This window comes from Lissotriton vulgaris, chromosome 7 (assembly GCF_964263255.1).
Source record: "Lissotriton vulgaris chromosome 7, aLisVul1.2, whole genome shotgun sequence".
NCBI classification, from domain to species: Eukaryota; Metazoa; Chordata; class Amphibia; order Caudata; family Salamandridae; genus Lissotriton; species Lissotriton vulgaris.
Genome location: NC_141695.1, coordinates 928,184,546 through 928,328,724, shown reverse-complemented (window position 1 = coordinate 928,328,724; position 144,179 = coordinate 928,184,546).

Sequence of the window (144,179 nt, the reverse complement as noted above, 5' to 3'; positions counted from 1 at the left end):
GGCCCATGGAGGGAGTTGCGGTGGGGCAGAAAGGCGGGGCGGGGAGGGGGCAGGGTGGGGGGTTGTAAAAACCAGAATATGGATAATTGGAGGTAAGTAAACAATTTATTAAATAAAACAAATTTCATAGCACGCCCTGCATCGCAAAATGTGATGCAGCCCGCACTACGAAATTCGTTTTATTAATTAAACTGTTTACTTACCTCCAATTATCCATATTCCGGTGCTTAGCACCCCCCACCCTTCACCTCCCCCGCCCCGTCTTTCTGCCCCACCGCAACTCCCTCCACGGGCCATGGCTGGTGGTGAATGTTGGTGATTGGGTCAGAATAAAGTTACCAGAAAGAAGATTTAGTATTTCAAAAATTTAGTCAACCAACTAAAGTAATCAAACTCTTGGGAAATGCAGTTAGAACACAAGATCATAAGGTCTGGAACCTCAATAGAATTGCCAAATGTTCTCCAAACTGTTCCGAACAGGGTACTTCTTGTTCATCCGGCTCTGCCCTGCAAAGTGACGTGAGGAGTTCTGGCAGGGTGAGGTCGGTCCCTCTTCGTCTTCAGGATTTTGTATAACATGTTTGATTTTCTAAATTTCCATGTTAACTTGTTACTACTGTTGGTTTATGAAAAGAGGGAGGTGATGTAGTGTTCCTATCAAAGCCTATTCCTACTTCTCATGGCTCATGCTCTTCTATGGCTCATACCCTTCCTCTATGTTCCAGTATAGAAATAGAATGTAGTTAAAATAGAATGTTTAGTCTTAAACTGCTGGTCAGTTGTTTCTGTTCTTTGAAGAAGGTGCTGCCTCCTCTTAATTTGATAGTTTCCTTGAAGTAACAATTTCTGCCACATGTTTATACTCCATAGATTTATGTTGAGAGAAAAGTGTATAATAACCCCCGCACAGGGCCCACTCCAGAAAACAGACATGTTACCAAAATCACAGCCAACACGAGTTGTAGTTTTTGTGGTCGTTGTTGGCCGCAGTTTTTATTACCGTTGTATACCAACACATTTTGTCCCCTGGGCATCCTTTTTATGGCCAGGGTCATAAATCATTATCAGGGCATATCATAAATCATGCGTCCTACATCATCTACATGTCATAAATCATAAATCATGCGTCCTACATCATCAGCATGTCATAAATCATTTAGTGTTATGATAACTTGGACGTCATACATGATTAGCGTTGCCTGTCATAAATCATTTGTCATAAATCATACTGTTGGTCATAAATCATTCTGTCGGTCATAAATCATTATCTGTCATCACTTATTTACATATCACAGGGTCATAAATCATTTGTGTCCCATAAATCATTTGTGTGGTGGACCGCCATAAATTGGAGGCATATCTCCATTCTTGGCACTTTTGTGATCCAACTTGTTCTGTTGGTTTCCATGCTCCCTTGCATGTGGGAAGTAGCCTCTCCCCAGAGTTAGGCCCCCAACTCGCTACCTTGCTAGTCTATTTTTGTGCCCTGCCATCCGGCCGGGTCTGGGCTGCGAGCGCCGTCTCTGTCTGCTACCCCCTTTTGTTCGGCCTACTCACCCTGCCGTTCGGCATCCCAGTGTGAGTAGCCCTCCTTCTACACACCGCCCTGTCGGTGTGCCTCCATAAACATCACTGTACCTCTCTTATCCGCCAGCACTGCGACATTGCTGGTACTTAGGTGTGGGTGGGTGGGACTCAAAATTCTTCTGCGCCGCTCCCCCAGCTCCACGATGTAGTGACGAGCTGCAGTGTGGGGGGGCGGCGTCTTATACTTCCTCCCCGATTCTCCCGCCATGAAAGGGCGGGTCTGCCACCTGGGGGAGGGTCAGTCCTCACCTGGCCCCCACATTGGCCAAGTTCCTAGGCGCCATCCTGACACAAGTTGTTGCCGCAACAAGAGTGCCCCTTCTAGTTTAGGGCCCTTCCCGGCAGCTAGAACCAGATCCTTCCTGGGCGCTGGCGTCCGTTATGGCGCCGGCCCTCGAGGCCCCCTTCAGGGGCCGGCCTCTGCAAGAACCGTTCAAAAATGTATGCATTTCAGCATTACATGCTCCAAGAGGTTTTTTGAGTGAGAACTCCTGTCAGCTGAAATCGTAAATGTCACCTTATTATGTGCTGTACCATTTGTAATTTCTGTGTCCATTCTGTTGACTCGCTTTTCACAATTTTTCCTTCTGTTTTGTTTTCCCCCGTTCCCACCGACACCTCTGCCCCTGTGACTCCTCCCCCACTCCCGCCTCCTAGCTGCACGTCTCTCCCCCCTCCCTTACTTAATGGCGGCCGCTACAGAAGGGGTGAGCAAAAGCTCTGACCCTCAGTCTGACATCTGCTCTTCCCCAGCAGCTCTTCATTTTTCTTTCTTGTGTCGTCCCTGCCTGTGCCCATACCTGTTTTGTTTGATTTCTCTCCTTGTGTTTGTGCCCATTGTTGAGTTGTTTTATCTTTATTCCTTGTGCAGTCCTTGCCTGAATATCTTTCTGTGCCCATTCTGTTGATTTGCGTTTCACCTTTCACCTTTTCCCTTACGTTTTGTTTTGTTTTCCCCGTTCCTGCCAACATCTCTGCCCCGTGACCCCTCCCCGACTCCCGCCTCCCAGCTGCACGTCCCTCCCTCCTCCCCTACTTGATGGTGGGCGCTGCAGGGGAGTGTGAGAAAGACCTCTGACCCTCGGTCTGAGATCTGTTCTTCCCCAGCAGCTCCACTGTGCTGTGCTCGACCTCCGATCTGCACCCCGGTACAGTTTGAGACCTGTTGCTGTGCTTGCCTTTTTTTTCCTCTGCTGTACTGCATTTTTCTTCCTCATGCTGTCCCTGCCTGTGCCCATAGCTGTTTTGTTTAATTTCTCTCTTTGTGCCCATTGTTGAGTTGTTTTATCTTTATTCCTTGTGCTGTACTTGCTTGATTGACTTTCTGTGCCCAATCTGTTGACTCGAGTTTTGCCTTTTCCCTTCTGTTTTGTTTTGTTTCCCCCTGTACCCTCCAACACCTCTGCTATGTGACCCTCTCCCACTATGGCCTCCCAGCTGCACGTCCCTCCCCCTCTCCTACTTAATGGGGGCAGCTGCAGGATCACGCAGCGGATGCGTGCAGCAGGCGTGCCGCTGCCACGCCGAAGGCGCACCTAAGACAAGCCCGTCTGCACCTGTCTGTGACCCGACAGCGGCCAGTGCCGAGAACCCTGGATCTACGATCTTCCACCACTACAACTCCGCCGCTCTCCACACACTCAACCCTGGGAGAAACAACAACTGCCAAAGTGCTACACCTAACACCACCCACGGCATGTTCTCCTGTCGACACTGCAGACAATCCATCACCATCAACAGCACCCCCACGACCTCCGAACCATCGCCGAACGCCAGCATCACCGAAGCCCTGAAGGGCATCCTCCTCAAATGTATGCTCCATACACAGACACGCCGTAGCGATCTGGGACCTGCTCGACACACTCTTGCCCAACGTTGCTTGCTGCACAGAAACCTGGAATAATGCCACCTCCACCCGAGATCACCAACTCCATCCAGAGAAAGGACCGCCTCCCACCGTCCAGGAGGGGGACTCGCCATCGCACACAAGAGCTCCCTCTGACTCTCCACCTCCAGCACGAGCGAGCCTGTCTCCAACACAGAGCACCTCCACTTCCAGATTCAAACCAGCCCCAGATCCACTCTGTGCAGGACCCTCATCTACAGACCCCCTGGACTTTGCGCTTCCTCCGCCACCATCATTGCCGACCTTGTCACACCCCACACCATCGCCTCCATGGACTACATTCTCATGGGAGACATGAACTTCCACCTCAACAACTGCAGCGACCCCGGCTCCACCACCCTCATTGAAAACCTCGCCAACCTCGACTGAAGCAGCTCGTCACCACCCCCACCCACAGAGCCGGACACATCCTCAACCCCATCTGCGCAGGAGGGACAAACATCCACTTCAGCCACAGCATGCAGCCCCTCTAGACAGACCACCACTGCCTACACTTAACCTTCAACACCACCAACCCACACAAATCCTCCCCATGCCTGCCACGAAGGAACTGGAGCAAGATCACAGAGGAAAACCTCAACACCACCCACTACCACGACCCACCTCCGCCACAACTACACCATTGGATCGCCGGCTGCGCTAACAAGCTTGCACCCCTTCACCACCCTGGCAAACAACGCCCCCTGAAGGCTGCCTGGTTCTCCACTGACCTCCAAGAAGCCAGGCGCTCCTGCAGACTCTTCCAGAAACTCTGGCGGAACAGGAAAACCACTGAAGACCAGAACAACTTCAGGAATGCCATGAATGGATCCCACCAACGCATAAGAGCCACCAAGAGGACCTTTATCAAGAACAAAATCCACACCAACGCAAGTAATGCAAAAGAACCCTTCAACGTCATACAACAGTTCACCAAACCTCCCAGCCAAACCACGGACGTCACTTCATCTCAGGACCTCTGCAACAAGCTCAGCTCCTACTTCCATCTGAAAATCAAGCCATCAACAACAACTTCTGCGAACGAACTCTGGACACCGCCACCCTCTCCACACCTGACAACCAGCCGACCATCACCACCTGGAAACCTGCCACCACTGAAGACACCACCACAACCATGAAGAACACCCACTCAGGAGCCCCCACGGACCCCTGATCACCGCACATCTATCACAGAGCCACGATCCACCATAGCACCCGAACTAAGCCGGACCATCAACACCTCCCTCCAATCCAGCACCTGGAAGCAGGCAGAGGTCACGCCCCTTCTCAAGAAACCCTAGCCGACCTGACAGACCTGAAAAACTACGGGCCCATCTCCCTCCTCCCCTTTGCAGCCAAAGTTACGGAAAGATTCATCAACACCTAGCTGACCACCTTTATTGAAGAGAACGCCCTCCCTTCCTATACGAACCCACAGAGATCAACTACGGAGTGCCCCCGGGTTTCTCGCTCAGCCCCACGCTCTTCAACATTTACATGGCCCCCTTGACCGCCATCATCAGATAGCATGAGCTTAGCATAGTATCCTATGCCGCGACACCCAAATATTCCTCTCTCTCACGAAGAACCCTAAAGACACCAAACTCAGCTTCCAGGAAGGAATGAAAGACGTCGCAGCCTGGATGAGTGCCAGCTGCCTAAAGCTGAACTCGGAGAAGACAGAGGTCCTCATCCTTGGACCCTCCCCCACTGCGTGGGATAACTCCTGGTGGACCCCTGCCCTCAGAAACCCACCCACCCGACAGACCATGCCCGGAACCTCGGCACCATTCTAGACTCTTCCCTCACCTTGACCCGCCAGGTCAACGCTGCCGCCTTCAACACCCTCAGCATCCTCCGCAAAACTTTCAAGTGGATCCCCCGGATTACAGAAAAACTGTCACCCAAGCACTCATAACCAGCAGACTGGACTACGGCAACGCCCTCTATGTCAGAATCAACAAAACCCTGCTACACAAGCTATAAACCATCCAGAACACTACAGCCAGACTCGTCCTCGGGACCCCAAGACACAAACACATGACTCAGCACATACAAGACCTCCACTGGCTCCCCATCGAAAAGAGAGTAACCTTCAAGCTACTCACCCACGCCTACAAATCCCTCCACAACATTGGACCCAAATACCTCAACGATAGAGTTTCCTTCCACATACCCAAAAGGAACCTCCGCACCGCCGAACTCACCCTTGCAGAAACCTCACACATCCGCAGAACCAGAGCAGGTGGAAGAGCCTTCTCCTATGTTGCAGCAAAGACCTGGAATAAGCTCCCAGGCATCATCGACGCTCCACCACACTGCACACCTTCAGGAAGAACCTCAAGACCTGGCTCTTTGACTGACCCGGAGCTGCACCTCCCCCTCCCCAGCGCCTTGAGATCCTCACGGGTGAGTAGCACGCTTTATAAACTCCTGATTGATTGATTGAGGTTGATTGAGGTGGATTATGCAGAGAATGGCCCACCACTGGACCTGGTGAATACGCAAAACAGTGTGACCACAGTGTACCAAAGATCTTGGTAAAGTCAAACTGTTCTTACTATATATTTGTTTGCTCGCTTTGCATTGCTTAGGTTGTTTTATGGCTGCAAATGTATTGTTAAAAAGTCTGCTCATAAATATCGTACGGAGATATCTGGGAAAATAAGTTGGTTAGCTAAGTAGAATTGGCAGAAACCCAGTGAAGTAAAGAATGTGCATGAGTGTTAATCCATGGTTGTGAGCATGTGGGTCTAGAAGTAGTTTGGTAATGGTGAAGATAGACAGGACCGCCTGGACCCAAAACACAGATCATTGAAGGATGAACTTGTGTGAAAAAGAGGCCCTCTTATCAAGACGTCCTGGCTCCTTTATGAGCCCTACAGGGTGTTGACTTAAGAATAAAATAGACAAGTTGAATGCAAGGGGATCATTGGGGGGGTGGGGGGCATGATACCTTCTCTTCCTTCTTCCTCCCTACTTGAGATTAGTGAGAAGAAATAGAACTGAGGAACCCTAGCCCAGTTTCCGTTTCCTTCCCTAACTCTCTCCTCAATATGAGCTGTGAGCACAAGGCCAGCAGATACCTTTCCTTGTTAACCATGCATGTGTGTAAAGAACAGTGATGGGGGTTGGAATATCTGAACGTGGCGAGCCCAAATGTAAAAGGATGCCTGCAGATACTATGTATCAGCAAAACTGTAAAAGATATGTGCAGGTATTTATAAGAGTGGGTGGGACTTTCTAACGAGGATGCGAAGTCCTTTTCTGATCATGGTACATTTGATATCGAAAGATTTGCAAACTTACAGAATAAACTCAGGGAATTTCAAGATTAAAACAGGTACCAACTAATGGTCATTCTTCCTACAATAGCATGAGCATGCATTCAAGCATACGCAGTATTCTCTAGTTTGAGGTCTGGAAAATACCCAGGAGAAACTTGAGTACCAAATTAGTCACCTTAGGCACTGCACTGCCTCCGCCATATCCATTCCACAATGTCACTGAACCACAGGAACAGGAGGAAGAGAGTGAGGACCAGACAGAGAGAAGGGTCTGCTGGATATGTTCCCCATGATGACAGAAGTGGCTGAGGAACCCAGGAACGGAGTAGTGCCCGTGGGATCTCTGGTGACTAGAGCACAAGGAAAAAACACACAAGCAAACATTGGAATATGATTGACTGGCAATAAAGTGCCCGACAGAGGGGTGTAAGCATCCACACAGGAGGCTGACTGTAGGACTGTGGATCAGTCCAGGGTGTGTGTACGATCTGTTTAAGGACATGGAAACTCCAGAGAACCCAGCTGCAACATTAGCATAGAAAGTTTAAGAGATACTGCTGAACAGTTATCTCAGAGGTGTTTGCTGTTTCCACAGTCAAGTGATACTGACGATGAGAACCCTTCTACACTTCTTTGTTTGCCTTTGAGGGACTACGTCGTGGCTAGGGTAGAATTATGGTCCAGATTCCTTGGACACCCTAAGATTCAATGACCATTAAAAATCAATTTTGAACATTAGAGAGAACCCTACTTGGTGTCCGAATATCTAACCAATGTGTTTGAAGTATCGGGCGGCGGATGTGGTTGCAGTAGGCATACCGGCGGGGAGCCGCCTAGAAGCAATTTATCTGGGCGTGAAGATATTCCCCCTGCCGCCAGCCCATGGAGCTTTCACACTGATAATTTCAAATTTTTTGTCTCCCTTAATGAGGCGAGGCTTTCGGATTAATTTCTCCATATGAACTTTTACAAGATCAGGTTGTATTCGTTTCTTTCTCCATACCATAGGTCTGGATACTCTAATGTGTGTCCACCGGGAAGTGAGATTGACTGTTCTGGTCCTGATGAATGCTGAGCTGACCTTGAGCTCTTTAGCAGAAACATGTTGACCATTTTTCTTTGTTTGTCACTACCATTAGGACTTATTGGTTCAAATTAACACAACCAATTATAGAGTTAGAGCTACCCTCTCATTAAAATGATTTGTTTGATGAGTAGCCCACACTCTTTTTAAGTCACCCTCAATCACTATTTCGGATTTTCCTTTCAACTATCTGGGACCCAATGAAGACAACTGGCTACCAACTTTTAGTTGGGGCCTGAGGGTCCTTTTAGTTCACACTGAGCACGTGCACTCTATCTCCTTACTAATTGGTTATCTATTTTTTGTGCCAGCTATCCTATGATCGCCTGAACCTTTGGCTTTCGCTTTCGTTCCCTATATTTGCTGACACTCTTACGTTGATTGTTATATATCTATCTGGAAGGGGTATAAGAGTGTTTCTTCAAACCCTTTCTCTCTTGTTGTTTGAATCGAATGAAGTATGCAGACCACGTTATGCTAACATCAATCATCTACTGTGATTGATTGTGTCAAATAAAGGGAGAGATAGGCTGGTAGACAAATCTGCATGGCCAAGTAATGTAATGGGTGCTAGTCGCTCAGATCTAAAAACCTCCCCATTCTCCAATTTACTTTGGCAGTGATGTCTATAGACACAGTTGGTATTTCTAACCAACAAGTTCCTCACCCTATTACTGACCATGTGTCTAACTCTCTAGGACCCCTTAGCAATGAACATAAATGTTTGCTTAGCACAACTTCCCCAACTAAGCTGATAGGCAAGGATATTCTCTGCAAACAGTGCTGGGAATTAGGCTGTGGCCCTCTTTTCCTCCTTCTTAGAGGACAGGAAACAGAGTCTGAGCTGTGATGTTTTACAATCTGACATCTTTAATTTGCCCTGTGAAGTCCCTCAGGGATCGGCTCTGTCCCTGATGTTGTCTATGTGAAGCCACTGGCAAGACTTGTCAGGAAACATGGTTTCACATTTGTGTTGAACGCCGACGATTCACAATTGGTGATATCCCTGTCGGATAGGCCTGAGATAACACCTGTCAGTTTTCACACTTGTCTAAAGGACATCATGAACTGGATGAGCCTAAGTTTCTTGAAGATCAACACAGAAAAGACTGAAGTGATAGAGTTCGGCAAAGGGATATTACTATGGAACAATTCCTGGTGGCCACTGGAGGCTTGGAAATGTCCTCACCCTGTCAGGAAAGTCAGGAACCTTGGAGTCTTTTTTGACAATAAACTCAGTCTGTCGGCACAGGTTAACAGTCTAATGTCTGCCAGTCTCTTTCTGTTAAAGACCCTCCGCAAGATTTTTCCTTTTATCCCTCCCAAACTACAGAAGATGGGGATGGCTGCCCTTTTTCTGTCCAAATTGGACTATTGTAACATGCTGTTCCTGGGTATCGATAAAAAACAGATAAGAAAACTGCAATCACTACAGAATGCCATGGCACGATTAATTTTAAACCTCCCTTTGGGCCATTCTACGTCAAAGGGAATAAGGGCACTACACTGTCTCCCTGTCCAGTAGAGAATCAAATTTAAGGCGCTCTGCTTGGTGCACAAGGCACGATATGGAGGGGGTTCAGATGATAGCCAGGAAATGTTCAGGCTTTACCGACCCTCGCGAAACTTTCGATCGGCCAGTCTTGGCCTGATCTGTACCCCCAAGTTTCGAAGGGCCAGATGAGGGGGAAAGTCCCTGTCCAGTTGTGCAGCAAAATTGTGGAATAAACTGCTAGTGGCGCTGAGACTACAACCTAGTCTATTACTTTTCAGGAAAGCTCTGAAAACTTGGTTGTTTACTCCCAAGCAGATCTAGCTTATTCTCTGTCCTTGTGTACACACACCAGCTCCAAGACGCATCAGCATTTGAGCACTTAATAAGTCCTATATCATCATCATCATCAAATTAAACTGTACTGTATTTTGTATTCCGGATGGTGTGCTCCTAAATATACTCCTACAACAAGAAAATAATGGACTTGCATTGCAGTGTGGGGCACAAATTGCCACAATGATGCAAATAAAGCTGCCATGTCTCCTGAGTTCACTAAATTGCTTTCTCAGATACTGTCTACAGTGTGGTCCACAGGAGCCAATGATGTGCTCTTCATATCATCAATGGAACTAGTAAAGATAAAGTTCATTCCTCAGAAGTAGTTACTCAGGATACCCCAGCACCTATTGAAAGTGGAGGCAGAAGAAAACATCAGCCGATCTGATTAAGCAAGGGTTTTAATGCTGATCGCCAGTAGATGTAATACCCCGATTCTACTAACATGCTAAGTTGGATAGGCCAACATGTACAGATTTGTGCAGTGACTAATAATGTAGTTATCCCAAACTTTCCTGTGGTCCCCATCCCTACCACCATCCTTTCCCATATCCTTGTTGACACCCAATAGTTTACAGTGGTTTATCTCTGATGTCCCTTGTTTTACATTCTCATAAATGATGAGTCAGAATCTCTTCTTGTTCTCGTTCTGATGTTCTCAACTTTTGTGGACCTGTCTTCCTCAGAAATTATGGAGTTCCATTCAACCTTTTTGCAAGCCCTGAAGAAACATCTAGACACCTTGATTTTCCCCTGAAGTTCCACGCTAGTTCAGAATGTTGACGATTTACTTTTGGCATCTGCTATCGTAGACCACTGCAATGTGCTCTCCTTCGACCTCCTCTTTAAATTGCCTAATAAAGGGCACGAGGCTTCAAAGGAGAAACTGCAGTTCTGCCTCCCCAAGTGAGATATCGTGGTCATGAAACGTCTGCTGGTGAGCACCACATGTCCTATGATATCATTGAAGCCCTTCATAATTTACTGTGACCGTCTCCAGGAATGCATTTTCCTGGGCATGGTTGCAGACTGTGGGTCCTGGGCAATGCCAAATTGGCAATTCCATTGCAAGGTTCTATCAGAAAGGATACCCCTGAACTCTTTAAGGGGTCTAGGAAAGCTGAAAAATCGTTTTAAAGATTAAATAAAAAATGACTTCTGTGCACGCTTAAGGGGTTCCTGAATATGCAAATGTTTTACTTTGTGCTGGCTTGAAACAAATGGATTCGTGCTTGAAGTATTAGTTCAGACTCAAAAAAGGCCAATGCCCCAGTATTTTTTCATTTTGAGTCCCAGTCACGGCTGGGCTCCCTTCATGTTTATGGTATGTGATGGCTGTCACAACTCTTGTTGGAGGGTCTGGAAAATGTGTGCTGAGTTCTTCTCTAACTGCTGCTGTGCCTCACTCTGTGGTTGCCCTTTTCCTCACTAGGAAAACCCAGCACCTCTCTAACCTGATTATTCTGGTATAAGATTTTAATGTTGTCTGCTATTTATATCACCCTGATCTTGCCCTCAGTCCTGAACCTTGCCTCTTCATGGACTTCCATGAGTAGAGGGAGCCACACGACTATATTCCTGAAACATCTCAAGTGATCAAACAATGTATTGATATAATAAATGCAACTTTTCATAATTGTGAATGTAAGTATTTTGTTGATGGATCATGTTTCAGAAATAACGATAATGTCCTAGCTGCTGGTTATGCTGTATGCACCATATATAAAATTATGGAAAGTTGTTGTTTGCTAAAAGGGAAATCTGCTCAGGTTGTGGAGGCCGTTACTCACATCAGAGTCTTCATCCTAGCCAAAGGAAAGATTTTAAATGTGTACAAGGATTATAAGTTTGCCCTTTCAGTGATGCATATCTTTGTGTCTTCCTAATGCCCAGGGGTTCTTAACATCTGCCAGAAATCCCTTTAGGAATGACCAATATGTTCAAAACCATATAAACGTGCAGCAATTAACTAAGAAGGGGTAAAGTGTGCCATGCACCAGCATCCCCAGGATAGTGTCTCAAGGTGTGACACCCGAGCTAATGCTGCCACAACAAAATGCTGCATTGTATAAAAACAGAGGATGTTGCTATGCATATTGTAAGGACTGGTTTATTTCCTGTGCCTTCACCAAAATTGTCTCAATTGCAGTAGCACGCCTCCAGATATAAAAAGAAATCCAGTCAGTTAATTATAATAACTATAACTCATGCTCTAAGGTAACTATAACTCCTTTCCCCACCATGCACAGTCTTGTCATCAATTATGTAATTTCAGGGGTGCAGGAGAGCCCATGGCAAGATGGCCACTCTTTAGTGCAGCTCTGCCGGCGGGGAATTATAATCCAACCGATATCCTGCCATCTGCCTATCCTTATGTGGGCAACACAGAGACTATGTGAGGGAGAGGCTGGGGAGACTCGCATGGCCTCCTAAGATGACTGTGGGACTCCCCTAGCGATGCTAGCAGCCCGCGACTGAAGGTCACGTGGGACGCTTAATGGGGAAGGAGTGGAGGCTGCATAGTGAGGTCGGCCCGGATGTAAGGCAGTATATATCGGGTCCGGTGCACAGCCGTGTAGGAGTTCCGGTGGGGCTGACAGGCGGAGCGGGGGAGGGGCAGGGTGGGGGGTGGTAAACACCGGAATATGGATGATTGCAGGTAAGTAAACAATTAAATTAATAAAACGAATTTCGTAGCGCGCCCTGCGTCGCATTTTTAAGTGCCTTGTGAGAAAGTGATTTATAGTTACCTTAGAGCACGAGTTATAGTTACTATAGATAACTATAGTGTTTTTTTTTATGATAAGGTCATTTTAACCTTTGTTTTTTCTTGTGATTTTCTAGGTTTTTAAAAAAACTTAAAGCAATATTTTATTACCATATCTAAAGAGAAACCCCAGTTGTACACAGTTTTTGGCTGTGCACTGTGGGAAGTTGGCTGCATGGCCTGGCCTGAGGGAGGTCATGCGTATAAACCCCCCACAGGCAGCCATTCTCCTGTGCACGGCATGGGTCGGCCACGGAGCCTGGCCTGCAAGAAGCCAACACCCCCCCACACATAGCCTTCGGAAACACCGAAATATAAAAAGTGAGCTGATCAGCTCTATCCAGAGGGAGAGAATATCAATATATATGAATCACATCTATCATGTTTCTACAAAAATCACCAATATTTGTAATAAAATGTATATATCAGTAATTCACACAATGAAATACTTAATAATATTTATTATTATGAAAATGTTTGTTAGAAAATGGGTTTATTGTTGGCAGAGGTATTCACTCTGTCGAAGCAGGAACCGCATTCCTAGTCAGGGTAAGTGTAGTACACACTAAAGGCTTAACTGAGCTCAACCTCTGGTAGATTAGCATTGAGCAGTTAGGCTAAACTAAAGAGGCAATGTGTAAAGTATTTCTGCACATACAAACAGTAACACAGTGAAAACACCACAAAAATAATTCACACCAGTTTAGTAAAATAGCCAATATTGATCTGAGTAAAACAATACCAAAACAACAAAATTCCAACATACACAAGTAAAGATATGAATTTTGCAAGGTTAAATCAAAATGTAGTGCTTGAAAATCAATAACTCCAACTGGCACTATCTGGTTGCGCTTGACTGGGGCAAACCCAAAGGTGCAGTCCCACCACGATGGAGCACGGGATGGAAACAGGAGTCACACAGATCTGCTGACAGTACCTTGGATGCATCGATGCTCGGGCACGAATGGTTGAACTACAGAGGTGATGCGTCACTGTTGCAGGCAAGTGCAAAGTCGAGCAAAGTTGTTGATACATTGATGTCAAGAGTGCTGTGCGCCGGTACCAAGGCGATGATGCCAAACCACTGGGCTGAAGGCTATACCTCAGTTAGAAGCCACACCGGGCCAGGAATGCGTCACAGTCGGGGAAGGGGCTTCACAAACGACAATGCGATGTACAAGACTCACACAGCAGCGGTGATTCGGGGATGCTGAATCAGGAAAATCAGGGCTTCTTTGTAAGTCTAGGTCATTGCATTGCGGACTCAGCGAGCGGTATCCTCTGCTTCGGTACAGACAGCATCAATGCAGCAATTTTGCAGGTAATGCGCCAGTTGCAAATGACGCTTTTGTGTCGATGCGTTGATTTTTTGGGTTGCAGCACCAAACACTCACTTCCAAGACTCCAGGACTGGATTTAGCACCACTTGGCAGAGCAGGACTCACATCAGAGGAGCCCAGATACTGGTAGCAAGATGCAGGGGAAGTCTTTGATATCCCTGATATTTCAGAAAAAGGAGGCAGTCCCAAACAAGCCCTTGGAGAACATTTAGAGATGCAGGGTGTAGAGAGTAAAGTCCAGCCCCCTCACCCCTAGGAAAGAAGCAGCAGGCAGCCAATACAGCAAAGAAAGCATCAAAGAGGCAGTCCCTCCTGCCATCACAAAAGCTCTTTCCCCCATGCGCCACCCCTCCCTGAGCCAATTGTGGCCCAGGGGACCCCCATCTCCCTGGGCCTTTTCTTTTAAATAAGGGGAGAGATTCTGTGTGCCCCCTCTCCAAACCGATCCCCAGGACATTCTTTCTTAAATTAAGGGGAGGGTGCGCCCCCCCTGAGCTTTAATGACCTCTGTAATCCCATTCCCTGAGGCCTGTAGCAGGTGCCCTGATACCCACTTGGGGCACCCGCACCTAGGAACTTTGGGGGATGCGGGAGAACCCCAGGACACCCATAGCTCAAGATTGCTCGCCACCCAGCCCCATACTGGTTGCTGGCAGGAACTGACACTTTTATTTGCTCGCATCTCAGCTAGAGCAGCATTTTAAGCATTCTTCAAGGAGCATTGCCACAAAAGCTGCTGAATTACACCACATTTGTTAGAAAGCTAGATCTTAGTCCAAAGATTGTGCTTTTGTGATTTGGATTAAATCAGTTTAGTAGTTTAAAAAAAAGTAAGGTTCAAAATTATTTGTGTATCTGGTTGGTTGGGTTTGGAAGGATGTGGTCTTACAGCTATAGCGGTTGACCTCAACGGTGGGGAACCGGGTTCAAGTCTCTGCAGGGACGCTCAACATCCTGTGATTCTGAGCAAATCATTTAATATCCCTGTGCCTAACAAAAAGTGAATGCGTCCATCTGTAATGCAACTGGTGCTCATGTAAAGCGCTCTGATACATTCGGGTCAAGTTCGAGCAATCTAAAACTCTGAAAAAATCAATAACTTTTAATAGACGGAGGTAACATGGCCCCCCTCCATGAACCTTAAAAGGCCCTTGGGGCCCACACCCCCAGGACCAGCTCAAGTACTCTGTCCTGGGGAGTACACCCTCAGCAGAGTGTAGTTTCCTTGCCCACTCTGATGCAGGCAGTGAACCATGTGTTTACGCCTGCCTGGTGGGAGCATTTATAAATCTCCCTCCTGATGGGAGCAAACATGGCTTCCCTGCCTGCAGGAGTGTGGGCAAGGAAGGTATGTCTGCTTCCATGTGGCAGGAAAAATAAACATGCTCCCATCGGATGGGGGAAGACTTCTGTTTCTCTGCCTGCAAACCTTCTGGCAGGAAAACAGACATTGCTCCTGCCCGGAGGGAAGCATGCAAAGACAGCTACTCTGTCTGGGAGGAAGCAATGTATGTATACAATAGGTAAGCGCGCTCTCAGGATGTTGTACAATGAACCACAGTATTGCAGAATACTATGGTTCATTGTGCTACATCCTGAGAGTGCGCTTACTTGACTTTTACATTGGATTACAAGCTGGTATACTCTACCAGCACGCGCACTATTTCCCACAGGTCCAACAGTTCCAGAAGGGGCAACGAGATGGAATGTATATATATATTCTCTTTTTCTACCTACTTACCTCCCTCTCTATTTCTCAACATATCTATCTACATATGTCTGTCTATCCATCTATTATGCTCTCTCAATTTGACAATATGTATGCTGTATATTAATATTTATCTATCTATCTATCTATCTATCTATCTATCTATCTATCTATCTATCTATCTATCTATCTATCTATCTATCTATCTATCTATCTGTTCAGTTCACTTTATTTTGAAATAAAATTCATAAAAGACAACATACAATACATAAAATATGATAAAAACGACCATCCCTTGTTATTTAGAAAGTTTGTAGACATTCAGGGGAAACTTCATGCATTGTCATTGTCATTCAAGTTAGATAAGTATTCATTTTCTTAATACGAATCAACCACGCCCTTCCCAAAAACTTGGCTACACAAACCACAATAAACTCAGATCTAATATTACGAAACTTCCGCAGGGCTTCGAGGTGGCCCCCACAACCCAATCTACTACATAAAGGTTTCAGCCATTTTAATCTTGGGGCTCGATAGGCGGGGCAGGCAAAAAACAAATGGCCAATACTTTCCACATGATCCGGACACCAGGGACACTTATTATTAGCATTCCCCGCCCACTTTACGGTAAAGAAATGAATGATACAATTTCCGATCCAAGGTTTTGCATATCAAATCCCAATAAGGCTCAAGGGAAGGTGTCAGTTTATGTGTTAAAAAATGCCCTGTTAGGTTGGTGTCAGAAGAATGTATAACTGCAGTAGATTTAACCGATGCCCAAAATTGGTCTTTAAAATCTTGTTTTGAGGGGAAGATGGAACACCCCGGGTTTATCCACAGCTCGGGAAGGCCCATTGCATACAAAACACGTTTGACTTCCCTTAGCCAAGGAATTCTATGGGCACCCCACAGTGATTTAACCTCCTCCAATTCACTAGCAAAAAGGCTAAGCTCTGAGGTCGTCCAAAGCCGTCGCCAAAGGGCCACCAAACGAAACCGAGCCATCTCATCTAGGGGTTTGTGTGGTATGCCATGACTCTATGTCATCTGGAATCTCTGTATGTCATTTAGAATGATCTGTCTTACTGATGGCATGAAGACATGTCCAACTACCTGTGGTTGCTAAGCTGTTCTTCCTAAGAATAAATTCACTTGGAACCTACTTCTTGTGTGGTGAGAGTTACTACACAATTACTGGTGACGTTTGGGAGCAGTGGATTTAAGAAGACAGCGTTCACTTTCTTCAATCAACATTTATTCAACTTAAAGAAATCTCAAAGAAAAGAAAATTTTGATTTTCTTCAACTGTGAGGAGTTTTATTATACAACTCTATTTTCTAAAAAGAACTTACGTGAGACACTTTAGTGATTTTACTCCTCGAAAAACGTAAGTTACTTTGTATTCCTATTTGAAATTAACTTTAAGCAAAATTCTGTGCTGCTCGATTTCACCGCAATATTCAATCCTTCCACTTTTCGACCGCACTGATCGAGCGGTTTTATTTTCCTGTATTTGGAAGTTTTGTTAAACTTGACTTAACTTGTCTCTTGCGCTTTCAATTGAATTGTTTACTTTTAAAGTAAATTGTTTGAAGAACTCACCTCGAGCCTCCCGGAATTTGTTAGTGCTTTGCTTACTCGCACTGCTTTCTGGGTTATCAGCGTCATGGCGCACGTCATCACGCACTAAGGACGCTCTCGGCGGCCATCTTGGTTAAGGTTGATGCCAAATCTTCGCGCATTTTCGGAACTTTACCGAAATAAGCTGAACATCGATCTTTTACCAGTTTCGAATAAAACACTGATTTGCACACCTCGTTTGCTGCAAATTTCAACGGTGATTTGCACACCTTGTTTGCTGCAAATTTCAATGGTGATTTGCACACCTCGTTTGCTGCAAATTTCAACGGTGATTTGCACACCTTGTTACAATTAATTTTTTTTCTTTCTTTTTCTTATTTCTTTCAACTATAAAAGAAGAGAAGAAGAGAAAAATTAACTTTAGAAAATTTCCAACTACAGTGATTTGCACATCTATACTTGTAAATTGTACTCTAACATTAAAATTTTATTTACAAGATGTCTAACATCGCAGCACCACCTCACTTCCTTCAGGTTGCAGGTGATCCTCCTATTGAATGGGATCTTTGGTTTCCTATGTTTATTGCATACGTGGATGTTTTGGAAAAAGATGATTGTTCACCAAAAAGAAAACTTGCACTTTTAAGACATTGTCTTGGTGGCGCAGGGATAAAAGAATTTGACAATCTACCACCTTTGGAAGATGCAGGTGACATGGATGTATTTAATAAAGCTTCTAAGCAAATGAAAATTCGTTTTGGTAGAAGGATAAATACCGTGATGGAAAGATTCAAATTCTATTCTCGTGAACAGAAACCGGATGAAACAATTGAGGATTATGTTGCGGCACTACGTTCACTTGCCTGCACTTGTGCTTTTGAAACTATATCATATGAACAAGTTCTCAGAGACCAAATCATGATGAAAACAAAGAGTAAAAAGATCCAAGAAAGGCTTTGGTTGGGTACAGAGACTACTCTTGCTGCAGTAGTGAACATAGCTAAGGGTATAGAACACTCTGAAATATTTGTATCTGAAATTAGAGGGAAAAATCTGAAAACAAATGTTCCTGAGGTTGAAGTGGCCATTGTTAAAACTCATACCGGTTATCCTTCTTCGAACACTTTTAATGCTAAATCCACCTTTAAGAAAGAATATGTAAGGAATGCTAGCGATAATAAGAGTTTTACTAAGAAGAGTACAATATTGTGTTACAGATGTGGTAGTGCCAACCATGTTGGCAACTACAAAGGTTGCCCTGCCTGGGATAAAATCTGTATCAAATGTAAAAAGAAAGGACATTTTGGCAATGTGTGCAGATCTGGTCAGAGAATTAATTATATCTCTCCTGAAGAAGAAGAAGTTCTCAATAGTCTTAACTGCATACTTTCTGTTGATGAGTGTATTCAAAATAATTTTCCTTCTTGTACAATTTTTATGGATGACAAACCTATTGAAATTTTTGTCGACTCCTGTGCATGGTACACTATTATTGGCAAGAATATTTTCGAAAAATTGTGGCATAAGAGGGAACTTTCAAGTCCAGACATATATCCTGGTGGGTACACCGGAAAAAAAAATTGTATTAGAGGGTTTCTTTTGGGCTAAGTTGTCTTTTATGAACTGGGATATCAGAGCAAAGGTTTATGTTGCTACCAAGGGTGTTTCTATCCTTTGTTGGCCTCATCAACGTGCCTTAGGGATCAAGTTGGATCCAAATTCTGTGCCACCAGTTTATGTTGATGAGCCACGGTTTGAAAAACACATCACTGACTCTGCAGTTAACTTAACATTGAATACATCTAGCAATACTGATTTCACTAAGAGTGTACTCAAGAATTTTCCTGAAATTTTCAATGACAAACTGGGAAAATATATTAATTTTAAGCACAAAATTATCTTAAACGATAATGCTATTCCTGTCAGGCATAGGGTAAGAAATGTTCCTCTAGCTTATAGACCCAAATTAAAAGAAATTCTAGACGACTTAGTAAAGAGAAACATAATAGAGCCAATTGAATCTTCCCCTTGGGTTTCGCCTATTGTGATTTCACTTAAGAGTTCAGGCGAACTTCGCTTATGTGCGGATTTGCGCAGTCTTAATAAAGAAATATGGATAGATAAACATCCTTTGCCAAACATACACGAGTTGATTTCCACATTGTCAGGTGCTACTGTGTTTTCCTCTATTGATTTGGCCAGTGCCTACCACCAAGTAGAATTAGATGAAGACTCAAGGAAATTAACTGCTTTTGTCACCCCAGAGGGCATGTTTCAGTACTTACGCATGCCTTTTGGGTTGGCAAGTGCAGCCTCCGTTTTCCAGCGCCTTATGAAAGAATTATTAACAGATTGCAAGGGAGCTATAGCTTTCCAAGACGACATTTTAATTTTTGGGAAAGATCATTCTGAACACGATGAGAATTTAGCTTGTGTCTTGGAAAAAGTTCGATCCAAGGGTCTCACTTTGAAATATAACAAATGCAAATTCAGACAAGACAAGGTTGAGTACCTTGGACATGAAATATCACGTCAGGGAATTAAGCCCAAAGTTACCCATGTCCAGAATATTGTTAATGCACCTTCCCCAATTCAAAGGAACAGTTACTTTCTTTTTTAGGATTGACTGAATTTTACGGCAAATTTGTAAAAAATGACTCAGATATTGTGCATCCTTTGAGGATTCTGTTAAAAAAAAATGCTAAGTTTGAGTGGGGCAAAGAACAAGAGAAATCTTTTGATATTTTGAAACGCAAAATTGTTGAAGCGCCATTTTTGAAACCTTACTCAGCGGGTAAGGAGTGTATTGTTTATGTTGACGCAAGCAATGTGGGCTTAGGTGCTGTTTTGATGCAAAAGGATAAATCTGGTGAGTTTGTTGTATCATATGCTTCTCGAGCTCTACGTGATGCTGAAAAGAACTATTCAACCATTGAAAGGGAATTGCTTGCTTGTACTTGGGCTTCTCAGCACTTCAGACAATTTTTGTGGGGGACTAAATTCTCTTTGAGAACCGATCACAAACCTCTGATCAATATGTTAGCCGCTGGAGGTGGAAGAGTTCTTACTGCTCGTTTGGCGAGGCTAGCAGCCAAATTACAAGAATACCGTTGTGAAGTAGTGTATATTCCTGGACGTTTGAATGTTCATGCAGATTGCATGTCACGTTTTCCCGCAAGTGTAGATGTAGGGAATAGTGTTGATTGTGATGTTGCATACTCTTTTGCGGATGTGAATATAATTTCAGATCAAGAGAGTTCCTTTGTTTTTTCTGAAAAAGATTGGTCAGAAGCCAGGGAGAATGATGTTATTTTGAATCAAGTTAAACAGTTTTTGATTAGAGGTTGCCCTGAAGAAAGGAAGCTTTCTGGTGACTTGGGGTCATTCTATAAAGTCAAGGACGATTTAATGCTATGTCAGAACATCATTGTTAGATCTGATAAAATTATTCCCCCTATGAAACTGAGAGAAACTATTTGCAAGTTAGCACACGAAGGGCACATGGGCATGTCCACCACCAAAAGAAGAATCAGGGAACATTACTGGTGGCCTGGTGTTGATGCTATGGTGGACCGTTGGGTCAGAAATTGTTCCCCTTGCTCTTTGAGTGACAAGTCAGTGAAGAGTGTTTCTGTTGACATTACTCCCATCGAGTATGCAAATGGTCCTTGGCGAAGACTAGGTATTGATATTATTGGACCTTTCAGTTATCAATCTGGTAAAGAAATGTTTGCCTTAGTTCTTATTGATTATTTCTCAAAATGGCCCGAATTGAAAATTGTTGAGAAAACTTCTTCAGAGCAGCTAATTAATTTTCTTGATGAGATGTTTGCTAGGGAAGGTTTACCGGAGGAATTGATTTCTGACAATGGTCCACAGTTCATTAGCAAAGAATTTGAGGATTTTCTTAGTAATTGTGGCATTACTCATAAAAGGACCTCAAATTATTTCCCACAGGCCAACGGTCAAGTTGAGAGGTTCAACAGGGTCATTAAGGAATCTTGCCAACTAGCTGTAAGAAGTGGGTTGAAGTGGAAGAAAGCTCTCCAAGCAACTTTGTTAACCTATCGGTTGTCTCCCAATTCAGTGACTGGTTTGTCTCCTTTTGAGTTATTACGAGGTAGGAAACTAGGTTCTCGACTTTTGCCCTGGTGGTTAAGAGGTAATACTCCTTATGAAGTGGATTTTAAAGAGCTGAGGGATAAAATTGTAAAATACCAGGAGAAAATGACCCAACATTCTGGGAAAAAGAAGTACAATACTTGCCGTATAAAAATAGGTGATCTAGTTCGTGTAAGAATGGGTGGTTTGTTTCACAAAAGAGTTTCTAGATGGTCTGATCCTGTTAAAGTAATTGAAATATTTAGCAAAGCCGTCAGAGTTGATGGGGGCAAAATCTGGAATTTGCGAAGGGTTTCCCTTTGTAAATCTTCTGTTCCTTCTTCCACTCAAAAAGTTTCTTTTCCAGAAAAGCTTGTTTCAGACATTAGTTCAGATGGTTTTTCTGGTATGCATGAAGCTTTTGATTTTTTAGAAAATGAACCTGTAAATAATTCTCATGTTTCCATTGATTCCAATGTTCGACCAACTCCGTGTGTCGAAATAGACAATTTATCAAATGTAGAGTGTGTAGAAGTTCCTTTAAGACGTAGTGAGCGCGTGAAATGTGCTCCTTCAAAGTTTAAAGATTACATTAGAAATTGATTTCTTGTTGTTTTACTCTGTTTTTTTTTTCTTGGGGTTCTAGTTTTTTTTGTTGGTTTTTTTTGTTTTTTATTAAGGGGGGGAGGTGTGTGGTATGCCATGACTCTATGTCATCTGGAATCTCTGTATGTCATTTAGAATGATCTGTGTAACTTAGAATGTTTTGCCTTGGCTGGGGACCGTTACTGTCTTACTGATGGCATGAAGACATGTCCAACTACCTGTGGTTGTTAAGCTGTTCTTCCTAAGAATAAATTCACTTGGAACCTACTTCTTGTGTGATGAGAGTTACTACAGTTTGCAACCTAGATCTAAAAGCAATGGTTTGGTAGGTGTGGACTGGGGTAGCCCTACCAGATTCCGCAGGAACCTGTTCTGGGCTGTGATAAGAACAGCCAGATCCTTGTAGCCCCATATGTCAGCCCCATACAAGGTGGCTGCATTGATCTTAACTTCATATATCTATAATGCTGGGGTAATACGTTTAGTCAAGGATTTCTTCTGCTCCTGCAATAAACAACCCGTAAGACGGACAAATTTAAGATTTAGTGCCTCGATCTGTGGTTTCCAGCTGAGTTGGTAATCAAGGGTCACACCCAAATAAGACATAGCCTTTACCTGTTCAATCGAAACACCATTCAGACTAACAGAGCTTTTTATCGGGGTTTTATTACTAAAGACCATAAATTTGGTTTTATCTACGTTAATCTGTAAATCATTTATCCTACAGAACTCAGCAAACCTATTCAAAGCAGTCTGCAACCCACTCTGGGTTTTAGAAAGGAGGAGGGTGTCGTCGGCAAAGATTAACATCGGATATGTAGACCCGCCCAATGATGGTGCATCAGTCTGAGTATTGGTAAAGAATTCGGCTACCTGGTTGATAAAAAGGAGAAACAGGGTGGGGGCCAGCACGCATCCCTGGCGCACCCCGCATTGAACCGGGAAGCTGCTGGTCACCTGACCCTGCTTGCCCCACCTCACTCGGGCAAAGTTGTCCTCATGTAATCTCATGACTAATTCCAATAGCTCAACAGGAATGCCCATGAGTCTTAGTGCTTCCCATAGTTTCGCTCTTGGAACCAAGTCGAAGGCCGACTTGAGGTCCACAAATGCGGCATAGATGACCCCACCACCCAAAAGAACCACCTTCCAATAAATCATAGTGAGTCTGAACACCTGATCTATAGTACAGGTGCCCAGTCTAAACCCTGCTTGCATGGGGGAAAGTATATTATTCTGCTCTATCCATCCCTGAATTCTTACAAGAACCATTCTTGAAACTATTTTTTGGAGAGAATCGATCAGACTTATGGGGCGATAGTTGTTTGGCAATGATCGATCCCCTTTTTTAAATATTGGCAAGATCTCTGCCCCTTTCCAGGATTGCAGGATCCTGGCCCCTGCTGCGATGGCATTGGCCAACATAGTGATGTACGGGACCCATACATCAGGGTTCGATTTAAAAAGGTCTGCAGGGATAGCATCTAATCCCGGAGCTTTTCCTGAATGAACAGAACCAAGGGCATGCACCGTGTCTAAAGAGGAGAAAGTTAGTGAAGCCCCAGAATTAATGAGCGGTAATCCCAGTGCAGGCTTGATTGATAAATCAGGCACGGCACTCGAATCTTTAAATTGGGCGGCAAAGAAACCCACCCAGTCCAAGGCAGAGACATGGTTAACGGGTGATTGGGAATCCGGGTCCCTGCCCCACCTAACAGTCTCCCAGAACTTCACTTGGTTAGACGATTTACACGCCAAGAGTAGTTCCGACCAGTATGAGTCATCCCATTCCCTCTTAGCTGTCCATAAGACCTGTTTATAGATTAGCCTAGCATTCTTGATATCATTGGAGATCCTCAAATTAACTGCTGCTATTAATTTACTGTGCGCTTCCCTACAACTCTTATTGTACCATCTTTTACGGACTTTAACTACCTTGTTGTTCGATGGCTTGGTGAGCAGGTTTTTGAGTTCCGTGAAACACTTCTCATGGAGGTTGGTGATTAAAGAGTCGACCCCACTAGAAGGGGGTAGGTCCGACATCTTACCCCTTGTTCCTAGAACCACCTCCTCTATTTCTTTAATGAGCTCAGGATCAGCTATGACCCTGGACCATTTAACCCGTCTTCTGTTGTTACACAAAATTATCTCAGACGTTGGGCATGTTGTTACCAAGGGTCCATCACCCAATCCAGGGACCCTAAGCCCCAAGGAGAGGGGGTTGTGGTCACTCTCTGGCCTAACCTCTACCTCCATATCTATCACGGATGATCAAAAATTTACTTTGACCGTTTGTAGTCGATTCGACTCACACTGGTCCCATTATCAAAGGTTGGTTTGCCGGATTTATCGGACGGAGTGCGGCCGTTCACTGCCCGAAGCCCCCACTCCAAACATAATCCCAACCAGTGTAGGGTCGCCTCCGTTCCCCTAACACCCTTACCTATAGTTAGAGGGGGGATATTCCAAGCAGTGTCCTTGTCAGTTCCCACATCTTCAGCCAGACTAAGAATGGGTTCAAATGAACAGTTCAAATCTCCTGCCACTAGGATAAAATGGTCACCGCTAAACTTCTTCAGGAGGTTATCTAGGTCATTCAAAACCGATTGCATACGGCCGCCCTGGCTGCCTCGAGCATAGATGTTAATTAGTACAATGCCCTCATTATTACCCTTACTGAGGTTAATACATAGAAGGTCAGCATTATCTACCATGATTTCCTTAGATTGAAATCCCAGGGAATCTCTAATCCATACCACCATGCCTCCAGAGGCCCTACCCTTTGGGCCCTGTATGGCAGGCTTATAATGGTTCAGGTAACCTGCTCTAAATAAGGGAACGGTTGCCCAGGTTTCCTGGAAAACGACAATGTCATAAATGTCGATAAAATCAACCCAATCATCGTTGTCCAAGCGACCCCTTAACCCTGCTATGTTCCAGGAAACCACCTTAAGTGATCCCACTGGACTACTAGACGGAATTACCTCTGGAAAGCTTAAATCATCCACCCTGGTCTCAGTGTGTCTAGTTACATAACTAAGGACTGGTCGTGAACCTTCAGAGGGAGCAAGACAGTCTACACATGCTTCTATGGGGGTAGGGGGAAGAATCACCTGGGTGGGAGTAGGTTCGGGGTTATCAACTGGACCGTCGACCCCCCCATGTCAATCGACTTCATCCAGACAACCGAACATATTGGAAGTAGGAGCCCCTTCCCACCAACCATTTTGACCTTGCCAACCATCCCTATCTATCTATCTATCTATCAATGTATCTGCTGAAGAAATGCGAGTAGGTGGTAACGTGAGTCTATTAGCAACAGTGCAACTACCAGCTCTCCTTCCACAGCACCAACTGCTGGATTTCCATTCAGACAATCATTGAGCATAGAGTTCAGAAACAGAATCATGCTCATTACTTTGCTATATCACCAAACCCCAAACACACCCCTTGCTAGCAATGGAATATTAGTGATTTAAATTGTAACTGATGGGTCACCCAACCACAAAATATATCCCTTGCTTGCATTGACAACTATATCCAATATGACAAAACTCATTGCATGAAACACAATATATACAATCCAAAACACTGCAATGAATAGAAAACTGTGGCAGTGAATGGCATCACAAGTTATTTCACACACTCCCAACACCACCACACTGTCTTTCTTTCTCCTTCTTTACTCGCAAACTTGCAGAAAATGAGATAATCTCTATGGCAAACCGATCCCGTCCCCATCGCCACTGAAGAGACACAGGTAGATGCAAAAGCTGCCATGCAATCACTAGCTCTTAATCCACAGCAGCAACTGCCCAGTATAGAATTGCCCTTCAAAGTGGTGAGCACAGAACTCAGGGGTATTTAGACAAAATATTGAGTTGTAAATGTCGACCTTCACAAATATCGAGTTGTAAATATCGTGACACAGAAATATCAACAGCAAGAATATAGTGGTAAAGGTTATTGAATTTAAGGTGGCTTTCTTTGCTGTTTGCTGCCTGTCTGTTTTGCCTCATTGCCAGCCAGCATTCGGAAGGAGGGGACTTCAATATCCATTGTCCCATGCACCAGGAGAGGTGCCAACACACCTGCCAAGCGCCAGGAGGTGCTTAAGAGGGGCCCAGGGCTCCCGCAGCACGGGACGCGCAAGGGCGTGCCTGGGCCGGGCGTGCCTGGGCAGTGCCCAGGTCAAGGGAGGGCCCGTCTGTGCCCGTCCGGGACCAAACGAGGCCGGGCAGGGCCACTGCCTTAAGAACTTGGCTACGGGGACAATTTGCAACGTTTATGGTAAAGCTTGATTTTTATTACATTATATTATATCCTATATTGTACTGATTTTATAGCAACAATATGAGTATGCGAAAGCTTGGAGTAGGTCAGGGTGTTGGAGGGACTCTTGATGCGTTTTTTACAGAGGGCAGAATCAGCCCTCATTGATGAGATGAAACTTACAGAGGGAAGATTATCCCTTGAGCCTCTCCCTTCTCAGAATGGACTTTCTTTGACCCCTGTACTAGCATGATGACAAACTATGAAGCACCTCCCCTTCGGACGAGTCTGTCACAACGTGCTGAATCAGAGATTGTGATGGAAATTGCTTATTCTTTCTTATCTTCTGATTTAGAATGGATCTCTTTTAGACCCAAAGTAATTACTAGAGGTCAGAAAGCCAATCTAAGGGGTCGATTATGATGGTTGACGGACCTGCGTCTGTCCGCCACCCCCGAGGTGGAGGGACCGTCCGCAGGGGCAGCGGCGTTCCCTCCATTGCAATTAGGATGTGACCATCACCCTGGCGGTCACATCCCGAATATTTAACATTGCGGCGGGTGCTGCTTTAAGCAGCACCCGCCTCAAAGTTAAAAGTGCATGCTGTGCATTTGCATGCACAAAGCGGCAGGCACCGCACGTTGCCCGCCGTATTGTGCAGGCAACTGCAGGGGGGTACCATAGGTACACCCCATGTGCACCCTCCACCACCCCCTTCGGGCCCCCAATGCAAGGACCGTATGCCTTTTCGTGGTGGAAAGGCATAGCCCCCAGCACATCCTAATATGGCTGGCGGTGTCTGATAGACACCGCCACCATATTAGCGGCGGACTGTCTTCCCGTCCGCCACGGTCCCGTCCGACATTGTAATACGGCTGGGGGAAATAGGTGGCGGATGGGCAAGGATGGCGGACGGATCGCCACCGCCTGCATGGCGGTGGCGATCCGTCCGCCATCCTAATTGACCCCTAAGTATTGATCATATTGTTGAACCACCTCCTAAGAAAAGGAAGAACGGAGGACCACAGAAACAGAGTAAACCTGCGCAAAGAGTACCTGGAAGAAATTGAGAATCACCACAAGGGAAAAAGAGCCCAATGAGGGTCTTCCTAATACTACCCCCCACATTGTGACAGGAAAGCCCGCTAATAGCACACAAGAGGGGAATTTTTGGGGTAGATTAGAAACAATGATATCTGTGCTACTGGAACCAACCCTAAAAAAGAACAATGTAGAAGCCAGGCTGACTAAGGTAGAGGAGATGGTAAGCTGTAAACCTTTGGCTCCATTTGCATCTAGTTCTAAGCCAAGCCCGATGGTATACGTCTGCAGTAGAAAATTGTGTGGGAAGTAGGGAATCTAGATACTTGGTCCCAGTGAGCAATCGTTTTGATGTTTTAAATCCACTGGAAGACATTGACAGACTGGCATCAGGGAATTTTGCTCATTCCCAGCCCACATTTGGTCGGTTCGACGAAAAGGGTAACCTTGGATTGACTCAGGCAGGAAAGGATGATCTCCCTCTCATTTCCATCAGTAGATGTCATAGAGATGAGGACCCAGGGATAACAGTTCTGATCCTGTGGGTTGTCTAAATATATCTTATCCATATAGAAATACAATTGAGGACCCATCTGGTAGGGCAACCCCTACTAACGTCTTAGATTGTGGTAAATTATCTCTCTGCAATATTGCTTCATGGAACATTGTGTGTATTTGTTCCAAGTTAAGTACTCATCTGTGGTGGGATTTCATTCTACAATTTGGGGTTTTATGTTTCCAAGAAACATGGTCTAACGAGGTAACTCATATGAATGGTTATAGGTCGTATCAGACCCCAGCAATAGATGGTCTGAGTGGAAAAACTAAGGGCCAGCTGTGGACGTATATATCGAGCAGCTTGAAAGGAAAGGAAATAACGGTGCCTGCTAATGATCCCTATTACCAAATGGTTATATTAGGTTTAGATGCAAAACATTGTATAGTCTTGACCAACCTTTATAATACCAACCCCTCAGACATATTGGGAATTGTTGTAAAAAATATGATCTAATTGCTGAAATCTGCTGGTAAAAGCAAGGCAAAAGTCATGATGCTAACATTGGCAGGGGATTGTTGCACAAACTCTCTCCTGAGGCGGAAGCCGGGAGATTTTACGCTCTTTTAAACTTGTGATTTACTGTCATACCTGTGATTTTAAAACTTGTATTATCTGCCGCTACGTGCACTCTACCGCCCAGCTGACTGATAGCTGACGCGGACCAGGGTTGCCATAGCAACGCCGCTCTTGGACAACTGCCACGCCCACTTGCGCTGGCCACACCCCCTAGCCACTCAGCTTAAAAGCGCGCGCTGAAAACAATCGCGTGTTGCACAAACTCTCTCCTGAGGCGGAAGCCGGGAGATTTTACGCTCTTTTAAACTTGTGATTTACTGTCATACCTGTGATTTTAAAACTTGTATTATCTGCCGCTACGTGCACTCTACCGCCCAGCTGACTGATAGCTGACGCGGACCAGGGTTGCCATAGCAACGCCGCTCTTGGACAACTGCCACGCCCACTTGCGCTGGCCACGCCCCCTAGCCACTCAGCTTAAAAGCGCGCGCTGAAAACAATCGCGTGTTGCACAAACTCTCTCCTGAGGCGGAAGCCGGGAGATTTTACGCTCTTTTAAACTTGTGATTTACTGTCATACCTGTGATTTTAAAACTTGTATTATCTGCCGCTACGTGCACTCTACCGCCCAGGTGACTGATAGCTGACGCGGACCAGGGTTGCCATAGCAACGCCGCTCTTGGACAGCTGCCACGCCCACTTGCGCTGGCCACGCCCCCTAGCCACTCAGCTTAAAAGCGCGCGCTGAAAACAATCGCGTGTTGCACAAACTCTCTCCTGAGGCGGAAGCCGGGAGATTTTACGCTCTTTTAAACTTGTGATTTACTGTCATACCTGTGATTTTAAAACTTGTATTATCTGCCGCTACGTGCACTCTACCGCCCAGCTGACTGATAGCTGACGCGGACCAGGGTTGCCATAGCAACGCCGCTCTTCGACAACTGCCACGCCCACTTGCGCTGGCCACGCCCCTCCCCTCCCCTATGTAGAATGCACCGGATCCGGAAGCGCAGCGGGCGCGACGAATGCGCGCCGAAGGCGCGCATAAGGCAAGCTCGTCTGCGCTCGTCCGCGCCGAGACCGGGCACAGGGCCAACCCCCCTGATCCATCACTCTCCCACCCCGGCATCAGTTCCTCACCAATAACGTATACTTCGGACCAACTGCTCAGCATCAAGCAAACAAGTAGGTTGCCCCACTCCTTACCTAAATTCTACTACAACAACCCCAGGATCGGACCTCTTAAGTGTCCTACCTGTACTGAGACGCCATCTACCCCTCACCCTACACCTCCACCACTAGTGTCAGCAGCACTTATAAATGTAAGATCACTGCCGAAACACAAATTTGAAATCGCAGATTTCATAGAATCGCAACAGTTAGATATTTTATTCATCACCGAGACGTGGGGAGACGAAGCCTCTGGCCCGGACTTCAGAGACGCCACGCCTAACAATTACTGCGTGTGTAAGTTAGACAGACCGATAAGGAAGGGTGGAGGAGTCGCGATCATTTACAAAAATCACCTTACGATAACTACAGCAGACACAACATACCCTGAATGCGAGGCCCTTCTCTTTTCAATAGGGCTATCCAGTAAAGCCACTTTCAAAGGTATGCTGATCTACCGCCCCCCAGGATCCAGAGCCAAATTCCTAGCACGCTTGGATCATATAATCGAGACATCAATTGGATCACCACAGTTCACCATCTTAGGTGATCTAAATTTTCATCTCGAAGTTTTAGATGACCCAGACACCATAACGCTCCTGGGAGATTTAGAGACAGCCGGACTCACACAAATTGTTAAAAAACCCACGCACAAAGCAGGACATACGTTGGATGGATTATTCACCAACCACCTGGAAATCTCCATCACTGAGGTCTTCCCTTTAATCTGGACAGACCACTCAGCAATATGCTTCTCTATTCCCACTAAACCCACTCCCCCTTGCTTGCCTCTTCCCCCTCCCACCAAATTCAGAGACTGGAAAAACTTAAATCTTGAACGTCTCACTCAGATGATACAGGACAGCCCATTACCTAATGAGCATGATCCCATAGCAGCATCAGATACTTACATGGACAATCTGATTGAAGCCTGCGATAAATTAGCACCTTCCAAATCATCCCATCGGAGTAGAAAACTTCCTTCAGCCCCTTGGTTCTCTGAATCACTCAGACTCCAGCGCCAGCACTGCAGAAACCTCGAACGGCAGTGGCGCCGTAACTTTAATACGGCTGATAAGATCACTTACAAAAGCGCTCTCTCTAACTATAAAAAAATCATTAAAACAGAGAAAACCACGTATTACACAAACCAAATTAATCAGGCTAAAAACTCCTCAGGGAAACTATTCCAAGTAGTAACTTACCTGTCTAGCCCACCTGCCCCCAAGTCAGAGGGATCCCAAGCCCTCTCTGACTCATTGGCAAAATTCTTTGAGGACAAGGTCAGAGCCATTTTTAATACTTTCACACCTGACGTAGTGCGCTCTCCCCCTCAATCGATCGCCGATACTGGCCCCATATTCGCAGCTTTTGAACCTACCACCTGCGAAATCACCCTTCCCCTGATCGCTCGAACCAAATCCGGTTCACCTCTGGACCCTTGCCCTCCAAGTATCCTTAACCTCATCCCGGAAGTTATTGCTCCACCTCTAACCACCATATGCAATGCAATGTTTGCATCAGGTGTCTACCCCTCAGTATGGAAAAAAGCAATAATCAAACCCCTACTCAAAAAACCCAGCCTAGACCCTCTCCTGCCTGCCAGCTACAGGCCCATTGCCTGCCTCCCATTCCCTGCAAAAATCTTTGAAAAGATTATGAACACCCAGCTGTCACACTATATTCACCATAACAATCTACTAGATGACACCCAATTTGGGTTTCGACAAGGCCACGGAACGGAGACGGCTTTACTAAAAGCTGCAGATGAGATTAGGGCTACGATGGATAACGGAGGAGCCGCAGTACTGATACTCCTCGATCTATCTGCGGCCTTTGACACGGTCGACCATGCCACCTTGATCGACCGTGTCGAGGCCATAGGAATCACAGACAAAGCCAAAAACCTCCTGGCCTCATTTCTGGCAAACCGTCCGCAAACTGTAAAGCTAGGCAATTTTACATCCCAGACCTTCTCCCTGCCATGTGGAGTACCGCAGGGATCCTCGCTAAGTCCGACACTATTCAACATCTATGTGTCGGACCTGGCGAGGGTCATAAAATCCTGCTGAATCTCCCTGACTACTTATGCCGACGACACCCAATTGGTGCTGTCAATATACAACGATGGAATCTCGGTGGCAGCCAACTTCCAAACGGGAATGAAGGCAATAAGCTCCTGGATGTCATCCAACTGTCTTAAACTCAATTCTGATAAGACAGAAGTGATGACATTCGGGAGGCTTCAACCTACCTGGTCCCCACAATGGTGGCCCCACCAGATGGGACAACCCCCAGAACCTGTAACGAAGGTACGCAACCTGGGCGTTATCTTCGATAACAAGCTGTCATTTCAGCAACATGCTAATGCAGTGGTTTCTTCTTCCTTCCTCACAGTAAAAAGGATAAAAAAATTAATCCCATACCTTCCTCCTCATGCAGGCAAAACCCTGGTCAGTACTTTAGTATTCTCCAAAACTGACTACTGCAACGCACTGTTTCTCAATGCACAACAAAAGGTCCTCAATAAACTGCAAACAGTGCAGAATGCAGCAGCCAGGACACTGCTATCCATCCCTAAATTTGCATCGGTCTCCCCCTATATCCGACAGCTACACTGGCTAACGGTGAGGAGCCGTATCAAATTTAAAGCATTATGCATAGCATATAAGGCTATCCACGATCACGGACCCCTATTCTTAAGAAGAGCCTTCCGACCGCTTGAACACACAAGAACCTTGCGGTCATCCTCAGCACATTTACTCATGGTCCCCCGTACAAGAAGGGCCAACTGGGGCGACAAACGCTTCTCAGTGGCAACAGCCATATTGTGGAACACACTCCCTCTACACATCAAGTGTGCTCCGACCCTTCTGAATTTCAGAAAGAAACTAAAGACCTGGTTGTTCCCTGCCTAAACCTCCCTACCCCCCCCCATGAGAGTTCTGCAACTACAGCGCCGAGACACGCAAGGGTATTTGCGCGCTCTAAAAATCGCCAAATAAATAAATAAATAAATAAATTGTAATTGTGTGCTATGTGCCAATGCCGAGGATAATTTATGTGGTGTACTAAATGAAGAAGGGGCATGCTCAGACCATTTTCGGTATTCTGCTTTGGGAGAGCAATTTAATGAATTAATTTTTAGTCTTAACTTGGGTTTTGTAAACAAATTATGTCCATCACCCATTCCCACGCCCTGGACCTTTAGTGGAAGGGGTTTCCACACTACCATAGACTATATTTTAATGTCAAGTAATCATGCGCTAAGTCTTCACTCGTTTAATGTTTCAGAGAATTCTCTCAGTGATCATTTTCCTTTGTGTCTGTCAGTACAATTGTCAGACCTAACAGAAATGATCAGCTGTTAGAAAATATAGCTAGTGGGAGATTGAATGGGTATTCTCTCCGCTGGTCCATGGTAGATCAAGTAGCGATAATTAAGACAATGGTGGATAAATGTAAATCTGCTATTGAGACTTGTTTGAGTGAAACAGCTGCCCCAGATAATATTTTAGCCTCATTCCTGGTGATATCTAATGCAATAAAAGAATCTCTCATTAGACGTAAAAGCAGTAACATACATTTGAATGGATGGTTTGGCTCTAGGTGCACCCTAGCATAGTCTCATTTTAAAAAGGAGCTACACAAAACACTGAGAAACCTGGTTGACCCAAGGCAGAGGGTAATATATACAAGCAATTAAGGCTAACAAAACTACTTTGAAAAATTAGGCCTCTGAGGCATTATATAAGTCCTCAATAGCGAGTGATAGTTCGGCATTTTGGAAGATAGTTAAAGCACCCTTTTTATCAAGTGAGGCTAGCCCATCTGTTGAAATTTCAATTACTGAGGAACAATGGATTAAATACTTTTCTGGAGTATATATTGGTGAGGGAAACCCTGATGTGATTGGTAATAATGTCCAGGAGGATTACAATTTGAAGTTTCCTCCTCATTACTCTGATTTTCTGTTTACTTTAGATGAAGTGGAGCGGGCATTATCCGCAAGCCAGGTTGGCAAGGCCCCTAGGTGGATGGGGTCCCCATAGATTTGTTTAAATCAAACATTTCTCTGTGGAGGCCCATCATAGTCCAGGTGATTACTGTTAGCGTAGCACTGCTTTTCATCTACATGGGTAGAATCTACCATTGTGCCTATCTTCAATAAGGGGGATGGACAGGATCCGGGATGTTATAGACCAATCTCTTTACTGGATGCTGTAACAAAAGTAATAGGTAGAATAATTTTAGAACGCCTCCAGGACTGGGCGGAGGAGAACTCTGTCCTATCTGACCTGCAATATGGTTTTCGTACGGGTTTGGGAACGGTAGAACAGGGTTTAAATCTGTCTATCCTGGTATAGAAATATATGAGGGCAAAGAAGGGGAACCTGTTTTTAGCATTCATGGACCTCACAGCCGCTTTCGATTGTGTGATCCACAGTAAACTCTGGTCAATTTGAAAAGTTATGGGAGTTGATGTTCACATTATTTATTTTCTTAAGAGTTTTTATAGTGATGCTAAGTCACGTGTGCGCTGAGGATTGAAGGGCGAGTGTTCGGCTGCATTTCCGCTAAGGAGCGGAGTCAGGCAAGGTTGTGTCTTGACTCCGTTCCTCTTTAATCTCTACATTAATGGTTTTGGGGAGGCTCTTCTTAAAAATAACCAAGACTTCCCACAAGTGGCCAGACGTTCGGTACTAGGCCTCCTATATGCAGATGATGCAGTGCTGATGGCTCGCACACAAGTTGGTCTTCAGAGGGTGCTCCATAGTTTCTCTCATTCTATGAAAGACCTTGGCTTAAGAGTAAACTCCTCTAAGACCTATATTATGCACTGCGGCTATGGTATAAAGAAATTTAAAGATATGTTTGTGACAGGACAGAAGATTGGGGTAACCAAAAGGTTCTCATATCTGGGAATCCTCTTTGCTCATAATGACACTTGGACACAAGCAGTTTCAGCTAAATAAGTGGTACTCCTAAGAACAACATCTACCCTAACTAACTTTGCTAGGAAATTGGAAATAAGACCACCTGAGGAGCTCATTAAAATGTATAAGGCAAAGTGTGTTTCATCAGTAGTGTATGGTGCAGGGGTCTGGGGGTTCACTGATCTGCTTCCTATCTAACGTATAGAACATTCCTTCTTAAGGTACATTTTATCTGTTCCAATAAGTACTTCATCGTGTGTATGCCATACAGAGTTGGGACTTCCCTTCATCTCTGACTTAATAACGCTCAAGCCTGTGGTTTTATGGCACAGGCTCTGTACTAAAGAAGGGGCAAAATTAAACAGAGACATTTTATCAAATACCTTGAAACTGGAAGGGGTCCTAAAGATCCCATGGATAAGACACATCCGCAATTTTTTTTAAAGATCTTGGCCGTATAGAGTCATTTACCAATCCCTGAACTATTCGGACAATAACAAGGAAAGAATTAAAAAAAGAGGGTCTTCTGCTGTTGGACACTCTTAGAATGTCATCTGAGATATTGAAACCTTCAGTCCTGTATAACCAGTTGATTTTAACTACTTTTAACATTCAACCCTTTTTAACTTTAGGAGTTTATGATAGGTTTTTATTAACTAGATTTAGGTTGTGAGTATTTCATAGACTAGTCACTTTACCTATAATGAATGACTAGGCTCAAAACCTTCAACTCTGCCCTTGTGATAACAATTCCAACCAATCTACGATTCAGGTGGTCTTCTTTTATAGATTTTATTTCCATGTAAGGAGAATGTACTTAGTCCTTGTTTTAAAATTGCTTGGGCTCCATCAATGTCGACCTGCTCTTCTTGCACTACAACATTTAGACAACGAGCAGTGTTTTTAAGATCGTAATCTTTTTGAAGGAAGTTCTGAGTCAAAAGAAACTCATGCTTACTTAATCGATTCTAATTGGACAAAGGATTTTGCTAATTTAATAATCTTTTAACCCTGTAATGTATTGTAGATGTTGGTTATATTTGTATGATAATTTTTAACTTATGAATTGATTGATGTGTTTTTTATGTGCTTTTATGATTGTCTGATATAGCAATTGAATAAAGCTTTCTTTGACTTGAATTTAAGGTAAGAAATATCGTTTGAATAAATATAAAAAGTCATTAATATTATTTTTTGCAAAAATATAGTTGTTTAAAATATTGAATTTTTAATTAGTGTTGTGTATTTAAGTATATATTTTAAATGTGTGTGATGTATTTTTTGTATAAGTATTGATTCGTTTTTTTAATATATGTGTCCAATTTTTAGTAGTTATCAATTTTATTTTAATTACATTTTGCGTTTTTTTGTTTCGTAGCTGATTAGAAGTAATTTAATTATAATAAATTAATGATTCTTTTTTATTTCTTAATATTTACTTAATTGAGATTTTATAGTGTTAATTGTGTTTTTAATTTTTTTGGGGTCAAGCTTATGTTTGGGTTGTGGGGTTTATAGGGGTATAAGTTGGGAAAATAATTTATTTTTAATTAATTATTAATTGTTTTTTAAATAATATTAATTAATTGTAATTAATTATGGTAATTGTGTTTTTGTTTTCGGTGCGAGAGTGGGGCTTATTCTGTAAAGGGTGGGAAGTAATTTATTGTTAATTAATTAATAATTAGTTGATCATTAATATTATTTAATTGCTAATTAATTAGTGTAATTGTTTATTTATTTTGTTGTGTGTAGGTTTTATTTTTATAGGTGTAATGGGTGGGGTGTACATTAATTTTACTTACTTTACAATTTGTTGTTAAATACTATTAGCTTTTAATTGACAAACACCTTCAATTGTGCAATACATTTTTTTACAGCTTAATTTTAGGTGTGGGTTGTGGGAAGTTAATTCATTTTTATGTGTTTTAATTTTATTTTACTTAATATTATTTCTTTAATTGATAATTAATTTTGTTAATTATGGAAGTACATATTTTTAAGTTTAGATGTGGATTGTGAATTATGTGATTTTATGTGTTAGGAAGTAAATAAACTAAACGTATGTAATAATTAATATTTAAGTTCATAAATAATTTCTAAATAAAAATATTTATTTGTTTGCAAATCATTTTTTTATTTATTATAATATTTGTAGGTATTTGTTATATGTATGTATTTACTGTTATGATATATATTTTTATATTTTAATATTAAATATATTTGTGTATAAACTTGTTACATTTTTTTATTTAATATAACATTTGCAGGTATTTGTGATATGTATTTACCATTATAATATATATTTTATATTTTAATATTAAATATATTTGTATATTAACTTGTAACATATTTATTTATTCATTTTGTTTTTAAAATAAATATATTTTTGTATTGTTCACATTTGGTTTGTTTTTAAATTTGAACTTACTGGAGTAGGAAAAGTAAATGCTACTCCTTTGCAATCCGACACTTGTCCTACGTTTGCACACACTGGAGTGGGAATAGTAGTTTTTACCCCTCTGCTATCCAACACTTTCCCTACTGTTGCACTGACTGGAGTGGGAATAGTAAAATGTATCCCTCTGCTTTCTCTACTGTTGCACTTGCTAGAGTAGGAATAGTAATTTTTACCCCTCCGTAATCCAACACTTTCCCTACTGTCGCACTCATTGCGTTGTTAATAGTAATTTTTACCCCTCCGTTATCCAATACTTTCCCTACTGTTGTACTCACTGGAGTGGGAATAGTCATTTTTACCCCTCTTCTTTCCAACACTTTCCCTTCTGTTGCACTGCCTGGAGTGGGAATAATACATTTTTTGCCTCCACTATCCAACATATAACCTGCTGTTGCACTCGCTGGAGAAGGGAATAATAAAGTTTACCCGTCTGCTCTCCAACAATTTCCCTACTGTAGTACTCACTGGCGCGTGAATAGTAATGTTTACTCTTTCGCTATCCAACACTTTCCCTACTCTTGCACTCACAGGAGTGAAAATAGTAAATTGTATCCCTCTGCTATCCAAAGCCCTCCCTACTGTTGCACTCAATGGTGTGGAAATTGTAATTTTTACCCCTCTGCTATCCAAATCTTTCCTTACTGTTGCACTGACTCACATGGGAAATTTGAGTTTAAAGGTTTTTTCCAATGGTTTAATGTTTTCATTTATAACAGAATGTTTTTAATAGATATTATTTTATTGGTATATGTATATATATATATATTCACTGAAAAAACCATAGGTTTCAGGCCTTATACAGTTAGGAATTAGCATTTAAACAATTTGCAAGGTTTTTTACATGCTAATTCCTAACTATATAAGGCCTGAAATCTATGTTTTTTTCAGTGAATTTCAAAGTTTTTTTTTAATGCTAATTCTTAACTATATAAGACCTGAAAGCCCACCAGGAATCTCCAGTATGCGTCAGGGGACTGCATTGCAGAGAGGTGTAATGAAGCCTCGCCCCTTTTTACACCTCTCTGCAATGCAGCCCTGTGCATGTTTGAAGAGGGGTAACTAATTCCCCTTGCATACTGGGGGCCCCTGGGGGCCAACTAGCTCACCTGGAACCTCCAGTATGCGCCAGGGGGCTACATTGCAGAGGTGTAATGAGGCTATGCCCCTTGTTACACCTCTCTGCAATGCAGCCCCCTGGTGCGTTTGCAGAGGGGGAACTAATTACCCTTGCATACAGGGGGTCCCTGGGGGCCAACTAGCCTAGCAGGAGCCTCCAGTATGTGCCGGGGGCTGCATTGCAGAGAGGTGTAATGAGGCCACACCCTTTTTTACACCTCTCTGCAACGCAGCCCCCGTGCATGTTTGAAGAGGGGGAACTAATTCCCCTTGCATACTAGAGGTCCCTGGGGGTCAAGTAGCCCACCTGGAACCTCCAGTATGCGCCAGGGGGCTGCATTGCACAGAGGTGTAATGAGGCTATGCCCCTTTTTACACCTCTCTGCAACGCAGGCCACTGGCGCGTTTGCAGACGGGGACTAATTCCCCTTGCATACTGGGGTCCCTTGGTCATATCTGCCCAAACGCCGATATTCCGAACAATTGAAAATGACTTTTCTTGAGAAACATTTGGATTTGGATTATCATGTCCTATACTTTGGAATTTTTGAAAGACTGACTTTGAGGATGCTATAAATTACTCAAGTCTGCCCGAATTGTGTTGGTAAAATTGATACCTAGTCACTTTGAATAAGAATGCACTTACGTCTCGTCTAACATTTGGAAGAAATATCTGGTTATATGTCAACAGGATACCGACATAACTTGTAGGAAATAAGAACGCCCTGAAGAAGTTCTGTTGTACAGAACGAAATGCTTCGGCTGGCTGTGGTACATAAACTCAATGAAAATAAATAAAAGCATTTGAATATACACCAAGATTCAGTGCTTCAATAAGGACTCTAAGTATTATGATTTGATTGGACTTATTGTGCAAGTGGTGCTGTGCCAAACTTTGGAATATTCTCCACTACTCTCTACTACTTACTCTCTACTACTCCACTACTCTCTAATACTCACTCTCTACTACTCATTCTCTACTACTCTACTACTCTCTACTACTCTCTCTGTACTACTCACTATCTAATTCTCGCTACTACTCACTCTCTACTCTCTACTACTCTCTACTACACACTCTTCACTACTCACTCTCTACTACTCTCTACTACTCCCTCTCTACTTCTCACTCTCTACTACTCTCTACTACTCACTCTCTCTACTACTCTACTACTCACTCTACTACTTATTCTCGACAACTCTCTACTACTCACTCTCTACTACTCTCTCTACTACTCTCTACTACTCTCTTCTATTCTCTCTCTCTGCTACTCACTCTCTATTACTCACTCTCGACTACTCACTCTCTACTACTCTCTCTTTACTACTCTCTACTACGCACTCTCTACTGCTCTCTACTACTCACTCTACTACTTACTCTCTACTACTCTCTACTACTCACTCTCTACTACTCACTCTCTACTACTCACACTACTATTCACTCTACTACTCTCTACTATTCACTCTCTGCTACTCTCTCTACTGCTCTCTACTACTCACTCTCAACTCTCTATTACTCACTCTCTACTCTCTACCTCTCTACCTCTCTCTACTTCTCTCTCTACTAGTCTCTACCTCTCTACCTCTACCTCTCCATCTCTACCTCTCTACCTCTCTCTACACGCACACATATACACATATAAATATGCATATATATTCATATGCATTTATATATATGTATGTGTATATATATATATTCACTGAAAAAACCATAGGTTTGACACCAGTTATAGTTAGCTGGATATTTTACTGATATAAAACTATTGAAATTCCCACGTTATAGTTAGTTGGACTCACTATAACTTGCGCGCCTGCAATGCACTGCTGATGACGTCACATATTACATCACTCATGACATGGTCAGTGACATCACTCATGACATCACTGATGACACCATCCAGTGAATGTGTGTCTTTCTGAAAAATAAATATGTTTTATATATGTATATGTAAAGGTCGATGGAAGAATAAATGTTTAAATAAGTGTCTTAATGGATGTTTTTTTTTAATTGATTGGTTAACTGGCTTATTAAGTGTATCTTAGTGAATACATATATTAGCGAGTATTGTTTAAATATTTAAATGTTTGTATAAGTGTTTCACTTAGTGTATAAGTGGCTGCATGGGTTGGTGAGTAGCTACATGTGTGTGTATATGGGTTATTAGATGTTTTTTTAGTATCAGTATGAGTGTTCGTATGGTTTGGTGGGGGTGTTACTTAGCACATAGATGCATCAATGACTGACTCACTGTTTGTATTTTTTTGAAGACAGCATATGTGCAGGACTGTATGGGTGGATGAGTTTGTATATGTGTGTGTTAGTGAGTGAATGACTGTCTCACTAGTGTGTTTATAAGTAACTACATATGTTTTAATCTAGTATATGTGAGTATTGATGTATATAAGTGAGTATATGTGAGAGAGAGAGATTGAAAGAGTTCTTGTTTAAATAAGTATGTGTTTCTATAAGTGATTGTTTAAGAGAGTAAGTATGTGTAAGTTTCCTTAGAAGTAAGGTGGTAGTGTGTGTATAGCTGTATATGCAAATAAATGGATGTTCAATAGTTTATTTGCATGTGTGATTATGTGTGTGAGTAACTTTTGGATGACTGTCGGTGTGTAACAGGATGTACAGGTGTTTCACTACATATGATGAGTGAATATATGTATGAGTGACTATATAGAACTGTTGGTGAATGAGTGGATGTGTATATAGATGGTGATATTACTGAATTGGTTGTTGTAAATGGTATGGTTATCTCTATTTTTTTGAAAATTTTAGTTTCTATTTTTGAATATGTGTTTCAAGGGTTACATTACACTGAAAGGAGGTCTGTCACTCTGTCACAAGGATGGTGTCATCAGTGATGTCATGAGTGATGTCACTGACCATGTCATGAGTGATGTAATATGTGACGTCATCAGCAGTGCATTGCAGGCGCGCAAGTTATAGTGAGTCCAACTAACTATAGCGTGGGAATTTCAATGGTTTTATGTCAGTAAAATTTCCAGCTAACTATAACTGGTGTCAAACCTATGGTTATTTCAGTGAACTTCATAGGTTTTTTAAATGCTAATTCCTAACTATAACTGGTGTGAAACCTATGGTTTTTTTCTGTGAATTTCATAGGTTTTTTAAATGCTAATTCCTAACTATATAAGGCCTGAAACCTATGTTTTTTTCAGTGAATTTCAAAGGTTTTTTTATGCTAATTCCTAACTATATAAGACCTGAAAGCCCACCAGGAATCTCCAGTATGCGCCAGGGGACTGCATTGCAGAGAGGTGTAATGAAGCCACGCCCCTTTTTACACCTCTCTGCAACGCAGCCCCCGTGCATGTTTGAAGAAGGGGAACTAATTCCCCTTGCATACTGGGGGCCCCTGGGGGCCAACCATCCCACCTGGAACCTCCAGTATGCGGCAGGGAGCTGCATTGCAGAGGTGTAATGAGGCTATGCCCCTTGTTACACCTCTCTGCAATGCAGCCCGCTGCCGCATTTGCAGAGGGGGAACTAATTCCCCTTGCATACTGGGAGTCCCTGGGGGCCAACTAGCCCACCAGGAGCCTCCAGTATGCGCCAGGGGGCTGCATTGCAGAGAGGTGTAATGAGGCCACACCCTTTTTTACACCTCTCTGCAACGCAGCCCCCGTGCATGTTTGAAGAGGGGAAACTAATTCCCCTTTCCATACTAGGGGTCCCTGGGGACCAACAAGCCCACCTGAAACCTCCAGTATGCGCCAGGGGGCTGCATTGCACAGAGGTGTAATGAGGCTATGCCCCTTTTTACACCTCTCTGCAACGCAGGCCACTGGCGCGTTTGCAGAGGGGGGACTAATTCCCCTTGCATACTGGGGGTCCCTGGGTCATATCTGCCCAAACACCGATATTCCGAACGATTGAAAATGACTTTTCTTGAGAAACATTTGGATTTGGATTATCATGTCCTATACTTTGGAATTTTTGAAAGACTGACTTTGAGGATGCTATAAATTACTCAAGTCTGCCCGAATTGTGTGGGTAAAATTGATACCTAGTCACTTTGAATAAGAATGTACTTACGTCTCGTCTAACATTTGGAAGAAATATCTAGGTATATGACAACAGGATACCGACATAACTTGAAAGAAATAGAACACCCTGAAGAAGTTCTGTTGTACAGAACGAAACGTTTCGGCTGGCTGTGGTACATAATCTTAAGGAAAATAAAAGCATTTGAATATACACCAAGATTCAGAGCTTCAATAAGGACTCTAAGTCATATGATTTGATTGGACTTATTGTGCAAGTGGTGCTGTGCCAAACTTTGGAATTTTCTCCACTACTTTCTACTACTTACTCTCTCCTACTCCACTATTCTCAAATACTCACTCTCTACTACTCATTCTCTACTACTCTACTACTCTCTACTACTCTCTCTCTACTACTCACTCCCTACTACTCACTATCTACTACTCTCTACTACTCTACTACTCTCTACTACTCTCTCTCTACTACTCACTCCCTACTACTCACTATCTACTACTCTCTACTACTCACTCTCTACTACTCTCTCTACTACTCACTCTTTACTACTCACTCTCTACTACTCTCTACTACTCACTCTCTACTTCTCACTCTCTACTACTCTCTACTACTCACTCTCTACTACTCTCTCTACTACTCACTCTCTACTACTCACTCTACTACTCACTCTCTACTACTCTCTACTACTCACTCTCTACTACTCTCTCTCTACTAGTCTCTACTACTCACTCTACTACTTACTCTCTACTACTCTCTACTATTCTCTCTCTCTGCTACTCACTCTCTACTACTCTCTACTACTCACTCTCTACTACTCACTCTTTACTACTCTCTACTACTCACTCTCTACTGCTCTCTACTTCTCACTCTACTACTTACTCTCTACTACTCTCTACTACTCACTCTCTACTACTCACTCTCTACTACTCTCTACTACTCACTCTACTATTCATTCTACTACTCTCTACTACTCACTCTCTGCTACTCTCTCTACTGCTCTCTACTACTATCTACTACTCACTCTCTACTCTCTATTACTCACTCTCTACTCTCTACCTCTCTACCTCTCTCAACTTCTCTCTCTACAAGTCTCTACCTCTCTACCGCTACCTCTACCTCTCTACCTCTACACCTCTATCTCTCTACCTCTCTCTACACGCACACATATACACATATATATATGCATATATATGCATATGCATTTATATATATGTATGTGCATGTATATATATATATACATACATACATATATAAACATATATAATCTGTATATCTATATAAATACAAATATAAATGCATGCATACATATACATATATGCATACAGATGCTTGTTATTTACATGAAAGTTTAAAAAACACTAATAAAAGCAAAGCTAAAAAGCCACCTCATTACAAACAGAATGGCTTTAACTTAAACGAGGGCGAGATCTATTGCATTTTCAATGCTTGTTTACTTTGGTTCCATCAAGAAGGCATTCAGATGTGTCACACATTTTCCATCAATTCTGAATGTTAGCACTCTAGTTGCTCATTAGATCACTGTAGTAAAGCTACTGCTCACCACCACCAGGGAAGTCTGCTGCTGGTATTCAAAGTGCATGTTACAGTCTGCATGTCAGAATTTTTTTAATGAAATAGAAGAGGATTTGAGAAGTCACTCAAAATGATCCCTAATTTTTCTTTCTGAAGCACTAATCATACTTTCTATGGCAAAATGAACCCCCTCATTTTGTTCCTTTTTAAATTAAATGTTTTCAGACTTACCACTTCATTCCAATCAAGATGGCTTCTGGTGTGCCATACTTTTGTCATAAGTAAGACTGTTAGTGCTCTAGTTGTTCTTTAGAACACTCTGGGACATTCTGTCATTGTGCTATACTTGGGCTACATCTGGGTGATATTTGGGCTACATTTGGGCTCTTTTGTCTCTGGTGGCCATCTTGCGAGTCTGCATGTCAGAATTGTTTAATGAAATAGAAGAGGATTTGAGAAGTCACTTAAAATGTGCCGTCATTTTTCTTTCTGTAGCACTAATCATACTTTCTATGGCAAAATATACCCCCTCATTTTGTTCCTTTTTAGGTTTTGACTGGCGATGCGTACGAAGTACACATGCGCTAGAAAAAACCTAATGAGTATACTATAGGGGTTGGAATACGCCCCCGTCTTCCAATGGCTAGCTCCATAAATGGAGGCTAGCCATTGGAAGACACGTCTGTCCGTCAATGCAGGACCAGATTCGGGGGCGTTCCCGCAAATTTTTGGCTTTTGGCGACGTCACGCTACTTCAACCAAAAGCCCTCGGGAACGCCCTCGAATCTGGTCCGGCATTGAGCCGGCACCCGCCTTCCTGCTCGCGTGGGCGTGGTCGCCTTTCCCGCCCCCTCTCCCGCTCCTCTTCCATGCCGACCACGGCCGCCGGAAGAAGTCCAGGTGAGTGGTTTTTTTTTTGCCTTATGTAAGTGTGTGTCTGTTCGCCCCCCCCCCTCCCTCCCCCTCCACTGTCAGTGTGTGGCCGTTCCCGCCCCCCTCCCGCTCTCCGTGCCTTTCCGCCCCCCCCTCCGTTGCATTGTAAATGCTTGTTTATCCTCTTGGGGCTTGACGGGCAGAGTTCATTAATGTCTGTGTCCAAATCCGCTTCTTCTAGTTCTCATGGCACTTCCCATTCCTCTGCAGGTGCATTATCTGTGATTTGTATAAGGATCGGCTGGTGCATGCACTAGGAGTTATGTTTCGTGTTAGGACGGCCTTTTCTTCGATTGTTGGTCATTGTAGAGCTTACCCTTGTCTGGCAATCAGATCTCAAAAATCCCCATCCCAGCTGCCTCACCAAATATTTAGAGACTTGCCGTCCACTCTCCTGTAGAAAATCCTCCCTCCCTCACATCAATCCCAGAATAGAATCGAAGTGACGTGCTCCTGTCCAAGCTAACTTCATTTTTGTTATCCAGTCTTCGTGACACTGTAATTAGCTGGGAGCCGGCTTTGTCCGCAATTCAAGTACCTGCAGGGATAGAATATTGCTGGCCAGCTGCACGCGGATCTCAGCAGCACACGACTAGTTAACCCTGTGATGAGTCTCACTGATATAGCTTCTGAATAATCTTCATCTGACTCGGACATGCAGCCGTCAGTTTCGGAAGTCGGGTGTCCTTGCTGCTTTTATACTAGTTACTCGAGTGTCATGTTGGGAGTGGCCGCCTGCCAAGCCTTTGCACTGTATGAATAGCAGTGTGGTTTGTTGAGGCGGGTATTTACATATTCAGTCTGGGTGTGGCGTGGCGGTCTCAGCTTTTTTAGTTGCAGTTCCGTGGCCTGACGTAACCAGCCCGCAGTGGGACATCTGGTTTTCATCCGCAACAGGAAAGCCAGATAATTCCATTGAAATGGACTGAAATTCTTTGTGAGTTTTGAAAAAATACAAATTGATTTTCAGCAGCTACCACTTAAACTGTGATGAAAAGCTGATCCGAGGGGGAAGCGAGCAAGGGATAAGTAAATCAGCACACATTTCCCGTAGAAGAGAGTGGGAGTGGGAGCTAAAGGGTAGTTCCGTCTCGCAGATTATTGAGGAAGAATGAACTCGAAGCTGCTTTTGGATGAGGGGCTGAAAGAAGTCGCTGTTCGTCCTGATTGGTGTGGGAGCTCAGTGCTCCTCCCGTGAGGATTGAACCGCACTGTGGCCTTTCTATTGAGATGCTTCTCCAGTGGACGTGCTCATACTGCGAGCTGCCTCCCTCCGCTCCCTACGATGGTGCTGGGAAGAGTGAAGGCACCTCATTGTGTCCTGCTGGGAACAGGGTGAATGCCACGCATTGTCATTTCTGGGGAAGGGTGAAGGTGCTTCAGGACACACTTCTGGGAGGGGTGGACACTGTTCATTGTAGCTAGGAAGGCTGAAGGGCACGCACAAGTGCTTCATCGTACCCTGCTCGGAAAGGCTTTTCTCTGTATTTGTGGCAAGTAGTGGTGTTGCATTTGCTTTACAAGTTAAGTATCAGTACCGGAAAGTTGCTCTACTTCTGATAGGATTGTGCTTATTCTGTGTGTGTAACCTGCACAGATTGCTCCTCCCGTGAGGATTGAACCGCACTGTGGCCTTTCTATTGAGATGCTTCTCCAGTGGACGTGCTCATACTGCGAGCTGCCTCCCTCCGCTCCCTACGATGGTGCTGGGAAGAGTGAAGGCACCTCATTGTGTCCTGCTGGGAACAGGGTGAATGCCACGCATTGTCATTTCTGGGGAAGGGTGAAAGTGCTTCAGGACACACTTCTGGGAGGGGTGGACACTGTTCATTGTAGCTAGGAAGGCTGAAGGGCACGCACAAGTGCTTCATCGTACCCTGCTCGGAAAGGCTTTTCTCTGTATTTGTGGGAAGTAGTGGTGTTGCATTTGCTTTACAAGTTAAGTATCAGTACCGGAAACTTGCTCTACTTCTGATAGGATTGTGCTTATTCTGTGTGTGTAACCTGCACAGATTTCTCCTCCCGTGAGGATTGAACCACACTGTGGCCTTGCTATTGAGATGCTTCTCCAGTGGACGTGCTCATACTGCGAGCTGCCTCCCTGCGCTCCCTACGATGTGCTGGGAAGAGTGAAGGCACCTCATTGTGTCCTGCTGGGAACAGGATGAATGCCATGCATTGTCATTTCTGGGGAAGGGTGAAGGTGCTTCAGGACACACTTCTGGGAGGGGTGGACACTGTTCATTGTAGCTAGGAAGGCTGAAGGGCAGGCACAAGTGCTTCATCGTACCCTGCTCGGAAAGGCTTTTCCCTGTATTTGTGGGAAGTAGTGGTGTTGCATTTGCTTTACAAGTTAAGTATCAGTACCGGAAACTTGCTCTACTTCTGATAGGATTGTGCTCATTCTGTGTGTGTAAACTGCACAGATGGTATAGAAAACAGAAACCAGAAGGCCACTTAAAGTCATGGCACGAAGCACGCAGATGTCTAGAAGTGCTGGGACCTCTGTAAATGAGTTACAAACGCGAGAATCTGAAATTGTGTCCTTCCTGGCAATTTCTTTAGCACAAGAGGCTGACCTTGGTTATTCTGGGTGTATGGGTGTGTGTGGCTCTGGGTGTGTGTGGCTCTGGGTGTGTGTGGCTCTGGGTGTGTGTGGCTCTGGGTGTGTGGCTCTGGGTGTGTGGCTCTGGGTGTGTGGGTGTGTGTGGCTCTGGGTGTGTGTGTGGCTCTGGGTGTGTGGGCGTGTGTGTGGATCTGGGTGTGTGTGTGTGGCTCTGGGTGTGTGTGTGGCTCTGGGTGTGTGTGTGGCTCTGGGTGGGTGTGTGTGGGGGGCTCTGTGTGGGTGTGTGGGGGGGCTCTGTGTGGGTGTGTGTGGGGGGGGCTCTGTGTGTGTGGGGGCTCTCTGTGGGTGTTGGTGTGTGTCATTTGCGAGAGAATAAGCTATTGGCATTGTAAATGACAATGCCATTTATTTATGTTTAAAAAAAACATAAATAAAAATAATGTCAAGAGCAATGCCAATAGCTCTAACTTTAACAAAGGCAAAACCATTGCATTGTAAATGCTTGTTAAATTAAATGTTTTAAGAGTTACCATTTTATTCCAATCAAGATGGCTTCAGGTGTGCCATACCTTTGTAATAAGTAGGACTGTTAGCGCTCTAGTTGTTCTTCTCTGGGACATTCCGTCATTGTGCTATACTTGGGCTACATCTGGGTGATATTTGGGCTACATTTGGGCTCTTTTGTCTCTGGTGGCCATCTTGCGAGTCTGCATGTCAGAATTGTTTAATGAAATAGAAGAGGATTTGAGAAGTCACTCAAAATGTGCCCTCATTTTTCTTTCTGTAGCACTAATCATACTTTCTATGGCAAAATATACCCCCTCATTTTGTTCCTTTTTAAATTAAATGTTTTAAGAGTTACCACTTTATTCCAATCAAGATGGCTTCAGGTGTGCCATACCTTTGTAATAAGTAGGACTGTTTGCGCTCTAGTTGTTCTTTAGAACACTCTAGGAGGCTGCAGTAGAACACAAAGGAATCAACTGACAGTCTCTGTCCTTGTTGGATGTACATGTTTTACTGAGAATGTCAGACTTCATTCTCACATGACTGAGAAAGATAATGTGAATTTACAGAAAATATGCTTTCAGTTTAGCTTATAGATCCCCTTCCAAACCACTTTGGGAAAAGCATGAGATAATAGTTTTCTTTCAAACATGATTCATGATATCCCAGCAGAAGGCTTTTTCACATGGTAAAATCACCTCAGAACACACCACAATTCCTAAAATGAGTATGGTACCATCAACAAATGATTTATAATGTAACTAAAGTCTTAAAACCATCTATTAACTTTTTAATGAGGTGCTATCATTTATATTGGTCCCAAGATGGCTGCCAACACTTCTTGGATGAAGTGCTGACAGCCAATCAGATCTCATGATGAGATGTGTGGTTAGGATCCGCCCAGATATATATGTGTTTTTGAAGTTCATTTTCATAAAAACCACTGGAGCAATTTTCACCAGATATAGCAAAGGCACTTCTGCGTACCAGTCCCTACAATTTTGCCAAGTTTGTTGTAATTCCGTTCAGCAGTTCGGGCTGTAGACATGTCAGAATGTCCTATGGAAATTAACGTGGGGAAAACACGTTTTGGGACCCCCCTTTTATCTCAGCCCCCACTTCATGAATCCCCCCCAAAACTTTCAGGGAAGGAGCGCAGCGGAGCTGGCCAAAATTTGGGAAAATTACACGCAAATTCCTCAACCGGCACCAAAGTTATTCCCAATAGAATGTTGCGGATTTCCTATGGTAGCTAGGTCCTAACTATATATACCTACTGGCTATTGCCCGTAGGTTATATATATATATATATATATATATATATATATATATATATATATATATATATATATATATATATATATATATATATATATATATATATATATATATATATATATATATATATATATATATATATATATATATATATATATATATATATATATGCATATATGTATATATATATATATATATATATATATATATATGTATATATATATATATATATATATATATATATATATATATATATATATATATATATATATATATTACCTACTGGCGGTCGCCAGTAGGTATATATAGTTAGGATTTTTTCTCTATGGCATTTCTGAAAATTCTATGTCTAATAACTTTGGCGTTTGTGGACGGAATCGGCTGAAATTTTCAGGAAAATGGCACATTTTGTTTCTGAGCAGCCCCTGAAAATTTGGGGGGGGTCGTCAAGGGGGGGCCGAGAAAAAAGGGGGGTCCCAAAACGCGTTTTTCCCATGTTAATTTCCATAGGGCGGTTGGACTCACTTTTAGCCCGAACGGCTGAATGGATTTTCACGAAACTTGGCAAAATTGTAGGGACTGTTAGCCCGATGTGCCTTTGCTAGGTCTCAATATATGTGCTTCAGTGGATTTTGAGAAATTAACGTTTAAATCAAGATATATATCTGTAACAGCGCTCCGGGTAGCGATCTGGTTAGCGAACTTTTCGCGTATCGGAGCTTTGCGATGCGAAGCTGATTGGCCCTCCGGTGTCTGTCAACATTCTAAACTGTCCGGAGCGGCCGCCATCTTGTCTCTCGGTAGGATCGAGAGACAAGAGGAGGCCAAAACAAAGGGGGAAATTACCATAAGGGGGCATAGTAGATCCTCGTTGACCTCCTAGGTTTTATGTGGAGGTTTTAAAAGGGCCTAGGAGGGTCCAAAAAAAAAAATATGTATCTTTTTTTTTTGCGTGGTAAGCGCCAAGTTCGCGAACCGGAAAGCGTTCTGGGCAGCGTACTTTAAGGATAAAAGAATGATAGACTTTTCTAATATTGTATGTTAATTATTTGTTGTTTTTGTTCGTTTTTTTTTATTTATTTATTTATTTTGATTTAAAAAAAAATTATTTATTATTTTCATAGTTCATTAAAACTTCCAGCATTATATCATCTGGTATCTCGTCAAACATGGATGTTTCTGTCTCTTGTAAGGTTTGAATAAATTGTTCGTCAAAAGATTGATCCATAAAATTTTCATCCACATTTTCTTCAGGTAAAATGTCTTCGGATGTAATCTCGAAGGAAACATTAGTTTTTTCTTGCTCCCCTTCCATTTTTTTGCTGTAAATTGCATAAAAAAATAATTATATTAGAAGAGTTAGGGCACTGTTGGGTTTAAGTTCAGACATGTAGTTCTGTTTTTTTAACAGTGAAGTTAAAGTAAGTAAATTCATAATTATAGCAGAGAAGTGTAAGTCAATCAATAAATGTAACAGAGGAGGTTATCTGTATCTATAACTATAGCAGGGGGACAGTAAATAATTATCAATAAACGTTTTTACAAATTAATTTAAAGTGCCACTTACAAATTATCAAATAAATTTACAGGGAGGTGAAAAGGCTCTTGAAATGTAGTTCAGGAAGTAGCAGTGAAAATGGCTGTGTTTCCTTTTCTTCCTTTATATATATTCAGGTATATAACCAATCAAATGTCAGGTAATAAAAATTGTAAATGAAAGTAAAGTTTTCATTGGTTGTCAATTCCAATATTTTAGATGTGTTTTGTGAAGTAATTTACCTCAGGGTATTTAGATAGGTCTACAGGCTAAATGGCTAAATGAAATTTCAATCAAATTTGTGAGAATGAAAGGGATTGTTATGTAGTATGAGCTAATCTATATTTGGTGAGAGTGTCTCTAGTCGTTTTTTCTGCTAATTACTGTCCCACCTTTTTCAAGGACCGCTTTCTGGAAAGCGGCCCGGTTAGCGAACCTTAAGCGTCACGGGAGTCCACCATTTTGTGTTTCGGTCGCATTAAGATACAAGATGGAGGGCAAATAATGTTCAGAATGTGTAGAAGGGGGCACGGTAGACTTATCTTGACCCCCTAGGTTTTCTGAGGGTGGCTGAGGAGGCTTAAATGTGCGGAAAAAAAACATTTTTTTAAAAAATTCCGCGAGGTTAGCTTTCGGTTAGCGAACCGGGGAGCGTATTTTGTGGAAAATTTGTGAAAAAAGTTAGAAAAAAATAATAATTGTGAGTGATTAGATGAAGGGTAGCTCTGAGAAGAGCTTTTGGGTTTATGGTACATTTAGGTACTTATAAGTAGGTACCAATGCACATTCTTAAATTCAGAATGAAAATTCTGTTGCCCTCATCTGAGAAGTGAACTCCATCTCCTCTGTAGATATCTTGCATGTAGTAACGCAAGTTATTATTGTACAGGGAGCCCATTCCATGGTCTCTCATGAAAGCTGAAACAGATTTGTTTACATGCTTCCTCGACTTCTCAATTTGTGGACAAAATTGGTTGGACCACCTCCATTTCTGTCTTTGGCATATATTGGAATATACCAAGGCAGTTTGAGGAAAAAGTGCCATTAATTGCTCAAAGGTGTCCTTTAAAAGCATTTCCAGACCTACCCCTGTCAAAGTGCCCAAATCATTACCTCCACAGTGCACTATTAACAGGTCAGGTTTTGGCAAATGCATAAAAGTTTTCACCAATGGTATCAATTGGTGACATTTTAATCCTCTTTGGCCCAACCACTTAATTTCCACATCTTGTAAATTGAGGTTGGGTAAATTTCTGCTCTCAGCATACCTTTGAGCCCAGTGGATGTAACTATGTCCAACAATCCAGACGTTAAACATGGTGGGAGAAGGTTGTGCTGCAGTCAGATGAAGTGTGGTAATGAAAGGGCAGTTGAAACAGTAGGAGTTTGTAAAGAAAAAAAACTGTGGAGTTCCAATGCTAATGATTCATTAGCAGTGATTGGTGTATTTCCATTTCTGAAAACAGAAAGTTAGGGTGCATGGATGTGTTCTTTGAAAGATGTAATTTGAATGGTCAAGGAAGAAACTTTTAATGAAAGATTGCACTGGATACGCAGGTGCACTGAGAGTTCAGAGTTCAATTGAAACATTGTTGTGTGAATTTGCAAACATGAGAGGTCTTCCAGGAGGTCGTTGCTATGGAAAAAAGGCAGAGAGGGCAGAGGGGGGAAGGGTTTTGATTTGAAAAAAGTGAGGGAAGAGTTATGATTGGCTAATATGAGAGATATGTGAAATGAATATCTGTATTTCTGTGCTTTCAATAGCTGCAGCCTCTGGAGTGCATACTCTTTGTTCTGCTGAAGACAATTTGGTGTATTTCTGAGACTGTTTTCAAAACTCAAAAAGTATTTGCTAAGGTGAGAAAAGATTTATTTATTTTAGATAGAGAATAGTATGAATTAAGGAGAAAATGATGAAGAAAGCTGTGTTTTTAAACTGTGGCTTTGTCTGTAGTGATATAGAAATAGATTTTGTTACTTTGAGAAATTGTAATTGCATATTCGGTGTAGCATTCTGGCATGCAGTAACACAAGTTATTGTTGTATATGAAGCCCATTCCATGGTCTCTTATGTAAGCTGAAACAGATATGTTGTTTATAAAAATAATTTTTGAAATCAATTACATTTCTGCATATGTACTGCTAGAGCTTCATAGGTTGTTTTGGGTCATATTTATAAGGCATTTGAGTGTCTTTGATGTTATTTTTCCTTTTTAAATGGAAAGCATTCCTCATGGGGCAAGTGTCTTGTAAATACGCTTCCACCTGCGCTTGGCAAATTTAGATTTTGATTATGGGAGTTACATAGCCATGTTAATAATGTCGAAAAAATGGTGCTAGGGCATTCCAGAAAACGCTTTCATGTGTCTCAAGGACATTTTCAGTCATTTCCTCTTGAATACAGGTATACAATTGATTTATATGCTGTGTTTAAAAACGATTCTTTTCTATGATGTTATTTTTTCCTTTTTAAATGGAAAGCGTTCCTCATGGGGCCCTGAGCAGTTCTTAGCCATGTTATTTAATGGGAAGTGGATAACATGGCTAAGAGCATTTGCTGGAAAATGCATGAATATCGTTGACTTTTCAGCGATATTCATGCATTGCGGCCGCTTTTTATCGCATTTGCGAGCAGTTCTTAGCCATGTTATCCAATGAGAGGTGGATAACATGGCTAAGAGCATTTGCTGGATAATGCATGAATATTGCTGACTTTTCAGCGATATTCATGCATTGCGGCCGTTTTTTATCGCATTTGCGATAAACCTTGCTAATAGCAAGGTTTATCTGCGATAAAAATCGCCGATGTGCGGCGATAATTTTTGTCTCTAAAGAGGTTATCGCTAGTGGTTGGTAATATACCCCCGCATTTTTGGTTGCAGGAATCGGGAGGCGGGAGAGTAGCACTGAAATCAGTAGTCTGACGCCTGAATCGGGAGGGTTGGTATGTGTGGATTCTCTACAGCTGGGGCTAGGTGATAGCCTAGGACCGGCCTGGCATCTAAAATGGCTACCGTGCACGACAAAATTGTGGCATTGTAAAAAAGACAAGATGGCGCAGACAATGTTTATCAATAAGGATTCATTTATAACGAAATATTTTATCGCACTGACAAATTGGTTGTCAACACTTCCTGATTTCCTTCGAATCGAACGTTAACAGATGTGACGCAGCAAAGAAAAAAAAAAGCTCACGCACAGTCGCTGGAACACATGTATCAACATATATGAGCCTCCTCAGCCACCCTCAGAAAATATAAGGGATTAGGATATGTCTCCCGCACCCCCTTATACTTAGTAATTTAATTAAAACGAAGCACAAAATAGTCTCCCGCACCCCCTTATACCTATTCCCGTTTCGCCAGCAGTTTGCGGCCCAGTTCGGTGTTCGGAAAGCGCTTCTACCGTGAAAAATATATATTTTTTATTTTCCCCACGGGACCCTTTAAAAACCCCAACAACATTCCTAGGGGGTTAAGAGGGGTATACCTTGCCCCCTTTCATTAAATTTCCCCTTCGTTTTTCACCTCTTCTTCTCTCTCGATCCTACCGAGAGATAAGATGGCGGCCGCTCCGGTCTGTTTAGAATGTTGACAGACACCGGGGAGGCAATCAGCTTCGCATCGCAAAGTTCCGTTTCGCAGGTGGGAGCGTATTTATAAGAAACTTGCACCATGAAGAACGCTTTCCATTTAAAAAGGAAAAATAACATTATAGACACTCATATGCCTTAGAAATATGACCCAAAGCAACCTATAAAGCTCTAGCAGTACATATCCAGAAATGTTATTGATTTCAAAAAATCGTTTTTAAACACAGGACATAAATCAATTGTATACCTGCATTCAAGAGGAAATGACTGAAAATGTCCTTGTGATGCAGTGCTGGTGCAAAAGATTTTCTATGTTAAATAATAAGTAGGGCGTTAAGTTTTTGATGACTGTTATTCATTTACTGTTTGGTAATAGTGGTTAATAACATTTTTTATTATATTTTTCCACAGATTCAACTGCAGATCTTTTTTAAATTTGAAAAATGCCTACGAAAAATAGAATTAGAAAGGCTAGAAAACGTCAAAGACAGCAGGATGATGTTTTATTGCAGCAGTCCTCTTCCCCAAATACTTATCAAAACACCAAGAAAGCTCCGGGTAAGAGCACAAAATCATTCTTAAAAAATATTTTTAGTAAAAAAAGTATTTTTCGCCAAAATGTTTCAGTTCAGAAAAAGAAGAGTAATTTAAATGGAAAGGAAAGACCCATCGAAAATGTTACTGGTAGAGGAAGAGATAACTCTGTGAATGATAGTAGAAGGAAACAACAGTTTTGTGACATTCGAAAACGAATGTTTCGTAACAGGATAATAGTTAATTTATTAAGAAATATTAAAAAAGGCCAACAGAAAGCGGCATTTTATAAGAAGAAGAAAAATGTAGAGAAAATTATTGATCATGCTTTTGAAATTAAGCGAAAGTTGTTTATTTTGGTAATCAATAGAATTAGGAAACTAAGCAAGGTAATTTCTGATTTTAAAACAAACAGTAGATGGAAGAGAGTAGTAAATCGTAGTAACTTTTGTGAAGTTTTTTCCGGAGAATGGATGCATAGTTCAAGTTCTGAGGCATTTTTTAATGAGGAGAGTTATTTTCAGGATAATGATTTGATGTTTGCAGTTGACACCAGTGGTCGAGCTTATGAAGTGAAGGATGGTTGTCCAGTTGAAAAAGAAAAACTTGTGACAACAGAGACAGAAGAGGTGCTAAGTGATGAGGTTTTAGGAAGACGTCCTAAGGGTCCTGTGTACATTTGGAAGTGTAGTTCTATTTGCAGTGTGCGACAGGTTTCCATCAATTTGCTTTGTGATTTTATACGGACATTTAATAAGAAAAGTTTGAAGCAGAAAATGAAGTTGTTGCAAGATTTAGATCCTTGCAGAGTGAGACAAATGACAGGTTTGCGTGGTCATTCACTGGCTTGTCTTTCCAGGAGAGTATGCCAGAGTGTTTTTCATCATTTCAGGATGCTAGCAGTGCATCATAATAAAGTGAGAAAATTAGTGAGAATGTTGTATTATGCTAAGAGTCCAGCAATTATGCTTAAACAATTATGTGCTGCTCTTTTGCATGGTTCTGAAATAGATGTGAAGAATATTTGTGAAGAAATTGAGTTTTGTTACTTTAGTAGTAAAGATGAGAATGTTCAAATTGACCCTGAAGTAGAGGGTAATGTTGAAGATAATGTACAGGTTTCCAGTACAGATAATTTTCAGAAGGAAATTGCCACTTTTCAGATGAAATCAAGTGAGAGGCCTAATTTCACTTGTGTATGTTGTCGACGCACTTATTATAAGAATCAGACTAAGGTAGTGGATTTATATGCAAAAAGTGAAAGGGAAAATAATAGTGAATGGAAGGATTTTGCCACATACTTGATGGTAGAAAATTATTTTGATTTAGGATCGGATCAACGTGTGTGTACTTATTGTTGTAATAAATTAAACCAAAACCAGATGCCTGCTAGGGCAGTTCATAATAATCTGGAATTGGTTGAGATTCCTTCTGAATTGAAGGATTTAAATACTTATGAATGTATTTTGATTCAAAGTATCCATCCCTTTCAGGCTATTGTAAGAATGGAGCCAAGACAGGGAAGTTGCCTCCAGCAGATTTACAGAGAGGATTAAAGGGAAGAGTTGTTTATTTGCCTCTAGATTTGAACAAAAACATTAACACAATTGGAATAGAAAAAGTGGAAGAGGAACCTCTGGTTATCTTAGTTAATGGGGTTCCGACAAAGAATAAGAAAATATGGCAAGATTTAGTGGATGTTAGGAAAGTCAAAAAGGCAACAGTGTATTTGAAGACAAATAATAAGTACTATAAGAATGTATATGTTGCAGAAGAGGAAGTAAGTGATGAAGAGGATAGCGATTTGTGTGCTGGCCAAATTGAGAAAGTAGAAGCCTCTAAAAGTGAAGAAATATATGAACATTATAGTGTTCATCCTTTGCATTCCAAGGAAGTCATGGGGAATGCTATTGAGTTGTTTCAAATGAAACAAGCTAAAGGGAGTCCCATTAGTGTTTGGGAGGAAAGTTTGGAAGCTCGGTGTTTCCCACAGCTATTTCCCACAGGTCGAGGAGGAAGATATGATGAGCGACCTCATCAAATTCCTGCGTCTGAATACCGGACTTTATGATTGTATGCAGACGATCCTAGGTTTCGTCAATGCATTCCCTATTTGTTTCATCTCCTGTTTGAAAGCGATCTGTCTGGACTGTCATATGCAGTGAACCACATCTTAAAAAGTGGTATACAGATGCGAAATATCTCGGCAAGGGACTTTATGCATAAAGTCAATGTCCAAGACAGTATTTTGGATTCTCACTTAATTAATCTCATGGCGTGTCAGCGTGGTACTAATGAGTACTGGTACCGTCGTCATGGTGATTTAAAATGTATGCTGAGGAACTTAGGAACTCCGACATGGTTCCTCACTCTGAGCTGTGCCGAGTATGGCTGGGAAGACTTACTTGAATTTCTACGAGAGGCAAATGGAAATATTGAAAACATTGAATTCAAGACACCTGGAGAACTGTGTTCTTTGGATCCTGTGAATGTATGCAGGTACTTCAATCATAGATTTGAAGCTATGATGTCTTTCATCACAAATAAGAAGAATCCACCTCTTGGAGAGGTGTTGGATTTCTTCTGGAGAAAGGAGTACCAAGCAAGAGGTGCTCCTCATATACATACGTTGTTGTGGATCAAGGATGCACCTAAATTTGGAACAGATCCGGATGACTTAGTGATGAATTTCATAGAACAGTATTCTACGTGTGCTGTTCCAAACGCAACGGAGAAGAAAAGCCTAAGAGAACAAGTTCTACGTTTCCAAAGCCATCGTTGTGGAAAGTACTGTCGTCGTAAATTCAGAAACAAGGACAAGTTCTACACCAAATGTCGTTTCAACTTTCCACGACCGGTGATTTCTAAAGGAAAAGTGAACAGTTTGATGTCTTCACTGCGACATAATGTGACGAGGAAATCACCCAAAAATACATACAATTTGAAAAGGAACGAAGAGTCCAAGTACATCAACGACTACAACCCAGTGATTTTGTCCATGTGGAATGCTAACATGGATATACAGTTTGTGGGTGACAACTGTATGGCTGTGGCTCGGTATGTGACATCTTACATCACCAAAAAAGAAAAGACAGAACTGAAGGATATGTGGGAGGACATTTCCCATGAAAAGAGCCTCAGCAAGAAGTTGTACAGTTTCAGTCTGAAGATGTTGTCGCATCGAGAAATCGGAGCTTACGAATGTTCAGATCGATTGTCTTCAGCAAGTCTCTATGCCAAATCCAGGAGTATTGTTTGGGCGAGTCTTGGTCTTGCTGCAACGCGAAATCGGGTTCTAAAACCTGTCCGGGAAATTGAATATTTGGCAGAAAAGGAACCAAACAGTACCGACATTTTGAAGACCAACATGTTGGATACATATTATCCAAATCGAAGCAGTCACCTTGAGAATGTTTGTCTATATGAGGTTCTACAAAATTATATATTCAAGAGGAACATCAAAGAAGATATTGAGAAAGGAGTGTATGCTGTTATTGGAAGTGAGGGATGCCTGGTCAAGCAAAGAAAATGCCAATTAGTAAACCATCGAAAATTGAGTGGCGAATCTTCAGAAAAAAAGGAGTTTTTCTATTTAGCACTTTTGCAACTTTTCAAGCCTTGACGTGCAGAAGAGGAACTGCTTGGAGATTTCCTCTGTTACGAAGACTCTTTCACTGCTGCTAAGGATAGCATAGAATGTCCTGCTTTTCCCAAATATCAAGAAATGCTAACTTTGGAAATTGAGCAGGAAGCAACGATTGCAGCCGAGATTGCCAGAGACAGTTCTCAGGACAGTCAGAGTTCTGTTTCATTGAGTCAAGATCCACTTGGAGGACCTATTATCGAAAATGAAGCTGCCACTGCTATGAATGAAGTGGAAAGAGCCATGGCACATGCTCAGGAGGATTCAGTTAACTTAGAAGACTTGGAAAAACAACTCAACGTTGAGCAGAGGAAAATATATGATGAAGTTACCAAGCAAATTGAGCATGGATTAAGTCATGAGAAGAAAGAGTGCTCATGTACATCGTTGAAGCCTGTCCTACTGTATGTCAGTGGAGAAGCGGGAACTGGAAAAAGTTTCCTCATTAAAGCAATTTCATGCTATCTGCAGGAAAGGACTGAGTCATCGCTGTCTTGTGTTGTCACCGCTCCTACTGGACTTGCAGCACATAACATTAAAGGTATTACTTTGCATCGTCTACTGATGCTGCCGGTGGAGCATGACAACAAATTACAATATCACAAGTTATCTGGGGATGCTTGCTGTGAAGTTTCAAGAGTCTTGAGGAAAATGAAACTACTTATCATTGACGAAGTAAGCATGGTTTCCAATGTCATGCTTGCCTTTGTGCATTTGAGAATGCAAGAAGTACTTAAAACTGAATATGATGTGTTATTTGGTGGCAAACACATCATTGTTTTCGGAGATCTTCTGCAGCTGACACCAGTAAAAGGAGAACCTGTGTTCAAAATACTCATGCATGAAGATACCAGGAAGTGCCTAGGGAGCATTGGCAACGTCAATATATGGTTAAACTTCAATTATGCTGAACTGCATGAAAATATGCGTCAGGCAAAAGATGAAGATTACAAGAATATTCTACAAGATATTAGAATTGGAAAAGTGACCGAGCATGGAAAAGAAGCTTTGAATGCACGATTACTTTCAAATTTATATCCCGAACAAGAGATTGTGGCTGAGAATATTTTTCAGAAAATTACTGAGAAGAAATCCGGAATATGTTTGATGCCAACTCTTGCAGAATGTGCCATCTTCAACAACAAAATGTTGAATTTAGAAAAGCAAGAGATTGTGAAACTTGAAGCTATTGACAAAATAGAGCACATGGGATCAACAATTATTTTGTCAGAAAATTTGAAATCAAAATTGGATTCATTAGAGAAGACTATATCTAAAACAGCGGGTTTTGAAAAGACTTTGAATGTGTGTTTAAATTGCCGAATCATTTTGAGAAGAAATTTACATGTTGAAAGAGGTCTGGTAAATGGATCAATGGGTAATGTTGTTGATTTTGAGAAGTACAGAAATAGAGATGGAATAGAATTTTTAAAAATTAAATTTGATGGCATTGAGGAAGTACAGCTAATTGGTCGTTGTTCTGCTAGGTTTTTGCTTGTTAAAGACTTATATGTTCGCCGTAAACAGTTTCCTGTTTGCTTGGCATATGCGGAAACAATTCATAAATCGCAAGGTTTAAGTGTAGACAGTGCATTGGTGAATATTGGCAGTTCTGTGTTCAAGGAGGGTATGGCATATGTGGCATTGTCACGAGTTAGAACTTTATCAGGATTGTACTTGATTGACTGTGATGTCACAAACATTTGTGCGGATCTAGATTGTGTTAAGGAATACAATAGGTTAAGAAGAGAGTATGCGCCACATTTGCCTCAATATCCTTTGTTTGAGAAACGTGTGGTAGGCCGGAAACGTAGAAATATCAGTAATAGTAGGGAGGTTGTTGCAAAAAGACTAAAAGTCAATGAACCGAAAATTGTTAGCAGAAAGAAAGTGGATTCTGTTGAAGATGTTGTCGGTTTTCAATTTGAAAACAGTTCTGGTGTCAACTGCTATGCAAATGTAGTGGTTAATGTTCTCTTTTCACTAGAGAGTTTAAAAGAACAGATTCTGTTGAATTCAGAACAAATTTTATGCTGTTTATTGAATTCTGTTTTCGAGAAATGTAGCAGTGATCGAACAAAAGTAGAAAGTGTGTCTGAAGTTCGTTATCTGTTAGATGAATGTTCAGGGCAAACAGACTTCTCTGAAAATAATCAGCAAGATTGTCAGGAGTTTTTAATGTATATGCTTGATGTATTGCAAGATGAGGGTGTAGATGTAGATCACCTGTTTGGGCTTTCTTATCAATGGCAGCATGACTGCGAGCATTGTAGGGTATCAAGTACTACTAGTGTAGACTCAGAAAGATTTATATATTTAACTTTGCCAGACAGTAAATCAGTCTCCTTTAATAAGCTAGTAAATGCAGCGGATCACAACATGGAGTGTAGCCAATGTAAATCTGAAATGATGTCAACATTATTTATACGTAGATATGGACAGTATGTCATTTTAATGATTCAACGATGTAGGCCTGATGGATCGAAATTGTCAACTTTAATAAAAAATGTTGTGGCTTCTCAGCTTTCAATATCAGGAAGGACTTTTGTAACTGTAGCCATTATCTATCACGATGGTCCTTCAACAACATCAGGACATTATACAGCTTATTTAAAGTCTCGAAACGGCTGGTCATTTTGCAATGATTCCGTTGTAACTTTCAAAAAAAAATTGCCGTTTGACCTTAAAAATTCTTACCTGGTGTTTTTAAAATCAAAATTTTAATGAAAGAATCTCGGGATTTCCTGTGAAGAATTGCAAAAGGTTCATGAAGTAGAGGGAATGTAAGTCTGCAATGCTGTCTAGATTATTGGTCCAAAACTTTTAATTATAATGTCAATTTAAAAATCCAACTATATAAACCTGATGCAAGTAAGTCTGCTTCATAGTAAGCAGTATCAGTGTCATAGGAAAAGGAGAACATGAGTGACAAAGAAGGGTAAGATATTAGTAGTCCAGGATTGTGAAAATAATCTTAAATGTATTCTTTTTGAAAGTTGCGAAAATAGAAAATGTCGGGATTTGATTGGAAGAATTACAAGAGTAGCGAATCGCGGCAACATGATTTGGCCTAGTGGAAACATGTGATAGAATGAGAGAAGTCTTTTCTTCTATGTAACATATTTTTCGTATCGATGGAGGTTTTCTTTCAGAAAGTGGCGGGCTGAAAATATTTATAGCACAACAGAGTGAATGCTGTTCATAGGAGATCCTTCGACGTCATTGAAAGTAAGTTAATTTTAAGGAGTTTTGAAATCAGATTTCTTAGGTTGTATGGGTTTTTTAAACACAGTCATTTTGATTGTGTTTTTTTTCCCCGCTGTTACATGATGAATACGTTCAAGTCACTGATTTAAGTGAAATTTGATACATTCTGAGAACAGCAAAAATAAACCATATAACATGTATAATTAATGTTCTTCTGTTTGTACTTATGATATACATTTAGAAATGTGAGGTAGATATGGAGAAACTGAGTCTTCTGTAAGTGTCAATTTTAATGCTTATAGTGCTGTATTTCCGGGTACTGTTTTTTTTAAAAAAAGGAATAGGCCTCACATTAAAGAAAGCTCTTCAAAGCACACATCTTATTTGCATCCTGAAACTATCATTTAAAATATTAGAGACAATTTTAGGATGGCTTTACATCTTTTTTGCGCTGCTATTGCATCACTATTGTGAGACATCAGCAGTGCAAAAGAAGTACCATGTTCCAAAATAGGTCTCAGTTCATCAGCATGAAGATACTGTTTATTTAAAATATATATCTTTAGGATTGTGTAGGGGACGTAGAGAAGCAGAGGCTTCTGTAAATGTCAAAATTGTTGAAAAAGTGTTTCTTCTTGAACCTTTTCCCTTTTCTTTTGTAATTTTTAAATACATGTAGTAATATTTTTGGAAATGTTTGTTTTCTCTTTTACAGATTGAAAGTATGAAAAAATATTTAAAAAAGGTAACAAGAATTATAAGGTAAATGTTTTCTACTCTTTTTACCCGCAATGCACTGCTGATGATGTCACTGACCATGTCATGAATGATGTAATAAGAGGACATGATTTACTTTATTTGTAGGCCTTCACATGCTTTATCTGCTCTGTATTCTTCAACAAGTGTAAAATTGATCTGTAACCCTGAGTAGGTCTCACCTTAAACAAACCTCACGAGACATCACACCTTATCGTCATCCTGAATTAATAAATAGATCTATTAAACACTATCTCTGATTTACTCTCTATAGCTGTCTTTCTTTTTACATTACTCTCTGTTTACTTCCCTTATACTAACTCTTCTTTTTTTTAAAAAAATATTTTTTTGGTTCGCTTCAAGTTCGCGAACCGGGCAGCGAACTTGAAGCGAACCAAAAGAAATAGAGCTTGCTAGAGTGCTAAATATTCTAGCAATTTTATTTGAAAGGGGAGGTAGTTCTGAAAAGAACTTTTTTTTATGTTTTTGTTCTTTTATTTATTATTTTTTTTTTTTCAGAACATTTTTTGTTTTTTTTTGTATTTTTAGAACAGTTTTATGTTTTTTTAGTGTTTTTCATGGAGGGGAAACAACAAAAAAACAGGCATTGAAAAGGGCTCAACAGGAGCAAAGAAAAAATTACTGCTTGGGTGGGTTAGGGCAGTTATGGTTATCAAACACCAAGTTTATTAAGTTTACGCTCATGTTGCCACATGAGAGCAAAGCACCACAATGTATGCACGTTAACTTCATGTGCTTGAAGTTTGGCTGTATGTTTGGCACAGTTTCCTGTGCCTCTCTTACAGTCAAAGATATATTAGAAGTTGATTTGGCCACAGGAGTTGTTGGGGGATTATCTTGCAGATCCCTTAACTCTGCCCGGCTGTAATTTAATGGATGCCACCTGACCATATGGCGATGCATAGTATAGTTGCCCATACTATACTTTTTCTCTGTGCCTCGAGATAATCTTTTTTTGCAAATTAGGCAGGTGGCATATTTGGCATTAACCTTCTTCTCCCCTCGAGGAATTGAGAAAAATTGCCAAATGAAACTTGTTTTCCTTCTGGAAACACGGGGCAACTCCTGAATAAATTCAGGTTCATCAGTGTCCTCTTCTTCTAAGTCGTCTTCTTCCTCTTCTCTGTTTGAGATGAATTGAGATGGTGGTCCTCTCTTGTCATGAGGAGGTTGAGGTGGTGGTGGGGGTCCACCAGCTGAAGCAAAGATAGAAGCCATTGCAATCAAAATGGAAAATGGTCTTTCTCTCACTAAGATGAAAGTCAGAGTGAGGAAAGAAGAAGGGGTTTACGTGATTTTGGAAAAGCAAAAGTTCGGAACCAATGAAAAGTGTTATTTTTAGGTCACATGGCCTAGTCATACATCATTTGGAAACCAAAAGTGAAATGAACCAATGAAAACTTTGATAAACAAGTCACATGACTTGTTCCGCTCACGTTACGCGGTGCGCGCCGCGTCCCGCACCGTTTCCGGTTCGCGGTCCCGAGCACTTTCGGGAGCGCAAAAGCGGCGCGTCATAAGACGCATTACGCGACAATGATACGTTGCGCTTCCGCGACGCGTCACAGTTCCGCTAACGTAATGTTTACTGGTTCGCGTACTAGATCGCGGCATCAAGATGAGCTACCGGAAAGCTTCTCGGTTCGCTTACCGGAAGCGAAGAAAAAAAATATTTCAATAAAAATTATCAATAAACATCTAAAATATATTTTGGGTTTTAAAGTAGAATACATTTTACAGGTACAGATGTTAGCTTTTAAAAAACCAATGAAATTCACAGAAAAAACCATAGGTTATAGTCCATATATAGTTAGGAATTTGCATTTACAAAACCTTGAAAATTCAATGAAAAAACCATTGGTTATAGAACATATATAGTTAGGAATTTGCATTTACAAAACTTTATTTTACTCGCATAAAACCATTGAAATTCCATATATAGTTAGATGCGCTAACTATATATCACGCACCCGCAATCCACTGCTGATGATGTCACATATTACATCATTCATGACATGGTCAGTGACATCACTGATGACATCACTGATGACATCTCAAATGACATCACTGATGACATCACTGGTGACATCTCAAATGACATCACTGATAACATCTCAAATGACATCACTGATGACATCACTGATGACATCTCAAATGACATCACTGATGTCATTACTGATGATATCATTCATGTGACAATACAATGCATCTCCTCACACTTTAATATAACCTCTGTTACATCCAGTGTAAAATACAGAATATAATTTTTTTAAACCATTGACACACCAATACTAGTTACTACATACACACTCACTGATTCCAATGTCTACACACAGATTCACTCATTCACCCATACAATCATTCATACATACAATCACTCATCTTTACAACACTATCATATGCACTCATACACCTATACAGACACTCACACTCTGCCACTCATCCATGGAGTTACTCACACACCTAGTCAGTCCTGTAAAGAATCAATCACACTTCCATTTTCTAATCAATACAGTTAAACATAGAGTACCTTACATTTTCAAACATATACTAACACATACTTACTCTCTTATACAATCATTGATACAAGAACACATTGATCTCCACAGTCATACATCTCCTAGCCAGCCACACACACACTCAGTCTCCCATACAAATACTTCGACAATCAATCAATAACCCATATAGTTACTCATATAGCTACTGATCAACACATGCAGCAGTTTACAGAACAACAGACATAATGATGCACAAATTAAGACAGTTTAGTCACTAACCCATGCACTCAGTGAGACACATTTAATCACTCACTCATACAGTCAGTCATGCACCTACTAAATACTTCATCCAGACACTTATACATCCACTCATTCTTCAATATGTAAGACATATTTTAACTTTTCAGAAACATACAGTCACTGGATGTTGTCATCAGTGATGTCATCAGTGATGTCATTTGAGATGTCATCAGTGATGTCATCAGTGATGTCACTGACCATGTCATGAATGATGTAATATGTGACATCATCAGCAGTGGATTGCGGGTGCGTGATATATAGTTAGCGCATCTAACTATATATGGAATTTCAATGGTTTTATGCGAGTAAAATAAAGTTTTGTAAATGCAAATTCCTAACTATATATGTTCTATAACCAATGGTTTTTTCATTGAATATATATATATATATATATATATTCACTGAAAAAACCATAGGTTATAGACCATATACAGTTAGGAATTAGCATTTACAAAACCTTATTTTACTCACACAAAACCATTGAAATTCGCATTTATAGTTAGTTGCACTAACTATATATTGCGCACCCGCAATCCACTGCTGATGATGTCACATATTACATCATTCATGACATGGTCAGTGATATCACTGATGACATCACTGATGACATCCCAAATGACATCACTGATGACATCACTGATGACAACATCCAGTGACTGTATGTTTCTGTAAAGTTAAAATATGTCTTACATATTGAAGAATGAGCGGATGTATAAGTGTCTGGATGAAGGATTTAGTAGGTGCATGACTGACTGCATGAGTGAGTGATTAAATGTGTCTCACTGAGTGCATGGGTTAGTGACTAAACTGTCTTAATTTGTGCATCATTATGTCTGTTGTTCTGTAAACTGCTGCATGTGTTGTTCAGTAGCTATATGAGTAACTATATGGGTTATTGATTGGTTGCCCAAGTATTTGTATGGGAGACTGAGTGTGTGTGTGGGTGGCTGGGAGGTGTATGACTCTGTGCATAGATGTGTGAGCAGTTGATTCACTAGATGTATGGGTTCAAAAGTGCATGTGGAAACAGCTGTATGGGCGGTTGACTGTGTGCATGAGTGTATTGGTGAGTGAATGGATATCTCAGTGCTACATGTCAAAGTTAGTACATATGTAAAACACAGTACATGTGAGAGTTGACATATATAAATAAGTGTGCATAAGAGCCAGTGAATGTGTGAGTGGCTGTATGGATCATTGTGAACTTGTATCAGGGATTGTGTAAGAGAGTAAATATGTGTTAGTATATGTTTGAATAAGTAAGGTGTGTATAACTGTATAGTTGAGGAAATGGAGGTGTGATTGATTCTTTGCATGACTGACTAGGTGTGTGAGTAACTCCATGGATGAGTGACAGTCTGTGAGTGTCTGTTTACACTGATTGTATCTAAGGTTCTATTAGAGTCTGAAGAGGTTCATCGTATTATCACATGAATGATATCAACAGTGATGTGATCAGTAATGTCAAATGAGATGTCAGCAGTGATGTCATCAGTGATGTCATTTGAGATGTCATCAGTGATGTCATCAGTGATGTCATCAGTGATGTCATTTGAGATGTCATCAGTGATGTCATCAGTGATGTCACTGACCATGTCATGAATGATGTAATATGTGACATCATCAGCAGTGGATTGCGAGTGCACGATATATAGTTAGTGCAACTAACTATATATGCGAATTTCAATGGTTTTGTGTGAGTAAAATAAGGTTTTGTAAATGCTAATTCCTAACTATATATGGTCTATAACCTATGGTTTTTTCAGTGAATTTTCAAGGTTTTGTAAATGCTAATTCCTAACTATATATGGTGTATAACCTATGGTTTTTTCAGTGAATTTCAATGGTTTTTTAATTGCAAATATCAAAAGCTGTAAAATGTATTCTTTTAAAGGAAAAATATTTTTTTTATGTATTTAATCTAATTTTTTTATGTATATACATTTTTTTTTTCGCAACCGGTCCACGCACCGGGTAGCTTCCCGTTAGCTCAATTTGGTGCCGCGACCCGATCCGCGCATCGGGAAATGTTCCGTTAGCGCAACTGCCGCATTCGAAAACAACATCGTGACGCGTCACGTAAGCGCGACGTATCGCGTTGCCGCGTAATGCGTCTTATGCCGCTCCCCGTTAGCGCACTCGGAAGTGCTCCGGAGCGCGACCCGAGGCGCGAAGCACAGCACCCCGGAAGCGCTCCGGCGCGGAGTGGGACACGTAACGTAAGCGTAACAGGTCATGTGACCTGAAAATAACACTTTTCATTGGTTTAGAACATTTTTTTTCCCAAATGATGAAAGCCCCCACCTTTTTTCCTCACTCTGACTTTCATCTTTGTGAGAGGAAGACCTGTTTCTGCTTGTTCAGTCATGGCATCTGTAGTAGCTGCAGCTGGTGGACCCCCACCACCACCACAACCACCTAGGAAGGAAGGACCACCTGCAAAGTTCCTTCCAAACCCAGAGGAAGAGGAAGAAGAAGAGGAAGAGGAGGTAGAGCCGAGGCAGTTCTTGCGTGAAGAGCCCCGTCAATCCCACCGCTTAGACCATTTTATATGGCAATTTTTTTCTTACCCTCGAGGGCAAAAAAAGGTCAATGCCCGGCTCGTGACATGCCTCATTGCGATGCAGTTCTGTCCCGAGGCACAGACAAAAAGTATAGTTTTGGAAACTATACTATGCACCGCCACATGCAGAGGTGGCATCCAATCAATTATAGCGTTGCTGAGGTGCGTCACCTCCAGGATAACCCACCAATATTATTTTACTGTTTCCCTTGGTTTTCCCCTTGTTACGCTTTCCGGAACGCTACCCGGTGCGCGGACCGGGCGCTAACCGTGCAAAAATTTGAAAAAAAAGGCTGTTTTTTTTACATATATGGGCCTCCTCAGCCACCCTCAGAAAACCTAGGGGGTAAGGATATGTCTCCCGTGCCCCCTTATACCCATTGCCAACATTGTTTATCCTCTATATGTACATATATATATATATGTATATATATATATATATATATATATATATATATATATATATATATATATATATATATATATATATATATATATATATATATATATATATATATATATATATATATATATATATATATATATATATATATATATATATATATATATATATATATCCAACCAACACAGGAACCAACTTTGACTGGAGACCACAGGAGGTTAAATTTCAGGCTTTTTATTTCGAGGCAGCAGCTTGCTCACAAATCCTCTTCATGCACTCATAACCTGGAGTGAGACGCCGGACGCGTTTCGAGAAATCATCTCTTCTTCTGCGGCGTGATTACCAGATGGAGATGAAAAACACACTTCCCCTGTGCACTCAATTTCAAATATCCCCGCCCTGGTAGGCGTGGCCGCCACTTGCCTTCTGGGATATGTAGTGCCAGGAATTAGTTCCCTTGTGGACGAGTTGTCATCTTCAACTAAATCAGGAAAATAAAGCCCATGTGGGCTGGTATAAAGTCATAAAAAGTCTCTGTGCAGCTTTGTAGTTGCTGTCTCAAGCTGCAAACAGGCACTCCCTGTATAGCGCCATGTTTGCGCCTCCTTCCATGTTCGAGCACCAATGGTATTCAAACGGACCCGCAAGGCAGGGGGTCTCCGTTCACGACTCGGCAAGCCGTTAATAAATCCAACCAACACAGGAACCAACTTTGACTGGAGACCACAGGAGGTTAAATTTCAGGCTTTTTATTTCAAGGCAGCAGCTTGCTCACAAATCCTCTTCATGCACTCATAACCTGGAGTGAGACGCCGGACGCGTTTCGAGAAATCATCTCTTCTTCTGCGGCGTGATTACCAGATGGAGATGAAAAACACACTTCCCCTGTGCACTCAAATTCAAATATCCCCGCCCTGGTAGGCGTGGCCGCCACTTGCCTTCTGGGATAACTAGTGCCAGGAATTAGTTCCCTTGTGGGCGAGTTGTCATCTTCAACTAAATCAGGAAAATAAAGCCCATGTGGGCTGGTATAAAGTCATAAAAAGTCTCTGTGCAGCTTTGTAGTTGCTGTCTCAAGCTGCAAACAGGCACTCCCTGTATAGCGCCATGTTTGCGCCTCCTTCCATGTTCGAGCACCAATGGTATTCAAACGGACCCGCAAGGCAGGGGGTCTCCGTTCACGACTCGGCAAGCCGTTAATAAATCCAACCAACACAGGAACCAACTTTGACTGGAGACCACAGGAGGTTAAATTTCAGGCTTTTTATTTCGAGGCAGCAGCTTGCTCACAAATCCTCTTCATGCACTCATAACCTGGAGTGAGACGCCGGACGCGTTTCGAGAAATCATCTCTTCTTCTGCGGCGTGATTACCAGATGGAGATGAAAAACACACTTCCCCTGTGCACTCAATTTCAAATATCCCCGCCCTGGTAGGCGTGGCCGCCACTTGCCTTCTGGGATATGTAGTGCCAGGAATTAGTTCCCTTGTGGGCGAGTTGTCATCTTCAACTAAATCAGGAAAATAAAGCCCATGTGGGCTGGTATAAAGTCATAAAAAGTCTCTGTGCAGCTTTGTAGTTGCTGTCTCAAGCTGCAAACAGGCACTCCCTGTATAGCGCCATGTTTGCGCCTCCTTCCATGTTCGAGCACCAATGGTATTCAAACGGACCCGCAAGGCAGGGGGTCTCCGTTCACGACTCGGCAAGCCGTTAATAAATCCAACCAACACAGGAACCAACTTTGACTGGAGACCACAGGAGGTTAAATTTCAGGCTTTTTTTTTCGAGGCAGCAGCTTGCTCACAAATCCTCTTCATGCACTCATAACCTGGAGTGAGACGCCGGACGCGTTTCGAGAAATCATCTCTTCTTCTGCGGCGTGATTACCAGATGGAGATGAAAAACACACTTCCCCTGTGCACTCAATTTCAAATATCCCCGCCCTGGTAGGCGTGGCCGCCACTTGCCTTCTGGGATATGTAGTGCCAGGAATTAGTTCCCTTGTGGGCGAGTTGTCATCTTCAACTAAATCAGGAAAATAAAGCCCATGTGGGCTGGTATAAAGTCATAAAAAGTCTCTGTGCAGCTTTGTAGTTGCTGTCTCAAGCTGCAAACAGGCACTCCCTGTATAGCGCCATGTTTGCGCCTCCTTCCATGTTCGAGCACCAATGGTATTCAAACGGACCCGCAAGGCAGGGGGTCTCCGTTCACGACTCGGCAAGCCGTTAATAAATCCAACCAACACAGGAACCAACTTTGACTGGAGACCACAGGAGGTTAAATTTCAGGCTTTTTATTTCGAGGCAGCAGCTTGCTCACAAATCCTCTTCATGCACTCATAACCTGGAGTGGCGCTATACAGGGAGTGCCTGTTTGCAGCTTGAGACAGCAACTACAAAGCTGCACAGAGACTTTTTATGACTTTATACCAGCCCACATGGGCTTTATTTTCCTGATTTAGTTGAAGATGACAACTCGCCCACAAGGGAACTAATTCCTGGCACTACATATCCCAGAAGGCAAGTGGCGGCCACGCCTACCAGGGCGGGGATATTTGAAATTGAGTGCACAGGGTAAGTGTGTTTTTCATCTCCATCTGGTATTCACGCCGCAGAAGAAGAGATGATTTCTCGAAACGCGTCCGGCGTCTCACTCCAGGTTATGAGTGCATGAAGAGGATTTGTGAGCAAGCTGCTGCCTCGAAATAAAAAGCCTGAAATTTAACCTCCTGTGGTCTCCAGTCAAAGTTGGTTCCTGTGTTGGTTGGATTTATTAACGGCTTGCCGAGTCGTGAACGGAGACCCCCTGCCTTGCGGGTCCGTTTGAATACCATTGGTGCTCGAACATGGAAGGAGGCGCAAACATGGCGCTATACAGGGAGTGCCTGTTTGCAGCTTGAGACAGCAACTACAAAGCTGCACAGAGACTTTTTATGACTTTATACCAGCCCACATGGGCTTTATTTTCCTGATTTAGTTGAAGATGACAACTCGCCCACAAGGGAACTAATTCCTGGCACTACATATCCCAGAAGGCAAGTGGCGGCCACGCCTACCAGGGCGGGGATATTTGAAATTGAGTGCACAGGGGAAGTGTGTTTTTCATCTCCATCTGGTAATCACGCCGCAGAAGAAGAGATGATTTCTCGAAACGCGTCCGGCGTCTCACTCCAGGTTATGAGTGCATGAAGAGGATTTGTGAGCAAGCTGCTGCCTCGAAATAAAAAGCCTGAAATTTAACCTCCTGTGGTCTCCAGTCAAAGTTGGTTCCTGTGTTGGTTGGATTTATTAACGGCTTGCCGAGTCGTGAACGGAGACCCCCTGCCTTGCGGGTCCGTTTGAATAGCATTGGTGCTCGAACATGGAAGGAGGCGCAAACATGGCGCTATACAGGGAGTGCCTGTTTGCAGCTTGAGACAGCAACTACAAAGCTGCACAGAGACTTTTTATGACTTTATACCAGCCCACATGGGCTTTATTTTCCTGATTTAGTTGAAGATGACAACTCGCCCACAAGGGAACTAATTCCTGGCACTACATATCCCAGAAGGCAAGTGGCGGCCACGCCTACCAGGGCGGGGATATTTGAAATTGAGTGCACAGGGGAAGTGTGTTTTTCATCTCCATCTGGTAATCACGCCGCAGAAGAAGAGATGATTTCTAGAAACGCGTCCGGCGTCTCACTCCAGGTTATGAGTGCATGAAGAGGATTTGTGAGCAAGCTGCTGCCTCGAAATAAAAAGCCTGAAATTTAACCTCCTGTGGTCTCCAGTCAAAGTTGGTTCCTGTGTTGGTTGGATTTATTAACGGCTTGCCGAGTCGTGAACGGAGACCCCCTGCCTTGCGGGTCCGTTTGAATACCATTGGTGCTCGAACATGGAAGGAGGCGCAAACATGGCGCTATACAGGGAGTGCCTGTTTGCAGCTTGAGACAGCAACTACAAAGCTGCACAGAGACTTTTTATGACTTTATACCAGCCCACATGGGCTTTATTTTCCTGATTTAGTTGAAGATGACAACTCGCCCACAAGGGAACTAATTCCTGGCACTACATATCCCAGAAGGCAAGTGGCGGCCACGCCTACCAGGGCGGGGATATTTGAAATTGAGTGCACAGGGGAAGTGTGTTTTTCATCTCCATCTGGTAATCACGCCGCAGAAGAAGAGATGATTTCTCGAAACGCGTCCGGCGTCTCACTCCAGGTTATGAGTGCATGAAGAGGATTTGTGAGCAAGCTGCTGCCTCGAAATAAAAAGCCTGAAATTTAACCTCCTGTGGTCTCCAGTCAAAGTTGGTTCCTGTGTTGGTTGGATTTATTAACGGCTTGCCGAGTCGTGAACGGAGACCCCCTGCCTTGCGGGTCCGCTTGAATACCATTGGTGCTCGAACATGGAAGGAGGCGCAAACATGGCGCTATACAGGGAGTGCCTGTTTGCAGCTTGAGACAGCAACTACAAAGCTGCACAGAGACTTTTTATGACTTTATACCAGCCCACATGGGCTTTATTTTCCTGATTTAGTTGAAGATGACAACTCGCCCACAAGGGAACTAATTCCTGGCACTACATATCCCAGAAGGCAAGTGGCGGCCACGCCTACCAGGGCGGGGATATTTGAAATTGAGTGCACAGGGGAAGTGTGTTTTTCATCTCCATCTGGTAATCACGCCGCAGAAGAAGAGATGATTTCTCGAAACGCGTCCGGCGTCTCACTCCAGGTTATGAGTGCATGAAGAGGATTTGTGAGCAAGCTGCTGCCTCGAAATAAAAAGCCTGAAATTTAACCTCCTGTGGTCTCCAGTCAAAGTTGGTTCCTGTGTTGGTTGGATATATATATATATATATAATTTCTATGGCAAAATGAAACCCATCATTTTGTTCCTTTTCAAATTAAATGTATTAAGTGTTACCACTTTATTCCAATCATAATGACTTCCGGTGTGCCATACTTTTGTCATAAGTAAGACTGTTAGCGTTCTAGTTGTTCTTTAGAACACTCTGGGACATTCTGTCATTGGGCTGTAGTTGGGCTATATCTAGCTGATATTTGGGCTAAATTTGGGCTCTTTTGTTTCTGGTGGCCATCTTGGGAGACTGCCTATCAGAAATTTTTTAACGAAATATAAGAGGATTTGAGAAGACACTCAAAATGTGCCCTATTTTTTCTTTCTTCAGCAATAATCATAATTTCTATGGCAAAATGAACACCCTCATTTTGTTCCTTTGCAAATTAAATGTTTTAAGTGTTAACACTTTATTCCAATCAAGATGACTTCAGGTGTGCCATACTTTTGTCATAAGTGAGACTGTTAGCGCTCTAGTTGTTCTTTAGGACACTCTGGGACATTCTGTCATTGGGCTATAGTTGGGCTACATTTGGCTGATATTTAGGCTACATTTGTTTTTTTTGTCTCTGGTGGCCATCTTTGGGCTACATTGGGCTACATTGGGCTACATTGGGCTACATTTGGGCTCTAACATATATATAGCCCAATGTAGCCCAATATATATTTTTCAAAGTGAATTTTCAGAAAAACCACTGGAGCATATATCTTGAGACATAGCAAAGGCACATCGGGGTATCAGTCCCTACAATTTTGCCAAGTTTGGTGGAAATCTATTCAGCCGTTCGGACTAAAAGTGAGTCCAACCGCCCTACTGAAAACTCAATGTTAAAAACACGTTTTGGGACCCCCCTTTTTCTCGGCCCCCGCTTGATGAACCCCCCCCCAAACTTTTAGGGAACGCTCAGAAACAAAATGTGCCATATTCCTGAAAATTTCAGCCAATTCCGTCCATCAACGCCAAAGTTATTCAACATAGAATTTTCAGAAATCCCTATTCAAAAAAATCCTAACTATATATACCTACTGGCGACCGCCAGTAGGTAACATATATTACAAACTCAACCTCAACACAGGATACGTAGAGGAGACGACGTCAGATGCGGTGAAAGCTTTATTTTTCTTTATTGCCGCTTTTCAACGCGTTTCGCCTGACCCAGCAGGCTTGGTCACGAATAAAGTTTGATAAATACAAACAACATTTAAAGTGCATTGGTGTCATGTGACTAATCACATGACCCGTAAAATCCATAGAACTGAACAAAAGACTTTTTTGCGATGTATATGTTGTTAAGTTCCATAATACACACATAATTCATTCATATTGAAAGAGGTAACTCCAATAAACAATTGCAAAATTATTTCTAGTTTTTAGAAAGCATTTAAATTCCAAGGAAAATTATTCAATGTCAAAAACAAATAGTCGCATTAGTTATTGTCACTTAATATTCCGGAAATAGAGTATTTATAACCCATTCTTATAAACAATTGAGCCCATATATACATTATAAATTAATTAAAATTAAATATTTGTTGTTTTAAAGTAAATATATATATTATTTATTATATATGTGTTTAACTTTTTTAAATTAGGTTTATGTATTATATTTGTTAAAACGTATATTAAATCTAATATTTTTCCTAATTAATTGAATTTAATATATTTAAATTGGATTGTTTTATATATATATATATATATATATATATATATATATATATATATATATATATATATATATATATATATATATATATATATATATATATATATATATATATACATATATATATATATATTACCTACTGGCGGTCGCCAGTAGGTATATATAGTTAGGATTTTTTCTCTATGGAACTTTTGAAAATTCTATGTCTAATAACTTTGGCGTTTGTGGATGGAATCGGCTGGAATTTTCAGGAAAATGGCACATTTTGTTTCTGAGCAGCCCCTGAAAATTTGAGGGGGGTTTCGTCAAGGGGGGGGCCGAGAAAAAAGGGGGGTCCCAAAACGCGTTTTTCCCATTCATTTTTCCATAGGGCGTTTGGCCTCACTTTTAGCTCGAACATCTGAATGGATTTACACGAAACTTGGCAAAATTGTAGGGACTGTTAGCCCGATGTGCCTTTGCTGGGTCTCAATATATGTGCTCCAGTGTATTTTGAGAAATTAACGTTTAAAAAAACAGATATATCTGTGACAGCGTCCCGGATAGCGCTCCAGATCGCGTACTTTTCGCGTAACAGAGCTTTGCGAAGCAAAGCTGATTGGCTCTCCGGTGTCTGTCAACATTCTAAACAGTCCGGTGCGGCCACCATCTTGTCTCTCGGTAGGATTGAGAGACAAGAGGAGGAGAATAACGAAGGGGGAATTTAATGAAAGGGGGCAAGGCAGACTCCTCTTGACCCCCTAGGAATGATGTTGGGGTTATTAAAGGGTCCCGTGGGGCAAATAAAAAAAATTGGATTTTTCGCGGTAGAAGCGCTTCTCGGTTCGCGAACCGGGTCGCAAACTGGTAGCGAAACGGGAATTTTGCCATTTTGTGTTTCGATTTAATTAAATTACAAGATGGAGGAAAAGCAATGTGAGTATTGGGTATAAGGGGGTATGGGAGACGTATCCTGACCCCCTATGTTTTCTGAGGGTGGTTGAGGAGGCTCATATATGTTGATACTTGTCTTCCAGCGGTTGCGCGTGAGCGTTTTTTTTTTTGCCGCTTGACTTCTGTTAACGTTCGATTCGAAGGAAATCAGGAAGTGTTGACCGCCATTTTGACACTGCGAGTAAATATATTGTTAAAAATAATTGTTATAAATTAATTCGTATTGATAAACATTGTCTGCGCCATCTTGCTTTTTTTCCAATGCCACACTTTTGTCGTGCACGGCAGCCATTTTAGATGCCTTGACCAGACCCACTCTCTGCACGCCGCTGATCCTCAGCATGGCTCCCCACCCTCGCAAGCATCTCCCTCACGCACTGGTCACCCCTGCTCTCTCTCTCATGCATGGGCCATAAACCTCCCCCCATCTGCGCTGCTCTTCCCTGAGAATCACACCCTGTGCCCGCCCGACACCTCCCTTTCACCCTATTCACTACCGCACCCTCTGACACTCCTCTTCCTCTGTGTCTGATTGTCCAGGCCGGTCCCAGGCTATCACCTAGCCCTGCGGATGTAGTTTATGGCCCCAACTGTAAAGAATCACCCCTGTTCAAAGGAGTTACAGTAGATCAAGGCCCCCACCTCATGAGATCCGTCATACCACATGCGTTCCTACTATCTGATAACGATCCTGTGTTGTGATTGGGGAGGGGATTCTCACTGTAAGGGTGTGTGGGACCGAGCCTGAAGCGGAAGATTCCAGGGATGCCTTTTTGTACATCAAAGTCTTCACAATTATGTGTCACATAAAAAATATATAGCACTCCAACAAAGTAGTAGGATTATAACACTTTAATAACTTATAAATATATACAACGCTCCAACAAAGTAAACACGTTAAAAAAAACTTTTTAAACAACTATTTACATGACATTGCTTTAACCAGGATAGACAAAGAAATGACACAGTGATGTAAAAGTTTCTGAAAGAAATGCCAAGAACGTCCCATGTGAAAGTGAATTTTATCTGGCAATTTTTTTCTTTTCCTTCTCATGAAAAGAAAGTTAATGCCAGGTTCGTTACCTGCCTCATCTGCAAAAAAAAAACTCTCCAGAGGGTCCGAAAAAAAATATAGCTATGGTAATCATACCATGCATCGGCACATGGAGAGGTGGCACCCTCTTAATTATTCTAAAGCACAACTTCGAGATTTGATGGATAACCCCCGACCGGCAAAAACATCCACCAATGACTTAGCAATAAGTGAGTCAGAGGCAAGGGAAACGGTCCCAAATCTGCAAAAGAACTTTGGGCAGATGAGATTGACTTGTGTAGCATGTGGAAAATTAATTTCATGTGGAGAGATGAGTATTACTTTAATAAATAGATCATATGAAAATCATCAATGTCCAAAACATCCTAGAAAGTAATTTTTGTCATTTTTGAGGAAGAGAGATAACCTACAGTGGTACGGGGTCGTTTTCGTTCGTACTAGGGGGGCCAGGTGACATTCCTTCGGGGTGGCTTAGGGGCATTTAAAACAACTTCCCTGATACAGGTAGCATATAAAGTAGAGGCTAAATACCAGGATCTTTATTGATTGCTTTATGCTGTACAAAAATGAAAAACACATACAACAAACCTGGACCATTCATATTTTCAATGTTTCTGCGTACTATACTTTTTAACCCTTAACTAATTGAGCTGCTTCATTTCACCTGCTTTTTTAAAAAAAAAAAAAAAAATCGGAAACAGTGGCCATTTATTCGAAACTTACCAATCTACGCGTTACAACTACGTTTGCTTTTTCAAAAACCTTTATTAAAAATGTTGGTGCCCAAGTACGGGCTTACAACCCCGTGGGCCGGCCACGGAGCAGGCTGGAACTGTAAATGGGGGGGGGGGTATTTATTTGTGGAAAACATAACAGAGTCAGTGGTCGTTGATTTCATAGTAAAAAGTGCGATAAGTGCAACAAAATCATATCGATAATTCATTGTGAGCAAGTACCAAAAGTGTCGACAATTCGAACCTTCAATAATAAATACAGTAATCAATGATGCATTAGAACTTAATATCAATTCATTGTTCGAACGTGTAATCAGTACCCGTCCCATGTCAATTCATTGTTCGAACGTATAATCAATACCCATCCCGGATCAATTCATTGTCCGAACATATAATCAGTCTTATCCCATATCAATTCATGTGCTAAAAACTGCATACATATCTCATGATATCAAGGCTGAGCAATCGGGGCACAACAAGGAGTTGAGAGTTTCATTTGTACGGGCGCCATTTTGGGTGAGGTCAGGAAGGTCCAAGTATAGTCAAAATGTCTCCACCAACTCGTGGTTGGACCGGGACCTCTTTCGGCAGTCCAAAAGTTTTCGTTGAAGGGTAGCAGAGGGGACTGGCGACATGAACCATCAGTCAAAGTGGGGTGGGAGGCAACAATCTCTCCTACCGGGTCATACTGGTGTTCCACCGGAATTGATCAAGTTGGTAGTCTTACAGGATTTTGATCATTTCAAGACTGAGGCCGGCGCCGGCATGAGCGCGCCGACGTCCCGCGGCTACGTCGTGGTCGTTCCGTGGGTGATCATGGCAGTCATCCCCCATCGGGGTCGGGGGCCCCCGTGGCTCTTATAGAATCTTCAAAGTTGAGGAGAACGTTTCTGGACGCAGGACTCATTTTCTAGCTGAACTCAAAAGTGTCGTTGTACCGCAAAAGTAAACGAGACCCCCGCTGGGTGAGCGGAGCATCATTGCCTCGCAATAGTGGACGAGACCTTTTGTCGGGTCAGTGGAGCGCCGCTGCATCACAAGAGTGGAGGAACCCTTGTCGGGTGAGTGGAGCGTTGGGGTGCAGCTGAGGGGCCCCCACCTGGGGGGGGTGGGAGAGGCTCGTTCGCGCCACCTCTCCCTCCCAGCGCACCCCACGCCGACACCTGGCGTTGATATCCATGATGTCCGGACCAGGCGATAAGAGGGGGGGGTCGGAGGCAGAGGCAAGACATCCCCCCCCCGTGGCCTGCAGGGCGCCGCTTCAGGACCGAACGGGGAGCTCATACCAAGCCGGGGCCAGACCAGGAGATACGAGGGGAGGGGGGGGGGGTCGGTGGCATGTGCAAGACATTCCTCTCCAGTGTTGTCGCAGCCAAAGAAGATCCCGTCGGCCTCGGCTCCTCTCCTGGTGCACCTTAAGCGACGACCCTTTTGATGGGTGAGTGGAGCGTTGGGGGTGCAGCTGAGGGGCCCCCACCTGGGGGGGTGGGAGAGGCTTGTTCGCGCCGCCTCTCCCTCCCAGCGCACCCCACGCCGACACCTGGCGTTGATATCCGTGATGTACGGACCAGGCGATAAGAGGGGGGGGGGATCGGAGGCAGAGACAAGACATCCCCTCCCGTGGCCTGCAGGGCGCCAGAAGAGAATGGGAGGACCAGTACATTCCGGGCCGACCATCCCACGACTTCTCCGGCTGATGGCGGCTAGTCGGGCCCCGCCCTGCACGTGTCGAGGCCTCGTCTTCCGGATGGGCGTAACCGTGGACCTGTTGCACTTCGGGAGTTTCCGGAATGGGGGTAGGTATCTGCTGATTTGTATCTATTTCATGTTCCCGTTATTGGGCGTGGTTGGCGGTGGGACAGACATGCTTGGAGCAGTGGGGGGGTGGCGGAGGTTAGCTACCTCGTGGCTGCCGTAACGTTAAGCTTGGCTTCTCTCACCACTTTCATGTTTCTTATTTCTAGCGAAGTCAAAAACTCATCAGTGGCCTACTGATTTTGTTCGATTTCTTTCCCTTCCTTTTCAAGTGTGTTTCATGCTAAAGTTTCTGTTTAACAGGATACAGTGATTACTTCGTATTTTACATATGTCTTCTTTATTAGGGGTACTCTCCGGTTGAGACAGATGATGTACCTCTAATAAATGGTCCGGGTGGAACTAGTTTCTCAATCAGTGGGGAGTAGATGGGCATGACAGATTACAACGGGGGACAAAAGTCCGCATTACCTATCCTTCACTATCAGAAAACAGAAACAACAATGACAACTAACAGTAGTGATATCCTGGGCAGGTGATGGAACTGGGATTGTTAATGGAAAAACATCTACAGAGAAAGCTATTGGTGAATATATATATATATATATATATGTATATATATATATATATATATATATATATATATATATATATATATATATATATTCACTGAAAAAACCACAGGTTTTAGGGGTGTTATAGGTAGCTACACAATGTTACATAAGTCAGCAGCAAGATACCAACATTAAAGAAAGAATATCCTCCTGTTCCAGTTCATTTCACCGATGTCTTAAATATGGTATGAACTAGTTGTATGAAGCCAGAGAGATTCACAAATTTTTAACGGACAACTTTAAGGTAAATACTCACAATATGACTACTCAACGAAGTTAAAAAGTAACGGATATAGGTATTTGAGAGGTTTTCGGTGGCAGGTAATCTACAATATACACTTGTACATATGAGTCTGATACAGGGCGGATCTCTGTATAACTATGGATAATTAGATATTAGGATGGCATACAAAGCTCCCAACTGTCTTACTTTTTCTCTTAAAGGGTTCCAAATTGGGGACAAATATTAGGCTGTGCTCTAGAGGTTGACGGTGTTGCTCCACTGGTACTCGGGCCTTCTCATGAAGCAGAAGGAGCCGCTCTCAATCTCCTTAACTCTTCCCTTGCAAAGTTGACCGGATTCTTAGTCTGCAAATGCTTTAGCATACTTGCAGTTCCACTCCAGTCCTTTTTATTGGGGTCTCCTCTTGAAAGCAGTCTTGCATATGCGGCAAGTAACTTTTCTTGCATTCACCTTTTTTAAGACTTGTGAAAATTAATTTCAAAACATTCAATAAATACGGTGTTACTATGCATTGTGTCAAATGCTTTATTAAAAATATGCAGAAAATGTTCCCTTTATTTGTTGTTAAGGTCTTTACAAGAGAATTTGAAAGGAGAAAGTAGGAGATGAATAACACATGTAGGACGTTATATCTCAAACTGCAAAAATTGATAAAAAGAGTGGACCAAAGTCTGCATGTACAATGCCAGTGGAAGCGTTTCAGGCACACTGCGAAGATTTAAAAAAATATAAATATTGTCAAGTTTTACTTTGACTTGTGATGTTTGATCTCATTTAGTCACTTCAATCTAATTTTAAACACTAATTTTCTTTTTGTTTTGCAGATTAAGTACAATACTTATTTTGGACTCCATATTATATGTTGTTTATTATATTGTTTTGTTAGTTATAGTTCTAGTTATTTATTGTAGTGTTATCTTTTAGTTATAGTTCCAGTTATTGTTTTAATAAAAGTTAATTAAAAAAGTACATACGTCTGTTTTTTTGTGGGGGTAGCAGTCATCAATAGAAATGATATTTATAATTTGAAGTATAATGCTGAAGCTCACTCATTAGCAACATATTGTGGTGAACTTTTAACCTATGTGCTCACGTAAGTGTTCCATAAACTACTACTATGGTAACAGGCAAAAAACTGTTTGGGGGTAGGGTATAATACGCAGGAATGCTGTAAAAATAAATGGGCAAGGGCTGTTTTGTTTTCCACTCCTGCAACATAAAGTGATCGATAAGAATCCAATAATCAGGCCTATCAGCGACTAAGACAGCAGGCCGAGTCTCTTTTGCTCAACGGCTCCCTCATGGGACGAAGAAACGCCCTTTTTCTCGAAATAGGAATATTTTACTTGCAGGACAGTTGTTAATTTCCCGTGAAAATACATTAGCCTGGAACATTGTTAGTGATAAACTGTAAATGCATCTGGGTCCTTTGCTTAAAAAATAAAATATAAACTATATTTTTGAATTAGAATAGGAATACATTTTACAGCTTTTGATATTTGCTATTAAAAAACCATTGAAATTCACTGAAAAAACCATAGGTTATAGACCATATATAGTTAGGGATTAGCATTTACAAAACCTTGAAAATTCACTGAAAACCATAGGTTATAGACCATATATAGTTAGGGATTAGCATTTACAAAACCCTAATTTACTCGCACAAAACCATAGAAATTCGCATATATAGTTAGTTGCAATAACTATATATCGCGCACCCGCAATCCACTGCTGATGATGTCACATATTACATCATTCATGACATGGTCAGTGACATCACTGATGACATCACTGATGACAACTCAAATGAGATCACTGACAACATCACTGATGACATCATTCATGTGATAATACGATGAACCTCTTCAGACTCTAATATAACCTTAGATACACTCAGTGTAAACAGACACTCACAGACTGTCACTCATCCATAGAGTTACTCACACACCTAGTCAGTCATGCAAAGAATCAATCACACCTCCATTTTCTCAACTATACAGTTATACACACCTTACTTATTCAAACATATTCTAACACATATTTACTCTCTTATACAATCACTGATACAAGTTTTCAATGATCCATGCAGCCACTCACACATTCACTGGCTCTTATGCACAGGTATTTATATATGTGAACTCTCACATGTACTGTGTTTTACATATGCACTTACTTTGACATGTAGCACTGAGATATCCATTCACTCACCAATACACTCATGCACACAGTCAACCACCCATACAGCTGTTTCCACATGCAGTTTTGAACCCATACATCTAGTGAATCAACTGTTCACACATCTATGCACAGAGTCACACACCTCCCAGACACCCACACACACACACTCACTCTCCCATACAAATACTTGGGCAACCAATCAATAACCCATATAGTTATTCATATAGCTACTGATCAACACATGCAGCAGTTTACGGAACAGATATAATGATGCACAAATTAAGATAATTTAGTCACTAACCCATGCACTCAGTGAGACTCATTTAATCACTCTCACATACAGTCAGTCGTGCACCTACTAAATGCTTCATCCAGACACTTATACATCCACTCATTCTTTAATATGTAAGACATATTTTAACTTTACAGAAACATACAGTCACTGGGTGTTGTCATCAGTGATGCCATCAGTGATGTCACTGACCATGTCATGAATGATGTAATATGTGACATCATCAGCAGTGGATTGCGGGTGCGCGATATATAGTTATTGCAACTAACTATATATGCGAATTTCTATGGTTTTGTGCGAGTAAATTAAGGTTTTGTAAATGCTAACCCCTAACTATATATGGTCTATAACCTATGGTTTTTTCAGTGAATATATATATATATATATATATTTTTTTTTAATATAAAACCAAAGACAGGTAAATTGTTCCATTGATCTTAACTCCGTGAATCATTCGACAAAGCTCTAAACGGGATCGTTATGAGTCTTGCGAATGAACGGCACCAAAAAGATAGGCGACCAGTAATATGTTTGATAATATTACTCACCACATCTGATACACATGATAGATCAAACAAATCAATTGATTGCCATAGTTATATAAATTGTGTATATGAATGTGTTGAATATATAATGATATAGTACCAAGTGATATTGATGTGATTGACTGTATATGGTACTGAACCACTATAAGATGGCCGCCACAAGTAATGCTGTAATTACATGAATTGTGCCGTTTTTTATGTCTACCTTTTTAGAACACGTGACAGGTTGTCACCATGAATTTTATTTAAATCACCTAACAAAAAAATGCTGGTTTACACTGACGAAGGCGGCAACGCCGAAACGCGTTTGTAACCTTGCCAAAAACTGCAAGAAGTTTCTGTAATAAAACTACTTGGCGAAACCACGCTGGAGCGGCTTTGAGTGATCTTTTTCAAAATCGAGTCCCGAGGACTGAGGGACTTGGCGTTGGAAATATATCATGCATGCCACCGTGCGATAAGAGGCACGTAGTTGGTGGAACCTGCGTGCCGAAAACTTTATTACCGACTGGCCCCGCCGGAAAGACGTGCGAGAGAATTAGACCGCAGCACGACTAACACGAAAGAATTGAGCGGAAAAAGGAACACAAGCCCTGGAGGGACGACCGATCCCGTGGGAACCCGGTGATTGGGAAGATCCGGAACGGGTGGTGACCGACGCTTCTATTCTGTTTAAAATATCCGGGCAGACCGCGTAAAGCCTAAAGCGAGGGTGTAAAGCCAAGTACAGAAAAATAGACTGTTGCAGCAAGAAATGTTCACGGACAGCGAAAGGGAGAAAGCGGCAGATACACTGTTTATACCGAAAACGGGGGCTAAAAAGAAAGATACCCTATCACAGAAAGCAGAAGCACCTGACTCACTTACTAAGCTCTTCTCCACACTCGCAAAGACTTACGAGCGAGAAATTCGCAAGTGGTGGGAGGCCACCGGTCTGCAGAAATATTTGGAAGTGGGGCGAGTCCCTAGAGGACTGAGAATTCTTCTGGTCCCTTCGTATGAAAATCCAAATAACGAGTTACTGCGGGAATGGTCTGAGTATATGAATAATGTGATGCAGGGAATGCTGAAACTGCTAGTGAAACACGCATGGAACGATAGAGTTAAATTACAAGAAGAGATCAAGGACATTGAGGAGAAAATCAGTAGCGACAAAGACACAAAGAAATGCGAGGAGTTGCGTGAACAGATGAAAAAAAGACTAATCGATTACGAAAATACAATCAAATTGAGAAAGCAATCCAAGTTCATCCGGGATGAAAAAGATTATGCAAATGGAAGGATTCTAACATTTTCAAGAAAATACGATGCTCCAAGAAAAACCCTACAGCAAGACAAATTAAGGAGCAGAACCCCGGCGAGCACTGAAGAGTCCGAGGTTTCTGAAGACGAATCAGTCAGGGCGAAAAATACAGGGGAAGAAAGAGGTGCTGAAGGTGGCGGACGCCATACAGAGGCAGGGCCATCCACACTTGCTTCAGAATCAGATTCTTTTTTCGAGGAGTACGAGGTCATAAGAGGACTCAGACAACGACCAGCGGCAACAACACATCCTCCAAAAGCATCAAGAGGAAAACGAAGAGGGGCAGGAGGAGCAGCGCAAGGAAGATCTACCCCAGTGGTGACGAGGAATACCCGAGGGAAGAATTGGAAATAAATACGACGATGTCAGTACAGAACACCATAGTCAATTTATCTGACAGAGAACTGACAAAAAATGAAGAAAAAGTTCTACAACTCGGGCTGACTTTCTATCCAACTCCGGCCTTCGACTATACGCAGACACGAATAGATCTGTTCAGATTCATTAGAAAAATCAAATTACAAAAGATACATACAATGCATCCAAAAATGATGAGAGGATAGGAATGGAAGAAATTGATCCATTGGAAGCAATAACTGGAAAGGACCTAGATGCCATTGTGACGGCACAAACTTTGATCGTAACAAGCAACTCCCAGGATTGGGAGATACAACCCACGCAGATGTTGGAAGAGAGTGGGATCACCCAGCAGGGCTGCAAGAGCACAATGACAATAAAATCAAAAACGAATCCAAGAACTCCACATGATGGGATTGATACCTTTCAAGAGGTTGTTATTGAAGAGGTAAAAAGACTGGAAGAAGGGAAATTCAATTGGAAAAGAAGAAATTTGAAAAAGGAGGAATGGGCAACAATCGAAAGTCTAAAAGAAGATGATAATATCCTGATTAAACCTAGTGATAAAGGTGGAAACATCGTCATCCTAAAACGCAGCCATTATGAGGATGAGGCACTTTCCCAATTGAAAAACAAGAAACACTACATCGAAATAAAAAGAGAGAAACATGTAGAAAGTACCGTAGCCTTCAACAACCTAATCACGAAATGGAAGGATGATGGAATCTTGGATTTCAAAGATTGGAAGAATCTGAAATGTGAATTTCCTCAAATAGCCAGGTTTTATCACCTACCTAAGGTGCATACGAGTAAAGTATGGCCTCCAGGAAGACCAATCGTATCTGCAAAGGACAGTTTGCTAGAGAAGACCTCAATTTACATTGACAGTTTTATTTCTCCGTTTGTCAAAGATCTCAGCTCATACTTAAAAGACACAAAAGACTTTTTGAGAATCATACAGGGTGTGAAGTGGGAGGAGGACATGATCCTAATCACATTAGACATCGCTAGTCTATATACTTCAATCAGGCATGAAGATGGCCTAGTGGCAATGAAGAGTTTCCTGGACAATAGATCTCTCAAATATCGAAGCCACAATAGAATGTTGTTAGAATTAACAAATTTCTGCTTAAGAAATAATATATTCTTATTTTCAGGAAAACTCTACCTACAACTCCAGGGGACCGCGATGGGCACGTGCTTCGCCCCCAGCTACGCAAATTTATTCGTGGGCTGGTGGGAGAAGCACGTGGCCTGGGCGGGGGACAATGAACGGTGGATGAACAACATTATCTTGTGGACCCGCTACATCGATGACTTGTTCTTTGTGTGGCGGGGTTCACAGAGTGAGGCTGAAGAATACATCAATGAACTCAATAATAATAATCTAAATCTCAGCGTCACCAGCAATATCAGCAAGAGTGAAGTCTTCTACTTGGACCTTCGGGTCTATGTTGAAGATGGCACAATCCAAACTGCAGTTTATCGGAAACACACCGCGGGAAATACAATCCTGCACTCGGAAAGCCATCATCCCCGTTGCGTAATTAACAACATTCCCCTGGGAGAGTTTTTTACGGATGAAACGTAATTGCTCGACTAAACAGGAGTTTGAGAAGGCGAGAGATCAGTCTAGGAAAAGATTTCTACAGAGAGGATACTGTAAAGGAATTCTGGACCAAGCCGAGATAAAGAGCAATTCAGTGGGGAGAAATGACCTACTAATAGACAAACCAAAATCTGGCGATTCTGAAATCAGAATGATTACAGACTATTCAGAAAAGTCACCAGAAGTCTTTAACATTATGAGAAAGAACTGGAAATTTTTAAAGACAGACTCTGTAGTAGGGAAATCTTTATCCAACTATCCCCTCATTTCCTATAGAACGGGAAACTCATTCTAGGACCATCTAGTTGACAGTCACTATGAGAGCAGAAAAACGAAAAAAACGATAGTTTTTTTTTTCCCTGTATGAAGTGCAAGGCCTGTAAAAACTCGCATAAGGTCAAAGAATATAAAGTACCACGGAGGAAAATCAAGACTAAGATATCGAAACTGCTCAACTGTAATTCAGATTACACTGTGTACTGCTTGATGTGCCCATGTGGGAAAAAGTATATAGGGAGTACAGTAAAACAAACTAAACTTAGGGTCCTTGAACACATGAGGGCCATCACCTCAAAAGACCAAAGCTACCCTGTAGCTCGGCATTTTGAGTTGATGCATAACAGCAACAGCAATTTACTCACCTATTATGTACTGGATCAATTAGTCAGAACTGATAGAGGGGGGACCTGGGTAAAAAAATTACGAACCTTAGAATCAGGTTCATTATCCAGCTCCAGACCAAGACCCCAGGAGAGATGAACAACGAAGAAGAAATGTGGACACATATCTAAAACGTTGTCATCCTTGATCCTCTGCCATAAAAGTATGAACATTCTGAGAAAAAATGCTATCTGCCCAATCCCTGAAACCAATAAAATTTGTGAACTATTTAAATCGATTTGTGTGAGTACACAACATGAATTATATGAAACAAGCCCATTCAGGGCCTGACTGTATAAAACCAAATACAGGTAAATTGTTCCATTGATCCTAAATCCTTGAATCATTCGACAAAGCTCTAAACGGGATCGTTATGAGTCTTGCGAATGAACGGCACCAAAAAGATAGGCGACCAGTAATATGTTTGATAATATTACTCACCACAACTGATACACATGATAGATCAAACAAATCAATTGATTGCCATAGTTATATAAATTGTGTATATGAATGTGTTGAATATATAATGATATAGTACCAAGTGATATTGATGTGATTGACTGTATATGGTACTGAACCACTATAAGATGGCCGCCACAAGTAATGCTGTAATTACATGAATTGTGCCTTTTTTATGTCTACCTTTTTAGAACACGTGACAGGTTGTCACCATGAATTTTATTTAAATCACCTAACAAAAAAATGCTGGTTTACACTGACGAAGGAGGCAACGCCGAAACGTGTTTGTAACCTTGCCAAAAACTGCAAGAAGTTTCTGTAATAAAACTACTTGGCGAAACCACGCTGGAGCAGCTTTGAGTGCTCTTTTTGAAAATCGAGTCCCGAGGACTGAGGGACTTGGCGTTGGAAATATATATATATATATCTATATATATTTGTCATGCATGAATAAAGAATTTGATACCTGCCCAGTGGGCTCGTGGAGTGCTTCTTTCATCACTTCGTTTCATTTGGAATATAAATATATATTTATATATTTAAAAAAGGATATTTTGTACAACTGTATTTATAACATCGATATTTTTTTCTCAATATTTTTGTACTTACCATTATAAATATAGGATGTAGATATTTTTGACATTGATATTTATAACTCAATATTGTGGTATGGGGATATTTTAGTTGTTGATATTCTGGCAGTGAATGGAAATCAGAATAACAGAACTTTGCTACATCACCAAACCCCACATTCGTTCATCCACATCTACGTTTGTTCTTCTGTGTAACAATTTCGACCTCAAGGTCTCATTTAAAAAAAATCTATCTCCACATTGGTACCACGCACATCCTGTGGTGCTGTCAAATATTCGCTATGCAGCAGATCCTGAAGTCAAGGGGTTAGGTTCATACAGTGAGAAAAAGTCTCCTTACACAAACCTACCATATGGGTTTGTCTCTGCTTTTTTGTCGCTCATACCCTTTGGTCTACAGCATGAAGCCCTGCACTGAGAGGTTTATTTCTGTGCAAACCCTAACAGCATCCATCTGTCTGTAGGATACAGACTTTCACATGCATCTGTCACACAGACTATCAATAGCACCTTACTTCTATTAATAGGTAAAGCACAGGATACAAAAATAACATGCCACAAAGGCCCCAATACGAGCAGGCCCCACAGTTTATTATTAGCAAGTAGCGCACATATCTGTAAAAGCACTTGTAGCTCAGGCTCCTTATATACCTATGGTGTAAAGACACCCACGAGAGCATAGTGCAGAGGTTTCCATACACACTCGGTTCCAAAGCTACCAGAAGTAAACGTTTCAAAGCCTCCCAGCATCACTTTCTCCATAGGCTACCACAGGTGACTGTTGAGCAGAGGCTGACAGTGAGTCACATAGGCCCCCGTTGTTGCCTGTTTCACAGGCTCCCAATAATCTGTTGCAAAAAATCCTATTAGCACCCTGTTACACAGGTTTCCATTAATTTCTGTCACACAGAAGTGTATAAACCTAAGTCAAAAGTCAATGGAATGTATCTGAATGGGACTGGCACAGTCTGAGGCGAGCACTCTCTTTCCAGGCACATCTGTACCCCTATGCAGTGCAGAGCCTGCCTGATCAATTAAAGGCTGTTCCCCAGACTTCACTTACAACAGATATACTCTACGTAATTCTTAACCCTGCTCCTATTTTTCACATTGTCCTCACTCATGAGTTCATCTGCCTGCAGCACATTGCAGCACTTGACTTTATGTTTGCATCGAGGCAGTCAGCCTGCTGAGAGCGAGAGGCAGACCACACGCCTCGGAGGTTAGCCCACCTCGTATCAGTGCAACATGCATGAGGCTAGACCTCTTCCACCTTGTGTCTCAGTCGCGCAGCTTTGTAAAATGCCTGCTATGATGATGAGGTGTTGCCTGGCCCACAATATAATCTGGCTTTAACCGTAGAACTGTGTTAATGGCCTTCCATGGGCACTCCAGGGCTGGTGCAGCTGTTTTATGTTCTCTTTGTGCAAAAGATGCTGCTTTTTGACATTTAGTTCATTTATGGACTACACTGCTTGGTTTTCCTAGCAATAAAGTGTCACTCAAAGTGTCATGCATAATGCAATCGAATGTCACACCTAAACAGGCTAAGGCCATGGAAATGTCACACATAAAGTTTCTGAAAACGTGGCAGCTATGGCGCAGGCACCATGCAGCTTTCTGCTCATCTTATTTTAACAAAGGTACCTATGTAGTTTTGTGAGTCACACCCGAAATCGTGGGGCCTTGTCCTTTAAACCACTACATGCATTTAAGAGGGCTGTCCATTGTGGCTATACGTTCATTGATATAGTAAGGACTTAGCCATCCTTGGGTTCTGTGATCTCACATTCCAAGAACAGGTCTAGACACGAGACGTATTTGACGTCAGGGGCAGTTTACATGCCATTTCAGACGCCAGCACTATCCTCTTACCCGTTTCGTGCTGGATTCCATAGTACACCCATCCTAATTAAACGTGAAGAGTAGCCAGTGTTGCTATAATTTAACACTTCGGAAGGACTTCAGTCCTCTGCGGCCTGCCTTGGAGCTTTGCAACCTATGCTCTGATCATCTCTTCTTCCCGTCTTGCCGCGTGGCCTTAACCGCTAAGCAACACAAGAACGCTAGACCTGTCAGCGCCGGTTCGCCACCGATGCGCCGGAGTCGTGGCCCTGTTTGTTGAGTAATGATGGCGGAGGCCGCCGCACTGCTGTAATGGTGTCAGGAAGCGCTTCTTTAGCGGCTGGGACGGGAGCCTTTCCCAGCGGCGTACAGCATGACATTACTTATGACAGCAAGGCTGACATCTCCGCGCTTTCCTTCTGCGCGCACACAAAACTGCAGCATGCTGGTGTCATGGAGTCAACTTGACAGGGGTTTAAAATAAAAACAAGCATTGGCAACGCCAATAGATCTCGCCTATGCAAGTGCCATTGGCTTTAACAATGCGTTTTAGCCATGTTGTACACAAGCCTGGCTACGGTTCAGCATGGCTAAAGGTTTGTGGCAGAGAAGAGAGTGTTGTGGAGTATCATGGAGTAGCATAGAGTGTTGTGGAGTTGCGTGCATTCAGTGGAGTGTCAGAGAGTTGAGTGTTGCAGGGCCATAGAATGCAGTGGTAGAAGAGTGATGTAGAGTAGACTAGAATAGCCTAGAGTTGAGTGGCATAGAGTGCAGTGGTGTAGAATGGAATAGTGTACAGTGTAGTGGTGCATTGTAGAGTGGAGAGGCATAAAGTGCAGTGGCATGGAGTGGTACAGTAGAGTAGTGTAGTGCAGTGTCGTAGAGTGCAGTGACATAGTCTAGAGTACAGTGGTGTACAACAGAGTGGAGAACAGTGACGTAGAGTGGACTAATGCAGATTAGAGGGGTGCAGAGTGCAATGGCATAGAGTGGAGTGATGCAGAGTAGAATAGCAAAGAGTGTCATGGCATAGAGTGCATTGGCGTAGAGTGCAGTACAGAGGCATAGAGACAAGTGGCGCAGAGTAGAGTGAAGTGGCATAGGGTACAGTGGCATAGAGTGAAGTGGTGCAAAGTAGAGTGGCATAACATTTTCTGGTGAAGAGTGCAGTGTTGCAGAGTAGAGTGGAATAGAGGGCAATGGTATAGAGTATAGTGACTTAGAGTACAGTGGTGAGAGCAGAATAGAGTGGGGTAGAGTGCAGTGACATAGAGCGCAGTGGCGTAGAGTGTTGCATAGCACAGTATAGTGGCATAGAGTGCAGTGGTGCAGAGTAGATTGGGGTAGAGTGCAGTGGCATAGAGTGCACTGCATGTGAGTAGAGTGGTATGGAGTGCATTGGTGTAGAGTACACTGGTTTAGAGTGGAGTGGTGTAGAGCGGAGTGGCATAGAGTAGAGTGGCACAGAGCGGAGTAGAATGGATTGATTCAGAATAGAGTGAAGTGGCGAACAGTGGAGTGGTGCAGGGTAGAGAGCACTGGCATAGAGTGGTGTAGAATGCAGTGGCATAGAGTAACGTTGAGTGGCATAGAGTGCAGTAGTGAAGAGTAGATTAGAGTTGTATAGAGTGCAGTGGATTAGAGTGGAATGGTACACAGTAGACTGCAATGCCATAGAGTGCAGAGTCATGGAGTGCAGTGTTGCAGAGCACAGTGGCGTAGAGTGGTGCAGAGTACAGTGTAGTGGCCTAGAGTGGAGTGGTGCAGAGTAGAGTGGAATGGCCTAGACTGTAGTGGTGTAAAGTGTAGTGGCAAAAAGTGCAGTGGTGCAGAGTGACATAGAGTGCATTGGCTTAAAGTAGAGTGGTGCACAGTGTAGTAGAGAGATGCAGAGCGAAGTGGAATAGAGTGCAGTTGTATAGAGTGGAGTGTTGCATAGTCCAGTGCAGTGACACAGAGTGGAGTAGCATAGAGTGGAGTAGTGCAGAGCAGAGTGGAGTGGCGCGGAGTGGTGCAGAGTAGAGCCAGTGGTTTAAAGTGAAGCATGCATGGTGTGGTAGAACACTGTCATTACAGATGACACATTTGCATTTGAAATGATCATTACAGTTGCACAGACATACAGTTTTACCATAAAAGTATAGAGTGTACAAATGATGATGTGTCAAAATGTCATCACCTAGTCCACTGATTTGTTTTGATCGTATTAAATTATGTTTCCACCACACTTCAGAATATGAAAAAATATACATCATTTGTGCTTTCATAATTCTGATATTCTCTGAAATATCTGCAAAGTTCATTTACAGACATTTAAACTTTGTTGTGTACTAGAAAAAAAGCCTCTCTTTTACAACAAGATTGGCACCAGTTCAAAACTTTTCCCTATATGTATGTATTTAGTTAATACAGTTTCAGCATCATAGTTAGATTAAGGGTTCCAGATCCAGTTGAGAATTTGGGTATAATCAACTCCCTCCTTTTGAGATTGGAAATAAGTTATGTTTAGAATGTATTTTAACAGCTAGCAGCTGAAAGTAACTGTAAATAGAAAGATGCATGTTTCCCCTTTAAGCTCCTCGTCAGGTAATAAAGCTTGATCAGTAAATTACTTTCTTGTGTCATGTCACTGTCCTTGAAAGATGAGTAGGGCAGTGTGGGTGGAGTATGTATGTGTTACTCCCTGTATAATGTTAGTACTATTTTCCTGATTATAGAAAGTAAAACATACCAGTATGTTGCTTATTCATTGGTGTAGGGCTTGGCCGTTCAGGCTAAAGTTCCCTAAACTTTTATTTGCTTTCCCCCAAGACCGTTTTCCTGACATAGAGATGTCAATTTAGATGCTTTGGGTACTTTGCCACTGCTGATCAGTGTCAAAGTACAAGTGTTCCCTAAGTAAAATGTAATGGTGATTGGTTGGCAATGTTTTGTATGTTTGCCTTACTAATAAAATCCCTAGTGATGTGCTCTGTGTGTCAGGGCTAGTAATGCAAGGCACGCGGAGAAGGGAACTCAGGCCTGCAGTGTAGGGCCTGCTGCCAGAGTGCTAAGTTAGCATGTTGTCCTATCAAGTGCAACTACTTGTCAGGCCGACTTTCCCTTTTACATACACATTGGGCACCCCTGTGGTAGGTCCTGGGTAATCCCATGGCAGGGTGCAGTGTAGGTAAAGGGCAGGACATATTCTAAGGTATGTGTTATATCCTGACAGTGAAAAACACTCCATTCCGTTTTTCACTGCTGACAGGCCATCCTGTCCATAGGACAGAATTGGGGAGGCTGGGTGTAGTGTTTGTTAGCCTAGTTTCCTGTAAGTTTATATGGAGAAGTGAAGTTTAGTATGTATGAACTCACAGTGTCATAACACATCTTTCTGTGAAGGTGGTTTTGTCACTGTGTGTTCAGAAGCCACTCTTTTAGAAAGTGGCTGAGGTTTGTGCTTTAAGCATTTCTTTGCTCTCTGCTGAAATGTGGATTGTCTGTCTGGAACTGAAAGGTGAGAGGAGCTGGGAGAGGTCTTGACCCAGGGAAGGGTTGAGATGGCACCAGGCTGCTCAGCATCTGGAGAGTAGGGGGAGGAGAAGCGCAGGAGGTGAAAATGCCTGGGCTGGTGCTACAAACCAATTGACCCATCTCCTGTAAGTGATTAAGGATCCAGACCCCCAGTATCAAAGGGAGAGAGGTTACACTGGGAGGGAGACACACAGAACTGATTTAGGGAGGGGTCAGGGAACCCTGAACACAAACGAACTTCAAAAAAATTAAGGGGTATAACTATGAGAGCTGAAACCGATGAACTTTGGAATGAAACAGAAATGGATTGAGACTGAAAAGGCTTGGACTCATTCTCTGGTCAATAGGAACCTCTGCTAAAGAAGGAGAAACTGAAGAGACTGCTGTGGAAAGACCAATCCTTGCTTTGTGATCTAGGGCTGGTCTGCAGTTTGCTGTTCTAACCAAGGGAGAGGCTGTTGGGACTCTACTTGGAGGCGCTGGGTCCCCCTGCTTGAAGAAGACTGTGCTTTGTGCTGTGTCTTGTAACCCCAAAGGCCCGAGGTGAGCTGGCTACCTGTTTGGAAATACAGGATAATAAAAGTTTCTGGAGAAGTCCAAAGCAACGCGGTGTGGGCATGCTTATGCAGCTTGAAACCCTCATAAGTTGTGCCTTGTGATCGTGGGCACGCAGGAATAAGCAGATTCTCTGACGTGCTGGGTGCGTGTCGTGGTGCAGGCCAAAGCGTTGGTTAGGAGCGCCTGGTTGTTGGGTGCACCGGGAGACAAAGTGACACTTGGATGCAGTGGGTGTGTGTTGTGGTGCAGGCCAAGGCGTTGGTGAGGAGCGCCTGGTCATTGTGTGAACCAAAGGAAGATGTGGGTCTCAGACGTGCAGTGTGCGTGTCATGGTGCAGCCAGGGTGTTGGTGAGGAGTGCCTGGACATCATGTGCACCGGGGAGAAGAGGTGAGACTCGGACGCACAGAGTGCGTGTCGTGGTGCAGCCAGGGCATTGGTGAAGAGCGCCTGGACATCGTGTGCACCAAAAGAAGAAATTAGTGTCAGACTCGCAGGGTGCATGTCGTGGTGCAGCCAGGGCATTGGTGAGGAGCGCCTGGTCATCGTGTGAACCGGGAGAAGAGGTGAGACTCAGACGCGCAGAGTGCGTGTCGTGGTGCAGCCAGGGCATTGGTGAAGAGCGCTTGGACATCGTGTGCACCAGGAGAAGAGGAGAGACTCAGATGTGCAGGGTGCGTGTCGAGGTGCAAACAGAGGCTCTGGTGAAGAGTGCCGGGTCATCGTGAGCACCAGAGTAGACACGAGTCTCAGACACGCTGTGTGCCTGTAGAGGTGCAACCTGAGGCACTGGCGAGGAATGCCCAGGTACGGTGTGCACCGAATTTGAAGTAAAGTCTCCAGAGTGCTGAGGGCGGGTCTCGGTGTTCAGTGAGACGGTGGGAAGGAGGGCCAAGTTATAAGGCCCTCGGAGAAAGACAACAGAGGCCCGGACCGGCAGCCCGGGAAGAGATGAGCCACCGGCCCGAGCTCGCCGCACCCTGTGACGGAGTTCTGGATCTAGGCCCAGGTCGCTGATGTCGGAGAAGAGAGAGGGGTTGCGCCCCCCTCCCCCCCCCCCAGGTAACGTGGATCACCACCTGTGGTGGGGTGGGGGGTTCGGAGGGACACACTCTCGGCCTCTAGCTGCTGTCAGCTGTGTGAGCGTCTTGCTTCAGCTCAGATCCCGGCCCATGCTGACCCAAGGAGGGGCAGTTCTGGGGCCGGAGTGGGAAGCAGTACTTTTGTGCCATCATTGGCCCCTATTGGGGGCACTGTTAACGGAGCACCTAACCTGTCGTTTTACACTTTGCATTATTGCTGCTAACGAACTATCGAACTGTTGTATGATGCCTGACCTCATTTGTGCCTGACAAACTGCATGCTTGGTGCGCTATGCACTGCATTATTTTTCCCTTGCAGATTACCTGATAGTAACATGGAGCAGTGCACTATTTCTTCCTTGCCCCATACAGGATTGTAGTGTGACACATTGCTTTGTTTCTTCCTGGTACTGGGTATGCTGGTAGTGATACTCATTGCATTATTCCTTTTATTGCAAAGTACATGACTGTGGGGCTACGTATGGCATTGTTTCTCTGTTGCACAGTACAAGAGAATATCATTACGCATTGCAGTATTTGTTTCCTTTTGCAACGTGTGTGATTCTAGCAATATGACTGGCCTAACCTTTGTGAAAAGGTTAGAAGTGAGCTTTACTGTTGGTTAGAAGAGGTGGTTGGGATTAGAATCTACCAACCCACCGGAAAGAATACTACCCATTCTTATATGTTGATTTTGTATCGTGTGGTCATATCGTATAACATCTTATAGAAAGATCATACTCATTTTATAAAAACTCGTGTGGAGTCTATTTATGGTGACATCATTGGGTTACTGTGAGCGTGGTTGCACATACTGTACACTCGTGCCTTGGAGATAAGCCTGGCTGCACGTGTCAAGCTACTAAGGGTTTAAGCAGGGCTCGCTCAGACGGTGTCCTTTCTTAGTCAAAGTGAGGGGTCGGGGACTCCCACCTCCAGCATTTGGTGGCGGCTGTAAGCGATAAGCGGTAAGGACCCCCACTTCCAACAGTTGATCTGGTCATGACTATTGTAGCCATGTCTTAGGTATTTTGTTTGTTTTGTTTTCAGTTAAGTTTTTTTGCAACAGTATAAATATTATGACTTATGACACCCATCCACACCCTACTGATTCACTGCTGCAAGCTGCAACGTAATGTAGTTACAATTTTATAGTGATTCTTATTTCTCACTCAGTGCCAAAGCGCATTAGCAGGCGGGTTACAAGCTACTAGGGGAGTCACTCCCTTAGGAAAAGGAGCCCTCACACACCCGAATGGATGTCCTGCTTCATCATAGGGTGTTCTACTCAATGGGCCTGCACTGTAATGCCCGATGTGTACCCACAAGATATCTCATTGTCGGAGGTAGTCCTCTAAAAAATGTTTTTTAATAAGTGAGTCTACTTGTCTGTTTAAAAATGTGGTGGCTATCACCAGACACAATGAGCTATGATAGCTTTTAGTAAACGTTCAACATGGGTCTTGCCATTGGATAGTCAATGATGATCAGTTGGCAATTTATCAGGAGAAAAAGGTTTCCTAATCTACACAGCTGTTGGAATATGGTTATATCAAATGATATCCAAACACAAATGACCTAGATGTGCGGAAGTATTTGATACCTTGACATTGTTCTCTCCCAAGCACCATAATAAAGAGTGAGCTTATTAGGTTCTGCCCAGTCTCACATTTCAAAAGCTAACTGACAGTTCACATTTCTGAGATATTAATTGATCGTTGGATGAGTGTACGACCGCCATCCTGTCGGAACCGGGACCGGCTGACAGGGTGTCGGCAGCCCCGACATGCAAATTAGGATCCAACCGCCGTGAAGGAGGTCAGAAACATCCCTCTTAGCATTGAGGCTTGTGTTGCAAGGGTCAAATGGCGATGGGACCACCACTGATGGCCTGATGGTGGTGGTCCCACTGTTATCATAATCAGGCCCATTATTTTAACTTACTAACCTCCCAAGAACACACGGAGCTATGGGGGAGGAGGATAAGGTGGGGCACTGGGAGGGCTGACAGATGAGGCACCAGTAACTGACCATTGGATAACAGAAGTATTTAGTTTACGCAGGACTATCTGTCCCTAATCAGGCAGCTCTGGGTCCTGCATTCATGGGCAGCCTTGTTAGTTCAGCTTCATCTGTGAAACTCATACAAGAGCGAGAAAGGCAGAAAGGGGAAAGAGAAGGATGAAGTGAAATAGAGGAATAGCGGGACAAAGACAGAAAGCCAGAATAATAAAGAACCTGCAAGATGGAAATAAAGACACAGGAAGTGTAAGCAGGGCCTGACTGGGAACTAAAAAGAGCTTTGGCACATGTTGTTCGACCAGACCCCATAAAACATTGTTATACTTGGCATCTTTGGCGTGGTTTCCACTGACCTTTTGCCTCTACCTCCTGTATTTTTAAAGCTGTGCTGGATTTTGTTTTTGCTGGCTTAGATGCTTTGGGCACTTTGCCACTGCTGATTAGTGTCAAAGTGCAAGTGCTCCCTGTAAAAATTGTTGTTACAATTGGTTCTCCCTGATTGACATATTTGATTTACTGTTCAGCTGCACTGAAGTGTGCCAGGGCCTGTATATCAAATGCTACTAGTGGGCTGCATCACACCCACATGAGTAGCTCTGAAAAGGTGATTCAGACCTGCCACTGCAGTGTCTGTGCGCAGTTGTTAACTGCCATGTCGATTTGGCAAGTGTACCCACTTGACTGGCCCTAACCTTCCCTTTTTGTACATGTAAGGCACTAATATGATAGGCCCAAGGTACCCCCATGGGCATGGTGAGATGTATGTGAAAGGTAGGACATGTACTGGTGTGTGTAACATGTCCTGATAGTGAAATACTGCCAATTTCTTTTTTCACTTTTGAAAGGCTATCTTGTCCAATAGGATAGAATAGGAGTTTATTTGTAACATCTTATGACAATAACTTCCCATTGGAACAAGATAGAAAAATAAAGTTTAAGCTCTCTGATCTCAGAATTTAATAACCCATCTTCTAGTAAGGATGTTTTTTTAAATTGTGTGTTTGAAAATGCCACTTTTAGAAAGTAGGCATTTTCTTGTTTAACCATTATGTGTGCCGATGCCTGTTTGTGTATTGGCTGTCTGGTTTTGGAGTGACACAGGCTGGGGATGTGCATTCACTGCAGACAGCCACTGGGGGGTTGAGGTGTGCCTGACCCTTCCTGTATGATGTGAAGCTGAATAGGGCTTGGCTGAATTTAGAGTAGTGGGAGGAAATTTCCTGTGAACCTGAATGGGGCCTATCTCACTTGCACAATGCTGTCTCTATCACCTGTGGTTATACTGCACTAGTGAGGACAGAACTGGTTTAGACTGGGCTCAGAGACACTTGCACAGAGAGAACAAACACATTTTAGGGTATAAGTATTAGACCTAAAACCCCTGAACTTTAGACTGCTTCTGAAATCAAGAGGAATCTTTGCCAAGGAAAAGAGCTGGAGAAACTGAGGAGAAGTACTGCCCCTTTGCTGTGTGCTGTCTGGGTTTGTCCTGTAGTAGCTGTTTCTGCTACAGGAAAGGAGAAGGAGCTTGCTGTGTGCTGTGCCCCCTGCTTGTGGAAGATCTCCAAGGGTTTGAATAGAGCTTGCCTCCTGTTCTGAAGTCTCAGGAACAGAAAGACTTCACCCCCAGCTCCCCTGAACTTCCTTGCTGGGGGTTTTGACCTGCCAAGAGTTGCTTGTGACTGTGTTGGGCCTCTGGAGGTTTTTCCCGCTGTTGGGAGCTGGAAAAGCAATCCAACTACAAGAAAATCGATGAATCACTCTTCTTGCGGCTGTTTTTCCGAAGCAGCCCGCTGCACGAGAAGAATCTTCACGCATTGCTGAGCCGCTGCCAAAACCAATGCGTTTCTTTAGAAGATGCCGCCCCACTTCTTTTTGTTAGCTCTTAGTTATAAGCAACACATCAATCTTAGTTTGATATGTTAGGTATATTTATTTTTACCTTTTCTTTCAATTCTCTTTTTCTGAAAAAATCTTTGATTCTATGTCAGAGAAACAACACAACAAATATAACACATATGTACATCAACTTATACACAACATTTACCAAAAAAAGAACATCATTACATCAAAGTACATTCACTATACACAACATGGCATATATATCTATTTCAGACTGTTCCAAAAGGCAAGTCTCAATTTCTCGCCTTATTAACCATCAGTGATTTGAAATGTGAGGAACAGTAGTAGACAAAGTCACAGTCAAAAGGAGATATCACGACACATTAATTCTGTGAGTCAGTGGTTATTAGCATTTCTAAGTTTTTATCTCCTTTCTGCCGATGCGTTTCGAACTCCATACAGCAGTTATGGGTTCTCCTCAGGGCCTTGTCACTTCTATCTGCATGTGTGTAAGGAAAAAAGAACACTGTTTCAGTGTCGGTTCCCATAGCCTCATATTATCACTCCGCTTTTGTTATCCTACGTTTAAAGTCCATGTTACCTTAACTGTAGCTGTAGTTATCCTATGTCTGGTTCTGGGTCTTTTGAGCTGCAGTCTAAAGGATTTTAAAAAATCCCATTAGAGCCAAACTCAATTCTAGCCCTAGGGTCACTTTAGCAAAACACACTGCAAGACATACCTTATACTGTCTTTAAGGTCCGTATATGGGCGTCTCCCTATGGCACGGTAATACTTTTCACCTAGGGGCAATGCAAAGTTGGTTTACTACTAGTGGGCTCATGTCATTTATCAAACGTGTTAGACAGCTTATTGCCACCATCATACCTTGTTCGGTTCACCGCGGGCTTCGGGAGCGTCTCACTCCATGATCAGCTTGTTTTCTGTCTGCGAGCAACCTTGTTAAAAACGGTCCTCCGAACTCTCGTTATGTGCGCCGCGTGATTACTTCCGTGTTGATCTCCGGTTCATACACTGTTTAAAAGATAGACCGGAGTGCGTTTTAGTCCCCCATTAAGTGTACTAGTCTCTACGTGCACACCTCAACCCCTCTCAAGGCTCACCTCACCTTTGTGCAGCTTGCTGTCGCTAAGCCTTCGTTCACTGTGGAGGGCGGCGGCCCGGTTGCCTGGTTAATTAAAACGGTCACATGACCGTTGAGCTTCTGGGATTTGTAGTTTTGGAGTCGCGTAAAGACGTGACTACCTGTAGTCTAGCCCTACACGTTTCGGGAACAACGATGTTCCGCATGGCCTCACCATTCCTATGCCCTTCAATCAGGGGGGATTACCAGACCCCCGTGGAGCCCCACACAATTCTTCCATTACAATCTAGACACCTCAGAAAGAGTGTTTAGGCCATTTTGCGTGCTGTTAAATTTCAGAATCAGGTATGCCTCTTTTCTAAGGAGTGTTTCTTCAATGTCAATCGGACCTTTGCTTCCTGATGGCACTATTGTGCATAGCACAGTCCATTTGAAGTCCATCTCACTGTGGTTTGAATCCAAAAAGTGTTGGACCATTAGAGCGCTCACCACCTTCTTTTTAATTCTTGACCTGTGTTGGGTAATCCTGCTGTTGACCTGTTGTGTCGTTTTTCCTATATACATCTTTTGACAGGCACAAACAACTGCATAGACTACGTTTCGTGTCCTGCAGTTTGAGAAACTGTTGTTTTTACATTTTACTCCCCTGTGTTCAAACTCTGACCCTTCGATTGTGGACTCGCACGATATGCAGTTTCCACACTTGTGGTGCCCTTCTATTGGTTTCAGGCCCCATCTCGAGAGTAGATCACTTTTTGGCTTGGGGGTTAATACATCCGCTCTGATTACACATTGGCCAATGCTCTTATTTTTCTTATAGGCGAATAACGGCCGCGGGAATGAGCATTCGAGTTCCTCTAACAAATGCCAGTTCTTCAGGACCATTTGCCGTACTCTATGTGTATCGGGTCCAAAAGTGGTCACACATACCAACCTATCCATGTCTTGTTTCACCTTTCGTTCAAGTAAGCACTCACGAGGGGTATAGTGTGCCCTCTTCTTAGAATTACTTAACAGTTTTTTGGGGTACCCTCGATTCTTCATCTCTTCGCAAAACCTAGTTGCATGTTTCTCATATTCAGTCACCTCAGAGCAGTTTCTTCGGATCCGAAGCAGCGGCCCATAAGGCAGATTATCCTTCAGGCTTCTGGGGTGTGCACTTTGATGGTGAAGGATCGTATTTTTATCCGTCTTCTTTCTAAAGAGGGACGACTTCAAATACCCATCCGTGCAATTTATTTCAATGTCTAGAAATGTCATTTTGTCATTACTGGACTCCAATGAGAACTTGATGTCACAGTGCCTTCTATTGATCCACATATGGAAGTCCACCAACTCCGCGTGGCTCCCCTGCCACAGGAGCCACACGTCGTCGATGTATCTCAACCATTGTTTAATGTGTTTGCTGAAGGGATTGTTGGAATAGATGAATCTGTTCTCATACTCCGCCATGTAAAGTATGGCCATCTCCGGCGCATACGGACAGCCCATGGCTGTACCTTTGATCTGCATGTAGAATCGGTCATTAAACCTGAAGTAGTTTTTCTTTAACGTTATTTCCGCTAGTTGCAGAATAAACGAGGTGGGGACTTGATGGGGCCTATCCCTTTTCTCAAGGTATAGTTCTAGCACTTCTAGTGCCTCATCTTGAGGAATTTGGGTGTACAAGGACGTAACGTCCATTGTCACCATCAATTCCGTCATTGGGTCAAATTGCATTCCCTCAATTTTTAGCAAAAAGTCAGTGGTGTCCTTCAGATATGATTTTACACCACCAACAAAGGGCTTCAGAAAGAAGTCTATGTATTTCGAAAGTGACTCCAAACAAGACTCGCACCCAGAGACGATAGGTCGTCCTGGGGGCTCCTCCGGGTTCTTGTGGATCTTAGGTAGAAAATATAAAATGGGCGTTCTTGGGAATTTCTTTATCAAGAATTCACTTTCTTTCTGCCCCACAAATCCATCTTCCACACCACTTTGTATTATTTCACTAATTTGTCCCTGAATAGCCCGAACTGGGTCCTCAGGAAGTTCTCTGTACCACTCAACAATGTTCACCTGTGTTGCCCCTTCTTTGAGGTATTTGTCTTTTGACCAGATGACCACTGCTCCGCCTTTATCCGCGGGTTTGATGACGACCGACAGGTCACCTTTCAAATTTTAGGGCTATGCGTTGGCCTTTAGTAATGTTTTGTTTGACATATTTCTTGCTCCTCTCCAATTTATTTATCGATGATAGCATGATCTGTTCAAACGCCACAACCTGCTTGGGGATATTTTGGTAGGGAATGAAGGTGGATTTATTCCTCAGACCTGTTACTTCCGCGTCAACAACAGGTGGTTTGTTTGCAAAAAAGGCTCTTAGGCGAATTTTTCTACAAAAGGCAATGGTTTCCAATTTGAGTCTAGTAAAATCAGTTTGCTGACTGGGAACAAATTTCAAACCTAGGTTGAGGACAGATTTCTCGTCACTGGTTAGTACTTTCGTGGATAGGTTCACTATTGTCGATGGTGTGGGTTCTATGATTTGTAAAAATTTCTGCGAGTACGCATTTCCCACGGGGTTTTGAACCGGGTTTTGGCCCGTTGGCCGTTCTCTAAAAAAGGCCCCTTCTTGTTTGGATTATTCCCTCTTTCCTCTGGACCTGATGAGTTTGAGGAAGAGGATGTGTCAGAGAAGGTTTTAAATTGGTTTCTTGATCGTCCCTGAAAGCTGTATAGGGCTCCACGTGACTCCGTCTGGGTGTAATAATCCTCCTTGAGGAATGGGTAGGCCCTTTCTAGTGTGAATGCTTTTGAGTCCCTCTCGTATTGTGCAGATTTAGAATTGATGGTAATATCTCTAAATGTTTGGATGTCTTTGTCAATTTTTTCAAGCAGTGTCTTTGCATCAGTAACCGCTGGGCTTTCTTGTAGACTCTTTGTGAGAACCTCAATTTCTTCTAGTTCCTTTACACAAAGTCTCTGGGCTGTTTCGATGGTGTGGACCATCAGATCCCGGCTACATTTGGTGTTTATACAACTAAAACCTTTTTTGTATTCGCTATCCTCCGTGAATATGACAGGGACGTTTTTAACCTGAAGACCCCATGGGATGGTCCCACCCCTGAGGTGTTTCAGGAGAAAGTGTCCGTGGAGCTCTGTCCGGATATGTTTCTTCTTAAGTCTAATGAGTTTATCCGATTCGTTCTGTTGTTGTGCGGAGGTGCTCAGAGTGATATTGTCAAAAGCAGATGAGGCTATCAGGTTCTGAATGTGTAATTCTGAGAAGGACAATGTGTCTTTCTCCGACATTACCTCGGAAGGACCAGAGGGCCTCCAGCGTTTCTTATGATAAGTAGTTAGGGCACAGCTTACAATACCCGTGTTCTACTCTCGCGAGTGTGCACCCGCCCTAAACTTTTTAGTGTAAAGGAGTTAGGCCCTTGAAATGTGGGAATGGCTGGACCTTATATATACATTTCTTTAGAAGATGCCGCCCCACTTCTTTTTGTTAGCTCTTAGTTATAAGCAACACATCAATCTTAGTTTGATATGTTAGGTATATTTATTTTTACCTTTTCTTTCAATTCTCTTTTCTGAAAAAATCTTTGATTCTATGTCAGAGAAACAACACAACAAATATAACACATATGTACATCAACTTATACACAACATTTACCAAAAAAAGAACATCATTACATCAAAGTACATTCACTATACACAACATGGCATATATATCTATTTTAGACTGTTCCAAAGGGCAAGTCTCAATTTCTCGCCTTATTAACCATCAGTGATTTGAAATGTGAGGAACAGTAGTAGACAAAGTCACAGTCAAAAGGAGATATCACGACACATTAATTCTGTGAGTCAGTGGTTATTAGTATTTCTAAGTTTTTATCTCCTTTCTGCCGACGCGTTTCGAACTCCATACAGCAGTTATGGGTTCTCCTCAGGGCCTTGTCACTTCTATCTGCATGTGTGTAAGGCAAAAAGAACACTGTTTCAGTGTCGGTTCCCATAGCCTCATATTATCACTCCACTTTTGTTATCCTACGTTTAAAGTCCATGTTACCTTAACTGTAGCTGTAGTTATCCTATGTCTGGTTCTGGGTCTTTTGAGCTGCAGTCTAAAGGATATTAAAAAATCCCATTAGAGCCAAACTCAATTCTAGCCCTACGGTCACTTTAGCAAAACACACTGCAAGACATACCTTATACTGTCTTTAAGGTCCATATATGGGCGTCTCCCTATGGCACGGTAATACTTTTCACCTAGGGGCAATGCAAAGTTGGTTTACTACTAGTGGGCTCATGTCATTTATCAAACGTGTTAGACAGCTTATTGCCACCATCATACCTTGTTCAGTTCACCGCGAGCTTCGGGAGCGTCTCACTCCATGATCAGCTTGTTTTATGTCTGCGAGCAACCTTGTTAAAAACGGTCCTCCGGACTCTCGTTATGTGCGCCGCGTGATTACTTCCGTATTGATCTCCGGTTCATACACTGTTTAAAAGATAGACCGGAGTGCGTTTTAGTCCCCCATTAAGTGTACTAGTCTCTACGTGCACACCTCAACCCCTCTCAAGGCTCACCTCACCTTTGTGCAGCTTGCTGTCTCTAAGCCTTCGTTCACTGTGGAGGGCGGCGGCCCGGTTGCCTGGTTACTTAAAACGGTCACATGACCGTTGAGCTTCTGGGATTTGTAGTTTTGGAGTCGCGTAAAGACGCGACTACCTGTAGTCTAGCCCTACACGTTTCGGGAACAACGATGTTCCGCATGGCCTCACCATTCCTATGCCCTTCAATCAGGGGGGATTACCAGACCCCCGTGGAGCCCCACACAATTCTTCCATTACAATCTAGACACCTCAGAAAGAGTGTTTAGGCCATTTTGTGTGCTGTTAAATTTCAGAATCAGGTATGCCTCTTTTCTAAGGAGTGTTTCTTCAATGTCAATCGGACCTTTGCTTCCTGATGGCAGTATTGTGCATAGCACAGTCCATTTGAAGTCCATCTCACTGTGGTTTGAATCCAAAAAGTGTTGGACCACGGGAGCGCTCACCACCTTCTTTTTAATTCTTGACCTGTGTTGGGTAATCCTGCTGTTGACCTGTTGTGTCGTTTTTCCTATATACATCTTTTGACAGGCACAGACAACTGCATAGACTACGTTGCGTGTCCTGCAGTTTGAGAAACTGTTGTTTTTACATTTTACTCCCCTGTGTTCAAACTCTGACCCTTCGATTGTGGACTCGCACGATATGCAGTTTCCACACTTGTGGTGCCCTTCTATTGGTTTCAGGCCCCATCTCGAGAGTAGATCACTTTTTGGCTTGGGGGTTAATACATCCGCTCTGATTACACATTGGCCAATGCTCTTATTTTTCTCATAGGCGAATAACGGCCGCGGGAATGAGCATTCAAGTTCCTCTAACAAATGCCAGTTCTTCAGGACCATTTGCCGTATTCTATGTGTATCGGGTCCAAAAGTGGTCACACATACCAACCTATCCATGTCTTGTTTCACCTTTCGTTCAAGTAAGCACTCACGAGGGGTATAGTGTGCCCTCTTCTTAGAATTACTTAACAGTTTTTTGGGGTACCCTCGATTCTTCATCTCTTCGCAAAACCTAGTTGCATGTTTCTCATATTCAGTCACCTCAGAGCAGTTTCTTCGGATCCGAAGCAGCTGCCCATAAGGCAGATTATCCTTCAGGCTTCTGGGGTGTGCACTTTGATGGTGAAGGATCGTATTTTTATCTGTCTTCTTTCTAAAGAGGGACGACTTCAAATACCCATCCGTGCAATTTATTTCAATGCCTAGAAATGTCATTTTGTCATTACTGGACTCCAATGAGAACTTGATGTCACGGTGCCTTCTATTGATCCACATATGGAAGTCCACCAACTCCGCGTGGCTCCCCTGCCACAGGAGCCACACGTCATCGATGTATCTCAACCATTGTTTAATGTGTTTGCTGAAGGGATTGTTGGAATAGATGAATCTGTTCTCATACTCCGCCATGTAAAGTATGGCCATCTCCGGCGCATACGGACAGCCCATGGCCGTACCTTTGATCTGCATGTAGAATCGGTCATTAAACCTGAAGTAGTTTTTCTTTAACGTTATTTCCACTAGTTGCAGAATAAACGAGGTGGGGACTTGATGGGGCCTATCCCTTTTCTCAAGGTATAGTTCTAGCACTTCTAGTGCCTCATCTTGAGGAATTTGGGTGTACAAGGACGTAACGTCCATTGTCACCATCAATTCCGTCATTGGGTCAAAATACACCCTCAATTTTTAGCAAAAGTCAGTGGTGTCCTTCAGATATGATTTTACACCACCAACAAAGGGCTTCAGAAAGAAGTCTATGTATTTCGAAAGTGACTCCAAACAAGACTCGCACCCAGAGACGATAGGTCGTCCTGGGGGCTCCTCCGGGTTCTTGTGGATCTTAGGTAGAAAATATAAAATGGGCGTTCTTGGGAATTTCTTTATCAAGAATTCACTTTCTTTCTGTCCCACAAATCCATCTTCCACACCACTTTGTATTATTTCACTAATTTGTCCCTGAATAGCCCGAACTGGGTCCTCAGGAAGTTCTCTGTACCACTCAACATTGTTCACCTGTGTTGCCCCTTCTTTGAGGTATTTGTCTTTTGACCAGATGACCACTGCTCCGCCTGTATCCGCGGGTTTGATGACGACCGACAGGTCATCTTTCAAATTTTTAAGGGCTATGCGTTGGCCTTTAGTAATGTTTTGTTTGACATATTTCTTGCTCCTCTCCAATTTATTTATCGATGATAGCATGATCTGTTCAAACGCCACAACCTGCTTGGGGATATTTTGGTAGGGAATGAAGGTGGATTTATTCCTCAGACCTGTTACTTCCGCGTCAACAACAGGTGGTTTGTTTGCAAAAAAGGCTCGTAGGCGAATTTTTCTACCAAAGGCAATGGTTTCCAATTTGAGTCTAGTAAAATCAGTTTGCTGACTGGGAACAAATTTCAAACCTAGGTTGAGGACAGATTTCTCGTCACTGGTTAGTACTTTCGTGGATAGGTTCACTATTGTCGATGGTGTGGGTTCTATGATTTGTAAAAATTTCTGCGAGTACGCATTTCCCACGGGGTTTTGAACCGGGTTTTGGCCTGTTGGCCTTTCTCTAAAAAAGGCCCCTTCTTGTTTGGATTATTCCCTCTTTCCTCTGGACCTGATGAGTTTGAGGAAGAGGATGTGTCAGAGAAGGTTTTAAATCGGTTTCTTGATCGTCCCTGAAAGCTGTATAGGGCTCCACGTGACTCCGTCTGAGTGTAATAATCCTCCTTGAGGAATGGGTAGGCCCTTTCTAGTGTGAATGCTTTTGAGTCCCTCTCGTATTGTGCAGATTTAGAAACGATGGTAATATCTCTATTCCAACAATCCCTTCAGCAAACACATTAAACAATGGTTGAGATACATCGACGACGTGTGGCTCCTGTGGCAGGGGAGCCACGCGGAGTTGGTGGACTTCCATATGTGGATCAATAGAAGGCACCGTGACATCAAGTTCTCATTGGAGTCCAGTAATGACAAAATGACATTTCTAGACATTGAAATAAATTGCACGGATGGGTATTTGAAGTCGTCCCTCTTTAGAAAGAAGACGGATAAAAATACGATCCTTCACCATCAAAGTGCACACCCCAGAAGCCTGAAGGATAATCTGCCTTATGGGCAGCTGCTTCGGATCCGAAGAAACTGCTCTGAGGTGACTGAATATGAGAAACATGCAACTAGGTTTTGCGAAGAGATGAAGAATCGAGGGTACCCCAAAAAACTGTTAAGTAATTCTAAGAAGAGGGCACACTATACCCCTCGTGAGTGCTTACTTGAACGAAAGGTGAAACAAGACATGGATAGGTTGGTATGTGTGACCACTTTTGGACCCGATACACATAGAGTACGGCAAATGGTCCGGAAGAACTGGCATTTGTTAGAGGAACTTGAATGCTCATTCCCGCGGCCGTTATTCGCCTATAAGAAAAATAAGAGCATTGGCCGATGTGTAATCAGAGCGGATGTATTAACCCCCATGCCAAAAAGTGATCTACTCTCGAGATGGGGCCTGAAACCAATAGAAGGGCACCACAAGTGTGGAAACTGCATATCGTGCGAGTCCACAATCGAAGGGTCAGAGTTTGAACACAGGGGAGTAAAATGTAAAAACAACAGTTTCTCAAACTGCAGGACACGAAACGTAGTCTATGCAGTTGTCTATGCCTGTCAAAAGATGTATATAGGAAAAACGACACAACAGGTCAACAGCAGGATTACCCAACACAGGTCAAGAATTAAAAAGAAGGTGGTGAGCGCTCCAATGGTCCAACACTTTTTGGATTCAAACCACAGTGAGATGGACTTCAAATGGACTGTGCTATGCACAATAGTGCCATCACGAAGCAAAGGTCCGATTGACATTGAAGAAACACTCCTTAGAAAAGAGGCATACCTGATTCTGAAATTTAACAGCACGCAAAATGGCCTAAACACTCTTTCTGAGGTGTCTAGATTGTAATGGAAGAATTGTGTGGGGCTCCACGGGGGTCTGGTAATCCCCCCTGATTGAAGGGCATAGGAATGGTGAGGCCATGCGGAACATCGTTGTTCCTGAAACGTGTAGGGCTAGACTACAGGTAGTCGCGTCTTTACGCGACTCCAAAACTACAAATCCCAGAAGCTCCTCGGTCATGTGACCGTTTTAAGTAACCAGGCAACCGGGCCGCCGCCCTCCACAGTGAACGAAGGCTTAGCGACAGCAAGCTACACAAAGGTGAGGTGAGCCTTGAGAGGGGTTGAGGTGTGCACGTAGAGACTAGTACACTTAATGGGGGACTAAAACGCACTCCGGTCTATCTTTTAAACAGTGTATGAACCGGCGATCAATAGGGAAGTAATCACGCGGCGCACATAACGAGAGTCCGGAGGACCGTTTCTAACAAGGTTGCTCGCAGACATAAAACAAGCTGATCATGGAGTGAGACGCTCCCGAAGCCAACGGTGAACCGAACAAGGTATGATGGTGGCAATAAGCTGTCTAACACGTTTGATAAATGACATGAGCCCACTAGTAGTAAACCAACTTTGCATTGCCCCTAGGTGAAAAGTATTACCGTGCCATAGGGAGACGCCCATATACGGACCTTAAAGACAGTATAAGGTATGTCTTGCAGTGTGTTTTGCTAAAGTGACCGTAGGACTAGAATTGAGTTTGGCTCTAATGGGATTTTTTAATATCCTTTAGACTGCAGCTCAAAAGACCCAGAACCAGACATAGGATAACTACAGCTACAGTTAAGGTAACATGGACTTTAAACGTAGGATAACAAAAGCGGAGTGATAATATGAGGCTATGGGAACCGACACTGAAACAGTGTTCTTTTTTCCTTACACACATGCAGATAGAAGTGACAAGGCCCTGAGGAGAACCCATAACTGCTGTATGGAGTTCGAAACACGTCGGCAGAAAGGAGATAAAAACTTAGAAATACTAATAACCACTGACTCACACAATTAATGTGTCGTGATATCTCCTTTTGACTTTGACTTTATCTACTACTGTTCCTCACATTTCAAATCACTGATGGTTAATAAGGCGAGAAATTGAGACTTGCCTTTTGGAAACGTCTGAAATAGATATATATGCCATGTTGTGTAAAGTGAATGTACTTTGATGTAATGATGTTCTTTTTTTGGTAAATGTTGTGTATAAGTTGATGTACATATGTGTTATATTTGTTGTGTTGTTTCTCTGACATAGAATCAAAGATTTTTTCAGAAAAAGAGAATTGAAAGAAAAGGTAAAAATAAATATACCTAACATATCAAACTAAGATTGATGTGTTGCTTATAACTAAGAGCTAACAAAAAGAAGTGGGGCGGCATCTTCTAAAGAAACGTATATATAAGGTCCAGCCATTCCCACATTTCAAGGGCCTAACTCCTTTACACTAAAAAGCCAAAATAAATGCAGCGCCTCTCGTCGCTGCCAGAACCGACGCAGTACTGCTCGACACCCCCACATCGATCGCGGACACATCTCGGATATCCACACATCATACCTGCAGCAAATTTTCCAGACACAATACCCACCCACCAGGACCATCTCAAAATCAACTCATCACTTCTCCCTACAGACCGGATTCGACGCATCACTTCTCCTGTAGGCACCAGAACTGTCATGTCGCCTCCCAATGGTCTCAGGAAGTGACGCATCTCTTTGTTTTTCGACACTTACCATCTCTGCCGCTGTTTAGCCTTGTGAATTTTGTCGCAACTACAGGTACTTTGAGTGAAATCACATATCCATAGTTTTCTTTGGGCCAAGTTGTTTGAAACCTTTTTAACGTCATATTCTTATTAAATGTATGTTGGATTTTTGCCGTTTTGGTCTTGTTGACTTTAGATAAAGATACTTTATTTGTCAAAACTGGTGTGATGTCCATTTGTGGCGTTATCACTGTAATACTGTGTGTGTTGGTACAAATTCTTTCCACATTGCCTTTGGGATAAGCCTGTCTGCTCGTGCCAAGCTACCGAGGGGTGAGCAGGGGTTATCTAAAGTGTGTTTCCCCCTTACCGTGACTAGAAGCAAGGGCCCCTATTTGGCCAACTAGAGACCCCTATTTCTAACATACATGTATCAAGCAACTACTGCAAGGGGAATTTGGGTGGGTGTTCTCTCACCAATAACTTTTTTGAAACAAATTGCAAATGTGGTGCGTTGTACAACACATTTTTCATTTTCGTACCTTGTCCATTAACGGAATGGTTGGATGGAGAGTGAAGACAAGACTGAATGGCTCAGAAAATGAACAGTTGGATGGGGAGGAGTGGGGGATGAATTAATTCAAGAATAGATGACAATGAATAAAATTATTGAACTACATGGAGCAAATGGTTTCAATGCACTGACCAAAGGGGGATGCTCTGGTTTTCATTTTACCTTTTGCATTAAAGCCTCACTATCTCCTAACACTAATACCACCAAGCCATATGAAACATACACAGACTGAATGTTTTTTAAACAGTGCATTGATTTAGTGCCTCAAAGAATTAAACAGAAAGCATTAAGCTTGTATCTAAAATGAGAGAGAGAATAGACAAACATGTAGGGGCTGAATTGCAGAAAAACCTTGCATAAATCCCGGTTTCAACTTGGACACACTGTCTGATCCTAGGAAATTTCTGTTTTCACAGTGTCTTCTTTTCTTTCGTCATTACTTGAGAGCACTTTAACACACATCAGTACGGGGTGGGCAATGCACAATAGCAAATGGCGATAATGTTACTCCATCTATAGTAACTCTCTAGGCCATGCATTAGGAACAAAAGACAATTTCCATTTGCTTCACTAATAGCATTGTCTTCGGGGAGGTGGTGGGGCATGAATGTGTCTAAGTTTATGACCAGAATATGTCACTTCTAACAACTGTCAGTCAAAGCAATGGTATCATTTAGTATACTAAACTGAAATACGTTTTAAAGATCACATTTTAGAGAAATACACAGTTTTGAATTATGAAGAGTCTTTTTCATATTTGTACTGGACTCTCTAAGCCAAGCAACAGCAGATCCCTCTCCCCCTCTCAAAGCCCTGAAGATCTGTACTGGTGGTGGCAACCCTACAGGATTCAGAGACAGGACCCCCTGCTTATGAATATAGGTTCCTGTGGCAGGGCTATGCCTTAGGCAGGTGCACCCCAGTAGCGGCCCGTGGTGGGAGTGCTGCTGGGCGATGACATAGGGGGGTGGAGGGGCAGTGTGGGTGTATTAAACTACGGATTACGGACGATTTGAAGTAAGTAAACATATACAAAAATTAAATGAATTTTGTTGCGTGCGCTGCATCGCATCAGGCGATGCAGTACGCGCAACAAAAAGTGTTTTATTTATATGTTTACTTACCTCTAATTGGCCGTAATCCGTAGTTTACTACCCCCCATCCTGCCCCTCCTCAACCCCACGTCAGCGCCCATCAGCACACCCACCACAGGCAGCTACTGGTGCACCCCCAAGAGGTTCGATTGCTATGTAATTACAATGTCACCATTTTCAATAGGTATTGGAAAGAGAGTCGTTGGGATTGTCCTGAGCCTTGTAGGCCGCACACTTCAAAACAAGTAGAATACGGCTAGTGGCTTCATCTGCAATTTTAGCAAGTGCATAGGTACATGCTTTACTCCCTACCCATGTCATTCTCGGTTTTGGAAGTCCAGTTTAGGAGAGTGACATTGTCATCAGTTTGGCATTTATTTGTACAGCTAGGTCCCTATATGGCCCCCCTCCCTTGTGGTTTACTTTGGAGGACTTGGATGACTTTCACATAGAATCAAAAGGATTGTGACTCACCACTTTAATGGTAGTTGTACACAATTTGAGGATTTGTATAGAGTTAAAGAGTAGGATCACATGGGACACAGTTACGGATGTATGCACTACCTGCATGGTTTGGTGTCTTTCAGGGGATATCAGGTGGATTTTTCCAGCATGGTTGGTAATGGTCTACATACAGGTGAAGGGCACACAAAAGGTGGTGGTTGTTCACTGTACCTGGTTGTGTGATAAAATTAATTTATTTTTAGGTGTGCGGCTCAGTAGGAAATATGTTGTTGTTTTACAGACCTGAAGAAGGGAAGTGGGATTGTGGCATTCCTGAGGAAGGCGCTGTAAGCCAAAACTTGCATTGGACAAATTGAATTTAAGTGCAATGAACAGATTGAATTTAAGCCACAACAATGTGTGAATTCTAAAGATATACCATCTTTTTTTGTGAATGTACAAGAGACCTAACTGATTTAAAAAAGGATTTTAACCATAAAAAATTTGAATCACGACAAAGGAACTGACGTTGAGTCATTGTAACCCTTGAGTCCAGAGGTGACCTAGAAAACATAAAAATATAACCTTATAATTTTATTGAACAATCATTGTACTGTTTAAAAAAGATCAAAACTCAATTTAATGGAGACAATAGGATATGTTGTAGTATGGGAATGCATGTATGTATGAATATGTAGATGTATGCATGTATGAATAATTTATCGTAATGTATGGGGTGTAAATGAGAGAGAGTTATGGCAAGTTTTTAAAATTCAAACTTGTAGTTTTCTTGATGACCTGCTTGTTGAATTATTTAGATGTGTCCACACTATTGTAAATAGGAAATGTATTTTTTGAAAATATTGATGAAATAACGGAATGGTTAGTGCACAGTAAAATAAACAATAAAAAATAAAAAATCTTTAATATATCACATAATTCTATGGGCCCTACACTGATGTGTGAATGTGAGACTGAAGGGTACGTTGCAAAGAAAAGAGGTTCCTGAGAATATTGTTCCTAAGATATTAGTGCAATCCTACAGGAGACAGGACCTATCCAAATGCAAAACAAATGGGGGCATATTACCAAGCCCCTATTGCCACCACAACGTCACTTTTTGTGATGTTGTGGTGGAGATAGGGTCAGTGCCCTATTACCAAGGCAGTGTTAAACCACATAACCTGGTTAAAAGCCATGTTAAGTGGCTTAACGCTGCCTTTTTAATGGGGCCCCTTTCACGTTAAAATTAGCATGAAAGGGGCATGCGATGGGTGTTGGGGTGGGCGTTTCAACGCAACACCCATTCACTTCGACGTTGCCACCTATTATCAAGAGAGGCGATAAAAGGTGGGAATGCCGAACATAAGACCAGAAAAATCCTGGTCATAAGGTGGCGAAATGAGGAGAAAGGCTTCATTTCTCCTCGTTTTTGCTTCTTCCATGTGTGCTGCCTTGTGCAGCACACATGGAAAACGCAAAATGCCAAGGTTTGTTTACGTACAGGAAGGTGCCTTGTTCTGTACATAAACAAACCTTTTTTTGAAAGGCCATTTTGTAACTTACATGTGTGCTGCTTCATGCAGCACACATGTAAGTTACAAAATGGCATTTTAGGTTTGTTTATGTACAGATATTGACACTTTAATGTACATAAACAAACCTCCATGCTCACAGACACACTCTGGTGCAAGGATACCGGCGTTGGCGTTAAGCCGTGAGACTTAGGGCCATTGCAGGGGGAAACGCCACGCTGCACCATGTCCTTGGTAATATAGTGCAGCCTGGTGTTTCCGAAGTGGCGATAAGAGGCGCTAAGCCAAGGAGGCTAACACCTCTCACGGTCACTTCCTAGATAATATGCCCCATGGTTTATAAGCATACTTTATACCCATTTATTTTTGCATTATCCCCCGTCTGAAGGGAAACCGCCCCCACTCTGTCAGCCCAATGGGAAATCTCCATATGCCTGTTAGCGCTAGTCCGGCCCTGATGGTAGTGTGGAGAAAAAACAGAGGCATGAGGTGGAGTCGAGGCTAGGCAGCCTCAGTGGCAGCAGCAGGGTTCTCCTAAGAAAGCTTGTGGACCCTGGAGTTACGTTTAATTATCATTATGATTACTTTTTTATTATTATGCACTGTCTGAAACACTCCTGTGCCTTTCTTTTCTGCTGGAGGGCCACGCTTCCCCTGCCTCCTCTCCCCTTGCTGCCTCTCATGGCTGCCTTCTCTCTTCCTCAGGGCTCGCGCCTCCTCGCTTGCTGCCTTCAGATATCTATCTTGCTCTGAGGAGCGCTGGAGTTCCCGCCCCCTTACTTTGTCTTCATGAGTCAGTTTGTGCAGACTTGTCAAACACAGGCACGGCTCTTGGTTATGGACTGGGCTTCGCACACCGTGGGAACCGGAGGAGCTTAATCAAGAAATAAAACTCCATAGGAAAACGTGCGTCTTCAATGCTAGGTCATTGTAATGTAGTCATTTATTGATTTTGCTCTGTGCTTTTATTAATGTATTTAGGAGTTTGTCCCCTGTGTGTCCTCTTTTGTTACTTTCAGGCTGCTATTCTATTTAGGATGTGTCCCTTGATATTGCAGATGCTTTTAGAGAGATGTTGCTGCAAATAAAAGGGTATCGGAGAAGCTGTTGAGTCCGTGGTAGCAGTTTGTTGACACAGCTCTCGGTACTATTGCTGAATATGGGAGACAGCTGTGAGATTAGCAGAATGGTCAGCAAGAGGAGCTTTGCCTGTTAGTGGCCTGTGCTTTCGATGATAAGTCATTTTTCAGTGATAGATCGTGATAACCCTCGGATATTTTTGCCCATGTTATGCTACTGCTCGCTCCGTTGTTGAAGGCAAGTGAACTGCTGCTTTCCCTTGGAAGACACCAATAAAATACCTTGGAATCAATACTTTGTATAGAGAATTGAAAATACACTGGGGAGTATTCACAGAGGTATTTTTTATGGAATAAGCACAAGAGCACAGTCAAAAACACCTTATCAGTGCCTCCAAGGAGATCACAAAGGGATTCCTGGTGGATGTAAATGCAGTTATGACTGCAGATTTCTACACAATGAGTGTGGGAAATCCGCACTCATAAACCCCACTCAAAGGGTGAGGTGGATGTGCTCCAAGGCATGGTTTGCTTGGAAGACTGGGAACACCTTTAAACATGTAAATTTGTAATCATTTCCAAACTCTGATCCCACCTCTTTCAACCATGGAAATACTTGCGTCAGTTTTGCGCTTCGACGCATCGGCAGTGTAAAACATGCCTCCTGTTGCACACTATTTACTAAGTGACTCATCTGGGCAGATGCGTACCTTTGTAAACCCTTGCGCTACATTATACCTGCTTCAGGTATAATGTATGCAGGGGGACGTTCCCCCGCAAAAAGCCTTGTAGAAGTGACGCAGGGAAATCTATGAGATTTCACTGCATCACTTCTAGGACGACGTTGCGTCAAAATCTTGGGCCTGCCTCACAGCAGCCGTAAGACTCACGCAGGCATGTGAAAGAACGCATTGCTGGAGTTGCGTCACTTTTGTGACACACTCCAGTAATGCGTCACTTTTGCGCTTACAGATACGTCAAAAATGCTGACGTATCGGTAATTCCTTGCGACATGATGCATCATACATTAAATATGACGCATCATGTATGTCACAAGGAGTGCGCACTGAGAAGTGACACATCGCTGCTTTCACGCAGTGATGCGTCATTTCTCATAAATGAGGCCATGGAGTTTTACTCCAGTCAAGGAATGGAAAACTCCCCAATCAGGATGGGAAGGGGATAGCAAGTAGGGGATGACCTTTCCCCATGGGGGAAAAAGATTTCTCAGTGGCGAAAAAGGGCCCGCATTTGCACAGCGGAGCTCTACTCCCTTGTGGAATGCGTCGCCATGGGTGCCTGTTGGAATTGTCAAATTACACAGTTGGCACAGCTTTCCAGGCATACGATTGGGAATGCTGGTGAATTGCTAAACAAATAAAACATATGTTCATGTGGAAGACTAAATCTTTACCTGTACATGTTTTTATTGGTTGGAAGGTCCCACTCTCTTTTAGTGAGGTGGGCATGTGCATTTTTTGCAGCTGGCTGAGTGAATATTGTTGTTTCAATATGAATGATGACAATGCTCTTGAATAAAACATTTAAAATAAATGAACAGTGTGACACTTGTTTAGAGGTTTGCGCTAAGTCAAGGTTAATACTTGGAAAAGAACATTACCACAGTGTGAATAATATAACTTGTCTCTTATTATGAAGAAAAAGACAAACATGCAGCAACCAGGCTACTACACATTTGTACTTTTATCTTGGGACAGCAAATGAGCGCCTGAGTACCAGAATCATGACAAGTAATGGAAGTAGAAAAGAGCTGCAGGACAATAGCGTTCAGTAAATTGTGTATTGCAAGAATATTCCCTCTAGAAGTCACAGAATGAGTGCTGAAAGCCTCTCATGCTGCAGTGCAGCGGGGCACCCTGAGGCTGCCAGCTCAGCTCTACACTGAATAGGCTCAGAGTGAGGATTTGTTGGGTACCTGTTTCTCCAGGGTGGCTCTGCTTCTGGTGGAGAGCAAAAAGGCAGTGATCTGCTATGGGATCTTATTTTGAATTCACTTCACAACTTTGCTTCGTGATCATGATTTTTATTTAACTGTATATAGTGTTCTCCGTTTTTACCTTCTTTTTTGTTTCTGGTAACCACCCTCTGTTTTAAGTGGTACCTCCTGACAAAATGGTCCTCTTGCTCTCCTGAAGCAACAAAAATAGTGTGGAGCGTCTTCTTTGTGCTTGAAGAGTTTGGGTAAGGCTAGGTATAGTTTTATCTAAATACACTTAGGGATGCCCAGTCAACAAATGTGTTTCCTATAAAATGGGGCTATCTTTTTTGATATTTTTTTGACTTCAGACAAAGTGAAGCAGTAGAATAAAACAGATTTTATAGGCAGGAAATCCTGTACCGAGCAAAGTCAATAAACGTAGATGGAAGCAACGACTCCCAGCGTGGGCGAGAGATTTTCATTTTGTCCTAAATAATATTTACAAAATATCATTTTATTGGTTTCAGATATTCTATTATTAATTTCAGTGCTTCTGTGTTTTTGTAGGCACTTTTAGGACACAGTGCTTTTGTCAGACAGTATTCTGACAACAATATTCTGATACCAGAACACAAGGATTGCCTGCTGGGTTTCCTTGGCAGCTTCAAGATCAGATAGACAGGGATCAATAACACAGTATTAAGATGAACAATATCTTTGTAAAAGAATTGTCAGAAATATAATTTACCTTAAAATTGTGTTCCTATACTTATAATGGTAAGTAACAAAATATCGGAAAAAATATATCATTGCGACTAAAATCGATAAAAAACATACAAACATGTATTTTTTAATATGAAGAGAGTTCAAAGTAGTATAGCTTAAATATTTTAATACTATAATTTTAATATATTGCAAATTAAATACAGATCACTAATATTTAATACAAAACCCATATGTAAAGCAAGCTTGGGTTAATTGGAACATTGACCTAATACAAATTCTCAAAAGCACCATCAAAATAAATACGTTTAAAAAGAATAATTAATAAATATATACATTATTCATAATTAATTTCCGATTAGTACATTACATAAATATATACATTAATGCAACAAATAATTTATTTTATTTTATTATCAACTTACTTACCTATTACATATTTAATAATAAAACACAAATATGTAGCATACATAATAAAATTAAATTAAAAAAACATTTATTTTATTTCAACTACTCACCATAATCTCCTACAAACCAAGCAACACACACTAAAATATAATCTAAACAAATCAGTATTAAAATATTTTTATAATTAACTATCAATTAATTAATTAACAATCTAAGCCTAACTAATCATGATTTCTAATTTTAATTAATACAAATTCCCACTACTATTTTATAAGTTTTTTAAAAAGGTAATAAACTATTTACAAAATGAACACTAAATTATGTAGTTAACAATTCAAACTAATTACCAATGCATTTTATTTTTTATAACAAAATTATTTTCCCACCCTATAACTTTACAAACCCAACAACCTGCTATTAAAATGTACCTTGCTATAACTAATAATAAAACTACATTAGAAATGTTAATTTTAATTGTAATTTAAAATATCATATATCACTAAAACAAAATCATATTTAATAATTAATAATAAAATAAAAAAATAATGACCAATTAAAAATGAATCGACAATAAATTAAACATGTTTATAATTTAAATAACTTCCAACCCTAATACCCCTACAAACCCAACAACCGCAACAACACTATAAATCAATATTAACCAGCCGCGGCCCGTGGAGGGAGTTGCGGTGGGGCAGGAAGGCGGGGAGGGGCAGGGTGGGGGGCGCTAAAAACCAGAATATGGATAATTGGAGGTAAGTAAACAATGTAATCAATAAAACGAATTTCGTAGCGTGCCCTGCATAGCAAAATGCGATGCAGTGCCCGCTACGAAATTCGTTTTATTAATTAAATTGTTTACTTAACTCCAATTATCCATATTCAGTTTTTTAGCACCCCCCAACCTGCCCCTCCCCCGCCCCGCATTCCTGCACCACCGTAACTCCCTCCACGGGCCGTGGCTGCTTTTAACATTAACATTTAAAAAAAACTTCAAATTTCAAACTATATTTTTAAACATTAATAACCATTATGCCAACAATACTAACAACTAAAACTAATATAATAACTGAAAGTTGTAATGGGGAGAAAAAGGTTTAATCGCAGAAGTCTGGATGCTGTAATCTCCAGGTACCTTTGAGAAAAAATCTCAAACATGTGGAGGATTGGTCCAGAGTGCAGTCCATGTGCAGGTTAAAGTCACCACCTAAAAAACATAAAATAATGCCTTGTCAGGGATGCATTGCAATTTTTTACAGCTGTTGGACCAAAATTGGAAGTTAGTACCATTTAGAGCATAAATGTTAATAAAGAAAAGGTCTCTAATTATTCATTTTCAAGATTATCCATATTCCCTCTATATCTGTGTTATTTGAGATTATGGAAATATTTACTTTTTTGGCTATTAGGGTGATGACACAATTTTTCTTGCCAATGCCCAGAAAGCAGACTGCATCCGCAATCCATATGTTATTAAGAGGTAATTCTTCCTTTAATGTCATATTACATTCTTGAGGTAATATGACGTCCACTTTTAATTTATAGGCTTGACCTGTAATTGTATGTAAATGTAAATGTAGGTATACTTATACAGCGCAACCTGTCACCACAAAGGGCATCCTGGCGCTTGCCTAGGGAACCCGTCCTGGTATTCCCCTGTGAGAAGCCCCGACAGGGTGTCCACAGGGTGAAAGTCAGGCATCCCGCCACAAGGGGCCGTTGTGGAGATTAAGCAAGCTATTGCCCAGAGTCGCAGAGTGTGAACCCGTGATTTGAGGAGGCACCGGGACGAGAATTATCGAGTCCGTGGAATTTTTAGCCCAAGACCCGCCGGGGCGGGGAATTGAACCCTGGTCCAGGACCGATCTCAGATTCCGGGTCTGCCGCCTCTAACCCCTGAGCCACACTTCTCCACAATTGTATATCTTTATATGGAGTGATTCAAGACCCCTAAGTGAGATTATGTTTAGCATATTTTTAGTTCATGTCATGATTTATTTTAAGTGAAAAGTTGATCTATGTTTGTGGATTGGCCAATTAGGTAGAACTGTTTCCTTTACATAAGTATAGCAAGCGAGTCGAACATTCATCAAAGCTGTGAATAATTACTGGGTTGAAGCATTATGAGCATAAGATCCAAAGGCTGGAGAAAGGTAAGGAAGTAAGGAGAGGCAGAGGAGAAGGGAAGAGAAGAAAAAAGAAAGGAAAGGTGAAAAGAAGGAAGGATTTGTGGTTATGAAATATTGTGCTAGAGCAATTGAGCAATAAAACAACATCAATCAACCCCTAGTAGCCCTGGGACTCCCTATCCCCCTATCTTAAGTATTGTCAGAGTTTGGAAAGAAAATTGTGCTGTCTTGCTGGCAGATACATTTTAAAATACCAGAAAAGCCGTTATATATTAATCAAAAAGCTGCTACACCTAAGGTAACTTAAGACAAACAACAGTAGGCAGAAACCAACCAAAGGCATGGACATTTAGAAATATTAGCTAGTACTTGAACATTGAGAGATTTCTATGAAAGTCTGTGAGGCTAGACAAAGCCAAAATTGACTACATCAGGTTGAGTGGAAAAATAAATATTTGTATACGTGTAATATTGTTAGTGGGTTGGCAAGAAGATGGCAGATGAAATCAGTGCGCAGGCAAGTAAGTGTTAGATTTGGCCCTTTTTCAGGTTTATCCCCAAACATGATTCCTTTTGCCTCCTATTTTTCTGACCCTGTTTTTGTTAGCTATAGGACTCTGGGCACTTTACTATTACTGATCAGTGCTAAAGTGCATATGTTCTCTGTGTAAATTGTGATTATGATTGGTTATCCATGATTGTCATATTTGATTTACTGGTAAGCCCACAATAAAGTGCAATGAGTGTGCCCAAGGCCTGTCGATTAAATGCTACTAGTAGGCCAGCAGCACTGGTTGTGCCAACCACACCAGTAGCCTTTCAAATGGGGCTCATACTTGCTACTGCAGTGTCTGCACATGCAGTTTTAAACTGCCTGGGCAACCTGGCAAGTGCACCCACTTGCCAGGCCCTAACCTTCCCTTTTCTTACATGCAAGACACCCCTAAGGAAGGTCCAATATACTCCCATGGGCAGGGTGCAGTGCCTGTGAAAGGTAGGACATGTACCGATGTGTGTTACATGTCCTGATAATGAAATACTGCACATTTTGTTTTTCATTATTGAAAGGCTGTCTGTCTCATAGGTTAACAAGGGAGCTGCCTTGTAACATCCTACAAGTATAGCTTTCCAATGGGACAAGGTAGAGAAATGTAGTTAAGGCTCTCTGAACTCGGAATGTAATAACACGCTTTTTAGTGAAGGTGGTTTTTAAATTGTGTGTTTGAAAATTCCACTTTTAGAAAGTAGACAATTTCTTGCTTTACCATTCTGTGTGCCTCTGCCTATTTGTTTATTCACCATCTGGTTTTGGAGTGGCAGGAGCTGGGGATGTGCATTTGCTCTAGAAGGTCAAAAGAGGGGTTGAGGTGTGTCCTGCCTTTCCTGGGTGACTCGGATCCAGGCTGCATTTAGAGTGGTGGGAGGAGTTTTCACAGCACTTGAATAGTCTGTGTCTGCTCTGCATAATGCTGTCTCCACCTCCTGGAGTGGAGCTTGACCATGGGGGACAGTACTGGTTTTACTGAGCTCTTGAAACAAAGAAGACTACAAAAAGAAAATTGGGGTATAAATATTAGCCCTAAACACCAGAACTTTAGATCACTTCTGGATCAAGAGAACCCTCTGCCAAGGAGAAGGGCTGAAGAGCTGTGAGGAGGAGTACTGCCCCTTTGCTGTGGATTGCTTTGCTGGGTTGGCCTACAGTGGCCTGATTCTACCTGAAAGAGGACAAAGACTGGACTTTGCTGTGAATCCTGCTTGAGAAGATCTTCAAGGGATTGAAGTAGAGTTGGCCCCTGTTCTGCAGTCTCAGGGACACATTTCCTCCACAGCTGGGAGTTCTGACCTGCCTAGTGGTGCCAACCCCAGTTCTGGGCACCTGGAGGTGATTGCTGGTCTGCAAACCCCAAGAAGAAGATTCCCAAAAACATCTCCAATGCCGCTGCCTCCACCAACGCCATGGTCACCACTCACTGGGTGAGTGCAGCACTGACTGCAATGACACCGCAGCCCCGATGCCTGCCGAAGCCGACTCCACACTGACTCCTACATCATCTTTGAGGCTGCTGCCTGCACCTGGGCCCAGGGCACCATTCGTGGAGTGCACAGAGCATGCCTGATGCCGACCGACGCCAGCACCTCCTGTACACCACACTGAGTAGCCGATAGCCGACACGGGTGACTACAGGGTGCAGCACTATCATAAGGAACTGAAGCATTGCCACTGACTCCGCATCACTTCTCCTGTACAGTAAGGAACCAACACCTCACCTTCCCTGTAACAGTAAGGAACTGACGCTTCACCTCCCCTGCATAGCAGTATGGAACCAACATCTCACCTCCCCTGTGGCAGTAAGGAACCGCCGACACCCAGCACAGACACTGCATCACCTCCCCGGTGCAATGTAATAGTGTTGTTTGGAGCATCACAAAAGGTACTGTTTCTCTGGGGGTCCATATGACTCCACGGGTGGCTTGAGCACCTTGCGGTTGGAACCGTACTTTGGATTGGCACCTCTCACGATGTTAAGATAGCCCCCGTTGGAACTATTGCCTTCTAATTGCTATATTTTTGCAAGAACACTTTTACAAATTATATTTTGAGTAGTGTATGTTGGATTTTTGTAGTTTTGGTCTTTGGTTTAGATGAAGATGCTTTATTTTTTCTGCACTGGTATGATGTCCATTTGTGGTATTTTCACTATGTTAGTGTGGGTTATATACAAATGCTTTACACATTGCCTCTGTAGTTTAGCCTGACTGCTCAATGCCAAGTTACCAGAGGGTGAGCACAGCCAAACTTATGTGCGTATTCTACTCATCCTGACTAGAAACAAGTATCGCTAATTGAACAAGGTGCATACCACTGCCAACTAGACACCTCCATTTCTAACAGTAAGAATATAAAACAAGTAGGAGTACAAGTGAGGGTGCCCATCATACTAGGTATTGTTGGATGTGAATTTGGGGTTAAACCATAAGTGAACATTGTGGATGCGAAAGATTAGGGACTCTTAGAGATCAATAAACTATAGTTGTGAAGTTTTCCCCACTTAATAATTCAGAGTTGGAAAAGAAACTTTTGTGGTTTACTCAACATCTGTATGAAGCTTAGGCATGGGAATTGACTTCAGAGGCGATGCTTCCATTTCTGCTTCATCAAGTTAATTTAAGAATATTTTGAGTTCCTTATCATCTTGCAATATGCATGTGGAGCCATTAAGTGACATATTGAATCTAGAGGGACCTGCAAAAGAAATATAGGGGCATATTAGCAAGAACCTTGTTAAAATTATTGCTGTTTTAGCGGCAGGAAACTGCTGCTAAAACGGCGATAATGGGCTTGCTAATATGCGTTACAGAATTCCAATAGAAGCCCAGGTTAGATGTGCAGGACATCTAACCTGGGCTTCTATTGGAATTCTAGTCTGCCTAACAATTGTATTTTTGGAGTAGTCTTTCCTCGTGTAGCTTTATATGGATTCAGTGTGTTGGAATCAGAGTTGTTTACAGATTATTGGCCTTTCTTCTTCAGGAAGGTTGTGTTGAAACACTGTGTACTCTCCCTAGTTTGTAATCTTTTTTGAAGGATATACTGAATCCATGTTTTCAGGAAAGTTATAAATGGGTTGGTGTCTTGCCCTCAAAAGCCTTCTGGTATACCAAACAGTCTTGGATTACCTCTCCTAAAATGATCCTCTGGGTCAGGCATATATTCTTGGAGAGATAAGACTTACTCCTAATGGACGACAGTTATTTTACATATGATGTTTCTCTACCCTCAAACTTACTGATTCATTTTTCAGATTCTGCTATTTATGTGCTTTATGTCATTTCTGATCACTGAGATTTCTGCTTGCATAGCATTTGTGTTAGTATAAGTTGATTTAGCAAGTTCACATACTTTCTCCAGTTTCTTGAGAATTGCTTCCTTTGTGTTGGTGGATTCATTCTTGCTTCTGTTGGGAAAGTCAGGAATAGGTGGATCAGCTTTTGTTGGCTTTATATCAAGTTTCTCGCAAGGAGAAAGTGGGACATCGCACTGCAATGCTTGCAATTGCAGATCAGAGTGCCACAGATGGAAGTTGGTTTTGGACCATTTGAACTACTGTTAGGCACCCAATTGGCCCTCCCCTGGATTTGGTGAAGGAAGCTTAGAAGAGAAATTGAAATCCACCTTAGCACACAACATTATGGATTGTGTATCTGGCCTAACTAAGAAAAAAGCCTATGCCAGGATGGCCAATTGTTTCTAAAGTAGTGATATGATCAGTAGACTAACCTTTCTAGTGAATAGTGTGTCTTAATCCTCCTCTCAGTTAGCGTTAGATTTCTAGATGACAAACAGAAGACTTAATGAAGATCTGTCACATCAACTATCTAGTGGTGTTTGAACAAAACATCAAGATTAAAATATCGGAACTCAATAATATCAGAACGAAATTTAATCTCAAAGGGACCTGAATATTACAACACCAAGACTTCAGTAATTACACCTTTTACTCCCAATTACACCTTTCAGTTATTATATTAGTTTAAGCAAATTCAATGGTCCTTTCCGAGTTGAAAATGTGGGAAAGTACTTTGTGGTCATTGAAGGTGGTGAAAGGTGGAACCTGCATAATGTGGCTCTGTACCAGAGGGCAAGAAATTGTGCGAAGGGAGAGGATGTGGAAGGATGTTCGGGAACTCTGGGGCCTATTAGCAAGAAATAGCGATATTTATTGCTAAACGTGGTTAGCGACTTTTTTTTCCGCTGGATATTTTAGCAGAGAAAACATGCTATTAGCAATGTTTTTCTCCCTTGTGCTAAAATATCCAGCGATAGTGGCGAAATGCGAGAACATCGCTGGAAATCCAGTGATATTCTCGCATTAACGCCAATGGGGGCTTAATCTGATAATCCACCCCCCCATTGACTATACAGGTAAGTCAACTTTTTAGCAGGTGTTAGTTTATAGTGATAATCGCGCTTAGCGCGATTGTTTTTATCGCTTCGCCTGCCTTGCTAATAGGCGATAGCTGTGTTAGCGACTGTTTTCAGTCGCTAACAGTTTGGGTACACCCACTTTGCATGTCATTAGCGATAAATATCGCTGACATGCAAAGCGGGACCCAAACCTGTAGCTATCACCTAAAAGATGTTGCTAACTGCTGTTAGGGACAGCTTGCTAATAGGGCGATAAAAATATCGCCGCTTTAGCAGGAAAAAGTCCCGCTAAAGCTGTGATATTGCCCTTGCTAATATGCCCCCACATTCATGTGTGATGAAGAAGTAATTTGAGATCAGCGATGTGAGAGACAAGACTTTGTACTGGACCAGTGGTGTGAGAGGCAAGACATTGGACCGTATGATGAATGTGGTTCATGGGAAAGGGGTGAGGTCAGAGTCCATAGGCCTCAATCTTTTTTGCAGGATTATGTGAGAACCTGATGTGGTTCAAGGGAGTGTAATTTTGAGCTTCTTGTTAGGAGAATATTTTTATGTTGTTAACTTGAGAAAGACACTTCTTGTTTTGTTTTCCCATTTCCTTTCCTTTGTTTTGAGCTTTATTTGTACTCTTATGTTTATTTTTGATTTTGCTTATTTCCATGTCAAGGGGGATATGTGTTATGTTGGAATTCTCTCTAGTTTGATTCCAAGGCTAGAATCTGAGGCTGACATCACTCATCGAAGATCGTCGCCAAAAAGTTGTAAATCGTTTCGCAGGAACCACAGGACACGTGTTGAATTGTAAATTAAGATTTACTGTAGAAACACAACCTGGCGGCAATTCACTTCGAGAAGCCAGGGTCAACTGACTCTTCCTGAGTGTAGTGAGCCTCACATTCTAGCCTTGGAATAAAAGTAGATAAGATTCTATCATAACACCCTGCTCCCACAAATTTATCTGAGGATACAACCTTCATTTTTAGCCTCTAATTTGAAAGTCCTGTATAATTACAAAATGTTTTAAAATCTTCAACTTTAAATTGTGCTTCTTCATTTATGTACAATTTATTTATTTGCTTAATTCAATCTTTAGTCACTCATAAAACAGATGATACAAGATGTAAGATACAGTACAAGCACAATAAAAAATATAATGAACATCCATTAAAAGAAGGCCAAGCAATTTCATAGAAATTAATCTGTTAACATTATTTAATTTTATAGGCACTCACAGACCTCCTAATTAGGTGTTGCAGATAACCAGGCTTATGGAGACCACGGGTTAAGAACCACAGTTCTACATGCTTGTTGACCCCATGGGTGCGGGAAGGACAACTCCATGAGTTTAAGTCTTGGTAGATGAGCACCTGCTAAGAATTTCTAGCTCCTTCCCCACATAACATCAATACAGTGAAAGGAAGGCATTTCCAATCCTCATCTATGGTGGTTACTCGTTTGCAAAACCAATAGGTCAAAAAGTCGAAGTTCTAGTGTCTAGTTAGGAGTCATAGGTGACAGGGGCAATGAAAAAAGTTTGAGGGTCCAGGCTTAGCTACAAAGGAAACTTAGGGAGCTCACCTGGCTAGCATGCTGGTGTGGCCAAGATTGATATATCAATGGTTGATCCCTGCCTTTATCCCCATAGAGAGCACTGCTATCATAAATAAAACAGAATGCACTGCAACTAAAGACAGTTTCAGTGGTTAAGAGCAATCAATATTCAATTTGTTTCTTTATGTTATTTATTTGAATTGTTCCTAGTCGTACAAGATTCCCCAGGTGTGGGTCTCATAGTTCACAGTGTCATAGGGGCTGCAGCTGCATGTCCCTGATGACGCACAATAAGGGAGAAACACCCAGTAGTTCCGGGAGATTGTCTCATCTGACGGTGGGGTGAGGGTGATGAATGATTTGCATATGATTCATCCCTGCCTCTAATAGTAGCAAAAATACGAAGCAATGGAATGCATCTAGCGTAAATATCACGGATTACTGTCCACTCGAGCAATCTATCTACTACTTTGTTTTGATCTCTGTGAGATGCCTAGGTGGAATGGGTATGCCAAATTCTAAACAATGTAGCTCACTGTGCTGCAAAATTCCAAGCTGAAACTCACTGGTGAAGCCCAAAATCCTCAAAACTTTCCTATCGGAAGCGAGGGCAAGACTGTTTCTGTTGTGATGGGTCAAGGAGTGAGTGGTATATGGTCTTGCGTTTCTGTAATGCCGCGTAGAGCAGAAAAATATTGAGATTGGAGTTGCTCATAGTAATTACCAGTGGTTCAGATTAATTCAAACATTCGAACAGATCACTTTTTAGATCTAGCCTGGAAACAGCTTTAGCTGTGGTGCCAGTCTCAAGTAATAAAAAAGCACACAAAAAAATACATATCAACATATGTAGAGAGCCCTCTATACCTATTTATCTGTTCAGCTGATGTTCACAGTTTAAATCCATCTTCCTTATCATCCAGCATGGGCAATGGGTCAGCCCACTTAAAACATTGGCTCTTTTGCACAATGATTGAAGTCATTTAGGCTTTTCACAGCCACACTCACTTAAAAAGAAGTGCACTTTAGTGTTAAGGCTTGTAGGCGAACACTTTACTTTGTCAATGGGTTTTCTTTCTATTCTTTATCCTTTTATTTTTGTCATCCTTGTGTGTCTTTAGGTTTCAGTAAGAAAATGTCTACCTTTCCTTTCTGTGTGTCAATAAGAATCATATGTCTGATGTGCATTAAAACAAAGTGTTTTCTATAGTTGTTCTAAGTTTTGTTAATAATATCAAGGTAGCATGGGAGACCATGGTGAGAAGCTCGAGTTGATTACAACTGTCACCAGAATAGTGTGGTTACGTTTGAGGGACAGAGTACAAGCTTGTCTGTTTAAAGAGTTGCAACAGTGGAAGAATTCCCTATTTAGGGAGCTGACTTCACTCCTGGGAATTAAGGGCGCTCTAATCATTTCTCAGCGTTAACTAATACCTTTTTTGTTTGACAAAAATATCTAATAAATAAGGTAACTGAAAAAGAGCTCAAGGTTTTAGGCACTCTTTAATTACTTCAAATGTGACATCATAAATGACAAATGTATCGAAAAGATTTTAAATTAGATTAGTTGGACAAAGTTTGGCTATGTGACTTAATACTAGAAGTTAGCATAGCTGTTAAACTGGAAGAAAAAAGTAGGGAAATATGAATAATATATAAAGAAGAGCAATTTGGATTTGTTTTAACATTCGAATTTTTTCATGCATAGTGAAGCAATTCAAACAATGAATGATATTTTGTTTAAATAATTACTTTTAATGCACAACAGCAACCACGAATAAATGAAGAATTATATTATGCAATTATTTATAGTTCAGCTTTTATTATGGTCTCTTTTTCACTGCGTCCCCATTACTCAATTACAACCATGCTGTGTGTATCTGTGTAATTAATATTCTAAAGTAAATTTCATATTGTATCTGTTGTATTCCTTTCTCTAGTGGCTAGTCGATCTGCACGACATTCCACAAAGCTTCCTGAACTGCTACTGGAAAGGAACGAGTTCTGGCTTTTATGAATCTCTTCCTAATGGGAACAAGTGACTAAAATGATAAAAACCCAGGAACTTTGTGCCATCTAACCTCATTGCTTCCTGAAGGGTATGGACAATAGTGTGTTGGAACTAAGGGACTGAGATCAAGTGTAAGCAAATGTAGTCAGGTTATATCAGGGTACGGCCTGGCCTCTTATACTGTAGTTTATTGCTTTATTGCATGAAGACACATTCTTAACATTACTTTGAAGTACAGCAAGAAATCCCCGGAATCCCTGCTTCAGGCTCATTCCCACACGTATTCACAGTAGAGGTCCCCAACCCCAATCTCAGCAGGTGATGACTATCGCGCAGCTGGACATTCCGTTGGGAACCGAATTGTGTGCAATCGGTCGGATCTCATGGGGTGGTGACATTGATTAATCCCGGCTCCTATGATGAAATGTGAGATTCTACAGTATGGGGGCAATAAACTGCATCCGCAGGGCTAGGTGATGGCCTGGGATCGGGTCGAACAATCGGGTATAGGGGAAGGGGTTATCAAAGGGACTGTTTGTGTGAAAGGGATGAAAGAGTATGTGGGTCCGGCACGGGAAGTGGCTCGGGGGCAGGGTCGCGCTGTAGATGTGTTTATGGTTCAGGCATGTGTGCATGGGGGCTGTCAGCGCGCGGGGGATGTTACCGAGGTCAGGGAGACGTGCAGGGGATTGGCGATGTATGAAGTGGCCATGGTGTCTAAGATGGGTGCCGCTTACGCCCTCTCGTACGGGCCCAGGTTTGGACAAGATAGCGCCGGCAATGTTCACATCGAAATCTAATTTTCCACATGATGTTATGGAGCGATTCCGGGGCAGAAGGCCACCAGGTGTTGTCCCAGGTGATGGAGGAGGGTCCAAGGACGAGGACCTCTGTCTTCTCCAAGATGAGCTTAAAGCAGCTGTTGTTCATCCAGGCTGTGACGTCTTTCATTCCTTCCTGTAAGCTGAGTCTGGTGTCTTCTGGGTTCTTCACAAGTGAGAGGATGAGCTAGGTGTCGTCAGCATAGAATACTATGCTGAGCCCATGATGTCTAACGATGGTGGTGAGGGGGGCCACGTAGATGTTGAAGAGAGGGGGCTAAGTGAGGCTCCTTGGGGTACTCCGCAGTTGATCTCTGTGGGTTTGGAGAGGAAAGGTGGGAGTCTGATCCTTTGGGTTCTGCCGGTGAGAAAGGAGCGGATCCACTTGAGCGCAGTTCCTCGTATGCCGGCGTCATGGAGTCTGTCTGCGAGAGTGCAGTGGGAGACGGTGTCAAAGGCTGTAGAGAGGTCTAGTAGGATGAGGGCAGCAGTATGGCCCTGGTCGAGTAGCATGCAGATATCATCGTGGCAGCGAGGAGGGCGGTCTTGGTGCTGTGGTTGCTGCGGAAACCAGACAGGGAGGAGTCGAGGATGGCGTTCGCTTCGATGAAGGTGGTCAGCTGGGCATTGACGAATCTTTCTGTGACTTTGGCTGCAAAGGGCAGGAGAGAGATGGTCCGGTAGTTTTTAGGTCCGTCGGGTCAGCCGAGGGTTTCTTGAGGAGGGGCTTGGCCTCTGCCTATTTCCAGTCATGGGGTAAAATGCCGGATTTTAAGGAGTGTTAATGGTCCAACATAGTTTGGGTGCTATGTCAGAGGCGGCTCTGTGAAAGATGTGTGGCGGGCAGGGGTCCTTGGGGGCTCCTGAGTGGGTGTTCTTCATGGTCGTTGCGGTGTCTTCGGTGGTAGCCAGTTTACAAGTGATGATGGTGGGCTTGTTGTTGGTGGTGGAGAGGGGGGTTGTGTCTAGAGTCTGTTCGCTGAAGTTGTTGTAGAGGGCCTTGATTTTCAGGTGGAAGTAGGAGCTGAGCTTGTTGCAGAGGCCCTTGGATAGTGTGACGTTTGTGGCTTTGCTTTTTGGTTTGATGAACTGCTGTATGACGTTGAAGAGTTATTTTGCGTTACTGGCGTTGGTGTCGATTTTGGTTCTTGATAAAGGTCCGCTTGGTGGCTCTTATGCACTGGTGGTATTCAGTCATGGTTTTCCTGTAGGTGTTCTGGTCTTTGGTGTTTTTTCAGCTCCTCCAGAGTTTCTCGAGACGTCTGGAGGAGCGCCTGGCTTCTTGGAGGTTGGTGGTGAACCAGGCCACCTTCAGGGGAGGTTGTCTGACCGGGTGGCGGGGGGTCTATATTTATAGATAGCATGTGCTTCCTACACCTAATAACCTTGATTGTCTTATGAAAAATTTTATGTACACTGATTTACATAGTTGCATGATTTATTGTTTCTGTGTGTGACGTGAAGCTCTTTGACACCCTACAATGGGATGAGTAGAGCCATGAAGAAATTAAATAACAAAAAGGAAGGTGCCATTTAAATCAATAAATCTGTAACTTCTCATGGTGAGAGATTTACACCTTGCATTCCTACAGTGCAACCACATCTCTTAGAGAACCGAACAAAATGAAGACTCTGTTTTGCCAAATGGGGGTGCGCAGCTCAAGAAGTCCAATAGGTAGATGTTAATAGAAAAGAGAGAGCAAGTTTTGGTTGCGACACAAAGGAGTTTTTACAACTGCGTTGAGTGTATATGGGCCCCAGTGCAATACACTGGACCTTATGAATTATTGGAAATTGCTTCGGATATGTAGTGGAGATAGAGATTACACTTGCCCCTAGGTATTTCTTCGTGGGGCTTCTATCGTGTTATACGGACTCGTCTTTCAGTCAACCATTGGTTTTTTGGACTGTTATAGCAGGCTTACATAGGAACACACGGTCTCTTTTGAGAAGGTTATGCTTACTGTTCAGAATCAAGTATTATTACTGAAGGTTGTTGGTACTTTGAAGGTTTTCACTTTTTAAATATTTTTTGCCCTGATGAAGTTCCCAATATGGCAATGAAACACGTTGGCTGGAGTGTCTATATCCGATGATCTTTAAAAATTTGGAATAAAGAAGATACATTTTTATTAATATCTGCCTATTGGACTTCTTGAGCTGCGCACCCCCATTTGGCAAAATAGTTTTTGATCTGGAGCACAGTGACGTCATACAACGGCTGGCGCTGGGGTGGTTTGCACTGCGAAAGTATTTAGTGGAACTGGCACGAGGTGCGGCATAAGAAGTCCGCCGTTGTTTCATTTGGACAATTAAAATTAAAACCCTGCTTGCAACAGTTTCTCTTAAGGGCTTGTGAAGTGATAAGCTGTGTGCCTTTGTTTACTTCCATGCATGGGTGTCTAGGCTCCAGATAGCTAGTTCCCTATCATGGTGATACTTGAACAAAACGTGAGGGCACTGCTGAAGTATGTCCCAGTGTCGCTAATGACAACAGGATGAATTCAGCATGTTTGCCTGGGTCAGCCAGATCCCAGATCCGGCCCAGGACCGGCTGCCGGAACCAGGATCCGGGGGGGAGGGGGGTGGCTCCCCCTACCTTCCAGCACTGCACTGAAATCATGTGAGGCACACTCCTCCCGGCTGCAGACACATTTTTGAAACCACCGGCAAGCCATGAAAGCCAGGAAAAAAATGATCGCCCGGCTATGAAGAAGTGAACCTGGGGTGGCCAGCAATAAAAAAAAACCTTATCAGTCGAGCTGCAGCGATTTATAGGACCTCGGAAAATGCACCTAAGTGTATTTTTTTCATTCGCCTTGCTGTTCAGTCGGACGTCAATAGTCCTGCAGGTGAAGTTTAATTATCAAACCAAACACCTAAATCTCTTCATGAGGGAGTTTGGCTGCAAATCTCAGCGAAAATATAGAGCTATTGGCAAGAGCGGAGTGTCCCCAGCCAGAGTAAATTAGCAGCTTTGAACCTGCCCATTTCCACGCCACCCACGCCAGGCCGGGGATTTCTCAGGCGCTAAACAGATTGCTGCAGTTCCTCGTCAACTGTTTCATAACTAAAATAATCTTGGCTAAGAGTTAAAGATTTCTTAGATAAGATCTTGCGGTGGGTCGGTAGGGCTTGGACGGAGCAATCCACGTGTCATGCAAGTGCCCCAGCCCTACTGTCCTCCTGTCTGAGAAACTCAGCGTTTGTCTGTATGTCTACCCACTCCTCAGTACTCTTAGGTATTCTAATACAGTGTTAGTTTCCAGGAAATTCGGAATCTATTTAATTAACATAGATGATACTTTATGTAAAGGTTTAATTTCATATATTATTACCTTAGCGCCTGTCCTGTATTTTCTATGAAGGTCGGCTCTGTATTTAAGTCATTCTGTGGCCCGTATGTCGATTTGAAATTGTAGTCTACTTCTGTGTTTGTGAAATGTCTCGGTTTTTGTAATTTTTTTTTTTTTTTACTGAAAGTAAATCTGGTGAATTTACAGTGACCCTGCACCTGCTGCCAGTTGGAAGGCCGGGCTCCACTATGTCTGAGAAGAGGGAGGCTGGGATTGGACGACAGCGTCTTCATCACCCGTAAATGGATTTGCTACACCCTGAGCTGCAGGCCGCCCCCTCATCTGCAGAGGTAATCTCATCTGGAGGGCGTCGCTGCAGGAGCAGTGAGGTTCTGCTGACGCTCATCGGCTCGCCCAAGAAGATCTCGTTAAATCTGTAATACCCCGCGTGCGCGTTAACGAGTTATGGGACAGGGGCCGGTGTATGGGAGGATGGCTGAGGGGTGGAGGGGCGAGGAGGGCTTTGGCAGTTCTTGCCCGCACATTTATTGGAAGACAGATGGGGCCGGCGCAGTCTAATCGAATGTGTGTGTCTAATGAGTTTCAGGGGCTCTGCTCTCGGAGCCCCTCAGGGCCCGGCCAATTGTGGGTTATGGATGGTTCGAACTGATAATGGGATATTGACGTGGCACCGGGGGCCCTCTGAGGTGGGTGGTTAATTGTAGGGAGTTGACGGATCACTCTTTCTCGCTCCCAGCCTGCGTCGACTCTTCTCTGCAGAGGCACAGGCTGTGTGACTGCCACAGAGAGGAAGAGGGGCAGCGACCTAGGTTGCCACTTTTGTTTTTATGATGGGCCCCATAGTAAAATACTAGCCAAGCCGGTAAAATCCGGCCGAGGTAGCAACCCTCGACTGTTTTAGTTGGCCTGGTAGAGAGGACTGACATAGCTCATGTCGAGTTCCAAGTGAACAATCATCTCTTGCTGCAGATGGACCAATTTGTCTGAAAATTCAGAAATTGCAGGGCCGTCTATAATAGTGCACGTCCTTGGCCCCCATGCTAGTAAAGTACTGCACGCAGACAAGTAGCTGGCCCAGGACATGTGTGCCTGGCCCCTTTTATTAAAGTAAGCAAAGAAGGGTTCTATCGGGTTAAAGGCGGTTACTTTACAGCACACTGTGTGTCCTAAATTCAATTGATAGCAACCTTACCTCAAGTGCCTGGACAAAGAACAATTTTGTGAACAAATAAAATCGTGACTCAAAATACTGTCTACTGTTTTTGTTTATCAGAATTCAATCATTCATATATATTCACAAATGTAGTAGATAGAGGCTGTCAACATACAGTGAAATATTTACATACAAATGGTAATCATCTGACATATGTGCTCAGTGCTCAATGAGTGTACAATATACAGTGTGGTCAAAGTTTTATGTACATGTAAGGGATAGGCCAGATAATTATGAGAGACCAATGACTCTGTGGACCGCTAATGTTCCTTTCGATATGTAGAGCCTTGGTAAATCTGGGCCTGGCGTGATCGTCAACGTTTCAACTAATGGTGTACTCCATTCAGTAGTCACGTGCGGTCTTCATCAGGAGTGGGAGGGAGTGAGGGGCAGTGACAGCTCCAGGTAAGCCAGACAGGGTCCTGGCTACGATTCCAACAAATGCGGCCTGGAGGTAGAATCAAGGTGGACCCAGGCATCGGTAGATCTTGACAGTTTTGGAATGGATCGGTCTTGTGGCAGGGGGCATACAGGCATCTGTCCTGCACCGCTGCAAAAGTCCTGAGCAGTGACACCTGTGATAGATGGATGGGCAGGGCCAGACTGGGAACTGAAACCGACCCTGGAAAACTGCTTGGCCGACCCCTGGGGGGCTGCCAAGCTGTTTACTAGGGCAGTTTTCGGCTGATTTTGTTACGGGGTCCGATAATGCCAACACCCGGTAACAAAAATGGCTCCCCAGGGGCCCAAAACTGGCCCCCACCATGGAGGCCCATTAGGGAAATACCAGGTGCCTGCAACAGCCAGTCCGGCCCTTGCTGGTGGAAACAGAGATTATAGAAACACTAGACCGTGACCAGCCGGTGACTACATCCCTCCCAAACTTTATTAAAAATGGATAACGAGTCCAACCTGTGGGAGAGAACGAAACTAACAAAACAAAAACTCCACTGAGTCTATTCAGGTTGCTTGCAGGACAGGATGAGAGGACAGGTGCAGCTGGGAGCACCCAGCATCACGGCACACCTCCGTAATTTCACCAGACTTCCTAGGGTATGAATGGCAGTATGGATAAAGTATAGACTTCTTGATCACCCGTCCATGTTGTTACAGTTCACCTGGACACTGTGGGTCCTGTGCCACCTGGTCTCACTACGTGGCGGTCTATTTACAAAGTTCACTTGATGGTGCATCTGGAGCAATGGTAGAGTCTGCTGCTAATATTTCTTCAGAGGTGCCCTAGTTCCATGGATTGCATGCCTGCAAATACAGATGATGTCACTGCATTGGTTGAAGAGTCTTTCTCGATGCCGCAGTGCTTCCCAGTGCATGTTGGTGGAGCAACTTCAGGCTTCCCTCTCTTTCTAGGATTCCCCTCTCATGGTAATCCCTGAGGTTCCTTTCACCTGGCTTCGACGGGACTGTGTATACCGCGCATTATCCAGCCCATGTCACACGATAGGGCCATGAATAAATCACCAATAGCACCACCTCCAAGTCACTCACTTCGCCTCAATGGTGGTTGTTTCAGGGTCTGGGTACTCTTGCCAGCCAGACTCTGGTTCACCTGCATCTACTGGATAGACTTTGAGTGAAGCAGAGCCCAAACATGCTTTCCATGCTTCCTGATACCTGTCCCGGAGGGGCTGCAGACACATCTCTCTTGCCGGGATCTCCCTTTCACGGGTATCCCATGAGACCCTTATCCCTTGATTGCCACAAGACTGCATGGGCAGGGCAGGGCTTCTCATAGGCCATGCCAAGGGGTCATTCACAATCTCTTAACAGTTCCACGTCAAAGTCTCTCATGCAAATCCAAGGGTGGATGGTACAATGGTCTCTTCAGCAGGCGTCAGGTTCTCTGTGGCTCACGGATGGTTTCTGGGTGGCCAGCCTACTTCGGTGCCAGGGATGCCTTGTTATTCTCCAGGTGTTTTGTCGATGTATTGCTCCACTCTAGAAGTGGGGTGCTCTTTAGGTGGTTAAATTGATGCACTGGTTTATGATGACACCAATAAATAACTATTGGTGGTCTTCTGGATGACTGGTCTAACATCACCTTTACCTTCTTCCTCTATCTTTTGATTTTGCGCTTCTCAATGTGGTACTGTGACTTCTGGCCATACTCTTCCTCTCTCCTTCCTTTTGACCAGGCCTCTCCATGTGATGTACACTTCACTTGGGCCTCTCTGGTCACGTCCAACCCCTAGGACTGACCCGGCCTCTCCCTATCATCTTCTCACAAGGACCTCCCTGGTCGGGTCCTGTCCTCTCTGTAGGACTCAACTCTTGTGGACATCTCACTGGCCTTCTTCCCTCTCCTGGACTTCTCACAAGTCCTATCTCTGAGGGATCTTATTGGTGTTCCACTCCCTGGCTGGAGGGGCACTTTCCTTCCTTCCTCTTCTTTTCTTCATTTGATGGCGTTGGACATGTGCCTTGAGGCTTTGCCATCATAGAACCCGCTCCTGCCTCCATTCAGGCAGGCTTTGCAGGGTCTGTCACAACATATGGTGACATTGCTCTTCTTCCACATAGGGCTCTCTCACTCCCAGGCTCCTGCACATGCTGTCCGATCTCCAGATGCGGCCCTCTGTGCACCTCTGACCTCGAGCTCTCAGTCCTTAATCATGGGTGCCCTGTATGGGTGATTTTCGTGCCTATTCCTCACTTGGGATGTGCAGCGCTTTCTCCTCTCTTTCGGTGGCCTTAGACTGCCACTGGGGGGCTTACACCACGCACATTCTCCTCATGCCTTTTGTGGGACTTGCTGCTTTGTGAGGGTTTACAGTCTCTCCCCTCCTTGCTGCAAAGTACAAGAGCCAACAGGGGGCACAGGGCACTCTCAGCACCCGTCCTGGCTATTCCATACAGTCTCTGTCCCAAAGACTCATCCCTCCTACCAATAGCGAAGCCACAGTATCTAGAATAGAAAAATAAAAGACTGGTGGGCTGGCAGCTTCTCCCTTCCCTGTGATATCACTTTGTCAGGGCTCCACTCACCAGCGTCACTGCTTCTGCTCACATCAGTCTCTGCAGGCTGGCTGGCTTTGTAGAGGGAGCGGGCGATGATCTCCCAACCGCTGTTGCCTCACTTAGTTGACTTCCAGCAGAGCTGCGCAGCCTTTGCTCCTTCCCCATGCAGACTGAAAGAAGCATGTGTCCCGGGGAATAGTGCCAATATCGGCAACACTCCCCATCCCTCTGACAGCAATAATTTAGAGAAATAATCAGACAAGACACATTCTTAGTGGAGAAAATTGCTGCAGGTTTACTTGCATAACAAATATGCCAACATGGTGGGTTATCTTAGGGGCGATCCCAGGTCAGGCAGCCCCTCGCCGCCTGCCCACCCGATGAGCCAAAATACACCATGGTCCTCGCCAACCGGTGATTTGTTAGATTTGGGGAATTGGATAGCCCCTCCCACTGGTGGACCGCCAGTCCACCCCCTTACTCATGCCCCCCCCCCCAGCTAAGGAGGGTAGAGAGTTGCAGGCAACCCCCAGTTGCTCAGGTCCACAACCGCAAGTACTAACTGGGGGCCGTCGCTCCTCCAGGGTCCAACGCAAGGACCTCCCTGGGTAAATTTGGCTTTAGCACCCTTACTGTGCTCCTGCAGAGGGTACCCCTCTGTACCTTACAGCCTCTGGATCGCCCTGTATCTCCGCCCTCAACTCAAAATAATAAGTTAGATAAACACACCCCCCCTGCCTGTACGCCGGGTAAGCAGTGGGGAGGGAAGCGGCGTCAAGGCAGCTCAACTAAGAGGGTGATCAGTGGGCGGGAGAGGTATGAGCACCTCTCCCCCAGCCCCCTCCTGCCCAGAAGTGACGTGGGCATGAGGGACCCTCGAGGGTCCCAAACACTAGGAGGCTGACCCGTCGTGTGCCATCCTGTGGCACTAAGGTTGGCCGCCCTCTTAGGAGGGCCCCCTTTGTGGACCCGGGGCAGCCCTGCAGACTTCCCTTCACCCACTCACTGGTTTATCGGCTTGCCTCTGAGGCTTCCTGAGCTGCAGCCCATCGGCTGTGCTGCTGCTGCGGGCCACAAGCTGGTGCTGCAGTCGCCTTACTCAGGCGGGCACAGACACTGGCTCATTCGCAGATAAGGACATACAGTGCCGTTGAGAACCAAAAGGGCACTGCGGTTCCTTTTACTATTTTTTTTCTTTATGTTGGCAAATTTGCACGGCATAGGGCCACTACTGCCGGTGCGGCAGGGTTTCTGTAGGAGTCTCTGTCCCCACACTGAGGCAGCAGTCACCCAGGCTGGGGTGCGGTGAGTCTCCTCTATATGGCGCTGTGGCCTCTACTCATTTTAAGTTGCTGCGGCCTCTGGATGCCAAAATCTGGTGCGGGTCCATTTCCACTGCTGGCAGAGTGTCGCACTAACAGTTGCCAGCCCACACGGACGGCGGAGAGCCACCCACCATGCCGCCCTGTCTCTCACCAACACCTTGCAGTCAGTCTACAGCAAACAATTGACTGGCGATGGGGGCACAGATATATCCACAGTGGCACAGCTGACCCGCAGTCTCTTACTTTTTAGGTTCCTTAATGTGACAGCACCGCTCTAGGCCTCCGTCCAACCCGATTGTACCACACCTTCTTAACAGTACTTTGAGGTATACTGGGGGTTCACAGCGGGCTAGCAGGCAGTGTGCAGCAGCTCTTTCTTTCTAGATGCACTCACTCTTCACGCTGGCAGGCCCTTCACCCATTTTACTGTCAGCGTAGTCTTTCTGTCTACCCACGTGGACACTTCAGATGAAGGGTGGGTTCCCGTTCAGGGAGTCGGTGCACTCCACACCTTTTTCTGCCGGGCCAACCTCGTCTCAGCTTTGCCTCCCCCACCCAGTGGGCTAACCACATGCCCAACAGCCGGCAGGCACGTCGACTTGCCCGCGACGACCTCACAGTGGTTGTGGCTGGCAGGACACTCGGCCAGCTCTCTCTCCTTGTTTCCTGGGACTCCACGCTTGGTGTGCTGGCACAGGCTCATAGTAGGCAGCTGCTGCAGTTTCATGGGCAGACAGGCACCATCTTCTTTGCCCACTGGGTGCAGCTTATTGGCAGGGGTGCCTTCAGCACAGGCTACACTTCCCCCTTGCCAACTTCAGGCTGCTGCATGCACAAGTGCAGGTACAGCCTGCTCATGACCATTGTAATAGTGCAAGGCCCTCATGCTAATAAAGTATTGCACGGAGACACATAGCTGGGGTCCTAGCAACTGGCCAAGGGCATGTGCGCCCAGCCCCTTTTATTAACAGGGTCACCTGACCGGTGACAACTGTGATGGATGGGTGTGCTGTGAGTGTGGAATCCAGCCCTCGAGGAGTGGCTGGTGGAAACACAGATTATAGAAACACTAGACCTTGACCAGCTGGTCACTACACTTCCTCTGAGGAGCTGTTATGCTTGGGGTGAGTTGGCCACATCATCGTAGAATGTGGTCTGAGCCCCTGAAACGATGTTAGAGTTCAGACAAAGTGAGTCAGGCCAAGAGAAGTAAATGTAAATGTATGAAGCTTATATAGCGCATGACTTACCCTGGGGCATCTCCGCGCTTGCTTAGGGAACCCATCCTGGTATTCCCCTGTGAGATAACCCTGGCAGGGTATCCACAAGGTGAAAGCCAGGCATCCCACCGCGAGGGGCTGAAGGCCGAAGGCCCAACATATGATTGATTTTACTGCAACCCTGAAGGCTAGCATTAAGTATTAATTATTTTAATGCCCCATCTCTCAGCTACTTTAAAGATTGTGATTTTATTTTACTGTGTTGGTCCAGTTGTATAAGCTTTCCAGAGGTATAGCAGTATGTTCCTGACCCAACCATCCCAAAAGTCCTGAACACCCCATACCTCTGAATATCGCCGATACTCTGCTTAATCTTCAGCAAATTACTTGCACTGCTCCCACATTGGTTGTCCAAAAGTTCTTACAGACTGTACGAGATGCTAACGCTTGAGAATTACTAGATCTTTCTGCCATTGCAAAATAAGAGGACACCCAGGAGATCTTCGTATAAGGACGTTATCGAGAATCCTCTGACATTAATAAAGGTGCCTTGCTGCTAATTCTGACAACCAAAGGTGATCCACTTGCCCTGGAGTGATCATAGGAGATGACAGAAGAGCCTTCAGTAGCATGGTAAAAACATGAACTGCAAACCATGAATGTATGGAGGCAGATTTACAAAGATTTGACTGAAAGAACCACAGCAACCAAAGTTGCTGGGTTGCAATGAGTGAAAAGAAGAGAGCATAACAGCATCATATTTGCTAAGATGTGGTGCTGTTTCTCTCTCCACTTGTACTGGTGCACTTTTGGACTTCTTGTGCTATGCACACACACTTACACTGTGGAGTGTGGGTGATGTCTAGAATAGGTTTCGTACTGGAACGGTACCCTATCATAGACATAGTTAACATTTTTTTAAGTTTGGAGAAAATAATATTTTTGTCCAGTGTTGTGCCTGCCAAGAGAATGCATACGTTTTTGGCACAAAGCCGTGGAACAGCATACTTTTGGCTTCACTCGTACACATCATAAATATGCAATATAAATGTGCACTTTGTGTGTCCTAATGGTATTAATGTAAAGTGCTGAACTTGAAATTACTATTAAAATGCATTTATGGTAGAATTAGAGACTAATATATACACTGTGTGACTTAACCATATTAAATGATATATTTTTTCGAAATCTGATGAAAACCATCATCACACTATTAAAGTGTATTTATTTTAGAAACGAGGAAGACTTACGTAATGTGTCCACTAATGCTTCATATTTTCATTTATAATGTAGTTCTTAGTCACATTTATGCAAATGTACTCTAGATTTTATACATATGCAATGTGTAACATAAATCTAATGTACTAACATTCTCCATTCATTTGTGGTTGAATATGCAAAAATATATTAAATGTGCACCATTGATTTAATACATTAAATTGCCATGACTGCACCTGTATTTCTTTCTCCATAAAATACTGTTTTCCATTTTTTGCTTGCATGTCTTTTCTTTGCAGTTACATTTACATGGTTTTTTAAGTTTGAAAATAGATACAACACTGAACTAGGGATAAAGAGTGAGAGAGCCTGAGAAGAAGACCTTGAAAAAAGAACATGGAGAGCTAGAGCTTTAGCTGTTAGTTTTCATTCAGTAATGTTGCACAGAGTTGGAGGTGACCAAGGACAATGTAATGGAAAGGACAATGGAGCCCCTGATGGTGTGAATGAGGGGTGTTACTCAAAAGATTTGTGTGGTAATAATTTGTGTTCTCACAGGTCGTTGCTGGCCAATTTTCCTTTGGAATTTCAGAGGATTAGACCTCTATGCTTCCCCTTGGAATCTGTGCTAAGTATGGTTTAACTTAAAACTTATGTTCCAGTCCCAAGAAGACTCTTGACCGAGCTTCAGAAATGCTAACACCTTCACGCACTTCCCCGCATTTTCTTAATTTTTGACATTTGCCTTATTTTTTAAATTCTTTTACATTTAAACATTCTCTTAGTTTGGACTTTAAATTAGATGATTTTAGACTATACTCATGTATAGAAGAGAGAATCAGAAATTCCTGATCCTTATCGTGTAGCCAAATGGGCTGCACTTCCAATGAGATTGATTAAATGCTTACGCCTTTTACCTTTCAGTGGGTTAAAAAAATCAATCGGATAACAAGTGGTAAGCGAGTCAGCCCAGCGCCGGGTCAACCCTGTCTACGTTTTTTAGTAGATTAAAACTATGTTTCAAAAACCATGAGTTACTCATGGCAACTGGTATAGCCTCTGGACATGCTACTTTGTGTTACTTTATAGCGACTTTCCAAGTTTTGTGCTGGTAAGCACTTTGTGACAATTCACTCTACTTTTGTCACGAAAACCCAGGACAAAGTAAACCTGGCTAATGTTTTGTATGCATGTAAATTTCTATGGCACAAACCTAGCAAAAAGTCAGTGAAGAACTGTACAGGATAAAAGACAGCCTAAAATCAGTGAGTGACAGGAGAGTTAGCTGGTTTGTGGATGGTTAATGGCTTGTGATTTTGCATTCTTTATTACAGTGTGTGTATAGCTATTTTCTAATTTGGAGCAGCAGTGTGGCAGTCCTGATGGATACAGGATGTTGTTCTAGATCCTGAGCGCAGAGATGAAATAAGCCTGCTGCCTTGTGTGTGTGTGTTTTTTTTTTAATGCTTAGTCTGCAGTCTGATGGTGTCCTGGCTGCAGAGGTGCCAAGAACCATTACAGAAGGTGAGCTTGTCTGCAGACAAGCGAGGTTCTTGTCATGAGGGCTGGGTAAATGATACAACTGGTTTTGGAGATGGTGTGAACCTGCCAGGGGAGCCAATGATTTCCACCAGGATGGGTCTGATATGATCATAATTCTCCAAGCCATGGTCCTGGATGAGGCGTGCTGTGGCATGCAGGATGCTCTTTAGGGGTACCAGTGTGGAGTCTGAGATGACATCGGGTAGAGTGTTACCACAAATCAGATGCAAGAGCCAAAGGGATTGAATAGAAGGTCTGTAGTCACTTTCTGGAAGACATTCTGTGGCTATCTTTAGAAAAGAGAACTGGGTCAAGGCTTTTTTCTTTGCTTGGCAACGTGTTCCCTTAGGCTGAGGTTATTGTCCTGGTTGAATTTCAGTGACTTGGCATTTAGTGAATGTTGGGGTTTGAAGCTGTCAGGATTCATGCCATTGTACTGTTTCTTGTTTGCTGTTCTGAAAAAATCAGGAATTCTGTCTTGGTTGGATTGAGCTTCAGCTAGGTGCTGGATACCCAGGTCCGGATCTTTTGCAGTTTTTTAGGCACTAGATGTCTGAAAAAAGAGAGGCTTTCAAATAGAGTTTTGCATCAATGGCATTTTGGTGATTCTGTATGTCGTTATTTGTAAGTAGAGCACCAAGACGTTCAATGTAGAGGTTGAAGATGACAGAGGACAGTATGGAACCCTGGCAAACTCTATAGATGTAAGAGATCGTCTGGGACCTGGAGGGGCACATGTGAAAAAAACTGGTATCAGTTGGAAAGGTACAAGTAAGACTTCACAATCGCAGGCTACATGGAGAAAAGGGAGAGTGTGCATGGCTGGTTTGGTTGGACCCAGAGGGCCAACAAACATTCAGGGCCCACAGCATTGAGCTAGCCACTGCTCCCCTAACCCCCAGCAGACCCGCCCGCCCTCAACCAAACCCTTCTGCTTTCTCTCAGTGCGAGAAGCAGAAACATAAAATGGTAGTTTTACAATTTTATGTATCCGCTTCTCGCACAGTGAGGTGACGCACAGTTGCCCCTGGATGATTTTCCATAACTGAAATACAAGTAAAATGTTGCCGGTGCATCTGACGTGAGACACAGCTCTTTGCCTCAGCACCGGGTTCATTCAGATTTCCTCCGATGCTCCTCATTCACCTTCCTCCAATCCTTGAGCAGATCTCCAACCCCAGACATTGGCAGGGTACCACTGGCTCTGGTCCTCAATCCTCACAGCAGGTTTGCATCCCTACAGTCTCCGCAGAGCCAAAAGGACAAGCCATCAGAGCTAATGTGGGCCTTCGGATGGCTGCTCGGTGTCCTCAAGTTGCACTCCGGCTTCAAACCGCGCCGCTAATTCTGCAAGAACTTGTTTTCAATCAGCAGCGCACCACAGGGACCCTGCAGAGAGATTTGTAACTTTTAATAGAAACACGAGGCATACTTTTGCTTATTAAGTGCGCAGCTCGGCCATTAAAATTGCATTCATATGCTCTGATCGTCATTTCTTTTCATTTGGCTGCAGTTTTTAATGAATGCTGCCGTTCTCAATTATGGGGTGAGAACAAGATAGACGGAGATCTAGAGTGTGGACAGTCAAGCAGGTGGGTAGAAAGTAGGAAAAGTTGGACGAGTAATAGCAAAGACCAATAAAAGATCTAGAAAAGAAACAAGAGGGGTGGATAGAACATGGGGCAGACAGAGTGAGAAGAAGAAAGTTGAGAAATAGGAAAACAATTGATCTAAGAGAGGTAGACATTATCAGCCTGATTCATCATTGTTAAATCCGGTCGCAAAGGGCCAGATTCTGAGAATCTTGCCCTTTGCGAGCGGTATTTTTGCATTTGGGATTCATCATCCCAAATGCAAAAATCGCTATTTAAGAATTCGCATATTTGCGAGGAATAGCATTTAATGCTATTCTTGAAACACTTTTAAATTGCGAATTCGCAAAAATTTCCCGCTATTTACCACGAGGTCAAACCTCGTGGTAAATAGCGGAAACTTAGAAAAATGCATTTAAAAGCATTTTTCTAAGTTTCATGTTACACACACACATGTCCTTGGGACATGTGTGTGCGCAACACCAATGTAGCATACATTTCAGGGGTGCTACAGGGTGTCCTTTGGACACCCCTGCACCCTTGAAATCGCAATTTCAATATGCGAATCGCTAATTGCGATTCGCACATTGAAATGTCTTCCCAAAGGCCCATAGGAATGAATGGGGAGTTATTCCTTAATTGCGATTAGCAATTTGCTAATCGCAATTAAGGAATAATTAGAAATCGCAATTTATTTAGCGATTTTTTGGTGAATAGCATTTTGCTATTCCTTAATAGCGATTCCTT